Here is a 143,490-nt window from a genome sequence, read left to right as displayed (position 1 = left end):
TCTCTCTCCCACCCTCCCCCCACCCCCATGCAGCGAGCTGGTTTCTGGATGTGTTGTCTCTTGCAGAGCGTGACCAGGGCGACAAGAAGGACGTTGATGCTAATGCCGGGCGGTTCGTGCGTTACCAGTTTACGCCCGCCTTCCTCCGCCTGCGGCAAGTGGGAGCCACGTGAGTCGGGGGAGAGCGGGGGGGTCGGGGGGCGCACTGACCCCGGGGGGAGGGGGTGTCCCACGCAGACCCCGGGGTGGGGGGGAAAGGGGGTGTCTCTGAGCCGGGTCACTGTGTCCCTTCAGTCCCCAGTCTGTGGCCCGGGGGGGGGGTTCGGTTTTACGGTCGGTCTGTTCTCTCCGTGCCTCTCGCTGGGTCCCGGAGCCGGAGTCGTGACCCTGGATCTCCCCGGGGGACGGGGGACACGCGCTTATCCCGAACCCGGGATCCTTGGAACCCGGTCCCTGTGTCTTGGGCCCCGAGGACCCAGTGCTTTATTGTTCCAGAGAGAAGAGAGACTTGCATTTATATAGCACCTTTCCCAATCTCAGGATGTCTCAAAACGCTTTACAGACAATGAAGTAGTTTTGGAGTGTAGTCACTGTTGTAATGTGGGAAACATGGCAGCCAATTTGTGCACAGCAAGCTCCCACAAATAGCAATGTGACAGTCATGTTGGTTGAGGAATAAATATTGACCCCAGGACACTGGGGAGAACTCCCCTGCTCTTCTTTGGCAGCGCTCCCTCAGTACTGCCCCTGCGACAGTGCAGCACTCCCTCAGTACTGCCCCTCCGACAGTGCAGCGCTCCCTCGGTACTGCCCCTCCGACAGTGCAGCACTCCCTCAGTACTGCCCCTCCGACAGTGCGGCGCTCCCTCAGTACTGCCCCTCCGACAGTGCGGCACTCCCTCAGTACTGCCCCTCCGACAGTGCGGCACTCCCTCAGTACTGCCCCTCCGACAGTGCGGCGCTCCCTCTGTACTGCCCCTCCGACAGTGCAGCGCTCCCTCGGTACTGCCCCTCCGACAGTGCGGCGCTCCCTCAGTACTGCCCCTCCGACAGTGCAGCGCTCCCTCGGTGCTGCCCCTCCGACAGTGCGGCGCTCCCTCAGTACTGCCCCTCCGACAGTGCAGCGCTCTCTCAGTACTGCCCCTCCGACAGTGCGGCGCTCCCTCAGTACTGCCCCTCCGACAGTGCGGCGCTCCCTCAGTACTGCCCCTCCGACAGTGCAGCACTCCCTCAGTACTGCCCCTCCGACAGTGCAGCGCTCCCTCGGTAATGCACTGTGCGTGCCAGCCTGGATTGTGGGCTCGAGTCTCTGGAGTGGGACTTGAACCCATGACCCTGTGACTCGGAGGCGAGAGAGGGTGTGGCCCACTGATCCCCGGCCGAGACTGCGCGGACATTGGCCGATTTCTTGGCTTGGGGTTTCAATCACGCCTTCCTTCTGTCTGCAGGGTGGAGTTTACGGTGGGTGACAAACCCATCAACAACTTCAGAATGATCGAAAGGCACTACTTCCAGGACCAGCTGCTGAAGAGCTTTGACTTTGAGTTTGGTTTCTGTATTCCTAGCAGCAAGAACACGTGTGAACACATCTACGAGTTCCCGCAGCTCTCCGAGGATCTCAGTGAGTATCGCTGCCTGTCTCCTCCTCCTGGGATAGTGGGGGTGGATTCCGCGGCTGGGCCGATCAATAAACAACACCGGACAGATTCTGGGTCGCCCCAGGCAACTGGCACGTTTTTTGACCCATTTTTAAAATCTCGGTCAAATCTGTTCACAGAACTTGAGACATAGGAACAGTCATGTTTGACAAATTTGCTGGAATTCTTTGAGGATGTAACGAGCAGGGTGGATAAGGGGGAACCAGTGGATGTGGTGTATTTGGATTTCCAAAAGGCATTTGACAGGTTGCTACATAAAAGGTTACTGCACAAGATTACAGTTCACGGGGTTGGGGGTAATATATTAGCATGGATAGAGGATTGGCTAAGTAACAGAAAACGGAGAGTCGGGATAAATGGGTCATTCTCGGGTTGGCAATCAGTAACTAGTGGGGTGCCGCAGGGATCAGTGCTGGGACCCCAACTATTTACAATCTATATTAACAACTTGGAAGAAGGGACTGAGTGTAACGTAGCCAAGTTTGCTGACGATACAAAGCTGGGAGGAAAAGCAATGTGTGAGGAGGCCACAAAAAATCTTCAAAAAGACATAGACAGGCTAAGTGAGTGAGCAAAAATTTGGTAGATGGAGTATAATGTTGGAAAGTGTGAGGTTATGCATTTTAGCAGAAAAAAATCAAAGAGCAAGTTATTATTTAAATAGAGAAAAATTGCAAAGTGCCGCAGTACAGCGGGATCTGGGGGTACTTGTGCATGGAACACAAAAGGATAGTATGCAGGTACAGCAAGTGATCAGGCCAATGGAATTTTGGCCTTTATTGCAAAGGGGGATAGAGTATAAAAGCAGAGAAGTCTTGCTACAACTGTACAGGGTATTGGTGAGGCTACACCTGGAGTACTGCGTGCAGTTTTGGTTTCCATATTTAAGAAAGGATATACTTGCTTTGGAGGCAGTTCAGAGAAGGTTCACTCAGTTGATTCTGGAGATGAGGGGTTTGACTTATGAGGAAAGGTTGAGTAGGTTGGGCCTCTACTCATTGGAGTTCAGAAGAATGAGAGGTGATCAGAAACGTATCAGATTATGAGGGGGCTTGACAAGGTGGATGCAGAGAGGATGTTTCCACTGATGGGGGAGACTAGAACTAGAGAGCATGATCTTAGAATAAGGTGCCGCCCATTTAAAACAGAGATGAGGAGAAATTTCTTCTCTGAGGGTTGTAAATCTGTGGCATTCGCTGCCTCAGAGAGCTGTGGAAGCTGGGACATTGAATATATTTAAGTCAGAGATAGACAGTTTCTTAACCGATGGGGGAATGTGGGGTTATGGAGAGGGGGCAGAGAAGTAGATGAGTCCATGATCGGATCAGCCATGATCGTATTAAATGCCAGAGCAGGCTCGAGGGGCCGTTTGGCCCACTCCTGCTATTTCTTAGGCCTCCTCCTGTTACATAAGAACATTTCAGTCCCTCGAGCCTGTTACACAGGAACAGGAGGAGGCCATTCAGCCCCTTGAGTCTGTTACACAGGAAGAGGAGGAGGCCATTCAGCCCCTCGAGCCTGTTACACAGGAACAGGAGGAGGCCATTCGGCCCCTCGAGCCCGTTACACAGGAAGAGGAGGAGGCCATTCAGCCCCTCGAGCCTGTTACACAGGAACAGGGGGAGGCCATTCAGCCCCTCAAGCCTGTTACACAGGAACAGGAGGAGGCCATTCAGCCCCTCGAGCCTGTTACACAGGAACAGGAGGAGGCCATTCAGCCCCTCGAGCCTGTTACACAGGAACAGGAGGAGGCCATTCAGCCCCTCGAGCCTGTTACACAGAGACAGAGGAGGGCTGGTAAAGTGAGACTAGTCCCTGGTGATGGGACAGAGGGGAGCCAGGATTGTCCCTTTAACGCAACCCCTTGACTCTCCTGAAACAGCCAATGAAGTGCTTTTTGAAGTTGTAATATAGGAAGCGAGGCAGCCTGATTGGTTGAAGCCTTATTTTCATTCCTCCCAGCCTTCCTTTCAGCCAGTTCTTCAAGTGTTGCTGTTATTTGTCAAGGGGCCCAGCTATTGCCCTGAGGCAGTTCGGACAGCCCACCCCCACAGTGCGCCGAGAGGGTGGAGAACTTTGAAACCTTTCCATCGCTTAATCCCACTGAAACTGCTCATGCTCTTCCTCCTCCAGCCCTGGCTCAGAAGGTTGTGGATTCGAATCCCACTCCAGAGACCTGAGCACACAAATGTAGGCCGACTTTCCCAGTGCAGTACTGAGGGAGCACTGTAGGAGGGGCAGCACTGAGGGAGCGCCGCACTGTCGGAGGGGCAGTACTGAGGGAGTGCCGCACTGTCGGAGGGGCAGTACTGAGGGAGTGCCGCACTGTCGGAGGGGCAGTACTAAGGGAGTGCCGCACTGTCGGAGGGGCAGTACTAAGGGAGTGCCGCACTGTCGGAGGGGCAGTACTAAGGGAGTGCCGCACTGTCGGAGGGGCAGTACTGAGGGAGCCCCACACTGTCGGAGGGGCAGTACTGGGGGAGCGGCGCACTGTCGGAGGGGCAGTACTGAGGGAGCGCTGCACTGTTGGAGGCGCAGTACTGAGGGAGTGCCGCACTGTCGGAGGGGCAGTACTGAGGGAGCGCTGCACTGTCGGAGGGGCAGTACTGAGGGAACGCCGCACTGTCGGAGGGGCAGTACTGAGGGAGCACCGCACTGTCGGAGGGGCAGTACTGAGGGAGCGCCGCACTGTCGGAGGGGCAGTACTGAGGGAACGCCGCACTGTCGGAGGTGCCGTCTTTCTGATGAGACGTTAAACCGAGGTCCTGTCTGCCCCCTCAGATGAACGTAAAAGATCCCATGGCACAATTTCAATGTGAAATATGGGAGTTCTCCCCGGTGTCCAAGGGCCAATATTTATCCTTCATCCAGCATCACTAAAACAGATTATCTGGTCATTTTCACATGGCTGTTTGTGGGAGCTTGCTGTGCACAAATTGGCTGCTGCATTTCCCACATTACAACAGTGACTACACTTCAAATGTACTTCATTGACTGTAAAATGCTTTGGGACAAAATCATGAAAGGTTTTGTTCGAGTAAATCAGGAGACACTGTCCCCAGGGGCAGGAATGTCGGTAACCAGAGGGACACAGATTGAAGGCAATTGACAAAAGAACCAGAGGGGGAGATGGTGAGAATGTGTTTACGCAGCGAGTTGTTGTGATCGGGAACACGCTGCCTGAACCAATAAGGGAATTAAGGGTTATGGGGAGCGGGCGGGTAAGTGGAGCTGAGTCCACGGCCAGATCAGCCATGATCTTGTTGAGTGGTGGAGCAGGCTCGAGGGGCTAGATGGTCTACTACTGTTCCTAATTCTTCTGTTCTTGTGAAAGGGCGGTGGGAGCAGATTCGATAGTAACTTTCAAACTGGAATTGGATAAATACTTGAAAGGCGGGAAAGAGCGGGGGGAGTGGGACTGATTGGATCGCTCTGTCACAGAGCCGGCACAGGCTCGATGGGCCGAATGACCTCCTGTGCTGTGTGATTCTATGAGGATGTCCTGTGGTGGTGAAGGGCGCTATATAAATGCATGTTGTTGTTCCCCTCCCCCCACCCCCCAGTTCGGGAGATGGCCACTCGCCCGTACCAGACCCAGTCCGACAGCTTTTACTTCGTAGACAACAAGCTGGTGATGCACAACAAGGCTGACTACGCCTACGGGAACGGCCCCTGAGAGTGGCCAGGACTCGGCCGCTCTGACTGCACAGCATCCACCTCGGGGACCGCAGCTCTGGGCACGGCGGGAGATCGACGGGAAACGCCAATCCCCGCACTCTCTGGTTAACCAAATCTCACTCCACAACTCGAACAATCGCAATAACCCTCCAACATCACCATTCACTCCCATTTCATTCAGTATTTGTTTAAATTCACCGAGCTCGTGTTACAAGATCGCGGGACTGAGTTCCCGTTCCAGCATTGCCCCGCCCCCGGGGCAGGGGCAGGGGGAGGGGTCCCTGGGGGAGAGGACCAGGTCCGAGGGGGCTGGGTCCCTGGGGAAGGGGGCTGGGTCCTTGGGGAGGGGGCTGGGTCCTTGGGGAAGGGTATGGGGTCCCTGGGGGAGGGATCCCTGGGGAGGGGGCTGGGTCCTTGGGGAAGGGGGTCCGAGGGGGAGGGGGCTGGGTCCCTGGTGGAGGGGTCTGGGTCCTTGGGGAAGAGTATGGGGTCCGAGGGGGAGGGGGCTGGGTCTCTGGGGGAGGGGGTCCGAGGGGGAGGGGGCTGGGTCTCTGGGGGAGGGGGTCCGAGGGGGAGGGGGCTGGGTCTCTGGGGGAGGGGGTTCGAGGGGGAGGGGGCTGGGTCCCTGGTGGAGGGGTCTGGGTCCTTGGGGAAGAGTATGGGGTCCGAGGGGGAGGGGGCTGGGTCTCTGGGGGAGGGGGTCCGAGGGGGAGGGGGCTGGGTCTCTGGGGGAGGGGGCTGGGTCTCTGGGGGAGGGGGCTGGGTACCTGGGGGAGGGGGCCAGGTCGGTTCATAGTTGTGGGTGTGATCATCAGTCTCCCCCCCCGCCCCCTGGGAGAGGGGGAAATGGTGGACGAGAGTCGGGTTCCTGCACCAAGTAAATCTGAGCCCAGCGCCGTGCCTGCTTCCATTCCCCCCCTCCGCCTGTCCCAGGCCCCAGGGCGGATTCACATTCTGGGGCTGGGTTGTGGCTGGAGGCGCCGGGGGTGAGCCGGGGATTGTTGGAGTTTGGTTGTCCAGCGAGCTGCAGGGAATGAGCCCACCGTAACCCCGCTCGCAGTCCCCCCCCCCCCCCCTCCTCTCTCTCTCTCTGTTTCTGGTTTAATTTATGATTGACTCGAGCTGCCTGCACAGCAGTCAGAGGTCGAGCGTTTCGTGTGTCCTGTGCTCCGTCGTGACCCCTGTTTCTAGTGCTTGACATTTGACACTTGAAGTAAATATTTATTTTTTAACTAGAACTGGAAGAGAATAAAAGAAGTCGAACTGTGTTCATTTCCACTTGTGTGTGCTGATTGTGTATTTTTTGTCGGCCTGTGAGGATCTGTTGAGATCTGTAAAATTATATCGAGTTTCTTGCCCTCTATATTGAGGTGCTGAACGCAGTGTCATCTGAAAGATTTCTCAACATATATATATATATATATAAATAAATAAAAGACACTCTGAAACAGGTGCTTAGTGTGGTATTTGTGTAAACATAGAAACATTGAAAATAGGTGCAGGAGTAGGCCATTCGGCCCTTCGAGCCTGCACCGCCATTCAATAAGATCATGGCTGATCATTCCCTCAGTACCCCGTTCCTGCTTTCTCTCCATACCCCTTGATCCCTTTAGTCGTAAGGGCCACATCTAACTCCCTCTTGAATATATCCAACAAACTGGCCCTCAATAACTTTCTGTGGTAGGTATTGTATCGTCAGATCCTGTCCCCCCAGGTCTGCACCTCACTGAAGGGAGAGGGTGGGGAGGGTCCCAATAATACAGCAGGAGATGACCCACCCACCTGTCTGTGCTGGGGGGTCACACACTGTCTGATGTGGTGCCAAGACACAAACCCGGGAGCTCACCGAGGGTCAACGCTGAGTTTGCTGATCTTGGGTACAATGGCAGTGAGGGTCCGACAATTCACCCAAGTGCCCCCCTGACCTGCCAAGGTGGTCTGCTGAACCCTGCCGGGAGACACATGTGGCAGTGACCTCTTTCCCCCCTCTCTTTCCCCCCCCCCCCCCCACCAGGTGAAGGCTGGGGGTGGCCAGGGCCATGGGAGCAAGAAAGAGACTGGAGCGGAGACCAGGCCCCTCCACACTGTCCAGGGACAGACTGGGCACGCCTGCTCGGACCCTCTCGGCCTTTGGGAGGGTCACTGTAGAAGAAGCTTAAATCAGCCCAATCGACCTTCCAATAGGACGGCAAGGTTACGACCAGTCTGGTTGAGCCTGAGAATGGAAGGGGAAGGTGTATGGAATGAGTGAGCGAGAGGAGTCTGGACAATGGCTTCTGTCTTCCCAATGTTTAGATAAAGTCGAGTATTAGCCTGACTTGATTATTTCAGATATGTTCAGCAAAATCCATTGTACGATCATTTCTGCTCTTGGCCTTTCAATTATCTTCTGAGCCTAGTTTGAGATTACTTTGCTCCGAATGTCGTTCCCTGTGGGGCTGTGGAGGGAGACTGGCTGCCCCTGGACAGTTGGCAAATGTGAGAGAGACTTGACCCATGCTAATCTCCTCCCTCACCCACCAATCGTACCCCTCCTCTGCATTCTGCCACTGAGATCCAGTTGGTAATTCTCTATGGCAGTAAGGCCGAGATAGGGAACTCTGCAAAGCGTGCAGTTTGTCTTTGTGAATGACTATTGTATGTGAGCTGATGTTTCTGAGACACGGTAAAGCACTGGAATATATTTCTGTTTGCAGTGGTAAGGAGTGAATCTGGGACATACATTAGTAATCCACTGTGCTTCACCCTACCCTCATCACCCCCATTCCCCCACCCTATCTTCAAAGTTAATTTATGTGGATTTGACTGCAATTGAGGTGTTTGTTCCAACTCTACTGTTCTAAGGGATTAAAAGTTCATCTAACGTCTTGTGAACGACACTGGGCCACTTTGTCATGGGCTTCTACAATCACTAACAGCTTTGTTTGTCTAACGCCCACTGTCCCATCAGCTCGACCCTTCTGATAGTCAACATGTCACTTTGAGTCAGCTGCAGAGTTCAATGTTCAGACTGACTTTAACAGACAGTGCCGTATGGAGCGCAGACAGTGTTGTTGTGACTGGTGGAAAGCAGTGATTGGGCAACATGAGCATCCAATACAATCAGGAAACAAATGGTTGCAAATATAAACCTTGTATTTATTCAGTTTAAGCGTGAGATTACAGAGGTATTGATTGTCTGGTGCTAAAAGCCGGGCGATACAAGATCCAGAAACCTGGTTCTCAGCACTGCTGCTGGGTTAACGGATAATATCCCGGGGCTAGTGCCAAATTAATTCAAACCTTATTTACTCCCCACCTTTCCATCTCAATCTTTGGTCCCTTCCCACTTCCTGCTCTGGGTTCTGATAAAATGTGTATGTCTCGAATAAAGCAATGTGACTGAGTGTGACCTTAGTCTCTTTATTCTGATTCCAGAGTGCCGGCACAGCATGGGAGGCCTGCTTATATACAGTGCTCCCAAGGGATGTTGGGATCCCTTAGGACTCCAACAGATGTGCCCTCTAGTGGCGGTAGAATGCTGATTACAAGGTGTTGCATACATAACATCACTCCCCTCACCCCCCCCCCAAAAGTCAATAGTACACTTATTTACAGGGTGAGACGATCTGGGGCTTTCCGCTCTCTAGTTGAACATCTCGGTACAAACACAGGTGAGTTGGTTGGGCCTTCGCTGGGCTGCTGCGCAGCTGGCCTTGCTGGGCTGCTGGGGATGATGAATTCAGCTTTGTGGTCAACCGTGATGTCAGTTGCCACTTATGTGTGTATCGGAGGGTCGAAGTTGGTGGTGTCCTCTTCAGGTTGCTCGTGGCTCTCTGTGAAGCGCAGTTTGGTTTGGCCCAAATGCTTTCTGCAAGTTAGTCCATTTGCGAGTTTGACCTCAAACACCGTACTCCCTTCTTTGGCTATGACAGTGCCAGCAAGCCATTTGGGACCATGTCCATAGTTGAGTACATAGACAGGGTCATTGACTTCAATATCGCGTGACAAACTTGTGCGATCGTGGTACGTGCTCTGTTGATGCTGCCTGCCCTCGACATGGAGATTAGGGTGGACTAGCGAGAGTCTTGTTTTGAGCACCCTTTTCATGAGCAGTTCGGCAGGGGGAATCCCGGTGAGCCAGTGGGGTCTTGTGCGGTAGCTGAGCAGGACTCAGGACAGGCGGGTCTGCAGGGAGCCTTCTGACATGTCAAGCTTTGCTTGATGGTTTGGACTGCCCGTTCTGCCTGGCTGTTGGATGCGGGCTTGAACAGGGCAGATGTGACTTGCTTGATTCCATTGCGGGTCATGAACTCCTTGAATTCAGCCGGTGAAGCACGGCCCATTGTCGCTGACAAGGACATCAGGCAGGTCGTGCGTGGCAAACAAGGCTCGTAGGTTTTCGATGTTGGCACTGGACGTGCTTACAGACATTATTACACACTCAATCCATTTTGAATAAGCATCCACAACAACCAAGAAACGAACCAGCGAAGTCAACGTGGATCCTAGACCACGGTTTGGAGGGCCATGACCACAAACTTAGCGCTGCCTCCCTGGGTGCATTGCTCAGTTGAGATGTCGCATTGGCGCACGCAAGATTCCAAATCTGAGTCAATGCCAAGCCACAACACGTGGGATCTGGCTATAGCTTTCATCATTACAATGCCTGGGTGGGTACTGTGTAGGTCGCATATAAACATTTCTCTGCCTTTCTTAGGCAAAACCACGCGATTACCCCACAAAAGACAGTCCGCCTGTATGGACATTTTGTCTTTGCGCCGCTGGAACGACGTGATCGCTTCCTGCATCTCCCATGGGACGCTGGACCAGCTCCCATGGAGGACACAGTTTTTTTACCAGGGACAGTAAAGGATCCTGGCTGGTCCAGGTCCTGATCTGGCGGGTCTTAACAGGTGACTTTTCATTTTCAAATACATGCATCACCAAGAGCAAGTCTGCAGGCTGTGCCATTTCCACCCCGGTGGTGGGCAATGGTAGCCGACTGAGAGCATCAGAGCAGTTCTCTGTGACTGACCTGTGGTGAATTACATAGTTATATGCAGACAGCATCAGTGCCCATCTTTGGATGCGAGCAGAGGCATTGGTATTGATACCTTTGCTCTCTGAGAATAGCAATATGAGCGGCTTATGGTCAGTTTCTAACTCGAACTCAAGCCCAAATAGATACTGGTGCATTTTTTTCACCCTGTTAGCGCATGACAGAGCTTCTTTTTCAATCATGCTGTAGGCCCTTTCGGCCTTGGACAAACTCCTGGATGCATAAGTGACCGGTTGCAATGTTCCCGATTCATTTGGCATGTTGTAACACACACGCGACCCCGTACGAAGATGCATCGCAAGCTAGCACTAAACGTTTACATAGGTCATACAGAACAAGCAGTTTGTTGGAACATAACAGATTTCTGGCTTTCTCAAAAGCAGCCTCTTGTGATTGCCCCCATACCCAGTCATCTCCCTTGTGTAGCAACACATGTAGAGGTTCTAGCAAGGTGCTTAATCCGGATAGGAAGTTACCAAAATAATTGAGGAGTCCCAGGAATGACTGTAGCTCCGTCACATTCTGTGGTCTCGGCGCGTTCTTTATTGCCTCCATCTTGGCGTCGGTGGGTCTGATGCCGTCTGCCGCGATTCTTCTCTCTAAGAACTCGACCTCTGGTGCCAGGAAAACACACTTCGAGCGTTTCAACCTGAGTCCCACACGATCTAGCCGACTTAGAACCTCTTCCAAGTTCTGCAAGTGTTCGATGGTGTCCCGACCTGTGATCAATATGTCGTCCTGGAAAACCACGGTGCACAGAATTAACTTTAACAGGCTCTCCATGTTCCTTTGAACAATAGCCGCGGCCGATCGAATCCCAAACGGGCGTCTATTGTAGATGAACAGACCTTTGTGCGTGTTGCTGCAGGTGAGGCCTTTCGAAGATTCCTCCAGCTCCTGCGTCATGTAGGCTGAGGTCAGGTCCAACTTGGTGAACATCTTCCCTCCTTCCCTCCTCGCAAATAGACGTCTGCCTTGGGTAGCAGGTACTGGTCCTGCAGCGAAAAATGGTTAATTGTTACTTTATAGTCCCCGCTAATTCTGACCGTGCCATCGCCCTTGAGAACTGGAACAATCGGACTGGCCCACTCATTAAACTCAACCGGCTCAATGATGCTCTCTCGTTGCAGCCTGTCCAGCTCGATCTCCACTTTCTCTCACATCATGTATGGCACCGCACGTGCCTTGTGGTGGATGGGTCGTGTGCCGGGAATCAAGTGGATCTGCACTTTCGCCCCAGAGAAATTACCGATGCCTGGCTCAAACAACGACGGGAACTTGCTCAGAACCTGGGCATGAGGTGTCGTCGATGGACGAGAGCGCTCGGATGTTGTCCCAGTTCCAGCGGATCTTTCCTAGCCAGCTTCTGTCAAACAGTGTGGGGCCATCTCCTGGTACAATCCATAGTGGGAGTTCGTGCTCCGCTCCATCGTAGGAGACTTTTACTGCTGCACTGCCAATTACAGGGGTCAGCTCTTTAGTGTAAGTTCTCAGCTTGGTATGAATAGGGCTCAGCTTGGGCCTGTGTGCCTTTTTGCACCACAGCCTCTCGAAGGCATTTTTGCTCTTGATAGACTGACTCGCACCCGTGTCCAATTCCATGGATACTGGAATTCCGTTCAGCTCAACTTTTACCATGATCGGTGGACATTTTGTGGTGAAGGTGTGTACCCCGTACACTTCTGCCTCCTCAGTTTGAGTCTCTAGTCCCGTTTGATCCACCATGGATCGGTCTTCCTCTGCAACATAGTGGTTTGCAGTTCATCTGTACATACGCTGGAGGTGTCCCATTGTTCCACAGCCTTTGCACATATAGTGTTTGAAGCGGCATTGATGGACTCGATGATCATCTTCGCAGCTCCAACAAGGTGTTAATTGTCTTGCATTCACACTTGATGGCAGACTCTGGGTCATCTGAGGTCATGCAGCTGCAGGCGTGTACGTTCTGCCATATACATTCCTGCCTGAAAACGATGTTACTTTGTGTACACTACTTGCCGAAACCTCTTTATGCTGCAAAATTTGTTTGGTGTTATCGCTGGTGGACATAAATGCCTGGGTATCGTTATGGCTTTGCTCAGGTTCGGTGTTTCAACAGTCAATAGTTTGCGAAGGATAACCTTGTGGCCAATGCCAAGCACAAAAATGTCTCTTAGCATTTGCTCCAGGAATCCATCGAATTCGCAATGTCCTGCAGGGCGCCTTAGTTCGGCGACGTAGCTCGCCACTTCCTGGCCTTCAGACCGTTGACATGTGTAAAATCGATACCTTGCCATCAGAACACTCTCCGTTGGATTTAGGTGCTCCCGGACCAGCGTACACAGTTCTTCATACGATTTGGTTGTTGGTTTCACCGGAGCGAGAAGATTCTTTATGAGGCCATAGGCTGTTGCCCCACAGACGGTGAGGAGGATCGCCCTTCGTTTGGCAGCGTTCGCATTCCCTTCCAGCTGGTTGGCCATGAAGTATTGGTTGAGTCGCTCCACAAAGGCTTCCCAATCGTCACCTTCTGAGAATTTCGCCAGGATACCAACAGTTCTCTGCATTTTCGCGTGATGGTTCGTTATCTCGTCGCCAGTTGTTATGTCTCGAATAAAGCAATGTGACTGAGTACTGTAGACTTGAGTACGTGTGACCTTAGTCTCTTTATTCTGACTCCAGAGTATTGGTACAGCATGGGAGGCCTGCTTATATAGTGCTCCCAAGGGATACTGGGATCCCTTGGGACTCCAACAGATGCGCCCTCTGGTGGCAGCAGAATGCTGGCTACAAGGTGTTTCATACATAACAAAATGTACGTACCCAAAATATTATGGGCTACATGTTCTATTCACAGTGTTTACTGACCTGCTGAATATTTCTTTTGGATGAGACGTTAAACCGAGAGCCTGTTTGTCCTCTCAGGTGGACGTAAAAGATCCCATTACACTATTGTAAAGAAGAGCAGGGGAGTTATCCCCGGTGTCCTGGGGTCAATATTTATCCCTCAACCAACATCACTAAAAATCAGATTATCTGGTCATTATCACATTGCTGTTTGTGGGAGCTTGCTGTGCGCAAATTGGCTGCCACATTTCCCACATTACAACAGTGACTACACTTCAAAAAGTACTTCATTGGCTGTAAAGCGCTTTGGGATGTCCTGAGGTCGTGAAAGGCGCTACAGAAATGCAAGTCTTTCTGGCAGGTTCTGCTTTTATTCTTGAATTGTGTCCTCTGATTGCCCAGGTAAAGCACCCATTATACCCAACACGTTCTCTAAACATTAAGTGTCTGCACTAAATTGCTCACTGGACTTTTCGTTCAATGTCAGGCTGGGCTGAGGCAGGGAGTTGGATCTTTGAACAGTGGCGATAGGGAACTTAGGCAGGTAAATGGAGTTGTGGTACAGATCAGCCAGGATCTGACTGACTGGCATGAGGGGCTGAATGGTCTCCTTTATAGAATTAGAATCTTACAGCACAGGGGACCATTTGGCCCACCTTGCCCATACTTGCTCTTTGAAAGAACTATTCACTTTAGTCCCACAGCCCAGCTTGTTCCCCATAACTTGTAAATGAGTCCTCTTCAACAACATGTCCAATTGACCAATGTTTCCCCTTCAAATATTATCCCTTTTGAAAGTTCCCTTGGAATCTGATTCCATCACCCTTTCAGGCAGTGCCTTCCTAATCATCATCACCCTCTGTGTGAAAAACATTTCTCCTTGTTTCCTCTCTAACTTTTTTGCTAATGATTCGGAATCTATGCCAGAGGGAAGTGTCTCCTTATTTCCTCTGTCAAAACCCCTCATCATTGTGAACACCTCTATTAAATCTCCCCTTGACCTTCTCTGCTCTAAGGAGAACAACCCCAGCTTCTCCAACCTCTCCGCATAACTGAATTCCCTCATGTCTGATTCGTCCTGCTAAACCTCCTCCGCCCCTCTCTAAGGGCTTGACATTCCCCTAAAGTCGCTGCCCAGAATTGGACACAATCCTCCATAACCAGTGATTTGTGAAGGTTTAACATGACTTCCTTGCTTGTCCCTATTTACAAAACCAAGAATCTCATACACTTTCTTAACCGACTTATCCATTTGCCCTGCCACCTTCAAGGATTTGTGAATGTGGATGTAAATGTTTCTAATGTTCCTAACTCAGTGTGAGCCAGTGTCCTGCCCTCTCTACCTGCAGCATTTGGAGTCTCAATATACTACAATATACCAAAGGCAGCGTTCTGACCATGGCTAATGCTGAGGGGACTTGTTACCAGAGCACAGTCGCAACGACAGAAAGAAAAACTGGTAAATGCTAGAAATCTAAAATAAAAAATATTGGAAATATACATCAGGTCAGAAAGAGAGGAACGGTTAACGGACTGGAATCAGAACTCAAACTCTGCTGAAAGGTCCTGGCCACAGTGTTCGCTGCATTGCCAGACTCTCACTAACCTGCTGACCATATCTGGCATCCACTGCTTTATCCCAAAGCCCAGCTGGGCAGCAAAGTCATCAAACAAATTACTGCGGTGACAAAATTAACGTAACCAGTAAATCTTCCTGAATTCTCAACATCCTCTTCGGGATTACCGAGTTAAGAGGGAGCTGAAATTATACCGTGGGAGAGCAGCTTAGCCACATCTGTCCGAGACCAGAGACTTTAACCACCAGATCAGCACCAAGAGAAGCTGCAGGCAGCACATTCTCATCCATGGCCAAGTGCCTGGACTTCCTGGGTGAATCCTGGAACGTGTTGCACACAGGAGTGTGTGTGTATGTGGGGGGGGGCGGGGGGTGTGTATGTGGGGGGGGGGTGTATGTAGGGTGTGTGTGTGGGGGTTTGGAGTGTATGTGTGGGGGGGTTGAGTCTGTGTGTGTGTCTGTGGGGGGGGGGGTGAATGTGTGTGTGGGAGGGGTGTGGTGTGTGTGGGGGGGGGTTGTGTTATGTGGGAGGGGTGTGTGCGTGTGGGGAGGGGTGTGGGAGGGGTGTGTTGTGTGTGGGAGGGACGTGTGTGTGGGGGGGGGGGTTGTGTTATGTGGGAGGGGTGTGTGCGTGTGGGAGGGGTGTATGTGTGTGTGGAGGGGTGTGGGAGGGGTGTGTGTGTGTGTGGGGGTGGGGTGTGTATGGGGGGGGGATGTGTGAGAGGGGTGTGTGTGTGTGGGGAGGGGTGTGTGTATGGGGGAGGACGTGTAGGAGGGGTGTGTGTGGGGGAGGAATGTGTGGGAGGGTTGTGTGTGTGTGGGGGAGGGATGTGTGGGAGGGGTGTGTGTGTGTGTGGGGGGATGTGTGGGAGGGGTGTGCATGGGGGGGGATGTGTGTGTGTGGGGGGTGTGTGTGTGTGGGAGGGGTGTGTGTGTGTGGGGGGGGATGTGTGGGAGGGGTGTGCATGGGGGGGGATGTGTGTGTGTGGGGGGTGTGTGTGTGTGGGAGGGGTGTGTGTGTGTGGGGAGGGGTGTGTGTATGGGGGAGGACGTGTAGGAGGGGTGTGTGTGGGGGGGAATGTGTGGGAGTTTTGTGTGTGTGTGGGAGGGGTGTGTGTGTGGGGGGGTGTGTGTATGGGGGGGTGTTGTGTGGGAGGAGGTGGGGGGTGGAGATGCTGCATCCCTACACACACCCCTCCCACACACACACCCCTCCCACATAACACAACCCCCCCCCCCCCACCCCCAACACACACACGTAGTTAGGGGAGCAGATAGGCGCTTCTGCGGCAGCAAACGTGACATCAGGATGGTGTGTTGCCTCCCTGGTGCAAGGGTCAATGATGTCACTGAGCGACTGCAGGGCAGTCTGGGGAGGGAAGGGGAACAGCCAGTGGTTGTGGTCCACATTGGTAGCTGAGTTTAGGGAGCTAGGAGTAAGATTGAAAGCCAGGACCTCAAAGTTGGTAATCTCGGGATTACTGCCAGTGCCACGTACTAGTGAGGATAGAAATAGGAAGGCTAGTCAGATAAATACGTGGCTGGGGCATTGGTGTAGGAGGAAGGGCTTTAGTTTCCTGAACAATTGGGACCGCTTCTGGGGTAGGTGGGACCTGTACAAGTCGGACAGGTTACACCTCAACAGAGACGAGACCAATGTTCTCGCGGGTGGTTTTGATAGTACGGTTGGGAGGGCTTTAAACTAGCTTGGCAGGGGGATGGGAACCCAGGAGAGGGCTCTGAGCTAGTTAGAGTGGGTGAGAGCTCAGATGAACAGAACCCCAAGAAAGAATGCAAAAGGCAGGAGGCAACAGAGCAGAGTAGCACTGGGGTAAGTGTAAACCACAAGGTGATAGGAAGGGACAATATGTATGTATATAAAGGGGCCTGCAGGAGAGGTCAAAACTAAAAATCATGGTTTAAAAACTAGTATTAAAACACTTTACCTAAACGCACGCAGCATTCGAAACAAAGTAAATGAGTTGACGGCACAAATCATTACAAATGGGTATGATTTGGTGGCCATTACAGAAACATGGTTGCAGGGTGGCCAAGACTGGGAATTAAACATACAGGGGTATCTGACAATTCGGAAAGATAGACAAGAAGGGAAAGGAGGTGGGGTAGCTCTGTTAATAAAAGATGATATCAGGGCAGTTGTGAGAGACGATATTGGCTCTAATGAACAAAATGTTGAATCATTGTGGGTGGAGATTAGAGATAGTAAGGGGAAAAAGTCACTGGTGGGCGTAGTTTATAGGCCCCCAAATAATAACTTCACGGTGGGGTGGACAATAATCAAGGGAATAATGGAGGCATGTGAAAAAGGAACGGCAGTAATCATGGGGGATTTTAACCTACATATCGATTGGTCAAATCAAATCGCACGGGGTAGCCTTGAGGAGGAATTCATAGAATGCATACGGGATTGTTTCTTAGAACAGTATGTTACAGAACCTACAAGGGAGCAAGCTATCTTAGATCTGGTCCTGTGTAATGAGACAGGAATAATAAACGATCTCCTCGTAAAAGATCCTCTCGGAATAAGTGATCACAATATGGTTGAATTTGTAATACAGATTGAGGGTGAGGAAGTAGTGTCTCAAACGAGCGTACTATGCTTAAACAAAGGGGACTACAGTGGGATGAGGGCAGAGTTGGCTAAAGTAGACTGGAAACACAGACTAAACGGTGGCACAATTGAGGAACAGTGGAGGACTTTTAAGGAGCTCTTTCATAGTGCTCAACAAAAATATATTCCAGTGAAAAAGAAGGGCGGTAAGAGAAGGGATAACCAGCCGTGGATAACCAAGGAAATAAAGGAGAGTATCAAATTAAAAACCAATGCGTATAAGGTGGCCAAGGTTAGTGGGAAACTAGAAGATTGGGAAAATTTTAAACGATAGCAAAGAATGACAAAGAAAGCAATAAAGAAAGGAAAGATAGATTACGAAAGTAAACTTGCGCAAAACATAAAAACAGAGAGTAAAAGCTTTTACCGATATATAAAACGGAAAAGAGTGACTAAAGTAAATGTTGGTCCCTTGGAAGATGAGAAGGGGGATTTAATAATGGGAAATGTGGAAATGGCTGAGACCTTAAACAATTATTTTGCTTCGGTCTTCACAGTGGAAGACACAAAAACCATGCCAGAAATTGCTGGTAACAGTAATGTGGGAAGGGAGGACCTTGAGACAATCACTATCACTAGGGGGGTAGTGCTGGACAGGCTAATGGATCTCAAGGTAGACAAGTCCCCTGGTCCTGATGAAATGCATCCCAGGGTATTAAAAGAGATGGCGGAAGTTATAGCAGATGCATTCGTTATAATCTACCAAAATACTCTGGACTCTGGGGAGGTACCAGCGGATTGGAGAGCAGCTAATGTAACGCCTCTGTTTAAAAAAGGGGGCAGACAAAAGGCAGGTAACTATAGGCCGGTTAGTTTAACATCTGTAGTGGGGAAAATGCTTGAAGCTATCATTAAGGAAGAAATAGCGGGACATCTAGATAGGAATAGTGCAATCAAGCAGACGCAACATGGATTCATGAAGGGGAAATCATGTTTAACTAATTTACTGGAATTCTTTGAGGATATAACGAGCATGGTGGATAGAGGTGTACCGATGGATGTGGTATATTTAGATTTCCAAAAGGCATTTGATAAGGTGCCAAACAAAAGGTTACTGCAGAAGATAAAGGTACGCGGAGTCAGAGGAAATGTATTAGCATGGATAGAGAATTGGCTGGCTAACAGAAAGCAGAGAGTCGGGATAAATGGGTCCTTTTCGGGTTGGAAATCGGTAGTTAGTGGTGTGCCACAGGGATCGGTGCTGGGACCACAACTGTTTACACTATACATAGATGACCTGGAGGAGGGGACAGAGTGTAGTGTAACAAAATTTGCAGATGACACAAAGATTAATGGGAAAGCTGCGAAGAGATTTAGATTGGTTAAGCGAATGGGCTAAGGTTTGGCAGATGGAATACAATGTCGGAAAATGTGAGGTCATCCACCTTGGAAAAAAACACAGTAAAAGGGAATATTATTTGAATGGGGAGAAATTACATCATGCTGCAGTGCAGAGGGACCTGGGGGTCCTTGTGCATGAATCCCAAAAAGTTAGTTTGTAGGTGCAGCAGGTAATCAGGAAGGCGAATGGAATGTTGGCCTTCATTGCGAGAGGGATGGAGTACAAAAGCAGGGAGGTCCTGCTGCAACTGTACAGGGTATTGGTGAGGCCGCACCTGGAGTACTGCATGCAGTTTTGGTCACCTTACTTAAGGAAGGATATACTAGCTTTGGAGGGGGTACAGAGACGATTCACTAGGCTGATTCCGGAGATGAGGGGGTTACCTTATGATGATAGATTGAGTAGACTGGTTTTTTACTCGTTGGAGTTCAGAAGGATGAGGGGTGATCTTATAGAAACATTTAAAATAATGAAAGGGATAGACAAGATAGAGGCAGAGAGGTTGTTTCCACTGGTCGGGGAGACTAGAACTAGGGGGCACAGCCTCAAAATACGGAGGAGCCAATTTAAAGCCGAGTTGAGAAGGAATTTCTTCTCCCAGAGGGTTGTGAATCTGTGGAATTCTCTGCCCAAGGAAGCAGTTGAGGCTAGCTCATTGAATGTTTTCAAGTCACAGATAGATAGATTTTTAACCACTAAGGGAATTAAGGGTTACGGGGAGCGGGCGGGTAAGTGGAGCTGAGTCCACGGCCAGATCAGCCATGATCTTGTTGAATGGTGGAGCAGGCTCGAGGGGCTAGATGGCCTACTCCTGTTCCTAATTCTTGTTACATCGTGACATGTTTACATGGCAGTCCACATTGTGGAAATATAAAAACAAAGACAGAACTTGGTGACTTTAAACTGGGGCCTGACTTGTCGTGGTCCAGTTATTCTCCGCTTCACCTCAACACCGCACTTGTTCTTGATTCCCATGTGGAAGTAGATCGAATAATATACCTCACTTTAATTAATAGAAAATACATAATACAGGTTTCTGACGGTGAAAGGCTCTTTGTTCTAAATAACTGCACCATAATGCAGATTATCACAGATTAGTTTTCCATTAAGCAGAAGAGCCTTTGAAGGGTTTGAGAATAAAGGGCCTCTTTCCCTCTACAGGTATCTGTGATGGTTCCAATATATCACAAGCAGTCCTGTTCAATTGTGCCGAAGTGATCGCCCCTCACCCACCCTCCCCTCTCCCTCACCCACCTCTCCCTCACCCACCCTCCCCTCTCCCTCATCCACCTCTCCCTCCCCCTCCCTCACCCACCTCTCCCTCACCCACCCTCCCCTCTCCCTCACCCACCCTCCCCTCTCCCTCACCCACCTCTCCCTCACCCACCCTCCCCTCTCCTTCACCCACCTCTCCCTCACCCACCCTCCCCTCTCCCTCACCCACCCTCCCCTCTCCCTCACCCACCTCTCCCTCACCCACCCTCCCCTCTCCCTCACCCACCTCTCCCTCACCCACCCTCCCCTCTCCCTCCTCTCCCCAGCGCCCCCTCTCCCACCACTCCCTCCCCCACCAATCCCCCTCACCCACCTCGCCTCATCTCCCCCCTGCTCCCACCCCTCTCCCCCTGCCCTCTCCCTCCTCACCCCTTCCACTTTTACAAAGTAGATTGCAGTGTGAGGTGGTATGAGAGTTTCAATAATCGGATTAGATATGATACAAGTGCAAGGACTGATTCCCCGTCTGTAACACGGCCTTTTTTAAGTGTTGTACACGAGCAGAGTAAATGTTGGAGCTGACGGATGGAGGGTGAGCCGGATACAGCTTCCACTCAATGCTCGGTGCCAGGAACATCACATCAATATAAAGGTAACCGAGGTAAGTAGAGAGAGTTGTGATTTATACAAGTTAGCCCCCAGGGAAACATCTCAAAACGCTTCAGGTACATTGAATGCAGTGACTGTTGGTATATAGACAAACACAGCAGGCTCTTCACACACAGCGATCCCACTCACTGCACAGCAAGATCCTAGCCCCTGCAATGAGAGGAATGGCAGGTGAATTTGTTGTTGGTGTTGGGTGAGGAAGGACTGGTGGGTGAACTCCCGCTCCGTGAATACCGCCCTGAGATCGTTACCATCCATCATCATCATAGGTCCCTCGAAATCGAGGAAAACTTGCTTCCACTCTAAAAGTGAGTTCTCAGGTACTCCAATACGGGAATTACAGTCTCTGTCACAGGTGGGACAAACAGTGGTTGGAGGAAAGGGTGGGTGGGGGAGTCTGGTTTGCCGCACGCTCCTTCCGCTGCCTGCGCTTGCTTTCTGCATGCTCTCGGCGACGAGACTCGAGGTGCTCAGCGCCCTCCCGGATGCTCTTCCTCCACTTAGGGCGGTCTTTGGCCAGGGACTCCCAGGTGTTGTTGGGGATATTAGATTTTATCAGGGAGGCTTCGAGGGTGGCCTTGAAGCATTTCCTCTGCCCACTAGGGGATCACTTGCCATGTAGGAGTTCCGAGTAGAGCGCTTGCTTTGGGAGTCTTGTGTTGGGCATGCGGGCGATGTGGTCCACCCAACAGAGCTGGTGGAGTGTGGTCAGTGCTTCGATGCTGGGGATGTTGGCCTGGTCGAGGACACTAACGTTGGTGCGTCTGTCCTCCCGGGGGATTTACATGATCTTGCGAAGGCAGCGCTGGTGGTACTTCTCCAACACTTTGAGGTGTCTGCTGTATATGGTCCACGTCTCTGAGCCATACAGGAGGGCAGGTATCACTACTGCCCTGTAGACCATAAGCTTGGTGCCAGATTTAAGGTCCTGGTCTTCAAACACTCTCTTCCTCAGGCGGCCGAAGGCTGCACTGGCGCACTGGAGATGATGTTGAATCTCGGTGTCGATGCCTGCCCAAGCTGACAGTAGGCTCCCCAGATATGGAAAGTGATCCATATTGTCCAGGGCCGAGCCATGGATGTTGATGACCGGGGGGGCAGTGCTGTGTGGCGGGGTCAGGTTAGTGGAGGTCCTTTGTCTTACGGATGTTTAGCGTAAGGCCCATGCTTTCGTACACCTCGGTGAAGGTTTGATGATGGCTTGGCGTTCAGCCTCTGAATGTGCGCAGACGCAATGCCGTCCGCGTACTGTCGTTCGATGACAGAGGATGGGACGACCTTGGATCTGGCCTGGAGGCGATGAAGGTTAACAGATTCCCATTGGTTCTGTATTTTGGTTCCACTCCAGCGGGGAACTTGTTGAGTGTGAGATGGAGCATTGCAGCGAGGAAGATCGAGACGAGTGTTGGTGTGCCTACCCTGGTCCGGACGTGGATTGGGTCTGTGGTGGGTCCTTTGGACAGGATCACGGCCTGCATGTCGTCAAGTAGGCAGAGGATGGGGACAAAATGTTGGGGTTCACCCAACAGATGGTCACGGCCCCAGTTTCTCATCCCAGGGATGGAACCTGGGACTTCCTGAGTCAGACAGGCGTTTTCCTGAGCTGGGTGTATGGAGCAGGATTGTAACCATGCAGCACTCAGTGAGTGGGACTTTCTTCCCCACAAGTTGTGAGAGGGATGAGGAAATATTTCACTCTAAAATATTTGAAATAAAACTTTCCTCACAACACATGGATTGAGAGATCCAGTCAGATCCCATGATTGGTTGTAAAGTGTTCAATGCTGCTCCTTGATTGGTTTAAACTCCTGCACCATGATTGGCTGTATATAATGCCCAGTGCCGGCTGTGGTTGGTGTGCAATTTCAGGGGGGTCTTTGCATAACTACTTCTCAAAGTGTGGGATCACTTTATGGAGGATTGCTTCAAGCGCCCTGCAGTTTATTAATGCCGGGATGCTCGTTGCTGCAGTCTGTGTGCTCACAGTCGGGCGGTTCTCGGTCATATCAGTGGTATTGGGGTGCGGCTGGTGTAGATGCCGGGCAGTGGTCGGTCGGCCGGCTCAGTGCTGCTCACAGGGCGGCTGACTCCAGCACTGTCGGTCGGGAAGGTGCCCCAATACAGCGGGAACAGTGACGGGCAGTGTGGAGATGCTGCCAACGAGACCAGGGGATCCGGGGTCAAACTGTCATCCTTCAGAACCTCCCACAGATTACCTGCAAATTCAACAAGAGATTAATGCAGCAAAGCAGCTCACGCCATGGGCAGTAATTCCATTCAGGCAGTCTCTATTTCAGACTTTCGGTCACATCCAATGTTGCAAAGTGTTTCAGTCAATGTTAGTAAAATTTTAAAGACGAGTTGAAGCAAAGAACGACTAAAAAAATAATAAAGAGGGAAGATAGATTATGAAAGTAAACTAGCATGAAATATAAAAACAGATAGTAAGAGTTTCTACAGGTATATAAAAAGGAAAAGAGTGGCTAAAGTAAATGTTGGTCCCCTGGAGGATGAGACTGGGGAATTAATAATGGGGAACAGGGAAATGGCAGAGACATTGAACAGATATTGTGTGTCGGTCTTCACGGTAGAAGACACTAAAAACATCCCAATAGTGGATAATCAAGGGGCTATAGGGAGGGAGGAACAATACAATCACTATCACTAATGAAGTAGTACTTGGTAAATCATCATCATCATCATAGGCAGTCCCTCGGAATCGAGGAAGACTTGTTTCCACTCCTGAAGTGAGTTCTTTGGTGGCTGAACAGTCCGATACGAGAGCTATAGACTCTGTCACAGGTGGGACATAGTGGTTGAGGGAAGGGGTGGGTGGGACTGATTTGCCGCACGCTCCTTCTGCTGCCTGCGCTTAATTTCTGCATGCTCTCGGCGTTGGGACTTGAAATGCTCAACGCCCTCCCGGATGCACTTTCTCCACTTAAGGCGGTCTTTGGCCAGGGACTCCCAGGTGTCAATGGGGATGTCGCACTTTGTCAGGGAGGCTTTGAGGGTGTCCTTGTAGCGTTTCCGAGAGAGTCGGGATAAATGGGTCATTTCCGGTAACTAGTGGGGTGCTACAGGGATCGGTGCTGGGTCCTCAACTATTTACAATCTATATTAATGACTTGGATGAAGGGACCGAGTGTAATGTAGCCAAGTTTTCTGATAATACAACATAGAAACATAGAAATTTACAGCGCAGAAGGAGGCCATTCTGGCCCATCATGTCCACGCTGGCCGTCAAAGAGCCACACGGCCCTCGGTCAGCAGCCCTGAAGGTTACACATAAACCTATGAATAATGACGGAAAGGCAAAGAGCACCCAGCCCAACCAGTCCGCCTCACCAGAACTGCGACACCCCTTACACTGAAACCTTCTACACTCCACCCCAACCGGAGCCATGGGATCTCCTGAGAGAGGCAAAAACCAGATTAAAAACCCAGGCCAATTTAGGGAGAAAAAATCTGGGAAAATTCCTCTCCGACCTATCCAGGCGATCGAAACTAGTCCAGGAGATCACCCTGGCCATATTCTATTCCCTGCAGTAGTTACCATTATATCTGCTCCGTCCAATAAAAGGTCATCCAGTCTAATCCCAATTACCAGCTCTAGGTCCGTAACCCTGCAGGTTACTGCACTTTAAATGCAGTACAAAGATGGGTGGGAAAGCAATTTGTGAAGAGGACACAAAAAATGTGCAAAGGGATATAGACAGGCTAAGTGAGTGGGCAAAAATTTGGCAGATGGAATATAATGTGGGAAAATGTGAGGTTATCCACTTTGGGAGAAAAAATAGAAAAGCAAATTATAATTTAAATGGAGAAAAATTGCAAATTGTTGCAGTAGAGGGACCTGGGGGTACTTGTGCATGAAACACAAAAAGTTAGTATGCAGGTACAGCAAGTGATCAGGAAGGCAAATGGAATGTTGGCCTTTATTGCAAGAGGGATAGAGTATAAAAGCAGAGAAGTCCTGCTACAACTGTACAGGGTGTTGGTGAGGCCACACCTGGAGTACTGCGTACAGTTTTGGTCTCTGTATTTAAGGAAGGGTATACTTGCATTGGAGGCTGTTCAGAGAAGGTTCACTAGGATGATTCTGGAGATGAGGGGGTTGACTTATGAGGATAGGTTGAGTAGGTTGGGCCTATACTCATTGGAGTTCAGAAAAATGAGAGGTGATCTTATCGAAACATATAAGATAATGAGGGGGCTCGACAAGGTGGATACAGAGAGGGTATTTCCACTCATAGAGGAAACTAAAACTAGGGGACATAGTCTCAGAATAAGGGGCCGCCAATTTAAAACCGAGATGAAGAGAAATTTATTTTCTCTGAGGGTTGTAAAATTGTGGAATTCTCTGCCCCAGAGAGCTGTGGAAGCTGGGACATTGGGCAAAGAGAGACAGATTTTTGAGCGATAAGGCAGTAAAGGGTTATGGGGAGCGGGCAGGGAAGTGGAGCTGCGTCCATGATCAGATCAGCCATGATCGTACTGAATGGCAGAGCAGGCTCGAGGGACCAAATGGGCTCCTATTTCTTATGTTCTTCTGTTCTTAAGGCAGTGAAGGGTTATGGGCAGTGGGCAGGGAATTGGAGCTGAGTCCATGATCAGATCAGCCACGATCGTATTAAATGGCGGAGCCAGGAGGCCGACTCCTGCTCCTATTTCTTATGTTCTTTTGAGTTACACAGAGAGTGACCCCCGGTCCCAGTCTGTGGGGAGGAGTGGCCCCTGGCCCCAGTCTGTGGGGAATGAGCTGCTCACAGCCTGATTCTACCTCTCTCAGTGACTCTCTCCGTGTCAGCTGTGGCTCAGTTGATAGCACCTCACCTGTACTCTGAGTCAGGAAATTTAGTCGTTCAAGTCCTATTCCAGAGACTTGAGCACAAAAATCTAGGCTGACACTCCAGTGCAGTGTTGAAGGAGCGCCGCACTGTCGGAGGGGCAGTACTGAGGGAGCGCCGCACTAACGGAGGGGCAGTACTGAGGGAGTGCCGTACTGTCGGAGTGGCAGTACTGAGGGAGTGCCGCACTGTCGGAGGGGCAGTACTGATGGAATGCCACACTGTCGGAGGGGCAGTACTGAGGGAGTGCCGCACTGTCGGAGGGGCAGTACTGAGGGAGCGCCGCACTGTCGGAGGGGCAGTACTGATGAAATGCCACACTGTCGGAGGGGCAGTACTGAGGGAGTGCCGTACTGTTGGAGGGGCAGTACTGAGGGAGCCCCGCACTGTTGGAGGGGCAGTACTGAGGGAATGCCACACTGTCGGAGGGGCAGTACTGAGGGAGTGCCGTACTGTTGGAGGGTCAGTACTGGCATGGACCACTTGGGCTGAATGGCCTGTTTCTGTGCTGGACAAGTGATGTAATTCTCTCTAAATACCAAATAAATGGAGCTGCCCCTATTAAGATCAAACTGTTCTGGTTGCTATGCTAAGTATGGAGCAGAGATAGGAATCCAAACATTATGTAACACTTCCAACTCAATCTTCATTGCGTAGATTTAATGTTTGAACACTATATTTATAATCGAGTCCTGAGAATGTAACTGTTAGTGTGTCCAACTTGAATAATTAATCAGTATCCTCAAAGTGATTGTGGTATTTTATCGGCTGTCCGATTCTCGGATTCAGTAACCACAGCATGGCAACTTTCATCAGTCAGTTCCCTAATGCAACTGGAATGAGTGCTCCCTGCACAATTTAACCAGGTTAACACTGTGTGAGGGGATAAAGTGGGATTTTGGCAAGAAAATGTTTAAAACTTGCACAAAGAGTCAGTGATGATCTTTCTCCCTTTGGTGAAGTTCTAACTCTGTAATAATGGAAGTTATAACGACAACTACCCAGATATGCCGAAGTGCAACCTGTAACCACATCCTCCTTCAAGTGGTGCTGCCGTATTACAACAACAACGTGCACTTCTATAGCACCTTTAATGTACTAAAACATCTCAAGGCATTTCACAGGAGCGTTATCAGACAAAATTTGTCACAGTCACATAAGGAGTTATTGAATCATAGAACGGTTACAGCACAGGAGGCCATTCGGCCCGTCGAACCCATGTCTGCTCTCTGCAAGAGCACCTCAACCAGTCCCACCCCCCCACCCTTTCCCTGTCGCCCTGCTAATTTTTTTCCCTTCAGCTACTTATCCAATTCCCCTTTGAAAGCCATGATTGAGTCTGCCTCCATCACCCTCTGAGGCCGTGCATTCCAGATCCTAACCACTCGCTGCGAAAAAACTTTTTCCCTCGAGTCGCCTTTGGTTCTTCTGCCAATCACCTTAAATCTGTGTCCTCTGGTTCCCGACCCTTCCACCAATGGGAACAGTTTCTCTCGATCTACTCTGACCAGACCCCTCATGATTTTGAACACCCCGATCAAATCTCCCCTCAACCTTCTCTGCTCCAAGGAGAACAACCCCAGCTTCTCCAGTCTATCCACGTCACTGAAGTCCCTCATCCCTGGAACCATTCTCATCAATCTTTTCTGCACCCTCTCTAAGGCCTTCACATCCTTCCTAAAGGGCGGTGCCCAGAATTGGGCACAATACTCCAGTTGAGGCCTAAACAGTGTTTTATCATAACTTCCTTCCTTTTGTACTCAATGCCTCTATTTATGAAGCCCAGGATCCTGTATGTTTTTTTAACCACTTTCTCAACCTGCCCTGCCACCATCCAACGATTTGTGCACATATACCCCCCAGGTCTCTCTGTTCATGCATCCCCTTTAGGATTGTACCTTTAGTTTATATTGCCACTCCTCATTCTTCCTACCAAAATGTATCACTTTGCACTTTTCTGAGTCAAATTTCATCTGCCCCGTGTCTGCCCATTCCACCAGCCCGTCTATGTCCTCTTGATTAGAGTAGATGACCAAAAGCTAGGTCAAAGAGGTAGGTTTTAATGAGGGTCTTAAAGGAGAAGAGGCGGAGAGGTTTAGGGAGGGAAACAAAGAGGGGAACGGTTATGATCCTTTAAGCAGAAAGTGTAATTGAGCATAGTGCCAAAACGCAACTCTTGTTGAATCGGCTGAAGTGTGAAACAGGAGGTGGAGCTGAGAATAACACTTTATTCAGAACTCTGCCAACAACTAAAGTTTCTTTGAGATATTAGTTATGGAGGGCACACAACCTCCTTGTCACCAATTTACATACAAGTCTTGTCACTAATTAGTAATGCCGCGCACCTACTCGAAACTGATTGGTTTCCGGGAGGTTTGGTTGGAAATGCAATTGTAATCCGTATGTTCAAACCGGGGAGCTTTCCAAAGTGCAACTTCTACACGTGGTCTCAAACTTTTACCAAATATTTGTTCCCTTGGAATTTCCTCTCTTCCTCTCCTGACCCGACAGTCCCAATTCTCGCCGGGGTGCAGATCCAGAGATACCGACTGCCAGAACCTCACCCAAAGGGACCTTTTTTCATGGGTGAGCATAGACACTGGGTGCTGGAAGCATATCTGACCCTGGATCCCAATGGCCATTCACTGGACAGCGGTCTGGAGCAGTAACTCTGGTCCCAGCCCAGGGCCATTGAGGGCACCAGACCTCCCTCATCAACGGATTCATTGGGGGAGGGTGGCCCTTAACTTCGAAACACCCAACCTCTCGATGACCACATGCAATAAAACTACTCCTGATGTGGAGCCTCTTTTAATATCCAGAGGGCTAATCACCGTGAGACTGAGAGGTTTACCTTGAAGTTCAAAGTCTACAAGACTAGGATTGAGTGCATCGATATCTGTGCTGTTATCTCCTTCTACAACAATGTCGTGGATGTTCTTGGCGATGGACTGCTCCATTAGCAGCTGGCTGCTGATATCAGGGATGCCGTGAATTGTGGGTGTCTGGCCTGGAATGGGGGATTCTTGAGTAGTGTTGGCCTGTGCTCGGGTCTGGCTGTAGAGATGAGGTTGACCAAATTGAGGCTGCGTTGTTGCGTGATCTGAGCAATCCTGGTTAGTGCTCGCCTGCACTCTGCCCTCACTGAACAGGTGAAGCCGAGGGTGGGGAATTACACATGGAGGTTGGAGATGTCCCGGTCGGTGGGACTGGGGCGGGTCCCGAACATGCAGCGGAGACAATGAGGTTTGAGGACGGAGAGGAGGCGATGCCATCATTGAGGACTTTGTTTTATCAGCTTTTTCCCCAATCAATCTGTCCAGTTCATCTGTTCAAAAAAATAATTTTCAATTTAATTGAATTATTACACACAGTACAATTATTACCCACTGGTCACTCTGTATTACTCTCACAGTGCAGTTACCCACTGGTCACTCTGTACACAGTGCACGGTTACCTACTGGTCATTGTTTATTACTCTCACAGTACAATTATTACCCACTAGTAAGTCTGTATCACTCTCACAGTGCAGTTTCCCATTGGTCACTCTGTACACAGTGCACAGTTACTCACTGGTCACTCTGTATTACTCTCACAGTGCACAGTTACTCACTGGTCACTCTGTATTACTCTCACAGTGCACAGTTACTCACTGGTCACTCTGTATTATTCTCACCGTGCACAGTTACTCACTGGTCACTCTGTATTACTCTCACAGTGCACAGTTACTCACTGGTCACTCTGTATTACTCTCACAGTGCACAGTTACTCACTGGTCACTCTGTATTACTCTCACAGTGCACAGTTACTCACTGGTCACTCTGTATTACTCTCACAGTACACAGTTACTCACTGGTCACTCTGTATTACTCTCACAGTGCAGTTACCCACTGGTCAATCTGTATCACTCTCGGTGCACAGTTACCCACTGGTTACTCTGTACACAGTGCGCAGGTACCCACTGGTCATTGTTTATCACTCTCACAGTACAATTATTACCCACTGGTCACTCTGTATCACTCTCGGTGCGCAGGTACCCACTGGTCACTGTTTATCACTCTCACAGTAGAATTATTACCCACTGGTCACTCTGTATCACTCTCACAGTGCACAGTTACCCACTGGTCACTCTGAACCACTATCAGCCCCCAAATTGCCTGCTGCGTTTCCTACATTTCAACAGTGACTGCACTTCAAAAAGTACCTCATTGGCTGTAAAGCACTTTGGGACGTCCTGAGGTTGTGAAAGGCGCTATATAAATGCAAGATCTTTCCTCAACTAAAGCCAAGTACTGCGGATGCTGGAAATGTGAACTAACAACAGGAAATGCTGGAACCAGCCCACAGGTCAGTCAGGGACCTGCTGATTTGCCCCAGTGTAATTACAACAGGCAGGCAGCGAGCCTTGGGGTTTATGACAAAGGCCGTGCAGATGGCCACCCCACTCGCCTGGCTTGGCCATGCTCTTCCTCACTGCCGCGGGGTCCTTCCGTCGCCACTTCTGCAGCTCCTCCTGCATCTTCTGGATCTTGCCAGGGTTCAGGGCCCACAAACAGCCCTTTCTGGAGGTCCCACCACACTTGTTCTCCACCTTCTCAAAGCACTTATTCAGAGACAGGTTGTGTCGCACTGAGTTCTTCCAGCCGTCTGGCGCTGTCTGCAACAAGAATTGGACACAATCTTTATTTCTTCACTTTCCACCTCCCCTCTTCTGAAGGCGCTGACTGTTGGCGGAATCCAGTTCAACAGGAGAGGCTCACACTTTACTACCTTTGCTAAATGCCTATTGGTTACGTACAAGCCCAGACAGAGAGTATCAGCAGCTATTCAACAACACAGGACATCACAGTTGAGCCCAATCTTGTCCTCAGTCAACATCCCCCCACACACGCCTTTCCCGCCTGTGCTGGGGGTGGGTTGGGATTGGTGCTTGGGGTGGGGGGTTTAACAATGTGTAAACAATGCAGAATATTGAAGATGAACTTTCAATTTGTGATCAACAATGCTGCTGTGTAACACCCTGGTGTTTTGCTACATTAATGTAATGTAGTGATGTGTACATATAATAACTGAAGTTCTGAGAGCTACATTAAGCATATTAAAACTCCCTCAGTACAAATAGAGAATTCTTTACGTTTATGTGGACAATGTGTTCTGCCCGGGCCCTTTACATATACTGTGGGATCCCTTCTAGTGACAGCTGGTGAGCATCCTGTGTGTGACCCCCGATCGCAGTGTGACCCCCGATCGCTGTGTGTGACCCCCGATCGCAGTGTGACCCCCGATCGCAGTGTGACCCCCGATCGCTGTGTGTGACCCCCGATCGCTGTGTGTGACCCCCGATCGCTGTGTGTGACCCCCGATCGCTGTGTGTGACCCCCGATCGCAGTGTGACCCCCGATCGCTGTGTGTGACCCTTGATCGCTGTGTGTGACCCCCGATCACTGTGTGTGACCCCCGATCGCTGTGTGTGACCCCCGATCGCTGTGTGTGACCCCCGATCACTGTGTGTGACCCCCGATCGCTGTGTGTGACCCCCGATCGCTGTGTGTGACCCCCGATCGCTGTGTGTGACCCCCGGTGTGTGACCCCCGATCGCTGTGTGTGACCCCCGATCGCTGTGTGTGACCCCCGATCACTGTGTGTGACCCCCGATCGCTGTGTGTGACCCCCGATCGCTGTGTGTGATCCTCGATCACTGTGTGTGACCCCCGATCACTGTGTGTGACCCCCGATCGCAGTGTGACCCCCGATCGCTGTGTGTGACCCCCGATCGCTGTGTGACCCCCGATCACTGTGTGTGACCCCCGATCACTGTGTGTGACCCCCGATCGCTGTGTGACCCCCGATCACTGTGTGTGACCCCCGATCACTGTGTGTGACCCCCGATCGCAGTGTGACCCCCGATCGCTGTGTGTGACCCCCGATTGCTGTGTGACCCCCGATCACTGTGTGTGACCCCCGATCACTGTGTGTGACCCCCGATCGCTGTGTGTGACCCCCGATCGCTGTGTGACCCCCGATCACTGTGTGTGACCCCCGATCACTGTGTGTGACCCCCGATCGCTGTGTGTGACCCCCGATCGCTGTGTGACCCCCGATCACTGTGTGTGACCCCCGATCACTGTGTGTGACCCCCGATCACTGTGTGTGACCCTCGATCGCTGTGTGTGACCCCCGATCGCTGTGTGTGACCCCCGATCACTGTGTGTGACCCCCGATCGCTGTGTGTGACCCCCGATCGCTGTGTGTGACCCCCGATCGCTGTGTGTGACCCCCGATCGCTGTGTGTGACCCCTGATCGCTGTGTGTGACCCCCGATCGCTGTGTGTGACCCCCGATCACTGTGTGTGACCCCCGATCACTGTGTGTGACCCCCGATCACTGTGTGTGACCCCCGATCGCTGTGTGTGACCCCCGATCACTGTGTGTGACCCCCGATCGCTGTGTGACCCCCGATCGCTGTGTGTGACCCCCGATCGCTGTGTGTGACCCCCGATCACTGTGTGTGACCCCCGATCGCTGTGTGACCCCCGATCGCTGTGTGTGACCCCCGATCACTGTGTGTGACCCCCGATCGCTGTGTGTGACCCCCGATCACTGTGTGTGACCCCCGATCGCTGTGTGACCCCCGATCGCTGTGTGTGACCCCCGATCGCTGTGTGTGACCCCCGATCGCTGTGTGTGACCCCCGATCGCTGTGTGTGACCCCCGATCGCAGTGTGTGACCCCCGATCGCTGTGTGTGACCCCCGATCGCTGTGTGTGACCCCCGATCGCTGTGTGTGACCCCCGATCGCTGTGTGTGACCCCCGATCGCTGTGTGTGACCCCCGATCACTGTGTGTGACCCCCGATCGCTGTGTGTGACCCCCGATCGCTGTGTGACCCCCGATCGCTGTGTGTGACCCCCGATCGCTGTGTGTGACCCCCGATCGCTGTGTGTGACCCCCGATCGCTGTGTGACCCCCGATCGCTGTGTGTGACCCCCGATCGCTGTGTGTGACCCCCGATCACTGTGTGTGACCCCCGATCGCTGTGTGTGACCCCCGATCGCTGTGTGTGACCCCCGATCGCTGTGTGACCCCCGATCGCTGTGTGTGACCCCCGATCGCTGTGTGTGACCCCCGATCGCTGTGTGTGACCCCCGATCGCTGTGTGTGACCCCCGATCGCAGTGTGACCCCCGATCGCTGTGTGTGACCCTCGATCGCTGTGTGTGACCCCCGATCGCTGTGTGTGACCCCCGATCACTGTGTGTGACCCCCGATCACTGTGTGTGACCCCCGATCGCTGTGTGACCCCCGATCGCTGTGTGTGACCCCCGATCGCTGTGTGTGACCCTCGATCACTGTGTGTGACCCTCGATCGCTGTGCGACCCCCGATCACTGTGTGTGACCCCCGATCACTGTGTGTGACCCCCGATCACTGTGTGTGACCCCCGATCGCTGTGTGTGACCCCCGATCGCAGTGTGACCCCCGATCGCTGTGTGTGACCCCCGATCGCTGTGTGTGACCCCCGATCGCTGTGTGTGACCCCCGATCACTGTGTGTGACCCCCGATCGCTGTGTGTGACCCCCGATCGCTGTGTGTGACCCCCGATCGCTGTGTGTGACCCCCGATCGCAGTGTGTGACCCCCGATCGCTGTGTGACCCTCGATCACTGTGTGTGACCCCCGATCACTGTGTGTGACCCCCGATCGCTGTGTGTGACCCCCGATCGCTGTGTGACCCTCGATCACTGTGTGTGACCCCCGATCACTGTGTGTGACCCCCGATCGCTGTGTGTGACCCCCGATCACTGTGTGTGACCCCCGATCGCTGTGTGACCCTCGATCACTGTGTGTGACCCCCGATCACTGTGTGTGACCCCCGATCGCTGTGTGTGACCCCCGATCGCTGTGTGTGACCCCCGATCGCTGTGTGACCCTCGATCACTGTGTGTGACCCCCGATCACTGTGTGTGACCCCCGATCGCTGTGTGTGACCCCCGATCACTGTGTGTGACCCCCGATCGCTGTGTGTGACCCCCGATCGCTGTGCGACCCCCGATCGCTGTGTGTGACCCCCGATCGCTGTGTGACCCCCGATCGCTGTGTGTGACCCTCGATCGCTGTGTGTGACCCCCGATCACTGTGTGTGACCCCCGATCGCTGTGTGACCCTCGATCACTGTGTGTGACCCCCGATCACTGTGTGTGACCCCCGATCGCTGTGTGTGACCCCCGATCGCTGTGTGTGACCCCCGATCGCTGTGTGACCCTCGATCGCTGTGTGACCCCCGATCACTGTGTGTGACCCCCGATCACTGTGTGTGACCCCCGATCGCTGTGTGTGACCCCCGATCGCTGTGCGACCCCCGATCGCTGTGTGTGACCCCCGATCACTGTGTGTGACCCCCGATCGCTGTGTGTGACCCCCGATCGCTGTGCGACCCCCGATCGCTGTGTGTGACCCCCGATCGCTGTGTGTGACCCCCGATCGCTGTGTGTGACCCCCGATCGCTGTGTGACCCCCGATCGCTGTGTGTGACCCCCGATCACTGTGTGTGACCCCCGATCGCTGTGCGACCCCCGATCGCTGTGTGTGACCCCCGATCGCTGTGTGTGACCCCCGATCACTGTGTGTGACCCCCGATCGCTGTGTGTCACCCCCGATCGCTGTGTGTGACCCCCGATCACTGTGTGTGACCCCCGATCACTGTGTGTGACCCCCGATCGCTGTGTGTGACCCCCGATCGCTGTGTGACCCCCGATCGCTGTGTGTGACCCCCGATCGCTGTGTGTGACCACCGATCACTGTGTGACCCTTGATCACTGTGTGTGACCCCCGATCACTGTGTGACCCCTGATCACTGTGTGCGACCCCCGATCGCTGTGTGACCGCCGAACACTGTGTGACCCCCGTTCCCTCGTGTACATGCACCTTAGGGGAACGCTGTATGTGGGTGTTTATTTATTAAAACTGCAGTCGGAGGGCTTGGTGCAGTTTCCGGCTCCACACTATGGGAAGGATGTTAAGGCAACACAGCGGGTAAAGAAGGTACAGAGGGTATAGAGGGTACAGAAGGGGCAGAGGGTGAAGATAGTACAGAAGGTACAGAGCGTATAGAGGGTACAGAAGGGGCAGAGGGTACAGAGGGTACAGTGGGTACAGAGGGTACAGAAGGTAGAGCGGGTATAGAGGTTACAGTGGGTACAGAGGGGACAGTGGGTACAGAGGGGACAGTGGATACAGAGGGTACAGAGGGAACAGTGGGTACAGTGGGTACAGAAGGTAGAGCGGGTACAGATGGTACAGCGAGTACAGTGGGTACAGAGGGAACAGTGGGTACAGAGGGGACAGTGGATACAGTGGGTACAGTGGGTACAGAGGGAACAGAGAGTACAGAGGGCACAGATGGTACAGAGGGTACAGTGGGTACAGTGGGTACAGAGGGTATAGTGGGTACAGAAGGTAGAGCGGGTACATAGGGTACAGCGGGTACAGAGAGAACAGTGGGTACAGAGGGGACAGTGGATACAGCGGGTACAGAGGGAACAGAGAGTACAGAGGGTACAGATGATACAGAGGGTACAGAGGGGGCAGTGGGTACAGCGGGTACAGAAGGTACAGAAGGTAGAGCGGGTACAGAGGGTACAGCAAGTACAGTGGGTACAGAGGATACAGAGGGAACAGTGGATACAGTGGGTACAGAGGATACAGAGAGTACAGTGGGTACAGTGGGTACAGAGGGTACAGTGGGTACAGAAGGTAGAGCGGGTACAGAGGGTACAGAGGGTACAATAGATACAGTGGGTACAGTGGGTACAGAGGGTACAGTGGGTACAGAGGGTACAGTGGTTACAGTGGGTACAGTGGGTACAGCGGGGACAGAGAGTACAGAGCGTACAGTGGGTACAGAGGGGACAATAGATACAGTGGGTATAGTGGGTACAGAGGGAACAGAGGGTACAGAGGGGACAATAGATACAGTGGGTATAGTGGGTACAGAGGGAACAGAGTGTACAGAGGGTACAGAGGGGACAGAGGGGACAATAGATACAGTGGATACAGCGGGTACAGAGGGGACAGTGGGTACAGAGGGAACAGAGGGTACAGAAGGTAGCGCGGGTACAGAGGGTACAGAGGGAACAGAGGGGACAATAGATACAGTGGGTACAGAGGGAACAGAGGGTACAGAAGGTAGAGCGGGTACAGAGGGTACAGAGGGGACAGTGGGTACAGAGGGAACAGTGGGTACAGAGGGAACAGTGGGTACAGAGGGGACAGTGGATACAGTGGGTACAGTGGGTACAGAGGGAACAGAGAGTACAGAGGGCACAGATGGTACAGCGGGTACAGTGGGTACAGTGGGTACAGAGGGTACAGTGGGTACAGAAGGTAGAGCGGATACAGAGGGTACAGCGGGTACAGAGAGAACAGTGGGTACAGAGGGTACAGTGGTTACAGCGGGGACAGAGAGTACAGAGCGTACAGTGGGTACAGAGGGGACAATAGATACAGTGGGTATAGTGGGTACAGAGGGAAAAGAGGGTACAGAGGGGACAATAGATACAGTGGGTATAGTGGGTACAGAGGGAACAGAGTGTACAGAGGGTACAGAGGGGACAGAGGGGACAATAGATACAGTGGATACAGCGGGTACAGAGGGGACAGTGGGTACAGAGGGAACAGAGGGTACAGAAGGTAGCGCGGGTACAGAGGGTACAGAGGGAACAGAGGGGACAATAGATACAGTGGGTACAGAGGGAACAGAGGGTACAGAAGGTAGAGCGGGTACAGAGGGTACAGAGGGGACAGTGGGTACAGAGGGAACAGTGGGTACAGAGGGAACAGTGGGTACAGAGGGGACAGTGGATACAGTGGGTACAGAGGGAACAGAGAGTACAGAGGGCACAGATGGTACAGCGGGTACAGTGGGTACAGAGGGAACAGAGAGTACAGAGGGTACAGATGATACAGAGGGTACAGAGGGGGCATTGGGTACAGCGGGTACAGAAGGTACAGAAGGTAGAGCGGGTACAGAGGATACAGCAAGTACAGTGGGTACAGAGGATACAGAGGGAACAGTGGGTACAGTGGGTACAGAGGGTACAATAGATACAGTGGGTACAGTGGGTACAGCGGGTACAGAGGGTACAGAAGGTAGAGCGGGTACAGAGGGTACAGCAAGTACAGTGGGTACAGAGGGTACAGTGGGTACATTAGGTACAGAGGGACAATAGATACAGTGGGTACAGTGGGGACAGAGAGTACAGAGCGTACAGTGGGTACAGAGGGGACAATAGATACAGTGGGTACAGAGGGAACAGAGGGTACAGAGGGGACAATAGATATAGTGGGTACAGAGGGAACAGAGTGTACAGAGGGTACAGAGGAGACAGAGGGGACAATAGATACAGTGGATACAGTGGGTACAGAGGGGACAGTGGGTACAGAGGGAACAGAGGGTACAGAAGGTAGAGCGGGTACAGAGGGTACAGAGGGAACAGAGGGGACAATAGATACAGTGGGTACAGAGGGAACAGAGGGTACAGAGGGGACAATAGATACAGTGGGTACAGTGGGTACAGAGGGAACAGTGGGTACAGTGGGTACAGAGGGTACAGTGGGTACAGATGGTAGAGCGGGTACAGAGGATACAGAGGGTACAATAGATACAGTGGGTACAGTGGGCACAGAGGGGACAATAGATACAGTGGGTACAGTGGGTACAGAGTGTACAGTGGGGACAGTGGGTACAGAGGGAACAGAGGTTACAGTGGGTACAGTGGGTACAGTGGGGACAATAGATACAGTGGGTACAGTGGGTACAGAGCGTACAGTGGGTACAGAGGGGACAATAGATACAGTGGGTATAGTGGGTACAGAGAGAACAGAGTGTACAGAGGGTACAGAGAGGACAGAGGGGACAATAGATACAGTGGATACAGCGGGTACAGAGGGGACAGTGGGTACAGAGGGAACAGAGGGTACAGAAGATAGAGCGGGTACAGAGGGTACAGAGGGAAAAGAGGGGACAATAGATACAGTGGGTACAGAGGGAACAGAGGGTACAGAAGGTAGAGCGGGTACAGAGGGTACAGAGGGGACAGTGGGTACAGAGGGAACAGTGGGTACAGAGGGGACAGTGGATACAGCGGGTACAGTGGGTACAGTGGGTACAGTGGGCACAGAAGGTAGAGCGGATACAGAGGGTACAGCGGGTACAGAGAGAACAGTGGGTACAGTGGGTACAGAGGGTACAGAGGGTACAATAGATACAGTGGGTACAGTGGGTACAGAGGGAACAGTGGGTACAGTGGGTACAGAGGGTACAGAAGGTAGAGCGGGTACAGAGGGTACAGCAAGTACAGTGGGTACAGAGAGTACAGAGCGTACAGTGGGTACAGAGGGGACAATAGATACAGTGGGTACAGAGGGAACAGAGGGTACAGAGGGGACAATAGATATAGTGGGTACAGAGGGAACAGAGTGTACAGAGGGTACAGAGGAGACAGAGGGGACAATAGATACAGTGGATACAGCGGGTACAGAGGGGACAGTGGGTACAAAGGGTACAGAAGGTAGAGCGGGTACAGATGGTACAGTGGGTACAGAGGGTACAGAAGGTAGAGCGGGTACAGAGGGTACAGCAAGTACAGTGGGTACAGTGGGTACAGCGGGGACAGAGAGTACAGAGCGTACAGTGGGTACAGAGGGTACAGTGGGTACAGAGGGGACAATAGATACAGTGGGTACAGAGGGAACAGAGGGTACAGAGGGGACAATAGATATAGCGGGTACAGAGGGAACAGAGTGTACAGAGGTACAGAGGAGACAGAGGGGACAATAGATACAGTGGATACAGCGGGTACAGAGGGGACAGTGGGTACAGAGGGAACAGAGGGTACAGAAGGTAGAGCGGGTACAGAGGGTACAGAAGGTAGAGCGGATACAGATGGTACAGAGGGGACAGTGGGTGCAGAGGGTACAGTGGGTACAGTGGGTACAGAGGGAACAGAGGGGACAATAGATACAGTGGGTACAGAGGGTACAGTGGGTACAGAGGGGACAGAGGGGACAGAGGGTACAGAGGGTACAGTGAGTACAGAGGGTACAGAGGGTACAGAGGGAACAGTGGGTACAGAGGGGCCAGTGGATACAGTGGGTACAGAGGGTACAGAAGGTAGAGCGGGTACAGAGGGTACAACAAGTACAGTGGGTACAGAGGGTACAGAGGGTACAGTGGATACAGAGGGTACAGAGGGTACAGAGGGGACAGAGAGTACAGTGGGTACAGGGGGAACAGTGGGTACAGAGGGTACAGCGGGTACAGAGGGTACAGAAGGTAGAGCGGGTAAAAGGGTACAGTGGGTACAGAGGATACAGAGGGAACAGTGGGTACAGAGGGAACAGTGGGTACAGAGGGGACAGTGGATACAGTGGGTACAGTGGGTACAGAGGGAACAGAGGGCACAGATGGTACAGAGGGGGCAGTGGGTACAGCGGGTACAGAGGGGACAATAGATACAGTGGGTACAGAGGGGACAGAGAGTACAGAGGGTACAGAGGGTACAGAGGGTACAGTGGGTACAGAGGGGACAATAGATACAGTGGATACAGCAGGTACAGAGGGGACAGTGGGTACAGAGGGTACAGCGGGTACAGAGCGGGCAATAGATACAGTGGGTACAGAGGGGACAGTGGGTACAGAGGGTACAGAGGGGACATTGGGTACAGAGGGTACAGTGGGTACAGTGAGTACAGAGGGAACAGAGGGGACAATAGATACAGTGGGTACAGTGGGTACAGTGGGTACAGAGGGTACAGAGGGTACAGAGGGGACAGTGGGTACAGTGAGTACAGAGGGTACAGAGGGTACAGAGGGGAAAGTGGGTACAGTGAGTACAGAGGGTACAGAGGGTACAGAGGGTACAGTGAGTATAGTGGGTACAGAGGGTACAGAGGGTACAGAGGGTACAGTGGGTACAGAGGGGACAGAGGGGACAGTGGGTACAGTGCAGTGCAGGTGGGAGGAAATACAAATGCAAAGGCTTGAAAAGTTGGGGCAGTTTCCATTAGAACAGAGGCGATTCTCATTCGCCGACTGAGTGGCGATGTGGTTGTCCTGATGACAGACAGTGTCAAAGAAAATTAGATTTTTTTTCCCTCATCCAAGCAATCAATAAATATTAATTTTCATGTTGTCAACATGGTACAAATCTCAGCAAAATCTGCATGATTTTTTGGTGCTAAAAGCAAATTTGGGGGCAGGAGTTAAAAAACCGTTCACTATATCTTCAGCAGCACCTCCACGTTCCCGTCCCAGTCACACACCATCCCGACTGGGAAATATATCGGCCGTTCCTTCATCGTCGCTGGGTCACAATCCTGGAACTCCCTCCCTAACAGCACTGTGGGAGCACCTTCACCACACGGACTGCAGCGGTTCAAGAAGGCGGCTCACCACCACCTCCTCACGGGGCAATTAGGGATGGGCAATAAATGCCAGCCTTGCCAGCGATGCCCACATCCCAAGAATGAATTAAAAAATATATTGTCAGCTTTCCCGGGGAGCCCCCAGACCTGGAGTTACAGGCCCCAGCTCTGACCGCCCGACTAGGGGCACGGATTCAGCTAATGAACAACTAAGAGAGTAGAGACAAGATGGAAGTTCACTCGCCCATGGAGCATTTTTAAAATTGGAAGGAAAGGAATAGCTGAGAGTTTGTTCCTTTCCCAGGGAAGGCAAGCCGTGTTGTAGTGTCACAGAAGTAACGTCTGGGTGTGTAGGCCTTTTTTGGAGTTGAGTTTATTTGGTTACTGAGAATGGTCTGAATGGCCCTCAGGTTCGGTCAGTGTGGTAACAGCACTACCCGCTGGACACACGGAGTATTGCGGCCCGCTCGCTCAAACATCATCCGTGGCCGACTTGTTCAATCTAATGTACTGCAGCACTAATTGTGACCTGTTGTATTGATCGGAGACCTGTCACAGGGGCTACGTGTGTCTGTGTTGTTAAATGTAGCAGTATTCTGATTCTGGCAGATAATTGCACCTGAGGAATGGGCAGGGAGCGGTGATTAATTCCCCACACAGCAGACACGGACAATAATATTATCCGATATACTTAGAACTACAATCCTCGGGACTTCCAGGTGACAAATACCTGAAGTGACACGTGTTACAGGATGAGAATAAATGTCGACGTGGTCACAGTGATGGTCAGGTGTTTAAATGGGCCACAGTAGCCACAGATTAACGTTCTGGCCCCTGGTATCTCAGCAAAGTAATGGGGTTTCTGCCCTTCGAGTCTCGCTGGCTCTGGATGTACAAAGCTCCAGGCAGCTTAGCTGGGTTGGAAACAGCCTTACTCGTGGAACATTGCTCGTAGATTGAGTGTCACGTAACTCAGTGAGGGGGAGGGGCTCGGACCGAGCAGGGCTGCTGGTTGTTTGAATAATGCTGGGAGTTGGAGTGAGTTTGTAAAAAGTTGTTGGGGGGGGGGGGTGTTTTTGGGTTGTTTTTTCATGGTTTAGGGTCTCTTTGGCCCATAATCTGCAGCCAGATGGCTGCTGAGGGCCCCTCAGAGGACAATGCTCCCGGGATGAATTTAGTCAGGGGAGAAAATGTTGGGGGAGGAGAGAATAAAAGGCCCAAAGATTTGGGCCGGGATCCCAGGAGGTTTGGAAAAGAAAACATGGTGGTGGTTCACTGCCAGGATAAGAAGATGTGAGCTTGGGATATTATCCGGACGGTACACGAGGACTGAGGTGAGGGAAACTGCTTTTCCTGACGAACAAAGCTGAATGTTGGGTTCGAGGTGACTGTCAATGGCCGAGGGAAGGTGTAAAGACTTTTACTGAGTTAGAAGGTTGACGATAAACTCTTGGATATATCTCTGCTGTATTCTGAAGACATGGTGGTCTCACTCTTAAACCTGCCCGTTTATATTGAGGACGATGTGCTAATAAAAAAGTTGGAGTTGTGGGACATGAAGTTGTGGAGTTGAGGCCAAGATCAGATCAGCCATGATCTTATTGAATGGTGGAGCAGACTCAAGGGGCCAAATGGCCTACTCCTGCTCCTATTTCTTATGTTCTTATGACGTTAAAATTTGCTCGTTAATAAAGAAGAGATGCTACCCAGGAATGCGGGCAGCCGGTGGAACCTGTTATGTAGAGGTGCGGTTCCCAGAGGGAGTGAAGTCATTACCCTCCAGCATGAAATTCGAGACAATGGAAGGAGTGCAGTACTTCTGGGTACTGCATGGTAACCAGGTGAAGGTTTGCTATTATTGTCTTGGACACGACCACCTTGTAAGAAGCTGTCCAGACCTGTACTGTTATAACTTCAGGTTTTGGTGTTAATAGCTGTGCAGAGGGGCGGAAAGGATTTGTATGATACAATAGAACGATCACAATGTTGTAAATGCTTTTAATCTTGAATAAATTATATATATTTTTTAAAAGCAGGTAGCACTCTCTCTCCCCACTGAGCCAGAAGGTCGTGGGTTCAAATCCCACTCCAGGGACCTGAGCACAAGAATCCGGGCCCACACTCCAGGTCATTACTGAGGGAGTGCTGAAGTGACCAGCAACTCCACAACTTGCATTTATATAGCGCCTTTAATGTAGTAAAACGGCCCAAGGTGCTTCACAGGAGCGGTTATCAAACAAAATTTGACACCGAGCCACACAAGATATTAGGACAGGCGACCAAAACCTTGTAGGTCTTAAGGAGCGTCTGTAAAGGAGGAGAGAGAGGTGGAGAGGTTTAGAGAGGGAATTCCGGAGCTGAGGGCCCAGGCAGCTGAATGGTGGAGCGATAGAAATCGGGGATGTGCAGAGTTGGAGGAGTGCAGAAATCTCAGAGGATTCTGACGAAAGGTCATCGACCTGAAACATTAACTCTGTTTCTCTCTCCACAGAAGCTGCCTGACCCGCTGAGTATTTCCAGCATTTTCTGTTTTTATCTCAGAGGGTTGTGGGGCTGGAGGAGATTACAGAGATAGGGAGGGGCGAGGGCCATGGAGTGATTTGAAAACAAGGATGAGAATTTTAAAATCGAGGCGTTGCTTAATTGGGAGCCAATGTCGGTCAGCGAGCACAGGGGGTGATGGGTGAGCGGGGTTAGGGTATGGGACACAGAATTTTGGATGAGCTTAAGTTTGTGGAGGGTGAAAGATGGGAGTCGGACCAGGAGAGCACATGCGACTTTGAGTGAGTGGGGAGGGCATGTGACCTGCTTGTAGCACACACAATGCTGCATTTGAATTGGTCAGCCTGTGTAGGAGGCACCAGCAGGATAAGAGAAAGGGATGGGGTGGGAGGCGTAGGCCTTGGCCTGCACCCTCACCATTGTTTGGTCCAGAGAGTCAGAGCAGGAACATCAGAGAGGCTTGGTGTAGAAGGAAAGTGATGAGGTCGCCTGCAGAGATTCAGGGAACTTGGAATGACTGGAATGAAACGTATATCTGTGGACTGAAAGTCTCTTTTGTGTAAAAGATTCCCAATATAAAGTGCAGGAATCTCGCTCGTTTTCTCTTATCTCCCCATCTGAAACGGAGATATTACATAATGATTTATCAGATTATTATATGCTGCAGCAGCTGCACTGGATCAGATTTCTTAATTCCTCATAAATTATCATCACTGATTTCTTTTTGTCTGATCTGAATTTTTGGATGCACATGAAGACTTGTGAAAAACCCAAACAAGAATGTTACTTTGAGACGCAACTCTCACTCCTGCTCCTTCAGCCTTTGTACAGGAAACTCCTTTTGACGTCTTTATCGAGCTTTGACTGGTAGTTGTCACTAATGGACATGTCTGTGGTTTCTCAACAACCTCTTGCAAACAGATAAACCGCCGTGACAAATCAACTTATTGTGTTGAAATGTTTCCGGAAACAAGTGGTTTGGATTTCACTCATTTGTGAGTGGAGGAGGTGTGAGGCAGCGCACCACAGAGCTCCCTACCACTGCTCATTGAAAGGACAAAGCCAGCGGGAAATAGCCATCCAGGACCAACAATAGGGGCGAGGCTCCAGGAGGAGTGCTTTGTGTACATGGTGATTATTTATTTTAGAGACGTAAAGCGGCTTCATCAGATCACAAGATAATGGGTGGTATCTAGTCCTTCGATCTGAGGGAAACATTTCAGGGAGCTCACTGTTCATGTACTTATAGATTAAGAACATAAGAAATAGGAGCAGGAATTGGCCAAAAGGCCCCTTGAGCCTGTTCCGCCATTTACTAAGATCATGGCTGATCTTCGACCTCAACTCCACTTTCCCGCCCAATCCCCATATCTCTTGATTCCCCATAGACCTCATCCTTGATTATACTCAACAACTGAGCATTTACAGCCATTTGGGGTAGACAATTCCAAAGATTCACAAAAACTGTGCATCGTACTCCAAGTGTGGTCTCACCAGAGCCCTGTACAAAACTTCCATACTCTTGTACTCCAACCCTTGAGCAATAAAGGCCAAGGTTCACCTGTGGACATGTGAGCATGGCATTTCTCTTTTCCAATCTTCTCTCCTCTCCTGAAGGTATCTCACTCCAGGGGACCCTCTTCATGTTTGAGCCGAGATAGCGTGTAGCTGCACAGTGCTCAACAACCAAGCTCATTATCCCTCTCTAGGTCAAGTGTACTGAGACCAATTCTAGTCTCGAACCATCGCCCTGGCTGCGTTCAGTTACTTGTCACCGATTGGGGTTTGTACCTGGCGCTCGCTTGATTGCTAAGGTGATGCAACAAAGTTTCATTAGATTCATCTCTGGGATGAGAGGGTTGTCCTGAGAGATTGAGCAGATAGGCCTATATTCTCTGCAATTTAGAAGAATGAGAGATGAAAAATATAAGATTCTGAGGGGGATTGACAGGGTAGATGCTCAGAGGCTGTTTCCGCCGGCTGGAAAGACTGGAATTAGGGGGCATAGTTTCAACATTAAGGGCCATTTAAGACTGAGATGAGGAAAATTTCTTCACTCAGGGTGGTGAATCTTTGGAATTCTCTGTCCCAGAGGGCTGTGGAGGCTCAGTCTTTGAGTATATTCAAGGCTGAGATCGATAGAATTTTGGACTCTAGGTGGAGAGATTTGCTAGCTTAGCCCCTCCTGTTAGCGCTGGGGGGGGGTGAGGGGACAGCGAACTTCAGTGCTGGTGTAGCGTTTAGCCTGGGCCTCTAGCGTCTCACAGGTCATGCATGACGTGATAAAGTGCACAGCGCCCCGTTACTGCCCCGCTGTACGATTGGGTCTCACCCCCTGCTGTATCACCTCGCGCCCACAACACCAGCAAGAGGAGGCGTTGTAAACTCGACTGGCCGCTTGGGGAGCGGTAATAAGGGAAATGGTTATCAGCCAGTGCTACCTGTTTCTTTGGTGCGTGATATCCAAGCCCTGCACTTTGTGAGAGTGTTTGGGACGTAATGGCGGTTGTGTGGGGCGCCTTGCAAAACAGAACTGTTGACAACGAGCGTGTGCAGCATCATTGGCCCTACCCTTTAGGCGAGGGAACCAGCCTCTGATGCCGTGCGCAATGCGCCCGAAATTGTTCCGCGCTCCCGCCCTGCTCCCGGAGTTTAGCACCCTATGAGAAGTGGTTTGTGCTTGATTAGCTGTCCACTTCCCTCTTGGAGCGCAAAAGCTGAATATTGCTGGAGGAGAGAATGATTAGCAGCTGGCAGTAATTTTTCAACTTTTTAAAATTTAGTGCCCAACTGGGGTGCTACCAAATTTCTAGTCCTAGCGGAATCACGGGATATGGGGATCGGGCGGGAAAGTGGAGTTGAGGTCAAAGATCAGCCGTGAACATTGAATGGCGGAGCAGGCTCGAGGGGCCAAATCGCCCACTCTTGCTCCTAATTCTTATGTTGAGAAAGTGGGAATTCTTATGATAGGAATTAATAGTTAAATGGTTAACGTACCTTAAAATAAGGGAAATGTTCCGTCATGAAGTTGTAGATCTCGCTGACCGGCAGACTCCCAGTTTTACTGTTCTTCAGAGCCATGAAGATTAGAATGCTGAGAGAAAACAAAGGGAAACAGAGAATGTGTTTGTTATTTATCACAGAGCAAACCCGTAACTCCACCCGTTCACTTCCCCTCAGTCTTCTTCGGTTTTGACCTGTAGAGTAATTGAAGTTGTGTTACCAGTCTATTAATGGGACTAGTAATATAGATTAATCTGGAGATTTATCTGTCGTGTGCGACAAAGCCCTCACATTGGGAACGCTCGAGACTTATTTTGCTGAATTGCCCCTTTCCTGAGTCAAGGGTCCCAGGAAACAGACACCTCAAATGGCCTTTCATTCTTCAACTGTGTACCCGGATAGTGAGTGTCAACAGGATTGTTAGACCTCCTATTCCCACCTCCGTAACATCGCCCGACTCCACCCTGCCTCAGCCCATCCGCTGCTGAAACCCTCATCCGTGCCTTTGTTATCTCCAGACTCGACTATTCCAACGCTCTCCTGGCCGGCCTCCCATCACCCATCACCCCTGTGCTCGCTGACCAACATGGGCTCCCAGTCCGGCAACTCTGGTACACTCATAATAAGGGACGAAACTGAGTACTGTGTACAATGAGCAAGTGTGACCTTAGCTCCTTTAATAAGACTCCAGAGTGCAGGTACCTCGTGGGTGGCCTGCTTATATACTGTGCTCCCAAGGGATGTTGGGATCCCTTGGGACTCCAACAGGTGGGCCCTCTGGTGGTCAGGTGTTATACAGGTTACAAGGGGTTAAATACATAACAAACTCCATTCCAGTTCATTTCTCCATGGCCTCGCCCATCCCTATCTCTATAACCCCCTCCAACCTTACAATCTCCCTGAGATCTCTGTGCTCCTCCAATTCTGGCCTCTTGACCATTCCTGTTCTAATAGCTCCTTATGTGACTTGATGTGAAACTTTGTTTGATTGTTTAATGCACTGTATAAATTCTTGTTGTTGATGGTTCTGTTGATTAAGACAGTGAGCAACACAGCCCAGGAAATTCTGATCTCTGCTGGAGTAAGGAAGTGAAATGAGCCTCCGATTCTGGGATAGGGAGGGGAAACAATCAGTCAGGGCTCCTGTTCCCAGTTATAATCCAAACACCCCCTCGTTGGGTAATGTGTGACCATCAGATGAGGACAGGATTGGACTTGACAGTGAAGGTCCCCATACTCAAAGAGCCTGCCCCCTCTTCCTGGCTAGGTTTACAAGAATGGCCCCAAGCCTGATCTGGCCCATGGAACCGTACAGCAGTGAGAGGTTAGAGGTTCCAGGAGAGGAGGGTCCAACACAAAGTGTTGAAACGCCTTTGCAAACAGCACTAGTGTTCTTCTGAGGGTTGCATTCTTGTATTTTTTAGTCCTTTGTACTCGAGGTGATTGGCAAAAGAACCAGAGGCAACATGAGGAAAAAAGATTTAAGCAATGAGTGGTTAGGATCTGGAACCCACTGCCTGATAGGGCGGTCGAAACAGATTCAATAGTAGCCTTCAAAAGGGAACTGGATCAATACTTGATGCAGAAAAACTTGCAGGGCTTTGGGGAACGAGCGGGAGGAGTGGGACTAACAAGATTGTTCTTCAATACAAGCCTGCGCAGACTCGACGGGCCGAATGGCTTCCTCCTGTGCTGCACTATTCTATGATTCTGTTGTTTCAATGTTGGTTTCTATTCAGTTCTTACATAGAATGTACTGCACAAAAACAGGCCAGGATGGTAGCCTAGGCACAATCACAGACTCGCTCACTAGCGCTGACTTTACCTGTACGAGTAAATGGGTTTAGGGTAGAGCAGATGGTGTGAATCCTGGGTAATGTGAGGTGCAATCCTCTGATAGGGGTACTGGGCAGTAGGTGGGCAGTCCCCGGGGTAACTGGTAATGCCAGAAAACTGCAAAACAAATACAACATGGTCAACAATTAGACTCTGGACTCTGATGAAAAACTGACTATGATCTATGTGTAACATCTCTCTCAAACAAAAATCTCAAAGTGCTTCACATACATTGAAAACCAACCCTCATCCGTGCCTTTGTCACCTCCACACTCAACGATTCCAACGCTCTCCTGGCTGGCTTCCCATCTTCCACCCTCCGTAAACTTCAGCTCATCCAAAACCCTGCTGCCCCGTGTCCTAACCCGCACCGAGTCCCGCTCACCCACCACCCCCTGTGCTCACTGTCCCGTGTCCTAACTCGCACTCAGTCCCACTCACCCATCACCCCCTGTGCTCACTGCCCCGTGTCCTAACTCACACCCAGTCCCACTCACCCATCACCCCCTGTGCTCACTATCCTGTGTCCTAACCCGCACCAAGTCCCGCTCACCCATCACCCCCTGTGCTCGCTGACCCCGTGTCCTAACTCACACCCAGTCCCACTCACCCATCACCCCCTGTGCTCACTGACCCGTGTCCTAACTCACACCAAGTCCCGCTCACCCACCACCCCCTGTGCTCACTGCCCCGTGTCCTAACTCGCACTCAGTCCCACTCACCCATCACCCCCTGTGCTCACTGTCCCGTGTCCTAACTCGCACTCAGTCCCACTCACCCATCACCCCCTGTGCTCACTGCCCCGTGTCCTAACTCACACCCAGTCCCACTCACCCATCACCCCCTGTGCTCACTATCCTGTGTCCTAACCCGCACCAAGTCCCGCTCACCCATCACCCCCTGTGCTCGCTGACCCCGTGTCCTAACTCACACCCAGTCCCACTCACCCATCACCCCCTGTGCTCACTGACCCGTGCCCTAACTCACACCGAGTCCCACTCACCCATCACCCCCTGTGCTCACTGTCCTGTGTCCTAACTCGCACCGAGTCCCGCTCACCCATCACCCCCTGTGCTCACTGCCCCGTGTCCTAACTCACACCCAGTCCCACTCACCCATCACCCACTGTGCTCACTATCCTGTGTCCTAACTCGCACCGAGTCTCACTCACCCATCACCCCCTGTGCTCACTGCCCCGTGTCCTAACTCACACCCAGTCCCACTCACCCATCACCCCCTGTGCTCACTGTCCTACATTGGCTACCGGTCCAGCAACACCTCAATTTTAAAATTCTCATCCTTGTTTTCAAATCCCTCCATAACCTCGCCCCTCCCTATCTCTGTAATCTCCTCCAGCCCTACAACCCTCCGCGATTAAAAACAGAAAATGCTGGAAATACTCAGCAGGTCAGGCAGCATCTGTGGAGCGAGAAACAGAGTTAATGTTTCAGGTCGATGACCTTTCGTAAGAATCCTCTGAGATCTCTGTGCTCCTCCAATTCTGGCCTCTTGCGCATCCCCATATTTTAATCTCTCCACCATCGGTGGCCGTGCCTTCAGCTGCCTTGGCCCCAAGCTCTGGAACTCCCTCCCTAAACCTCTCTGCCTCTCTCTCCTCCTTTAAAACGCTCCTTAAAACCTACCGCTTTGGTCACTTGTCCTAATATCTCATGTGGCTTGGTGACAAATGTTATTTTGATAATGCTCCTGTGAAGCACCTTGGGACATTTTACTATGTTAAAGGCCATGTGGAAATTCAAGTTGTTGTTGCTATTGACAGTTCTGTAAAACCCAGATTCCAGCCACAGGTCTGAGAGTAGTTAGCAACAATTGCAATTTTGAATCCCGGGTGCGGCATTAATGCCCCTCCAGCCTGAGTGGGTTGTTCCATTGTGTTGTATTATGGAGTGGCCGGAAGCAATTCACACCAAACCCAAGGTGCACTCCTGGCTTCAGGGGGAGATTGACCAATGGCGGAGTGGAGGTCAAGCAGGCCCTCATTGGGGAGCAGTGGAAATCTGAGAGTCGCCCAGTGCTGTCCAGTCAATACAAGCAAAACCGGGCGAGTATGGGCAGCAAATTGGCAGCGCCCTTCACTCTCCGCCAGCAGGTGATGCAAGGATGCGGAGAAAATAAGATATAAAATAACTCCAACTTATTACATTTAGTCACTTGCAGTAAAAGGTTAGAAGTAATGGGGGGAGGGGGAAATGTTGGTTAGCACCTGAATAAGGGAGTGAATTGGGCAACGCAAGTCCTGGATCATCCAGAATTGTTCTGTGGGTCTCATTATCTTGAATCTGATGAGCTGTGGGTATGATTCAGGCATGGTGATCCAGCCCAGAACCAGATGGGCGACTCGGACACTGACAGTGGCTCCCAGCTAGGGTCAGGCGGTGCGAATGGGAAACATTAAGGCAAGTGACAAAGTTTACTTACACCGTCCCTCAACAGGTCCTGTAAGGATTGCTGGTTAGTTCGTTGTAGAGCCGAGACAACTAGCGGGGCACAAGCGTTGCCTCGTCCTTGATCAATCTCGGAGCAGGGTCCTTAGACTCAATGACATATCCAAGGGACTTACCGTCACCAGGGACGCTTGAATATCACCTGAGTCACTTTGGCGTTGGACGTATTTCAGGCGCCCTTGAGCGTGGGTCATAACCCCAAGAAATTGGATGTTTCTGATCCTGATTTGCACAGGAGAAACTTTGCCCCTAATGTTCTTCCAAATTTCAGTGAAATTTTCAAAAATGGGCATGGCCATTTTCATGATCCAAGTCATTGGGAAAATCCCAGCTTCTATCTGAGTATTTTCCAACAATATGAAGTGGCCAGAGATGGCTACGTTGGTGCTGGTGTCCCCTGGATGAGCCTACCTGCTGCTGAGCGGGTGGAACGGGACAGTAGATGTGTTGTGCCTGCGACTGATAGCACAGCAGTTCATGTTGCTCAAGCCCACGCCCAGGCACGGTGTTGGTCTCGTACTTGGGGTTCTGGATCTGTAAAAGAACAAAGACCAATGGATGCGAGAGATGGCTGTTAGCCGCCTGGTTAACGGGAGAGCCTGTCCCCTGAAGGACACACTCGGGAGGAAGTGTATTCACTGATGATTCTATACCAGCATTCCGTGTATTTTGACTCGAGGTTGTAATAAAATAGGGAGACTTCTGTACTTTATCTCACATTGCTCTGAAATAGCTAGAATTAGAACTGGAAGCTGTCTTTTCTTATCTAGTTTCAAAATGGATTGCCAGGAAGTGAAGGATTTATAATGCTGAGGTTAAAATCGGGTCCTGCAGAGAGAGAGAGATATGAAGGAGAGCCTTACCTTGGTAGTGCTGGTCAGATCATTCATTTTTTTCCTGCACTGCAGCCAGAGTCTGAAGCTAATGCTGATGGCAGTGACATTCTCTGCCAACTCTTCCTCTGCCTGTTGACTGATTTGTCTTGTTACCTGTGCCCATAGGAGGGAGATAACCTCCTTCCAGCTACTCACTTGGTCAATCAGCACCTCCAGAGCTGCATTGCATCGCAGAAACTGGGGGCCCCATTATTTCGTCTGCCTCGGTTCAATCTCGCTAGTTACAGCCTACCACCAGAAAAAGCACCTTCCCTTTAAGGTGGGCTGGATGCCCTACATAAGATTACATAGCATATACAGCACAGAAACTGAACATTCGGCCCAATCAGTTCATAGCGACGTTTATGCTCCACTCGAGCCTCCTCCCATCTTTCTCATCCACCTCGATCAGCATAACCTTCTATTCCTTTCTCCCTCATATGCACGTCTAGCCTCTCCTTAAATGCATCAATACTATTCGTCTCAACCACTCCCTGTGGTAGCGAGTTCCACCTTCTCACCATGTCTCTATGTAGCAGCCTCTCCACTGGTTCTCCTGTGCTCCCAATCAATGGGCTGCCTATAGTGGGTTTCATGCAGGCAGCTCAGCAAATTAAGTGTGGCCATGAGACGGGCACTAGGGTCATGCCAACCTCTTTGAGCTCCACGCGAGAATCGTCCCCCTTGTCTATGTCCGCAATCACCACACAAGGAGAAGTCGTGTACTGTACAACCTCTCTCTGTCCTCCCAGCCACAAGACCTCCGGGAGACCAGCGATTTTGTTACGTCTAAAGGACCCAGGCCCTGAAATTCTGTGGGAGTTCTCCAGAGAAGCTACAGCAGCAGAATGGGACAACCCCCTCCCCCTCCCGCTGCCCCAGCCCAAATCTGAATGGTCAAGGCTGTGATCTCTCCATCCTCACCCTGTTCCCTGTGTTCACACGGAGTCACAGTTCATGGGCTGGATAGGTGGTTCGAGGGAGAGACAGAATGCCAGGGTGGCCCTCCTAACCATGTGCCGGTTTACCAGGGCTTGTAAGGCCATAGATGATTGGCACATTCACCCTCCTCGAGAATATTGCATTCCTAGTCAAACAACCATATCCTTACATTGCCTGGAACCACTTGCAGAAACCTATCCCTCGAGATTCGGTGACAGATCATTGTAACCTTTTACTTTTTCACTTTCTCGCCAGTTTCCAAATGTCCTCTGTTTCTGTGTCTATACTAAATGGATCTTTCCTTAAATTCTTATCGTTTTGCCAATACACTTCAGGCATTAAACACAAGCATTGTGAATGACATGATTTACAACTTTGTAGCTCATACTGTGTACCAGATCGGCATGAGGTGAAGCTGAGTGATTCACCGCACTATCCAACCCTGAACTAATGGTATCAAACCAACTCATTCCTTCTGGGGATGATGCGACTATCGCCCTGACGGCTCTGTATTTGCATCTCTTTCTATGTCAGTGGAGGTATGGAAAGTGGTTCACGTTGTCCAGGGCCGCGCCGTGGATTTTGATGACTGGGGGGGGCAGTGCTGTGTGGCAGGGTCAGGTTGGTGGAGGACCTTTGTCTCACGGATGTTTAGTGTAAGGCCCATGCTTTCAGACGCCTCACTGAAGATGTTGACGATGGCTTGGAGTTCAGCCTCTGTGTGTGCGCAGACACAAGCATCGTCCGTGTACTGTAGCTCGACGACAGAGGTTGGGACGGTCTTGGACCTGGCCTGGAGTGGCGTAGGTTGAACAGGTTCCCACTGGTTCTGTAGTTTAGTTCCACTCCAGCGGGGAGTTTGTTGACTGTGAGGTGGAGCATTGCAGCGAGGAAGATTGAGAAGAGGGTTGGTGCGATGATGCAGCCCTGCTTGACCCTGGTCTGGACATGGATTGGGTCAGTGGTGGATCCGTTGGTCAGGATCACGGCCTGCATGTCATCATGGAGCAGGCGGAGGATGGCGACAAACTTTTGGGGGCAGCTGAAACGGAGGAGGACGTTCCATAGTCCCTCGCGGGTAACAGTGTCAAAGGCCTTTGTGAGGTCAAAGGCCATGTACAAGGGTTGGTGCTGTTCCCTGCATTTCTCTTGCAGTTGCCGTGCCATGAAGATCATGTCCGTTGGACCCTGTAGTGGAGAGAATCCGCACTGTGACTCCGGGAGGAGCTCCTCAGCCACAGGGAGAAAACAGTTGAGGAGAATGCTAGCGATGACTTTCTCAGTGGCCGACAACAGGGAGATTGCTCTGTAGTTGCCGCATACCTCGGGAGCCTACTATCAACAAGGCCAGTGCAGTCTTCAGCCGCCTGAGGAAGAGTGTGTTCGAAGACCAGGACCTAAATCTGCAACAAGCTCATGGTCTACAGGGCAGTAGTGATACCTGCTCTCCTGTATGGCTCAGAGACATGGACCATGTACAGCAGACACCTTAAATCGCTGGAGAAATACCACCAACGCTGTCTCCGCAAGATCCTGCAAATCCCCTGGGAGGATAGACGCACCAACGTCTGTGTTCTCACTCAGGCCAACATCCCCAGTATTGAAGCACTGATCACAGTCTATCAGCTCCGCTGGGCGAGCCACACTGTCCGCATGCTTGGCACAAGACTCCCGAAGCAGGCGCTTTACTTGGAACTCCTACACGGCAAGCGATCCCCAGGTGGGCAGAGGAAACGTTTCAAGGACACCCTCAAAGCCGCCCTGATAAAGTGCAATATCCCCACTGACACCTGGGAGTCCCTGGCCAAAGACCGCCCTAAGTGGAGGAAGTGCATCCGGGAGGGCGCTGAGCACCTCGAGTCTCGTCGCCGAGAGCATGCAGAAACCAAGCGCAGGCAGCGGAAGGAGCGTGCGGCAAACCAGACTCCCCACCCAGCCTTTCCTCAACCACTGTCTGTCCCACCTGTGACAGAGACTGTAATTCCTGTATTGGATGGTAGCCATCCATCACAGGCTGTCCCTCAGAATCAAGGAAGACTTGCTTCCACTCCTGAAGTGAGTTCTTAGGTGGCTGAACAGTCCAATACGGGAACCACAGTCCCTGTCACAGGTGGGACAGATAGATGTTGAGGAAAGGGTGGGTGGGACTGGTTTGCCGCACGCTCCTTCCGCTGCCTGCGCTTGGTTTCTGCATGCTCTCGGCGATGAGACTCGAGGTGCTCAGCGTCCTCCCGGATGCACTTCCTCCACTTAGGGCGGTCTTTGGCCAGGGACTCTCAGGTGTCGGTGGGGATGTTGCACTTTATCAGGGAGGCTTTGAGGGTGTCCTTGTAGCGTTTCCTCTGCCCACCTTTGGCTCGTTTGCCGTGAGGGAGCTCCGAGTAGAGCACTTGCTTTGGGAGTCTCGTGTCTGGCATGTGGACTATGTGGCCTGCCCAGCGGAGCTGATCGAGTGTGGTCAGTGCTTCAAAGCTGGGGATGTTGGCCTGGTCGAGGACACTAACGTTGGTGCGTCTGTCCTCCCAGGGGATTTGTAGGATCTTGCGGAGACATCGTTGGTGATATTTCTCCAGCAACTTGAGGTGTCTACTGTACATGGTCCATGTCTCTGAGCCATACAGGAGGGCGGGTATCACTACAGCCCTGTAGACCATGAGCTTGGTGGCAGTTTTGAGGGCCTGGGGTCTTCAAACACTCTTTTCCTCAGGCGGCCGAAGGCTGCACTGGCGCACTGGAGGCGGTGTTGGATCTCGTCGTCGACGCCTGCTCTTGTTGATAGGAGGCTCCCGAGATATGGGAAGTGGTCCACATTGTCCAGGGCCGCACCATGGATCTTGATGACTGGGGGGCAGTGCTGTGCGGCGAGGACAGGCTGGTGGAGGACCTTTGTCTTACGGATAGTTAAGGCCCATGCTTTCGTACACCTCAGTAAATACGTCGATGATGTCCTGGAGTGCAACCTCTGTATGTACGCAGACGCAGGCGTCGTCTGCGTACTGTAGCTTGATGACTGAGGTTGGTACTTCACAGTCAACAAGCTACCCGCTGGAGTGGAACTAAACTACAGAACCAGTGGGAATCTATTCAACCTTCGCCACCTCCAGGTCAGATCCAAGACTACCCCAACCTCTGGACTGTACAGTCACCTGAAAACTCACTTATAGAGTGGAAACGAGTCTTCCTCGATTTCGAGGGACTGCCAATGATGATGATGATGATTTCAGTGAATTATCTTTGACTACGTTCCCTAAATATTGGGACTTACTGGACCTGTAAACCACGCAAGCCTGCGATGGCCGAGTTGCGATTGGTTATATGTATTCTGCTTTTACAATGGACAGGTTGGGTTCTGTGATTTGTCCGTTCACTGCTCCTGTTTTCCAGTGAGAGGTTGTTTACAGAAGAGCCTGCAGTTATTACATTGTCAATGCATTGCCCTGCACAGATATATTGATGGTCTGTGGTCAAATCTGTCACTCTGAAAAGGTTCTGTGGCTCCTGACATTATGTTGCAAAGTAAAGGCTGAATGGCGATGAGTTAGAGACAAAGAGAAGATGCTTTAGTTGCAAATTTTAATGTTGTAAAATAAAGAATGTATTTTTCTAAGATTCAATCACCATCATTTATTGAGCAGAGTGTGCCATTATCGATTATTGTTTAAACAGTCGCCGTGTGTCTCCCAACTTTTAAATGGCAAATGTGATCAAATCTTAAAAAGAGACTGGGGTCGTAAACTGTGCTCAGGATGTGACTCTGCAATTATGCTCTTGCTGACCTCCAGCCAGACATTTTGAGCTCTGGCTTTAACAGGAGCAGGACCAACGAGGCATTCTCTTCCAAAGAGGGATTTTCCCCACATTTCCTCTTGCTTCAATTCCTTTTGTCGGTACAAGAGTTTTTTTTATTGTGCATACGAAACAAACTGACCTCCCATTTAATGGCAAGCAGCAGCCCTTTATTATCTCGTAGGGCTTCCCCGCCCTCAGCCAAGAAAAAGCATTCTGCACTTGAGTGTGACTCGGTGGGTTCGCACTCACACCTCTGAATCAGAAGTTGTGGGTTCAAGTCCCACTCCAGAGGCTTGAGAACAAAATCTCGGCTGACACTCCCATGCAGTGCTGAGGAAGCGCTGCACTGTCGGAGGGGCAGTACTGAGGGAGTGCCGCACTGTTGGAGGGGCAGTACTGAGGGAGTGCCGCACTGTTGGAGGGGCAGTACTGAGGAAGCGCCGCACTGTTGGAGGGGCAGTACTGAGGAAGCGCCGCACTGTTGGAGGGGCAGTACTGAGGAAGCGCCGCACTGTTGGAGGGGCAGTACTGAGGAAGCGCCGCACTGTCGGAGGGGCAGTACTGAGGAAGCGCCGCACTGTTGGAGGGGCAGTACTGAGGGAGTGCCGCACTGTTGGAGGGGCAGTACTGAGGAAGCGCTGCACTGTTGGAGGGGCAGTACTGAGGGAGTGCCGCACTGTTGGAGGGGCAGTACTGAGGGAGTGCCGCACTGTTGGAGGGGCAGTACTGAGGAAGCGCTGCACTGTTGGAGGGGCAGTACTGAGGGAGTGCCACACTGTTGGAGGGGCAGTACTGAGGGAGTGCCGCACTGTTGGAGGGGCAGTACTGAGGAAGCGCTGCACTGTTGGAGGGGCAGTACTGAGGGAGTGCCGCACTGTTGGAGGGGCAGTACTGAGGGAGTGCCGCACTGTTGGAGGGGCAGTACTGAGGAAGCGCTGCACTGTTGGAGGGGCAGTACTGAGGGAGCGCCGCACTGTTGGAGGGGCAGTACTGAGGAAGCGCTGCACTGTTGGAGGGGCAGTACTGAGGGAGTGCCGCACTGTTGGAGGGGCAGTACTGAGGGAGTGCCACACTGTTGGAGGGGCAGTACTGAGGAAGCGCTGCACTGTTGGAGGGGCAGTACTGAGGGAGCGCTGCACTGTCAGAGGGGCAGTATTGAGGGAGCACTGCACTGTCGAAGGGGCAGTGCTGAGGGTGTGCTGCAACGTCGGTGGGGCAGTACTGAGGGAGTGCCGCACTGTCGGAGGGGCAGTACTGAGGGAGCGCCGCACTGTCGGAGGGGCAGTGTTGAGGGAGCATCGCACTGTCGGAGGGGCAGTACTGAGGGAGCATCGCACTGTCGGAGGCGCAGTACTGAGGGAGCGCCGCAGTGTCGGAGGGGCAGTACTGAGGGAGCGTTGCAGTACTGAGGGAACGCTGCACAGTTGGAGGGGCAGTACTGAGGGAGCGCGCAGTGTCAGAGATACCGTCTTTCAGATGAGACGTTAAAGCAAGGCCCCACCAGTTTTCTCAGGTGGACGTAAAAGATCCCAAGGTACTCTTTCGAAGAACATAAGGGCAGAGAAACCCAAGGCAAAAAACAAAAAGGGCCACTGAATATAAAGGGGCTGCAGGAGGGGTCAAAACTAAAAATCATGGATTAAAAACTAGTATTAAAACACTCTACCTAAATGCACGCAGCATTCAAAATAAAGTAAATGAGTTGACGGCACAAATCATTACAAATGGGTATGATTTGGTGGCCATTACAGAAACATGGTTTCAGGGTGGCCAAGACTGGGAATTAAACATACAGGGGAATCTGACGATTCGGAAAGATAGACAAGAAGGGAAAGGAGGTGGGGTAGCTCTGTTAATAAAGGATGATATCAGGGCAGTTGTGAGAGACGACATTGGTACTAATGAACAAAATGTTGAATCATTGTGGGTGGAGATTAGAGATAGTAAGGGGAAAAAGTCACTGGTGGGCGTAGTTTATAGGCCCCCAAATAATAACTTCACGGTGGGGCGGACAATAATCAAGGGAATAATGGAGGCATGTGAAAAAGGAACGGCAGTAATCATGGGGGATTTTAACCTACATATCGATTGGTCAAATCAAATCACACGGGGTAGCCTGGAGAAGGAATTCATAGAATGCATACGGGATTGTTTTATAGACCAGTATGTTACAGAACCTACAAGGGAGCAAGCTATCTTAGATCTGGTCCTGTGCAATGAGACAGGAATAATAAACAATCTCCTAGTAAAAGATCCTCTCGGAATGAGTGATCACAGTATGGTTCAATTTCTAATACAGATTGAGGGTGAGGAAGTAGTGTCTCAAATGAGCATACTATGCTTAAACAAAGGGGACTACAGTGGGATGAGGGCAGAGTTGGCTAAAGTAGACTGGAAACACAGACTAAATGGTGGCACAATTGAGGAACAGTGGAGGACTTTTAAGGAGCTCTTTCATAGTGCTCAACAAAAATATATTCCAGTGAAAAAGAAGGGCGGTAAGAGAAGGAATAACCAGCCATGGATAACTAAGGAAATAAAGGAGAGTATCAAATTAAAAACCAATGCGTATAAGGTGGCCAAGGTTAGTGGGAAAATAGAAGATTGGGAACATTTTAAACGACAGCAAAGAATGACTAAGAAAGCAATAAAGAAAGGAAAGATAGATTACGAAAGTAAACTTGCGCAAAACATAAAAACAGATAGTAAAAGCTTTTACAGATATATAAAACAGAAAAGAGTGACTAAAGTAAATGTTGGTCCCTTAGAAGATGAGAAAGGGGATTTAATAATGGGAATGTGGAAATGGCTGAGACCTTAAACAATTATTTTGCTTCGGTCTTCACAGTGGAAGACACAAAAACCATGCCAAAAAATTGCTGCTCACAGGAATGTGGGAAGGGAGGACCTTGAGACAATCACTATCACTAGGCGGGTAGTGCTGGACAGACTAATGGGACTCAAGGTAGACAAGTCCCCTGGTCCTGATGAAATGCATCCCAGGGTATTAAAAGAGATGACAGAAGTTATAGCAGATGCATTCGTTATAATCTACCAAAATTCTCTGGAATCTGGGGAGGTACCAGCGGATTGGAAAGCAGCTAATGTAACGCCTCTGTTTAAAAAAGGGGGCAGACAAAAGGCAGGTAACTATAGGCCGGTTAGTTTAACATCTGTAGTGGGGAAAATGCTTGAAACTATCATTAAGGAAGAAATAGCGGGACATCTAGATAGGAATACTGCAATCAAGCAGACGCAATATGGATTCATGAAGGGGAAATCATGTTAAACTAATTTACTGGAATTCTTTGAGGATATAATGAGCATGGTGGATAGAGGTGTACCGATGGATGTGGTGTATTTAGATGTCCAAAAGGCATTCGATAAGGTGCCACACAAAAGGTTACTGCAGAAGATAAAGGTACGCGGAGTCAGAGGAAATGTATTAGCATGGATAGAGAATTGGCTGGCTAACAGAAAGCAGAGAGTCGGGATAAATGGGTCCTTTTCGGGTTGGAAATCGGTGGTTAGTGGTGTGCCACAGGGATCGGTGCTGGGACCACTGTTTACAATATACATAGATGACCTGGAAGAGGGGACAGAGTGTAGTGTAACAAAATTTGCAGATGACACAAAGATTAGTGGGAAAGCGGGTTGTGTAGAGGACACAGAGAGGCTGCAAAGAGATTTAGATAGGTTAAGCAAATGGGCTAAGGTTTGGCAGATGGAATACAATGTCGGAAAGTGTGAGGTCATCCACCTTGGGAAAAAAAACAGTAAAAGGGAATATTATTTGAATGGGGAGAAATTACAACATGCTGCGGTGCAGAGGGACCTGGGGGTCCTTGTGCATGAGTCCCAAAAAGTTAGTTTGCAGGTGCAGCAGGTAATCAGGAAGGCGAATGGAATGTTGGCCTTCATTGCGAGAGGGATGGAGTACAAAAGCAGGGAGGTCCTGCTGCAACTGTATAGGGTATTGGTGAGGCCGCACCTGGAGTACTGCGTGCAGTTTTGGTCACCTTACTTAAGGAAGGATATACTAACTTTGGAGGGGGTACAGAGACGATTCACTAGGCTGATTCCGGAGATGAGGGGGTTAGAAACATAGAAACATAGAAAATAGGTGCAGGAGTAGGCCATTCGGCCCTTCTAGCCTGCACCGCCATTCAATGAGTTCATGGCTGAACATGCAACTTCAGTACCCCATTCCTGCTTTCTCGCCATAGCCCTTGATCCCCCTAGTAGTAAGGACTTCATCTAACTCCTTTTTGAATATATTTAGTGAATTGGCCTCAACAACTTTCTGTGGTAGAGAATTCCACAGGTTCACCACTCTCTGGGTGAAGAAGTTTCTCCTCATCTCGGTCCTAAATGGCTTACCACTCTCTTATCCTTAGTCTGTGACCCCTGGTTCTGGACTTCCCCAACATTGGGAACATTCTTCCTGCATCTAACCTGTCTAAACCCGTCAGAATTTTAAACGTTTCTATGAGGTCCCCTCTCATTCTTCTGAACTCCAGTGAATACAAGCCCAGTTGATCCAGTCTTTCTTGATAGGTCAGTCCCGCTATCCCAGGAATCAGTCTGGTGAACCTTCGCTGCACTCCCTCAATAGCAAGAATGTCCTTCCTCAGGTTAGGAGACCAAAACTGTACACAATACTCCAGGTGTGGCCTAATCAAGGCCCTGTACAACTGTAGCAACACTTCCCTGCCCCTGTACTCAAATCCCCTCGCTATGAAGGCCAACATGCCATTTGCTTTCTTAACTGCCTGCTGGACCTGCATGCCAACCTTCAATGACTGATGTACCATGACACCCAGGTCTCGTTGTACCTCCCCTTTTCCTAATCTGTCACCATTCAGATAATAGTCTGTCTCTCTGTTTTTACCACCAAAGTGGATAACCTCACATTTATCCACATTATACTTCATCTGCCATGCATTTGCCCACTCACCTAACCTATCCAAGTCGCTCTGCAGCCTCATAGCATCCTCCTCGCAGCTCACACTGCCACCCAACTTAGTGTCATCCGCAAATTTGGAGATACTACATTTAATCCCCTCGTCTAAATCATTAATGTACAGTGTAAACAGCTGGGGCCCCAGCACAGAACCTTGCGGTACCCCACTAGTCACTGCCTGCCATTCTGAAAAGTACCCATTTACTCCTACTCTTTGCTTCCTGTCTGACAACCAGTTCTCAATCCATGTCAGCACACTGCCCCCAATCCCATGTGCTTTAACATTGCACGTTAATCTCTTGTGTGGGACCTTGTCGAAAGCCTTCTGAAAGTCCAAATATACCACATCAACTGGTTCTCCCTTGTCCACTCTACTGGAAACATCCTCAAAAAATTCCAGAAGATTTGTCAAGTATGATTTCCCTTTCACAAATCCATGCTGACTTGGACCTTATGAGGATAGATTGAGTAGACTGGGTCTTTACTCGTTGGAGTTCAGAAGGATGAGGGGTGATTTTATAGAAACATTTAAAATAATGAAAGGGATAGATAAGATAGAGGCAGAGAGGTTGTTTCCACTGATTGGGGAGACTAGAACTAGGGGGCACAGCCTCAAAATACGGGGGAGCCAATTTAAAACCGAGTTGAGAAGGAATTTCTTCTCCCAGAGGGTTGTGAATCTGTGGAATTCTCTGCCCAAGGAAGCAGTTGAGACTAGCTCATTGAATGTATTCAAGTCACAGATAGATAGATTTTTAACCAATAAGGGAATTAAGGGTTACGGGGAGCGGGCGGGTAAGTGGAGCTGAGTCCACGGCCAGATCAGCCATGATCTTGTTGAGTGACGGAGCAGGCTCGAGGGGCTAGATGGCCTACTCCTGTTCCTAATTCTTATGTTCTTATGTCTTATATTATCAGAAATAGCAACAGAAGGCCCCTCGAGCCTGCTCCGCCATTCAATAAGATCATGGCTGATCCGATCATGGACTCAGCTCCACTTCCCCGCCCACTCCCCATAACCCCTTATCGTTTAAGAAACTGTCTATTTCTGTCTTAAACTTATATAATGACCCAGCTTCCACAGCTCTCTGAGGCAGCGAATTACACAGAATTACAACCCTCTGAGAGAAGAAATTTCTCCTCATCTCTGTTTTAAATGGGTGGCCCCTTAATTCTAAGATTATGCCCTCTAGTTCTAGTATCCCCCATTAATGGAAACATCCTCTCTGCATCCACCTTGTCAAGCCCCCTCATAATCCTACATGTTTCGATAAGATCACTTTCATTCTTCTGAATTCCAATGAGTAGAGGCCCAACCTACTCAGCCTTTCCTCATAAATCAACCCCCTCATGCCTGGAATCAACCTAGTGAACCTTCTCTGAACTGCCTCCAAAGCAAGTATATCCTTTCGTAAATATGGAAACCAAAACTGCACGCAGTACTCCAGGTGTAGCCTCACCAATACCCTGTATAACTGTAGCAAGACATCCCTGTTTTTATACTCCATCCCCTTTGCAATAAAGGCCAAGATACCATTGGCCGTCCTGATCACTTGCTGTTCCTGCATACTATCCTTTTGTGTTTCATGCACAAGTACCCCCAGGTGCCGCTGTACTGCAGCACTTTGCAATCTTTCTCCATTTAAATAATAACTTGCTCTTTGATTTTTTTCTGCCAAAGTGCATGACCTCACACTTTCCAACATTATACTCCATCTGCCAAATTTTTGCCCACTCACTTAGCCTGTCTATGTCCTTTTGCAGATTTTTTGTGTCCTCCTCACACATTGCTTTTCCTCCCATCTTTGTATCGTCAGCAAACTTGGCTACGTTACACTCAGTCCCTTCTTCCAAGTCGTTAATATATATTGTAAATAGTTGGGGTCCCAGCACTGAACCCTGCGGCACTCCACTAGTTACTCTTGCCAACCAGGGAATGAACCATTTATCCCAACTCTCTGTATTCTGTTAGTTAGCCAATCCTCTATTCATGCTAATATATTACCCCCAATCCCGTGAACTTTTATCTTGTGCAGTAAACTTTTATGTGGCACCTTGACAAGTGCCTTCTGGAAATCCAAATACACCACATCCACTGGTTCCCCTTTATCCACCCTGTTCGTTACATCCTCAAAGAACTCCAGCAAATTTATCAAACATGACTTCCCCTTCATAAATCCATGCTGACTCTGCCTGACCGAATTTTGTTTTTCCAAATGTCCTGCTACTGCTTCTTTAATAATTAATTCCAACATCTTCCCAACCACAGATGTTGGGCTAACTGGTCTATAGTTTCCTGCTTTTTGTCTGCCTCGTTTTTTAAATAGGGGCGTTACATTTGCAGTTTTCCAATCCGCTAGGACTGCCCCAGAATCCAGGGAATTTTGGTAAATTACATCCATGTCTAGAGCAGGGGAGTTCTCCCCGGTGTCCTGACCAATATTTATCCCTCAACCAGCATCACCAAACAGATTATCTGGTCATTATCACATTGCTGTTTGTTGGAGCTTGCTGTGCGCAAATTGGCTGCCACGTTTCCCACATTACAACAGTGACTACACTCCAAAAGTACTTCATTGGCTGTAAAGTGCTTTGAGACGTCCGGTGGACGTCAAAGGCGTTGCAGAAATGCAAGTCTTTCTCTCTTTCTTTTCACTTATTCTGCACGTGCAGGGAGCCTGTTGAGGTTACTAGGAGAGAATGGCCTCAGTCCTGGCCCAATGCCTACAGAGCTGACACTGTCACAGCAGTGACTCTGTGCAGCCCATGCTGAAGTCTCTGGATCGGACTTCACTGAGCAGGGAAAGGGATGCAGTCACCTCCACACGGTCAGCTCCCTGTATGAGTACAATATTCACTTTCTTCAGAAGAAATAGTTTTAGCTGTGTGTTTACAGCACAGTGGGTGTTTCCTCTGAGCAGATTAAAGGACTCCTCGAGTGTCGATTCAGGTCACGGGAAGGTGTTTGAAACCAATGCAGAGATTTTTTGGAAGCCGTTGGTGTCTGTGACTGGACGGCGCTTGGAGATTGCTAGAAGACTAAATAAAACATTAAGCGGTGAATGACTTCCTGTAGGGTGGTAGTGATCTTTCTCCATAAAACCTCTGGCAGTTGATGAACTGAATCCATTAGAATGTCATCCATGAGCCCAAGGTCCAGTGGGATGGGCTGGAGGCAAAGAGCCCAGATAGCAACAGGATATGAATAAAGTGGTCCTGAGTCAAGAGGCAGATTTTTTAAAAGCAGTAGTAAGGCTGAATATTGATAGCCTGGGGTACCCAATCCCAGGGACAGCCATGTCGAGACTCCAGAGTATACTCCAGCATGTCAGCTGTGGCTCAGTGGGCAGCACCCTCGCCTCTGAGTCAGAAGGTCGTGGGTTTAAGTCCCACTCCAGGGACTTGAGCACAAAAAACCTAGGCTGACACTCCAGTGCAATGCTGAGGGAACGCTGCATTGTTGGAGGTGCCGTCTTTCAGATGAGACATTAAACTGAGGCCCCGTCTGCTCTCTCAAGTGGACGTAAAAAAAATCCCATGGCACTATTTCGAAAAAGAGCAGGGGAGTATTCCCTGGTTCCTGGCCAATATTTATCCCTCAATCAACATAACAAAAACAGATTATCGGGTCATTACCACATTGCTGTGTGTGGGAGCTTGCTGTGCGCAAATTGGCTGCCATGTTTCCTACATTACAACAGTGACTACACTCCAAAAGCACTTCATTGGCTGTAAAGTGCTTTGGGATATCCGGTAGTCATGAAAGGCGCTATATAAATGCAAATCTTTCTTTAGCCAGCCCACCGTATAGTTCTGGTATACAGTGTAATGTATAGTATCTGTTGAACATTAATAAAGAAATGGGACATTTATCAGTTTCAATCTGGTCTTCCTGTCCTGGAGTAACTCATTTCTGGGCCTAGAAAATCCGTCTGGCTGCATTTAATGTGAGAAATGGACGCAGGGAACATGGTCAAGATGGAGAGCCAAGGAACGCAAAAAATTGGATCTCGGGTCTCAGCTAAACATTCAGGGCATGTCGCCAGCCCTGGTCAGGCCTCCACAGGCAGCTCGCCCGACAGAACCAATCTAATTCAGGCCATCTTCCTCACTGGTCGAGGCCCTTGGGTCAGTCCTGGGGGAGAGGGGTACAACAGCTCGCGGAATCGTAGAAAAGTTCCCGTACCTTTCCAGTGGTGGCCGCTGGCTATATTCCGAAAGCTTGAGTGGAGCAGGCCCGGAATTTCAGTCAGAGATAAAGTGTCTCAGACTACAATGAGTCGCTTTTGGCAGAAAACTTCCAGTTAGAGTTAGCGCAAGCCCAGCATAGAAACAGCACACTGAAAAATCTAAAGTAGGTTAACTGCAATGGTTCAGTATTTTCCCTCAGCCTTTTCCCCGCCTCGGCTGAGGTAGTTTCACTGATGCCAGCTGCATTTTGGTATCTCATCCAAGTGTCTTTTTTCATGTGTATGTATCCGTAACATTGCCCGTCTCTGTCCTTCTCTCAGTTCATCTGCTGCTGAAATCCTCATCCAAAGCATTGTTACCGCTAGACTCGACTATTCCAACACTCTCCTGGCCGGCCTCCCATCTTCCACGTTCCATAAACCTGAACGCGTCCAAAACTCTTCAGCCTGTATCTTAATTCGCACCAAGTCCCGTTCACCCACCCTGTGTTCGCTGACCCACATTGGCTCCCGGTCCGGCAACAATTCAAATTTAAAATTTTCATCCTTGTTTTCAAACCCCTCCGTGGCCTCACCGTTCCCTATCTCTGTAACCTCCTCCAGCCCCACAATCCCCCGCGATCTCTGCGCTCCTCCAATTCTGGCCTCGACCATCCCTGATTGTAATCGCTCCACCATCGGTGGCCGTACCTTCAGCTGCCTGGGCCCCAAGCTCTGGAACTCCCTCCCTAAACCTCTCCGCCTCTCTCTCCTCCTTTAAGACGCTCCTTAAAACCTCTTTCCTGTTCTAATGTCTCGATATGTGGCTCAGTGTCAAATTTTGTTTTGGCTGGGGTTTGTTTTCTTTGGAACAGAGGAGGCTGAGGGGAGACCTTATTGAGGTGTATAAAATTATGAGGGGCCTGAATAGAGTGCATGGGAAGATCCTATTTCCCTTAGCAAAGGGGTCAACAACCAAGGGGCATAGACATAGATTTAAAGTAATTGGTAGGAGGTTTAAAGGGGATTTGAGGGGACATTATTTTCACCCAGAGGGTGGTGGGGGTCTGGAACTCACTGCCTGAAAGGGTGGTAGAGGCAGAAACCCTCACCACTTTAAAAAGTACCTGGATGTGCACCTGAAGTGCCGTAACCCACAGGGCTATGGACCCAGAGCTGGGAAATGGGATGAGGCTGGGTAGCTCTTGGTCGGCCGGCGCGGACACGATGGGCCGAATGGCCTCCTTCTGTGCTGTAAGTTTCTATGATTCTGTGATGTACCAGTTGGGCGATGGCCTCCTTCTGTGCTGTACAATCACATTCTATGTAATGTAACTATGACATACAGCGTTACATATAATAGATATCGGGGAGAATGCAGAAACCTGGGCATTACAAGATTACAAAACAGGTAGAGATAAGGAAGAGCATGCTACTTAGCTGAGGTTCTCTATCTCACACTGCCAGCCACAATTGTGTTTTTGCACCGTCAGAATCCGGAGTTTGTGGCTGAGCCGTGCAAACACCCACAGCTCGCAGTAATTGTGGCCGTGATGGAGAAGGAGGCAGTGCCGATGAAAGGTGAAGCAGAGTACGGTGGCAGTGCCCCTGAGCTGCACGCTGCCCCCTGGCGGTGGTCTGCGGCAGGACACGGCAAGTCACTGCTCGCTCTCACTGTGCCAACTTCCAAGTGATGTCATTCTTCTTTTTGTCAAGCGAACTCTCTGTTGTAAAAGCCCCCGTTCCACGGTTTCTCCGAATATGTCGAGGTAACTGGAACTTGTGCAAACACAACAAATTCTGTTGTTTGAGCCAAAACAACGTTTGAAAGTTTGGACAGAATAGCGCTGCTTTTATGAAGAACTCAGGGTGACAGGGTTGAAGGCATTTTTTTGGCCTTAATGGGAATGAGACAAGTGCTGAGCTCCTGTCAGTGAGTTTTCCTGGTGTCAGTGAGTTTTTTTCCAGGTTCTGAAAGCTTATTTCAGATTACTCATTGTCTGCTGATGCCACCCTTGATGTTTATTCAGAAAGTCAATCACTGCAAGTGGACTTCACGTTACAGATACTTTGAAGGCAAGGGATAAATCTCGCTATTAATCATGATTTGCTCAGTTCCCACAGCAGCGTCTAACGCTTCAGCTACATTGCCGCACCACCGCGGAGTGTCACAGTCAGGCTGAGTCTTGCCTTCATTTCTGTGACCAGGACCACTGAGGTTACACCTGTGGCAGATCTCTGGCTTCAATCTCCCGCTCGGCTCATGGTCAACTCTAATCCGCAGCCGCACAAACCCGTGGCGGGGCCGGTACTCGCTGCTCAGACGGAGAATGAAAAACTCTCCAGCGTGCGCCTGTGGTCACCCGGGACAGGCCATGGAACACAGAACGACCCAATGCCCCATTCACAAATACTGCAAATCACTGCTACTCCTCACCCCATTATCTGGCTTCACCACCTGAATGTACAATGATAGTTGTTATTCTAGTCAGCCATACAGCCCTCAAAGCCTCCCTGATAAAGTGCAACATCCCCACCGACACCTGGGAGTCCCTGGCCAAAGACCGCCCTAAGCCGAGGAAGTGCATCCGGGAGGGCGCTGAGCACCTCGAGTCTCGTCACCGAGAGCATGCAGAAAGCAAGCGCAGGCAGCGGAAGGAGCGTGCGGCAAACCAGACTCCCCACCCACCCTTTCCCTCAACCACTGTCTGTCCCACCTGTGACAGAGACTGTGGCTCCCATATTGGACTGTTAAGTCACCTAAGGACTCATTTTAAGAGTGGAAACAATTCTTCCTCGATTCCAAGGGACTGCCTATGATGATGATACTGAGGTTTGTAGTATTACAGTATGCAGACAACGCTTGCATTTGCGCACACTCGGAGATCAAACTCCAAACCATCGTTGACACTTTCACCGAAGCGTACAAGAGTATAGGCCTTACACTAAACATCCATAAGACCAAGGTTCTCGACCAACTTGCACAGCACTGCATCCTGATTATCAAGATCCACGACAACGCCTTGGACAACGTGGACCATTTTCCATACCTCGGGAGCCTACTGTCAACAAGGGCAGATGCAGATGATGAAGTCCAACACCGCCCTCAGTGCGCCAGTGCAGCCTTCGGTCGCCTGACGAAGAGAGTGTTTGAAGACCAGGACCTCAAACCTGGCACCAAGCTCATGGTCTACATGGCAGTGGTGATACCCGCCCTCCTATATGGCTCAGAGACATGGACCATGTACAGTAGACACCTCAAAGCACTGGAGAAATACCACCAACGCTGCCTCCGCAAAATCCTGCAGATCCATTGACAGGATAGATGCACCAATGTTAGTGTTCTCGTTCAGGCCAACATCCCCAGCATCGAAGCACTGAGCACACTCAATCAGCTCCGATGGACGGGCCACATCGTCTGCATGCCCGATACTAGAAACAAGCGCTCTACTCAGAGCTCCGACACGGCAAGCGAGCCCCAGGTGGGCAGAGGAAATGCCTCAAGGACACCCTCAAAGCCTCCTTGAAAAAGTGCTACAGCCCCACTGATACCTGGGAATCCCTGGCCTGAGACTGCTCAAAGTGGATGAGAAGCATCCGGGGAGGCACCGAGCACCTCGAGTCTCTTTGCCGGGAGCACATGGAAGCCAAGCGCAGACAGCGGAAGGAGCGCACGGCAACCCAAGCCCCCCACCTACCCGTCCCTCCAACCACCGTCTACCCCATCTGTGACAGAGACTGTGGGTCCCGCATTGGGGTCATCAGTCACCTGAGAACTGGTGTTAGTGTGGAAACAAGTCACCCTCGACCCCGAGGGACTGTCTAAGAAGATACTGAGGTTATATACTGCGTCACTTGTAAATGGGAATATCTCCCCCCTCCTGTAAGTCGAGGAAAGCTTAGCGAACAATAGTTGTTGATACTGTAGCATAGTTTAACACATCCCAATGCAAAGTTAAAGCACATGGGATTGGGGGTAGTGTGCTGATGTGGATTGAGAACTGGTTGTCAGACAGGAAGCAAAGAGTAGGAGTAAACGGGTACTTTTCAGAATGGCAGGCAGTGACTAGTGGAGTGCCGCAAGGTTCTGTGCTGGGGCCCCAGCTGTTTACATTGTACATTAATGATTTAGACGAGGGGATTAAATGCAGTATCTCCAAATTTGCAGATGATACTAAGTTGGGTGGCAGTGTGAGCTGCGAGGAGGATGCTATTAGGCTGCAGAGTGACTTGGATAGGTTAGGTGAGTGGGCAAATGCATGGCAGATGAAGTATAATGTGGATAAATGTGAGGTTATCCACTTTGGTGGTAAAAACAGAGAGACAGACTATTATCTGAATGGTGACAGATTAGGAAAAGGGAAGGTGCAACGAGACCTGGGTGTCATGGTACATCAGTCATTGAAGGTTGGCATGCAGGTACAGCAGGCGGTTAAGAAAGCAAATGGCATGTTGGCCTTCATAGCGAGGGGATTTGAATACAGGGGCAGGGAGGTGTTGCTACAGTTGTACAGGGCCTTGGTGAGGCCACACCTGGAGTATTGTGTACAGTTTTGGTCTCCTAACTTGAGGAAGGACATTCTTGCTATTGAGGGAGTGCAGCGAAGGTTCACCAGACTGATTCCCGGGATGGCGGGACTGACCTATCAAGAAAGATTGGATCAACTGGGCTTGTATTCACTGGAGTTCAGAAGAATGAGAGGGGATCTCATAGAAACGTTTAAAATTCTGACGGGTTTAGACAGGTTAGATGCAGAAAGAATGTTCCCAATGTTGGGGAAGTCCAGAACCAGGGGTCACAGTCTGAGGATAAGGGGTAAGCCATTTAGGACCGAGATGAGGAGAAACTTCTTCACCCAGAGAGTGGTGAACCTGTGGAATTCTCTACCACAGAAAGTAGTTGAGGCCAATTCACTAAATATATTCAAAAGGGAGTTAGATGAAGTCCTTACTACTCGGGGGATCAAGGGTTATGGCGAGAAAGCAGGAAGGGGGTACTGAAGTTTCATGTTCAGCCATGAACTCATTGAATGGCGGTGCAGGCTAGAAGGGCTGAATGGCCTACTCCTGCACCTATTTTCTATGTTTCTATGTTTCTATGTTTCCTTTATCCAGTATTTTGATGTTAACGCCGCTGTTAAAACAGATGATGAATCTCACACAGCCGTGTTAACCAAACTCAATGCGTAGCCTCAATTTCTGAAGTTCACTTTCTTCACACTGCCGTGAGCCCTCCAGTGACTGGGGCTTAAACCCCGTTACAAGTAATGAGAGAATGTCTACTTTCCCCGTCACTAACAACTCACTCATTAAATTGCATTCTCTGTTTCAAACCCACATACTCCTGCAATTTTATGTATGGAGAAAAACAGATATTGTCATGTTTCCTGCTCTTTAAATAGTGGCCATGGGATCTTTTACATCCAATCTAAGAGGGCAGACGGGGCCTCGGTTTAACGTCTCGCCCGATAGGCAGCACCTCCAACAGTGCAGCACTTCCTTGGTCCGGCACCAGGAGTGTCAGCGCGGATCTTGTGCTTGAGTCTCCTGGGCCACGATTTTGCCGACCAAGTGCAGCCGGGGTTGGTGGCGGGTTGCGACCCCGCTCTGTGAAAATAACACGTCATCAGCCAGATTCCTTAAAGGGACCATGTCCACGCTGATTTTGACAGTTGTGCTGTCCGTGTTCTGCAGCATTGAGGTGCTGCAAACACTGGCAATCTGCACAGAGGGACACAGCTGCACCCAGGCTCTTCCATGACTCCCTCCAGATGCTTATAGAGGAAGTCACAGCACACAGAGAGGTTCTCTTCCCTTCCAGTGGGTAGAGAGACCTCCCAAGGAGACCAACGCAGCCTGGTTGCACATTGCACAGGAGAGCACAAGCAGGGATGTGGGCAGGAGGACCAGGCTACAGTGCGGCAAACCTTTCAATGATCTCAGTGGATCAGAAACGTTACTGCAAACCACACTCACCTCATCCTGCTGTGTCACTCATCACATCCCCTTCCCTACCCTACTCCTGCACATCCTTACTCACACCAACTTACCTTGCACCTCCATCCATCCCTCTCTCTCTCTCTACATCATCACATTCCCATCTCACTAGCCACCCCTCACACTCACCCTCATCCTTGTCCAATCATACCAATTAACAACATACAAGGGTAGGGACTTGGGTCTTTTAGCCAATGTTCATATAAAGTTTCTGGTAATGTGTTGTCAAACATTGAAATCTTTATTTTCAAAACTTTGCCTTCTTGGATAGATTTGTGTGCACCTTTGGAAATAGCTCAGTGAGTTATAGTGAATGGTGAGACATAATGACACCTCCCGCAATGGCGATGAGTGTGAAAGGAATGACTTGGGCATTCTAGGGATGCTTTATGGTGTTGGTATGCCGTGGTGCCAACTTTGCACATCATGTGGCAGCCAGGGTGTCCAGCATCAAGTGAAGTCAATCTGGCCATGGTAAGGCCATCCCTGGCCTCCTGGGCAGCAATGTGGTTAGGTGCTGATGCTCTGTGTCTTGTGTAGCATCAGGTGATTGCGGAGAAGGTTGGTGTTGTTGTTGGTGCTGCTGATCTGCCTGGTGATGCTGGTGTTGGGGCTGATCGTGGTGGAATTCTGAGGACCAAAGTGAGATTTTTTTCAAGGGCACCGATGCTGATGGAATAGATGGCAGCTGAAATTGAGATGATAGAAGCGATCTGTCAATGGTGAGAGAGGTTGCTCGAAGGAGGTGACAGTGGATAGAGTTTACTCCAAACACTTCCAAAAACTGCATAGAAGTCCTGAAGGCTCCAGCTTCTAAGATTGGAACGTTAACAGCTGCAAAATGGTAGCTTTTATACCACATTTGCAGCTGTCAATTATTCAGAGGGATGGAGAGTCATTGAAAACCCAATCTACTTACCTGACGTGATCCCTGAGCGCCGTGAACCTCGTCAAAATGCTGGAAAAATGGTAAGTACATGGTAAAATGCTGTTTAAGTACGTTTTAACAAGCTGTTAATGATGTTAATTGCCTCCCCCGCCGCTTGATGTCGGGGCTGCAGACCAGCTTCTGATCCCACCCTCTCACTGCCGGCAAAATTCCAGCCCTGGAGTGGGACTTGCACCCACAACCTTCCAACTCATAGGTGAGAGTGCTACCCACTGAGCTACGGCTGACACAGTGAATTCATGCACTAGTTAAGATACTCACTGTGAACTGCAGGTTTTACAGAATCCTAACAATGCTCACCCCTGTGCCAGCACTAGATCTTGAGTCCAACACTGGTTACATTTCCTGTTCGAATCATGTGAGCTGCTGTGAACAGTGCCGCACAGGAATTGAATGCCTGACTTCCCGAGTCCAGGAGATGGGGATGAGCAATTGATTGGGGACATCTCAGCCTGCAGAGCCCCTGCTGAGCGAGCCGACAGGGACGTCCACGTGAACAACCCAGGCAGACGAGGGATTGGAAAAGCTGGTGTGCCAGAATAGAAATGTAAAGTGAAGAACTCACGGTGTGTAGAAGTTGTAATTCCTGCTGGATGTCGCCCTGTGGCTGGTTAAGGAGAGAGTCGCTATCCAATAATCCTGGCATGTAGTTCATGTCTGTTTGACCATGGGGTGCAGCACACAGTACTGGCAGCTGTTCAATTTGCAGAGTCTGATTCGCCAGAAAACCTGTTGTTAAATAAGGAAGGAGGTCACTTTTATTTATCATACAAAACATTTTTTTGTCAGATTTTTTTCCCCTTCTGTTCCTTTTTCAGATGTATTGATATCTTGCTGGAGTACACTTCCACAGGGACCAGAACTCTGCCACTTTTTAAAATTCATTCCTGGGATGTGGGCATGGCTGGCAAGGCTGGCATTTATTGCCCATCCCTAATTGCCCCTTGAGAAGGTGGTGGTGAGCCCCCTTCTTGAACCGCTGCAGTCCGTGTGGTGAAGGTGCTCCCACAGTGCTGTTAGGGAGGGAGTTCCAGGATTGTGACCCAGCGACAATGCAGGAACGGCCGATATATTTCCCAGTCAGGATGATGTGTGACTGGGAGGGGAACGTGGAGGAGGTGGTGTTCCCGTGTCCAAATGGCCACTATTCAAGTGTGAACTATTTGATTACAATGGGCAACACAGTGGAACGAGATTCTGTCCTCACCCAACATCCACCATGCGTTTCTAACCAGGCTCACTGGATAGTGATCAGGAATGGGCACCTTGGCTAATTGTTCAAAACTCAGCACCTTCAATATAAGATAGACACTAATAAATCCAATAGGGAATTCAGAAGAAATTTCTTTACCCAGAGAGGGGTGAGAATGTGGAACTCGCTGCCACAGGGAGGGGTTGAGGTGAATAGTATCGATATATTTAAGGGGAGGCTGGATAAACACATGGGGGAGAAAGGAATAGAAGGATATGGTGATGGGGGGAGATAGAGAGGATGGGAGGGGGCTGGTGTGGAGCATAAACCCCGGCACGGAGCGGGGGGGCCGGACACTCGGCACGGAGCGGGGGGGCCGGACACTCGGCACGGAGCGGGGGGGGCCGGACACTCGGCACGGAGCGGGGGGGCCGGACACTCGGCACGGAGCGGGGGGGCCGGACACTCGGCACGGAGCGGGGGGGGCCGGACACTCGGCACGGAGCGGGGGGGGGGGGCCGGACACTCGGCACGGAGCAGGGGGGGGCGAATGGCCTGTTTCTGTGCTGGATACTCGGTGTAAGTTCCCTTCGCTGTGCTGATATCAGCTAACTGAGCAGACTGGGTATTGAGCAGAGGACATTTCTGGCTCAGCCATTCACTGAACGACCAGGACAGCCTTGTGTGTGAGTGCTGATTGAGGACAGAGTCAGAGTTAGATTATGTGCTACCCTCAAACAGCCTGCCACCACTAGGCTTACACAAAGATTAGCCATTTGGGTGAGCCACTGGAGAACTTCTATCACCTGTAGAACTTGCGGAGAGGAGGGGTGGGTGGGGGGAAGGACATGCTGTAGAAAGTATTAGCCAGATGACAGTAATATCTGTTCCATCGTTACTGCATGACTTGCAATGCCTAATAGCCATTTGGTGATTTGCCAAGTGAGGACAATGCTGTGGTTTATGCACTCCTGTCCGCCGATATTCGATATTGTGCAAACTGACAAATGCTTCATAAAACGTTTACAGCCGGTCTAACCAAACACCAAGTTCAATCTAGGCTCCCTGTGATGGAGCTCCTTGTCAGCTGCAAGGTATTGCGTTTCGGAGCTTTTGACTGGAGACCAACTTGTAATTCAAGCCCTAGGCCTTAATTAATTTTACTAGGATGTGCAATTTGCTGTCAGTTACTTTGACACTCCATCGAAAGGATGAACACAGTAGCGGCAACTTCTCAACCATTTCCACAATCACACATAGAAGAATGGAAGCCAGACACAGTGTAGTCTCTCCAATGGAATTATACAACATCATCAGTTGCAAGATCCAAACAGTTAAACAGTTGAACCCCAGATTAGATGATTGCCTCCAAATCACTGGATCATAGAATTGTACAGCACAGGAGGCCATTCAGCCCATTGAGTCGGCGTCAGCTCTTTCGCAAAGCAATCCAGTTAGTCCCACTCCCCTGCTCTTTTCCCGTGTCCCTACAATTTGCTCCCTCAAGTATTTTTTTTGATTGAGAGGTGATTTGATCGAGGTGTTCAAAATCATGAGGGGTCCGGACAGATAGAGAGAGAGAAACTGTTCTCATTGGTGGAAGGGTCGGGAACCAGAGGACACAGATTTAAGGCGATTGGCAAAAGAACCAAAGGTGACACGAGGGAAAACGTTTTTACGCAGCGAGTGGTTAGGATCTGGAATGCGCGGCCTGAGAGGGTGGTGGAGGCAGACTCAATCGCGGCTTTCAAAAGGAAATTGGATAAGTGCCTGAAGGAAAACATTTGCAGGGATCTGGGGAAAGGGCGGGGGAGTGGGGCTGGCTGAGGTGCTCTTGCAGAGAGCCGGCACAGGCTCGACGGGTCGAATGGCCTCCCTCTGTGCTGTAACCGTTCTATGATTATATTTATCCAATTCCCTTTTGAAGGCTACTAACAAATCTGTATCCACTACCTTGTACCCACATAACTGTAATCCCTCCTTCCTTGAACCGTTCTAGTAAATTTCTTCTGCACCCTCTCCAAGGCCTTCACACCCTTTCTAAAGTGTGGTGCCCAGAATTGGACACAATACTGCAGCTGGGGCCCAACCCGTGTTTTATATCGGTTTAGCATAACTTATGGCTTTTGTACTCTATTTACAAAGCACAGGATCAACGTATCAATTTTGTTTGACAATATAGACACGGGCTCAATTTTAATCTGTTTTGGCTGTTTGTTTAGGTGAACAGCAAGTACTGCAGGGGCAGTGATGGCCTGTGCACTGTAGGTCGTAGTGCTAGAACCTCCACTTTTGTGGTTATCGCCCAAAAATGGGCGTTGTTCCAGGCGTGGGCGGTAAAAAGGGGTCTTCAGATCGCCGGCTTCTCACCCATTCTCAAAGCACCTAGTCTCCATTTTTGAAAATGGGTGTTACCGCGAGCGATATGAAATGGGCAGTAGTATTAAATTTTTTTGACCTTCTGTCATAAAGTGTGGCCGTCCTTAGCAACGGCATGGCAACGCTCGATTCCCGCGATTCAGGAGGTCAAGGGTCATCATGACGTGCGCAGAAGAGGAGACAGAGAGAGGGGGAGCTCAGAGGCACTGAAAGCGTGTGTGGCTGTGGTGTGTGCTTGTGTGGCTGTGGTGGGAGGCACGCGGGAGATTCACCAGCAGCAAAAAGCCCACTAAGCACCAAGAACATCGTTGGCACTGAGTTTTAGTCCAACAAATAATACATGACATGGAAGGGGTGGAGGAGGCCCTGGAGCTGGTAGCCAGGAACACTGGTGACAGAGGGCTCCCAGTGGTCCCGGAGCACGGCACTGCACCCCAAGGTGCTGCACCCCCATTGCCAACCACACACGAGAGCCAGCAGCAACATTTTGCTTCTGGCTCGGAGCACGTTCCCACCTCGGGACCGTCCTCTCCTGTATCCGTCCAAGCAGCGTTTCAGCCGTCCCACCCCCCACCCCCTCGCCCCCCCCCAATGAAGGAACTCCTCGGCCAGGCGGCTTGGAGTCAGGAGGGGAAGGGGAAGGGGTAGAGGTGGGAGGAGAAGCGGGGGTTGGGGTGGGGGGGGGGAAGGGTTTGTTTGTACAAAAATACTGATGACTTCAGACTAATGTTCAGTTTAAATGTTTTTTATTTAACAAAACCTTGTAGCGCATTGCGCAGATAGCTGCACCGTCACACGCTGGTGATTCCTTAACATCAAAGGGTATAATTACACTTAACTTCAATCAACTTAAACTTTAACTGTCACCAAGGTGATGCCCACCATTGATGTATGACCTGCACACCCAGCAGTGTGTCAGCCTTGTAAATACCACCAACGTTCATTCAGACAAAGCGCTCATTGATGAGCTCCTGACGTAAGGCTCTTGCAACTACCATGCCACCATGGGCCCTTTCATGCGGTCTACAGGGGGGCGGGGGCATGGCTTCAGCATCAGCCTGATTGTCTGGGCCGATGTCAGCGTCCACTTCCTCGTCCTTCTCTTCCTCTCTCTGGTGAGGTGGACTGTCAGACTCATCAGGCAATTCTTGTCCCCTCCTGATAGCCAAATTGTGCAGCATGGTGCACACCACCATGAATTGAGCTCCTTGCTCAGGGTGGTATTGGAGCTCGCCTCCTGAGTGGTCCAGGCATCTAAAGTGCTGCTTCAGCACTCTAATGGTTTTCTCCACGATATTGCAAGTTGCTCTGTGGCTCTCGTTGTATCACCTCTCGGCTTCGGTGTGGGTGTCACGCAGGGGGGTCATCAGCCAGGTGGCGAGGCCATATTCTTTGTCACCAAGCATCCAGCATTGACCTTGTGGCTGATTGTTAAACAAGTCAGATACAGTGCTCTCACGCAGGATGTGAGTATCATGGATGCTGCCCGGAAATTGAGAATTCACTGCCAGTATAATTTGCTGGTGGTCGATAACCAGGTGGACATTCAGGGAGTGGAATCCCTTGTGGTTCCTGAAAACTCTGCATCCTGAAAAGGTGCCCACATTGCGCTGTGCGTACAGTCCATTGCTCCCTGCACCTTGGGGATGTTTGCAATTCTGGAGAATCCTAGAGCCCTCTCACTCTGTGCCTCCCTGGTCATAGGGAAGCTAATCAAGTCCTCCTGCTTGCGTGACCTGTCTAATGTAGCGATGTGTGGCATGCTGAGAAAGTCCGCAAATGTCTCCAGCTGTGGCCTGAAAAGAACTCGAGGCATAGAACGACAGTGCCGTGGTGACTTTGACCTCGATGGACAGTGCAGTACTGATGGTGCTGGCAGGCTGCAGATCTGCCCTTATCAGCTGGCATACCTCGGTGATAACCTCTTTGTGGAAGCGCAGTCTCCGAAGGCAGATGGTGTCGGACAAGTCAAGGTAAGAATGCTTCTCCTTGTACTTGCGGGGGGTGTAATGTCTGGTCCTCCTCATCAGTCTGTCATGTCTTACATTGGGCACATAATGCAGTGGAGCATTCCTTCAGTGATGTCGAGTCCCTAACGCTGTGATTAGTTCCAGTTAGTTCCACTTTTTGTGGGCAGTTTTTTGGGCGAGCGATATTGTGGGCGATATGTGAGCGAGGTGGTGAAAGTGACGCTGGGCGATCTCATGGCCACTAGTTTCAGTAAATATGCTCTTTACGACAAAAAAAAGTGGACGGGCGATAATATTGAATCTCGGCGTTAAATCATTGCAGAAAGTAACGCTGGGCGATATAATGGCCGTTGATTTTGCCCATTCTGATGATTCCGCCCAAAACAAGGGGCGGGCGGTAATATTTTTTTCCGGCGTTAAGCACATGGGGAAAATAACGCTCAGCGATAGGTTTCCTAAAAATGCCCGTCAGTTTCCATTTTGTGTCAAAATGGTCACTATATGGGCGTTCGACCTCGCTTCAGCGGTAAAATGGGTGTTAAGTGGGTGTTAAGCAGGCAAAAAAAGTGGAGGTTCTAGCCCATAGTGTTCACAGCAAGCTATAACAATGCAGTTACTGCCGGTATATCCGGTGAGAATACACAGCGGTTTACTGGGAATGCCTGATAGGGAAAAAATTCCCTACCAGCCCACTGAAGCTCACTCCTCTGGTGCATTAATTCTCTGGTGCATTTAATTGCAGCCGGCTAAAAAAGAAAGCTACAATTTAATGCCATCAGCCGCCTCAACAGAAACACAAAATCACATCCATATAAATTCGAAAGGAGCAGAGAGACTGCTGCATCACTTGATCCTGGGACAGATTCAACTGGCAGTAAATGACCAGTTTTATTTCCTATTATATAACCGACATGTGTCAGATCAGTAGCTGAGGGCCATAATCTGGCACTGTGGGCGAAAGGGTTCTGTGCAGATAAAATGACAGTACTGTCAGATTAACCTTTCCTGCAGTGGTACATTACTCTACCCCAAAACTTTTATTTGTTTAAATTCATCGACAGTAAAATGATTTTGTGTAAGATGAATGTGTATGAATGCTTAATGAATTTGTGTGAAATCCACTTGCTATTTTAACACAGAAATTACCTAACTATTTTCAAATAACATAAAATAGCAAAAAAAGATGTCAGGTATTCACATGCTAAGTTTTACACAGTGTAATTTCAATTATAATTAATTGGAAACTATGACTATAACAGACAGTTTGTGTGCTGCACATTCTATGCAACGTTATGCCAGACTAATATAGTATATTGCTGGCTCACCCATGTGACATTATCCACATGACAAATGTCAATCTTGCAATGCATGGCTTTCATGAGTATTGGTATTGTGTGATGAGAAGGAGTGGAGAGAAAGCTTATCGAAGGGCAGAGCAGGAGCACAACCCCATCTTTAGGAAAGTCATTCTCCACTCAAGTGGACAGCGAACCTAGCAGTGTTGACAGAAGTCTGCGAGCAGGGTGGCCAATCCAGTGTGTGCTGCGTAAGGGGCTTGAAGAGTATAGGGCATAATGAGGACAAGGAGGAACTAAAGAAATCTACCAGGTCAGATAGAATCATGGAGCACAGGAGGTCTTTGCCGGTTCTACGAAAGCTCACTTAGCCCCATTTCTCTGCTCTTTCCCCGTAGCCCTGCAATAGTCTGTCCAAATAACTAAAGTCCCTCATCCCTGGTGCCATTCTAGTACACTCCTCTGCACCCTCTCCAAGTCATTGTCATCCCTCCTGGTGTGGTGCCCAGAACTGAAGAGTGTTTTCTTCACAGCAATACTGGAAAACCTAATATGGTGAAACTGATGGTGATCTCCAACCCCTCTTAGTAAGCAAGCAGAGTTTGCAGAATGGGGAGCTCAGAATTATTTTTTTTTACAGTATCTCTTTATAGTTCTCTCTCTTCTTCAAAAGTATCTTCAGAACCTCTCCTCAACTCAGTCTTTGGACTGCCCTGAACCTTTTGCTTGGCATCTTCTCCCTGCTCTAAAGCATTCCAATTCTCCCACTTGAGTGGCACTGTATTAATGATAAGCTGTTGTTGTGGAAACATCAAACAATGTTCATTAGCTCAGTAAAACACGCTAATGGAAACCTGTACAAGTCCCACCAAGCAGGCCCAATTGAAGTGTGGAGCAAAGCTTAGTCTGCACTGCCTTATTAACGTGCCTCACTGCAGATGTATACTCCTAATCCCACAGGTATTTGGTATTTGATTGGGCTCCGAGTGTCGGTCCAAGTTTTGCAGCACTTCTGTGCCAATGGGCTCATGCCCGTCAGAACCTGGACTGAGACTGCTTCAACCCATCTCACACAGGACCCTGACCCCTCGCAGACCAGAGATTGGATCCCATCAGTCAGATTGGGTTCAAGGCTCACTACAAGAGATGAAAGGGTAATGTGCTGACCCACTCAGGCAAGGAGACCATGTACCATGTTTCATTTAGAATCACAGAAACTTGCAGCACAGCAGGAGGCCATTCGGCCCATCGTGCCTGTGCCAGCTCTCTGAAAGAGCTGTTGTGCTCAGTCCCATATCCCGCTTTTTGTCTGTGACCCTGTCAGTTCCTCATCCTCCAGTATCTGCCCAACTCCCTTTAAATTATCGATGGAATCAGCTCCACCGCCTTTCCAGGTCGAGCGTTCCAGATCCTGACAACTGTCTGAGTGAATTTTCTTTTTCCTCATCGCCTTCTAGATCTTTTGCCAATGATTTGAAATCTATGGCCTCTGGTTATTGGTCCACTCACCCGAGGGAATCGTTTTTCTCTCTCTACTCCATAAAAACCTCTCATCATCTAATAGGTCAGCTCTTAACTACCTTTGTTCCAAGGAGAACAGTCCTACCTTTTCCAACCTCACCTCATAACTGAAGTTTGTATTGCTTAAAATGTTGCAGAAGACGACAAACCGAGTGGTGGGGTCAAGTTATCATTTATACTGATGCAACATTGCTCAAATTCTTTCAGCAGCCAGGTATAACACCTGGGGAACAGCAACAACACCACGGGCTGTGTGACAGTTCCCATCTTGGTTACAGTTGGTGTCCTCACAGTTCCGAACCTTTTAAGCTGCAGAGATGTGAAACCAAGTTGATGATGACTGCAACTTATGGACGAGAGCTACTCTTAGTGTAAATCGCAGATCTTTAGTATTGATTGTGAGCTGTCCAGTTATTTTTGAATGAGTGTGAAGAAAATGTGGAATGTATAGTCAACAGTGAGACGTTCCGATTAATCGTCTTTCTAGTTTCCAGAGATGTTTAAGTTCATTCAAGGCGATGACATTTGCTGTTGGTAACAACTGTCTCTACAAAGCTAGATAGACACAGATACAATGGGGGGAATTTTTGGGGGGGTCAGTGGGTGCTATTGGTGGTGGGTCGGGTGGGGAAAAAAATGTTTTTGACAGTGGGTCAGGACCCTACAGTCAAACCACCGCCACGCACCTTTCCCAAATATCGAATCTGTCAGCACTGAGCAACAGGGGGGGCAATTCAGCTCATTATGACCTTGCTAACAGCCATTTAAAAATATTTTGAGCTCACTGTTCGATTTTATAAGGTCAGCCACAGGGTCCACGCAGCTCATGGATTACATCAGGTAAGGAGGTCGGGGGTTGTGTTACCATGAAATCATTTCTTTACTTGACAGCTCCAAATGTGCTATAAAAGCTCCCATTGCACAGATGTTCACTTTCCAAGCTCAGAAGCTGCTGCTTACTGTATTTGAAGACAGAGTGAGCTTTATGCAGGTTGCAAGTGTTTGGAGAATAGTCTCTATCCAATGCACCTCATTGGAACAACCGCTCTCACCATTGACAGATCACTTCTATAATCTTAAGTTCACCTGCCATCTATTATATCAGCATAGGTGCCCTTGAAACTATCTCACCTTGGTCCTCAGAATCCCACCATGATCAGCCCCAACACCAGCATCACCAGGCAGATCAGCAGCACCAACAACAACACCAACCTTCTCCGCAATCACCTAATGCTGCACAGGACACAGAGCATCAGCACCTAACCACATTGCTGCCCAGGAGGCCAGATTGACTTCACTTGACGCTGTACAACTGGCTGCCAAATGATGTGCCAGGTTGGCATCACGGCACACCAACACCATAAAGCATCCTTAGAATGCCCAAGCCATTCTTTTCACACTCATCGCCATTGCGGGGGGGTACCGTTGAATCTCACCATTCACTGCAACTCACTAAGCTACTTCCAAAGGTGCACACAGATCTGCCCAAGAACACAAAAGTGTTGAAAATAAAGATTTTGATGTTTGACAGCACATTAACAGAAACTTCACCTGAACTACCCGTGTGTTGTTAGTTGGTATGATTGGACTCGGGAGGGTGAGTGTGAGGTGTGGCTAATGAGATGGGGATGTGATAATGTAGAGAAAGAGAGAGAGAGGGATGGGTGGAGGTGCAAGGTATGTTGGTGTGAGTAAGGATGTGCAGGAGTAGGGTAGGGAAGGGGATGTGATGAGTGACACAGCAGGATAAGGTTGAGTGGTTTGCAGTAACGTTTCATTATCTACTGGGATCATTGAAAGGTTTGCACCATTGCAGCCTGGTCCTCCTGACCACATCCCTGTTTGTGCCCTCCTGTGCAATGTGCAACCAGGCTGCGTTGGTCTCTTGGGGATGTGTCTTCCGTCCATTGGAAGGGAAGAGAACCTCCCTGCATGCTGTGACTCCCTCCAGAAGCATCTGGAGGGAGTGATGGGAGAGCTGCGTGCAGCCGTGTGTCTCTGTGCAGACTGCCAGTGTTTGCAGCACCTCAATGCTGCAGAACACGGACAGCACAACTAAAATTAATTTGCACATGGTCCTTTAAGGAAACCGGCTGATGACGTGTCATCAAGTGACATCACCAGACTTGCTTCCTTCAATTGGCTGGGAAATGTGCTGAGCGGGCTTAACAAGTCCAATCAACGTAAAATCCTTCTAGACAGCGGGCTGGAGCCAGCAGTGAGGTCGGGACCCATCACTGACCCCAGGCTCACTGGACCCGCTGAGGTCAGTGAAATCGCAGCTGAAGGGCTGAATGGCCTCCTTCTGTCCCATACATTTCTATGATTCTTTGAAACAACAATTTGTGTACCAATATGTACAGACATCTTTGTAGGTACCAGGACAAGGTGAGAAGGTTATCAAAAAAGCATATGGGATACTTGGTTTTATAAACAAAGGCATAGAATGCAAAAGCAAGGAAGTTATGCTGAACCTTTATGAAACACGGGTTCGGCCCCAGCTGGAGTATTGTGGCCAATTCTGGGCACCACACTTTAGGAAGTGGCCTTAGAGGGTACAGAGGAGATTGACCAGAATGGTACTGGGGATGTGGAGAGACTGGAGACATTGGGTTTGTTCCCCTTAGAGCAGAGAAGGTTAAGGGGAGATTTGGTAGAGGTGTTCAAAATTATGAGGGGTTTTGATGGAGTAAGTAAGGAGAGACTGTTCCCAGTAGCAAAGGGTCGGTAACCAGAGGACACAGATTTAAGAATCAGTAGTGACATGAGGAAAAAAAATTGCACAGCGAGTGGTTGTGATCGGGAACGCGGTGCCTGAAATGGCGGTGGGAGCAGATTCAATCGCAACTTTCAAGGGGGAATCGAATAAACACTGGAAGGGAAAAGATTTGCAGGGCAGTGGGGAAAGAGCAGGTGAGTGGGATTGATTCGACAGCTCTTTCAAAAAGCCGGCACAGGCACGTATGGCCTACAACCGTGCTGTATCATTCTATGATTCTACTTCCAAACTAACAACTAATGTCCTATTTAGGCCAGAATAATCAAACTGTAACTTTCAGTAGAAAATAACCTAAAATTTCAGACTTTCCATACCACAGAGTTAATAAATAAATACCTACATTCACTTGTGAAGGTGTCACTGCTCAATCAAACACACTGACTTGACACCAGGCAACAGGGATGTCCACGGGAGCTATGGCTGTGTGTTCACCACTGAAAATCAATTACTTGCCTTGCTGCAGTCCGCCCCAATCAAGATTAAAATGTGGTTAAGGTTCAATAATGTAGATGTAACTAACTTGTTAAACTGGCAGGCAGTGACTAGTGGGGTACCGCAAGGTTCTGTGCTGGGGCCCCAGCTGTTTACATTGTACATTAATGATTTAGACGAGGGGATTAAATGTAGTATCTCCAAATTTACGGATGACACTAAGTTGGGTGGCAGTGTGAGCTGCGAGGAGGATGCTATGAGGCTGCAGAGTGACTTGGATAGGTTAGGTGAGTGGGCAAATGCATGGCAGATGAAGTATAATGTGGATAAATGTGAGGTTATCCACTTTGGTGATAAAAACAGAGAGACAGACTATTATCTGAATGGTGACAGATTAGGAAAAGGGAAGGTGCAACGAGACCTGGGTGTCATGGTACATCAGTCATTGAAGGTTGGCATGCAGGTACAGCAGGCGGTTAAGAAAGCAAATGGCATGTTGGCCTTCATAGCGAGGGGATTTGAGTACAGGGGCAGGGAGGTGTTGCTACAGTTGTACAGGGCCTTGGTGAGGCCACACCTGAGTATTGTGTACAGTTTTGGTCTCCTAACTTGAGGAAGGACATTCTTGCTATTGAGGGAGTGCAGCGAAGATTCACCAGACTGATTCCCGGGATGGTGGGACTGACCTATCAAGAAAGACTGGATCAACTGGGCTTGTATTCACTGGAGTTCAGAAGAATGAGAGGGGACCTCATAGAAACGTTTAAAATTCTGACGGGTTTAGACAGGTTAGATGCAGGAAGAATGTTCCCAATGTTGGGGAGGTCCAGAACCAGGGGTCACAGTCTAAAGATAAGAGGTAAGCCATTTAGGACCGAGATGAGGAGAGACTTCTTCACCCAGAGAGTGGTGAACCTGTGGAATTCTCTACCACAGAAAGTGGTCGGGGCCAATTCACTAAATATATTCAAAAGGGAGTTAGATGAAGTCCTTACTACTAGGGGGATCAAAGGGTATGGCGAGAAAGCAGGAAGGGGGTACTGAAGTTTCCTGTTCAGCCATGAACTCATTGAATGGCGGTGCAGGCTAGAAGGGCTGAATGGCCTACTCCTGCACCTATTTTTCTATGTTTCTATGTTTCTATGTAATCACAGAACTAGGAGACAGAATACAAAACTAAAAGCCATGCGTAAGACCAGAGATTTGAAGAAACCTTTTTTCTAATGTCACTGGTGCTACTGTTAATGGAATGCCCGTTTGTTTTAGCAGGTATCTCTCTCGCCTCTGGGTCAGAAGATTGTGGGTTTGAGTCCCACTCCAGAGACTAGGTTGACACTCCCTAGTACTGAGGAAGCACCACACTATCGGAGGGGCAGTACTGAGGGAGAGTCACACTGTCGGAGGGGCAGTACTGAGGGAGCACCGCACTATCGGGGGGCAGTACTGAGGGAGTGCCACACTGTCGGAGGGACAGTACTGAGGGAGTGTCACACTGTCGGAGGGGCAGTACTGAGGGAGCGCCGCACTGTCGGAGGGGCGGTACTGAGGGAGCGCCGCACTGTCGGAGGGGTGGTACTGAGGGAGCGCCACACTGTCGGAGGGGTGGTACTGAGGGAGCGCCGCACCATCGGAGAGGCAGTACTGAGGGAGCACCGCACTGTCGCAGGGGCAGTACTGAGTGAGCGCCGCACTGTCGGAGGGGCAGTACTGAGTGAGCGCCGCACTGTCGGAGGGGCAGTACTGAGGGAGCGCTGCACCATCGGAGAGGCAGTACTGAGGGAGCACCGCACTGTCGGAGGGGCAGTACTGAGGGAGCGCTGCACTATCGGAGAGGCAGTACTGAGGGAGTGTCACACTGTCGGAGGGGCAGTACTGAGGGAGCGCCGCACTGTCGGAGGGGCAGTACTGAGGGAGCGCTGCACTATCGGAGGGGCAGTACTGAGGGATCGCTGCATTGTGAGAGGGGCATTTCTTAACGAGACGTTAATCTGAGGCCCTATCTCCTGTTCAAGTGGACAGGGAAAAAAAATCCCATGGCTGCCATTCAAAGCAGAGCAGGTAGTTCTCCTGCTGTACTGGCCAACATTCACCCCTCCACCAAACCAAAACAACTGGACATTCATCTAATTTGCTGTTTGTGAGTTCTTGCTGTGCATAAATAAGCTGCCATGATTTCCAACAAAACAATAGTGGATGCAATTCCAGCAATAATTTTCTGGCTGTGAAGAGCTGCTGAATCTGGGAACATTGATATGCAATTATAAATATAAGCTTTGTCTTTCTTCCCGAGATTATTTAACATATTAGTCTCAATATCCTACTAGGTGATGTACCTCTTGTGCAATACTCAATACACCTCAAATAGCTCACGGCACTGCTAATGCTGTAATTACTAGTACTTCACTCCATAGTTAGCTCAAAATGTTCTTTCCTATGTAGCTGCTAGGCATTTGTCAATGTCAAATAAGCACAATATGCAAATTTCACACACCCTGAAATCTGTGCCAGCCGGGGCTCAGTGAGCAGCCCTCTCTCTCAGTACTGTCCCTCTGACAGTGGAGTCAGTAGGTCATGGATTCAAGCCTCACTCCAGAGACCTGAGCACAAACATCCAGGCTGACACTCCAGTGCAGTACCGAGGGAGTGCTGCACTGTCGAAGGGGCAGTACTAAGGAAGAGCTGCACTGTCGGAGGGGCAGTACTGAGGGAGCGCTGCACTGTCAGAGGGGCAGTACTGAGAGAGTGCTGCACTGTCGGAGGGGCAGTACTGAGAGAGTGCCGCACTGACGGAGGGGCAGTAACTGAGAGAGTGCTGCACTGTCTGAGGGGCAGTACTAAGGGACACTGCACTGTCGGAGAGGCAGTACTAAGGGAGTGCTGCACTGTCTGAGGGACAGTACTGAAGGAGCACCGCACTGTCGAAGGGGCAGTACTGAGGGAGTGCTGCACTGTCAGAGGGGCAGTACTGAGGGAGTGCCGCACTGACGGAGGGGCAGTGCTGAGGGAGTGCTGCAGTCTGAAAGGCAGTACTGAGAGCGCTGCACTGTCAGAGGGGCAGTACTGAGGGAGTGCTGCACTGTCAGAGGGGCAGTACTGAGGGAGTGCCGCACTGACGGAGGGGCAGTGCTGAGGGAGTGCTGCACTGTCTGAGGGGCAGTACTGAGGGACACTGCACTGTCAGAGGGGCAGTACTGAGGGAGTGCTGCACTGTCTGAGGGGCAGTACTGAGGGACACTGCACTGTCAGAGAGGCAGTACTGAGGGAGTGCTGCACTGTCTGAGGGACAGTACTGAAGGAGCACTGCACTGTCGAAGGGCAGTACTGAGGGAGCGCTGCACTGTTGGAGGGGCAGTACTGAGGGAGCATGGCACTGTCAGAGGGGCAGTACTGAGGGAGCGCTGCACTGTTGGAGGGGCAGTACTGAGGGAGCATGGCACTGTCAGAGGGGCAGTACTGAGGGAGCGCTGCACTGTTGGAGGGGCAGTACTGAGGGAGTGCTGCACAGTCGGAGGGGCAGTACTGAGGGAGCGCTACATTGTTGGAGGGGCGGTACTGAGGGAGTGCTACACGGTCGGAGGGGCAGTACTGAGGGAGTGCTGCACTGTCGTAGGTGACATCTTTCAGATGAGACAGTAAGCTGAGGTCCCATCTGCCCTCTCTGTTGGACGTAAAAAATCCCATGGCCACTATTTCGAAGAGCAGGGGAGTTCTCCCCAGTGTCCTGGGGCCAATATTTATCCATCAACCAACATCACTAAAACAGATTATCTGGTCATTATCACATTGCTGTTTGTGGGAGCTTGCTGTGCGCAAATTGGCTGCTGCGCTTCCTACATTACAACAGTGACTATACTCCAAAAGTACTTCATTGGCTGTAAAGCGCTTTGGGACGTCCTAAGGTCATGACAGGCGCTGTAGAAATGCTAGACTTTCTTTTTAGTGACATTTAGTGACTGCCAGACATGCAGAAGAGAGTCAGATAAACTGTAGATAACACCAATAGTTAATTAAAAAACAGCACGACAGATATCTGGTTTAATGTAGAAATGGCTGTTGTTGTGTGCTGGAAGATTGCGTGGGACGGTACCATGGGGACTGTGACGTGTGCCGTGCAGCTGGCCCGCACCGATCCATGCCCTTTGCAATGTTTGATTGATAGAGCGCAGTTTCTGTTCGATTCCCTTCAGGGACCAGAGAAAGTGACCGAGCTCCACCTCAGGGGATTTACATAAGTCAGGACACACTGCAAACTGGACAGTCTTTTGGAAGGAAGAGAGTGAACTGACCGCTTTCTGTCTCCATGCAAGTTTTGCTTATTATGTTAGTATGTTAATCAATATACAGTACACCGGTACGGAGTGTTATGCATCATCTATATTATCCATGTTACCCCCAGACATGGATGTGTCGTTGGAGGAAGACTCGCTGACGCACAGTGCTATTCTCTATGATCTGCCCGGGTGAATTTAATGGAGGGGGCGGGTCGTTTTATTCGTTTTTTTCATGTGGTGCTACTAAGGACGAGGGAGCTTCCAAAATCAAATCACATGATTTGATGTGAAATAGATTCTATCCCATGGTTCGAACCAAAGTGATGGTGTGTTATTTGATTGCTAACGAGGGACATCATTTTTAGCCAATATATAGCAAGCCCAACAAGAGAGGGGGGCGGTTCTGGATTTAGTGTTAGAGAATGAAGCTGGGCAGGTGGAAGGAGTAGTAGTGATCATAACTCAGTTAGCTTTAGCAGAATTATGGATAAGGACAAAGAAGAAATAGGAGTAAGGGTTGTAAATTGGGGGAAGGCCAATTTTACTAGGCTGAGAAGTGATTTGGCAAAAGTGGACTGGAAACAGTTAGTTGATGGTAAATCAGTGCCAGAGCAGTGGGGGGCATTCAAGAGGGAGGTACATGGAGTTCAGGGTAAACATGTTCCCACAAAGAAAAAGGGTAGAACTACCAAATTTAGAGTCCACTGGATGACATACAGGGTAAGATAAGGCAAAAAAGGGAAGCCTGTATCGAATATCGTGAGCTCAATACTGCAGAAAGTCTAGAAGAGTTATAGAAAGTGCGGGGAGGAATTTAGGAAAGCAAAAAGAGGGCGTGAAAAAATACTGGCAAGTAGACTCAAAGAAAACCCAAAGCTGTTTTACAATTACATAAAGAGCAAGTGGATAACTAAGGAAGAGTAGGGACTATTAGGGACCAACATGGTGATCTGTGTGTGCAGGCGGAGGATGTGGGTAAGGTACTAAATGAATACTTTGCGGCTGTTTTCACCAAACAGGGGACGATGCTGATGTTGAAGTTCAGGAGGAAGATAGTGAAATATTGGACGGGGTAAATATAATGAGAGGAAGTATTAAGGGATTCAGCATCCTTGAAAGTAGATAAATCACCAGGATTGGATGAAATATATCCAAGGCTACTAAAAGAAGCAAGGGTGGAAATTGCGGAGGCTCTGACCACCATTTTTCAACCCTCCCTGACTACAGGACTGGTGCCAGAGGATTGGGGAACTGTTAACGATGTACCATTGGTTAAAAAGGGAGGAAGGGATAACCCGAGCAATTACAGGCCGGTTAGTTTAACCTCGGTGGTGGGAAATTACTGGAATCAATTCTGAGGGACAGTATAAACCTTCATTTAGACAGATTAATCAAGGACAGTCAGCACGGATTTGATGAGGGAAGGTCATGTCTGACTAACTTGATTGAATTCTTTGAGGAGGTAACAAGGAGGGTCGATGAGGGCAGTGCCTTGGATATAGTTTACATGGATTTTAGCAAGGCTATTGACAAGGTCCCACATGGAAGGTTGATCAAAAAAGTAAAAGCCCATGGGATCCAAGGGAGAGTGGCAAATTGGATCCAAAATTGGCTCAGTGGGAGGAAGCTGAGAGGAGTTTTTGTGACTGGAAGATTGTTTCCAGTGGGGTTCCACAGGGCTCAGTACTCAGTCCCTTACTTTTTGTAGTATATATCAGTGATTTAGACTTAAATGTAGAGGGCATGATAAAGAAATTTGCAGATGATACAAAAATTGGCCGTGTGGTTGACAATGAGGAGGAAAGCTTTAGGCTGCAGGAAGATATCGATGGACTGCTCAGTTGGGCAAAAAAGTGGAAAATGGAATTCAATCCGGAAAAGTGTGAGGTAATGTATTTGGGGAGGTGCAACAAGGCAAGGGAATACACAATAATTGGGAGGGTACTGAGAGGTGTGGAGGAACAGAGGGACCTTGGAGTGTACACAGATCTTTTAAAGGTAGCAGGACAGATCGATAAAGTAGTAAAAAAGCCATATGGAATGCTTTCCTTCATAAGCCGAGGCATAGAATATAAGAGCAGGGAGGTTATGCTTGAACTGTATAAAACACTAGTTAGGCCACAGCTAGAGTACTGTGTGCAGTTCTGGTCACCACATTACAGGAAAGATGTGTTTGCACGAGAACAGGTGCAGAAGAGATTTATGAGGATGTTGCCAGGACTGGAAAACTTGAGCTATGAGGAAAGATTGGATAGGCTGGGGTTGGTTTCCTTGGAACAGAGGAGGCTGAGGGGAGATTTAATTGAGGTGTATAAAATTATGAGGGGCCTAGATAGAGTGGATAGGAAGGACCTATTTCCCTTAGCAGAGGGTCAATAATCAGGGGGCATAGATTTAAAGTAGTTGGTAGAAGGTTTAGAGGGGATTTGAGGGGAAATGTTTTCACCCAGAGGGTGGTGGGGGTCTGGAACTCACTGCCTGAAAGGGCAGTAGAGGCAGAAACCCTCACCACATTTAAAAGATACTTGGATGTGCACCTGAAGTGCTGTAACCTACAGGGCTACGGACCTAGTGCTGGAAAGTGGGATTAGGCTGGGTAGCTCTTTTTCAACCGGCATCGACACAATGGGCTGAATGGCCTCCTTCTGTGTCATAATTTTTCTATGATCATGTTCTGTCTATCAACGCGAATGCAGAATAACCACATCGCACATGACAGCCGAACACATCCACTCGTGCCCTGATTCTGGCTCCCACCACTACATTGCTATAAGCAGCTTAAAACACATTGCAAGTGATACTTCCAGTAAGGTGCTGATATTAGTGTTGTTTCTTTTCGATGGGTTAGGTATGTGACTTTTATTGTGCACCCTCTATTGAACAGGCAACCAGTTGTCACACTGCTTCCCCTCCCCTTTACCACTCTGTGGGGTAGAAATGACCATTCTGATATTATACAAGTGCTTGTACTAAAATGTGTCTCTCTGCTATTCTAATGGAAGTATTAGCCTATATGATAATGTTGCTGTCATTAACTTCTACTCTGCGATGATATTGAAGAATGGCAGTATCTCCGTATAAAGTCATTGGACTCTGCACTTCAATATGATAACATTTGTCATATGTCAATGAGAAGATTATACAAATAGGGTGAGTGCTCAGTGGAAAAACTAGACTCTTGGATTTGTGTCAGGTGATTCTTGTAACCATATTGATTAAAATATTTATGAGTCCCATTGAGGTGAGGCAGGTTTCGCTGTGAATCCTGGCTTCCCTGGAGCATGCACAAGCCTCGACACAGCCTGTATTTGCATATCAATCCCTGGAAGCAACATTGGCCACTTTCCTTTCTAACTAATAGCGAGAAATCTGAATTGGGGCCATCAACATGCCAGATAACTGAGCTACTAGTGTGTCATCCTGAGAAACGACATTTTAACAGCAGATAAATCATAGTGATTAATCTCTTTTATATTTTCAAAGGATTACATTTTGCAGGTGTTTCCCCGCCCAGGAGTTGTTGGAAAGACAGAAGCCTTTTCCTTTTAAAGAAACTTAAGAAAACATTTTTATCTGCTAATCATCGAATCACACTTCAATTACTGAAAATCAACCTTCTCAGAATGATTGTTGTGAACACAATATTGCCCATCCTGCCCTAGCTCTCCAACAGAGGGCTTTACACACTCTTGCTACAGGTTTCAACATCTAAATTTGACTCATTACCCAGCTCCTCAACCATTGGTGCCAAGCGACCTACATGATCTATATCCTATCACTTCGCATACAAGGAATCGCTTTGAAAGTGCAGTGACTCAATATGTAGGTAAATGAAGCAGCCTTTAAAACACAGCCGAATCCCACAAACCGCCGTTAATTCCTTGACCGGTTAATCTGTTTCTGCTGGTGTTGCCCGAGGGGAGAATGTTGGTCAAAACACTTCCTGCTTTTTCAAATTGCACCACTGATGTTTTAACGAGGAGCCAATGAGTGCGTGATCTCAAACTGGCTCCGGGTGAGCCAACCCACATTTGGCAAAAAAGTACTGGAAATATAACCAGCTGGACAGCAAACCTTGCAACCTCACTTCCAATAATATTAATGGCCTCAAACACAATAACGGAGAGGGTTGATGAGGGCAGTGCGCTTGATGATGTGTATATGGACTTTTGAAAGGTGTTTGACAAAGTACCACATAATAGATTTGATAGCAAAATTAAAGCCCATGGGATTAAAGGGACAGTGGCAGCATGGATATACTATTGGCTAAGGGACAGAAAGCAGAGAGTACTGGTGAAGATTTGGATTCCAGACTGGATGGAGGTATATAGTGATGTTCCCCAGCAGTCGATCAGGACCACTGCTCTGTTTGATATATATTAAAGTGTCTAGACTCGGGTATACAGGGCATCATTTCAAAGTTTCAAAATGATACGAAACTTGGAAATGTAGTAAACGGTGAGGAGGATAGTCACAGACTTCAGGAGGACAGAGACAGGCAGGTAAAACAGGCAGGCACATGGCAGGTGAAATTTAACGCAGAGAAGTGATGCATTTTGGTAGAAAGAATGAGGAGAGGCAATATAAACTAAATGGTGCAATTTTAAATGGGGTGTGGGAACAGAGCGACCTGAGTGTGTATGTACACAAATTTTTGAAGGTGGTTGGACAAGTTGAGAAGGCTGTTAAAAAAGCATCCTGGGCTTTATTAATAAAGGAATAGAGTACAAAGGCAAGGAGGTTATGCTGAACCTGTATAAAACACTGGTTAGTGGAGTATTGTGTTCAATCAGGGCACCACACTTTAGGAAGGATGTGAAGGCCTTAGAGAGGGTGCAGAGGAGTTTTATTGGAATGTTTCCGCAGATGAGGAGAATCATAGAATCATAAAAATTTATAGCACAGAAGGAAGCCATTCGGCCCATTGTGTCCGTGCCGGCCGACAAAGAGCTACCCAACCTAATCCCACTTTCCAACTCTCGGTCCGTAGCCCTGTAGGTTACGGCACTTCAAGTGCACATCCAAATACTTCAGTGATGTGGAGAGACTGGAGAAGCTGGGATTGTTCTCCTTAAAGCAGAGAAGGTTAAGAGGAGCTTTGATAGAGGTGTTCAAAATCATAAACAGTTTTGATAGAATAAATCAGGGAGAAACAGTTTCCAGTGGCAGAAGGGTCAGTAACCAGAGGACAGAGATTTAAGGCAAGGAGGCACCAGGAAAGATTTGTTTTTTATGCAGCGAGCTGTTGTGATCTGGAACACATTGCCAGAAAGGGTGATGGAAGGGGATTCAATAGTAACTTTCCAAAGAGAATTGGATAAATGCCTGAAGGGAAATAATGTAGAGGTTTGTGGGAAAAGAGCTAGCACAGGCATGATGCACCGAATGGCCTCCTCTTGCGCTGTGAGATTCTGAGATTCTGTACAAGAACATATGGAATGATAAAACTCAATATGTCGCCAAATAATAGACAGAAAAAAGAGTTAATGTAACTTTAGACAACTGGGAGTAAGTAGCTGGCTCCAGCTTTATGATAAACACAAGGAAGCCCCAGTAAAACTAGGTGACGAGCCAAGCCTCTTTGTGCAGGACACGATCACGGCCGAGGAATAGAGAAGACATGGTAAAGAGCAAGTAGCACTGAGCTCGGTTTGTAAAAACGTGTGGGTTGTAGGAAGAAGGAAGTCCAAAGGAGCTGAGGAGTTTCACATTACAGAGATCCTGGGAAAGAATCCAATGGAGCAGGTCATTGATTCTAACAGCGTGAGGATGCATGAAGGGAGGAAGAGAATGTGGCATGGTGAGGAACACGGAAGACAGTTCAGAGGAGCAGAGTAGCAATGATGAAATTGAGTAGGACCAGAAACATCAAACACAATGCAGAGTCAGAGGAATCATTGACAGGAGCCACAGTGAAAGCGCTGGGCACAGCCATGTTCAGGTGATTACCACACCGAGCTGAAATCACCTGTCTGGGGGTTGACCATGATGTGTTCCTGTTGCAGGTTGTATTTGCAGTTGGTGAATGCCATCTGCCTCGGCACTAGACCATTGACCCTGGCCCGAGAGCTTAGTGACGCTGGGCTGTGGTGCATTCCATGCCTGTCCGCTGCTCGAGGAATGCTTGTACTCTTTCTGAGTCTTACTCAATGCTGCAATACAAATATAACCACATCTCAGAAAAATTCACAGAACAAAACCAACCAGTTATCATATACAAAGAAAGATCTTGTATTTCTGCAGCACTTTCACCACCGCGGGACGTCTCAAAGCTTCACAGCTCATGAAGTGCTTTTGGAGTGTAGTCACTGTTGTAATGTGGGAAACGCAGCAGCCAATTGCACACAGCAAGCTCCCACAAACAACACTGTGATAATGACCAGATCATTTGTTTTCGGGATGTTTTAGTGAACTCCCCTGCTCTTTTTTGAAATAATGGCTGTGGGATCTTTTACATCTACCTGAGACGGCAGCCGGTGCCCTGGTTTAACGGTTCATCTGAAAGTTCATCGGCAACTTTAAACATGACAAACACTGTGCTACAGTTCCGAACTCTGATTGGACATATTCCTGGCGGTGTCATCACATCTAGCTCCAACGGCCCCGCCCCCACACTTGGTCAACTTTTGTCACCTGACACATCCATTCTCATGGTACCTCGCCCCCACATTTCTGCCATTGGCCGCCTGACACACCCATCCTCACAGTGCCTCGCCCCCACACTCCTATTGGTCACCTGGCCCACCCATCCTCAGTGCCCCGCCCCCACACTCCTATTGGTCGCCTGACACACCCATCCTCACAGTGCCTCGCCCCCACACTCCTATTGGTCGCCTGGCGCACCCATCCTCAGTGCCCCGCCCCCACACTTCTATTGGTCGTCTGACACACCCATCCTCACAGTGCCCCACCCCCACACTCCCACTATTGGTCACCTGACACCCATCCTCATGGTGCCCCGCCCCCACACTCCCGCCATTGGCTGCCCGACACTCCCATCTTCGCGACACAGCGTCTTCCCACACCAATCGGAGAGCAAATAGACTCTTCGTCACCCGATTGGATGATGCTTGACGGTCAATCAAACTGCCTTGTTCTCCTGATCTCCGATATTTTTATAGCTAATAAACAAAAGCGTTGAATGAAAAATAAAAAATAAAAACTTTTTTGAACGTTCCCTCTGATTTTTCTCCCAGGTTTTTGCTCGAGGTAGTGTCCTGGAGAATAATCTTTAATTTCTGGCGACAATCCTAGCGGGTTGGCAACCAATGTTTCCCCTTAATTTTAGGGGGGTGTGCAGCCCATTCTTAACATTGGAAGAACCGATCCCAGGCTGCACGGCACTGGCAGGGAGCTGAGTGGCCACTCAGCTTAGCGGGAACATTGTTTGCAACCCTGCACTGTGCCCACTCTTACACACAAGGGCAAAATGACCCACTTTGTACAGACAGAGTCAGACTGCATGAAATGTAAGCTAGCAGCACAGCCCACAGCTCATGTTCCATTAAACAATGCTAGGTGCAAAATTAGCAATGTGATTTCGATATGCTCCTGCAGGGCACCACAATGTGTCTTTGATTCTTCATTAAACATATTTTTGGTTTGTTTCTAACTGTGAACAATTTTGGTCTCCGTATTAGAAAAAGGATAGAGAGGCACTGGAGAAGGTGCAAAAAAGATTTACAAGGATGATACCAGAACTGAGAGGGTTATACCCATCAGGAAAGATGGAACCGGTGGGAGCTCTTTACTCTGGAAAAGAGACGGATGAGGGGTGACCCGATAGAGGTCTTTAAGATTATGAAAGGCTTCGATAGGGTAGACATAGAGATGTTTTCACTTGCAGGCTAGACCAGAACTAGGGGCCATCAATATCAGACAGTCACTAATAAACCCAATGGGGAATTCAGGAGAAACTTCTTTACCCAGAGAGGGGTGAGAATGTGGAACTCGCTGCCACAGGGAGGGGTTGAGGTGAATAGTATCGATGTATTTAAGGGGAGGCTGGATAAACACATGGGGGAGAAGGGAATAGAAGGATATGGTGATGGGGGGAGATGGAGAGGGTGGGAGGGGGCTGGTGTGGAGCAGCAGCCCGTTGGCTGAATGGCCTGTTTCTCTGTTCTAAATACTTTGTAAATGCATGTTATCCCAGCTATATTCTATTGTCCATTCCATATCCCGGAATGTTGGTAAAAATTGAATTCCGGATCTGCTTTAAACTAAATGGATTGTTTGCAATGACTTGTGTAGGGGGAGCTGGGTATGTCTGGCAGAGTGAGTGGGTGAACATCAGTGCATGCTCCTTTACTCAGGCCCGCGCACTACAATACTCGCCTTTTATTCATCAAAGCAATTCCTTTTATGCCCATTTTATTTCTTGCTTACTTATCTCGGTTTATCCATATCTCGATTTCCGTAAGTTTGTTACCTGGTCTTGCCTTGTAGATTGCGGGGGGGAGAGATCTTAATGATGCAGAAATAAGCATAGCATATAATTTCAGTCACCAAAATGGTATCAACTCTGCTTTTGCCTATTCCCTCCTCATTAAGAACTTTTAATCTTTGAGCTCCTGTAACTAATAAAACATTGTATGGTCTCAAGTGGTTTTGCAACTTGCTGGCAGGTTAGTGTAGTATCTGTTCAGAATGAATGCGGCTCTGGAAACTGAGACAATGGCAGTCACAGCTCCTCAATATACAGATCTTGAAGATTCAACGCTCTTCTACAGAAAGAGGATCTATTACCTTCCTCTTTGTTCTTTGGATTCATTACCGGAATGCTTTAATATTCAGACAAGAAGGCAGAACCAGGTGGAATGCGGCCAAGAATTTGAGGAAATGTGGGCAGAAGGAGGCAGGGCAATGCCTAACTATTTCTCAAACTTCAGTAAATGCAGGGGTTGAAAGAGATATTTGGAAAATAAGTAATGTTACTCCAATTTAATTTCTTTAACCAAAGAGAAGATGAGAAACATGATATTGGGAATTACAGACCTGCTATCGGGACATCTGCAGAGTAAAAGAACAGTGGCGTGTGTAATAAAGTAATTCAGGAGATTTTAAATCAGAATCAAGGCAATAACGTCAAGTCAATGCAGGTTTATGGACGGAAGAACATGCCCAATTATTTGAGGAAGGAACAGAATCCTGTGATGACTGGGGATATTTTCACATTCAGAAAGCTTTTGATCAGGTTCTTCAAAGAAATGGCAGACCAATTGAACAAATACTTTGGTTCTGTTTTCACTAAGGAAGACACGAATAACCTCCCGAAATTACTAGGGCCTAGCGAAAAGGGGGAACTGAGCGAAATCCTTATTAGTCAGGAAATGATGTTAGGGAAACTGAAGGAACTGAAGGCCGATAAATCCCTGGGGCCTGATAGTCTGCATCCCAGAGTACTTATGGAAGTGACCATAGAAATAGTGGATGCATTGGTGATCATTTCCCAAAGTTCCATGGACTCTGGTTCAGTTCCTATGGATTGGAGGGTAGCTAATGTAACACCACTTTTTAAAAAAGGAGGGAGAGAGAAAACAGGTAATTATAGACCGGTTAGCCTGACATCAGTAGTGGGGAAAATGTTGGAATCAATTATTAAGGATGAAATAGCAGCGCATTTGGAAAGCAGTGACAGGATCGGTCCAAGTCAGCATGGATTTATGAAAGGGAAATCATGCTTGACAAATCTTCCAGAGTTTTTTGCGGATGTAACGAATGGAGTGGACAAGGGGGAGCCAGTGGATGTGGTGTATTTAAACTTTCAAAAGGCTTTTGACAAGGTCCCACACAAGAGATTAGTGTGAAAAATTAAGGCACATGATATTGGGGGTAATGTATTGACGTGGATAGAGAACTGGTTACCAGACAGGAAGCAAAGAGTGGGAATAAACGGGTTTTTCAGAATGGCAGGCAGTGACTAGTGGGGTGCCGCAAGGTTCAGTGCTGGGACCCCAGCTATTTACAATATACATTAATGATTTAGACGAAGGAATCAAAGGTAATATCTCCAAGTTTGCAGATGACACTAAGCTGGGTGGCAGTGCGAGCTGCGAGGAGGATGCTAGGAGGCTGCAGGGTGACTTGGACAGGTTAGGTGTGTGGGCAAAGGCATGGCAGATGCTGTATAATGTGGATAAATGTGAGGTTATCCATTTTGGTGGCAAAAACAGGAAAACAGAATATTATCTGAATGGTGACAGATTAGGAAAAGGGGAGATGCAACAAGACCTGAGTGTCATGGTACATCAGTCATTGAAGGTAGGCATGCAGATACAGCAGGCAGTAAAGAAAGCAAATGGCATGTTGGCCTTCATAGCGAAGTGATTTGAGTATAGGAGCAGGGAGGTCTTACTGCAGTTGTACAGGGCCTTGGTGAGATAACATCTTGAGTACTGTTTGCAGTTTTGGTCTCCTAATCTAAGGAAGGGCGTTCTTGCTATTGAGGGAGTGCAGCGAAGGTTCACCAGACTGATTCCCGGGATGGCAGGACTGACATATGAAGAAAGACTGGATCGACTAGGCTTATATTCACTGGAATTTAGAAGAATGAGAGGGGATCTCATAGAAACATATAAAATTCTGGCGGGATTGGACAGGTTAGAGGCAGGAAGAATGTTCCCGATGTTGGGGAAGTCCAGAATCAGGGGTCAAAGTCTAAGGATAAGGGGTAAGCCATTTAGGACCGAGATGAGGAGAAACTTCTTCACTCAGAGAATTGTGAACCTGTGGAATTCTCTACCACAGAAAGTTGTTGAGGCAAGTTTGTTAGATATATTCAAAAGAGAGTTAGATGTGACCCTTACGGCTAAAGGGATCAAGGGGTATGGAGAGAAAGCAGGAATGGGGTACTGAAGTTGCATGATCAGCCATGATTCTATTGAATGGTGGTGCAGGCTCGAAGGGCCGAATGGCCTACTCCTGCACCTATTTTCTATGTTTCTATGTTTCACAAGAAACTTGTGCAGTAACTAAAAGCTGTAAGGATAAAGAAGATGCTGTATATTGGCTAAATAATAGGAAAGGAAGGGCAGTGACCAACAGCAGCAATTGTAATTGGACATCTGAGCATCCCAGGAATCAAGCCCTTGATTTATTTCTATTCTGATCTTAATCACTGCTGCAGCTGCCAGTTTGCACCGGTGGCTCAACTGAAAGTAGAGCTATACGGCTGAGTGCGTGAGAGGGAGTGCGTGAGAGGGAGTGCGTGAGAGGGAGTGCGTGAGAGGCAGTGCGTGAGAGGGAGTGCGTGAGAGGGAGTGCGTGAGAGGCAGTGCGTGAGAGGGAGTGCGTGAGAGGCAGTGCGTGAGAGGCAGTGCGTGAGAGGGAGTGCGTGAGAGGGAGTGTGTATGTGATTGATTGTGTGTATGTGAATGTGTGTATGTGAATGTGTGCGTGAGTGTGTGTGTGCGTCTGTTTGGGAATGCCTATGTTTGAGAGTGTGTGAATGTGTGTGTTTGAGTGTGTGTGAGTGTGTATGATAAGTGTGTGTGAGAAGTGTGTTTGAGTGTGTGTCTGTTTGTGCCTGATTGAACTTTTTGATTTAAAATCTTGTTGAATTTACTCAACTCATTCTTCTACTGCGAACGATTGTGTTAACCTGTTCAGTCATCGTTTCTCAGCACAGATCCAGTTGTCGTGGTCCACGTGGGTACCAACAACATAGATAGGACAAACAAAGAGGTTCTGCAAAGGGATTATGAGCAGCTAGGGGCCAAATTAAAAAGCAGAACCACAAAGGTAATAATCTTTGGATTACTACCTGCGCCAGGAGCAAATTTGCATAGGGTAAATAAGATGAGTGTTAAACACGGGGCTCAAAGACTGGTGTGGGAGAAATGGGTTTTGGTTCGTGGGACACTGGCACCAGTGCTGGGGTAAGAGGGAGCTGTTCCATCGGGACGGACTCCACTTACACCGTGCTGGGACTAGGTTCCTGGCGAATCAAATAACGAGGGCTGTAGAGAGGGCTTTAAACTAATTAGTGAGGGGGAGGATTCAGGCGACCGAAAATGTAAAAAGTCAAAGAATAAGGAGAAGGCAATAGAGCCGGGTAGCACTGGGGGAAATGAAAACCAGAGCGTGCCAGGAAGGGACAGAATGTATAAACATAACGGTGAATCAGAAAGTGGGGTCAAAGCAGAAAAAATGGTACAAAAACAAATTTAAAAGCTCTTTATCTGAATACACACAGCATTCGTAACAAATTAGATGAGTTGATGGCACAAATAGATACAAATGGTTATGATCTGATAGCCATTACAGAGTCTGGTTGCAAGGTGATCAGGACTGGGAACTAAATATTTAGCGTGTTTGACAATTCGGAAGGACAGACAGAAAGGAAAAGGAGGTGGGGTAGCTCTGTTAATAAAGGATGAGATCAGTGCGTTAATGAGAAACGATATTGGCTCAGAAGATCAAGATGCTGAATCAGTTTGGGTGGAGATAGGGAATAATAAGGGAAAAAGTCACTGGTGGGCATAGTCTATAGGCCCCCTAACAGTAGCTACACTGTTGGACGGAGTATAAATCAAAAAATAATGGAGGCTTGTAATAAAGGAACGGCAATAATCATGGGCGATTCTAACCTTCATATTGATTGGACAGAGCAAATTGGCCAGGGGAGCCTTGAGGAAGAGTTCATAGAGTGTATCCGAGATAGTTTCCTTGAACAGTACGTTGCGGAACCAACCAGGGAGCAGGCTATCTTAGATCTGGTACTGTGTAATGAGACAGGATCAATAAATAATCTCCTAGTAAAGGATCCTCCAGGATTTAATTTCCATAACATGGTTCAATTTCAAATTCAGTTAGAGAGTGAGAAAGTTGGATCCCAAACCAGAGTACTAAGCTTAAATAAAGGAGACTACAAAGGTATGGGGGCAGAGTTGATTAAAGTGGACTGGGAAAATAGACTAAAGTATGGGACGGTTGATGAGCAGTGACAGACATTTAAGGAGATATTTCATAACTCGCAACAAAAATATATCCCAATGAGAAGGAAAGACTGTAAGAGAAGGGATAACCATCCGTGGCTAACTAAGAAAATAAGGGATGGTATCAAATTGAAAACAAAGGCATGCAATGTTGCCAAGACCAATGGGAGGCCAGAGGATTGGGAAACTTTTAAAAGCCAGCAAAGAACGACTAAAAAAATGATAAAGAGAGGGAAGATAGATTATGAAAGTAAACTAGCACGAAATATAAAAACAGATAGTAAGAGTTTCTACAGGTACATAAAAAGGAAAAGAGTGGCTAAAGTAAATGTTGGTCCCCTGGAGGATGAGACTGGGGAATTAATAATGGAGAACAGGGAAATGGCACAGACGTTGAACAAATATTTTGTATCGGTCTTCACGATAGAAGACACTAAAAACATCCCAATAGTGGATAATCAAGGAGCTATAGGGAGGGAGGAACTTAATACAATCACTAGAGAAGTAGTATTTGGTAAAATAATGGGACTAAAGGCGGACAAGTTCCCTGGACCTGATGGCTTACATCCTAGGGTCTTAAAAGAAGTGGCTGTAGAGATAGTGGATGCATTGGTTGTAATCTACCAAAATTCCCTGGATTCTGGGGAGGTCCCAGTGGATTGGAAAACCGCAAATGTAACGCCCCTATTTAAAAAAGGAGGCAGACAGAAAGCAGGAAACTATAGACCAGTTAGCCTAACATCTGTGGTTGGGAAAATGTTGGAGTCCATTATTAAGGAAGCAGTAGCAGGACATTTGGAAAAGCATAATTCAATCAAGCAGAGTCAGCATGGTTTTGTGAAAGGGAAATCATGTTTGACAAATTTGTTGGAGTTCTTTGAGGATGTAACGAGTAGGGTGGATAAGGGGGAACCAGTGGATGTGGTGTATCTGGATTTCCAGAAAGCATTCGATAAGGTGCCACATAAAAGGTTGCTGCACAAGATAAAAGTTCATGGGGTAATATATTAGCATGGATAGAGAACTGGCTAACTATCAGAAAACAGAGAGGTGGGATAAATGGGTCATTTTCCGGTAGGTAAACAGTAACTAGTGGGGTGCTGCAGGGATCGGTGCTGGGGCCTCAACTATTTACAATCTATATTAATGATTCGGATGAAGGGACTGAGTGTAGCCAAGTTTGCTGATGATACCCAAAGATGGGTGGGAAAGCAAATTGTGAGGAGGACACAAAAAAATCTGCAAAGGAAAATAGACAGGCTAAGTGAGTGGGCAACATTTTGGCAAATGGAGTATAATGTGGGAAAATGTGAGGTTATCCACTTTGGGAGAAAAAATAGCAAAGCAAATTATAATTTAAATGGAGAAAAATTGCAAAGTGCTGCAGTACAGAGGGGCCTGGGTGTCCTTCTGCATGAAACACAAAAAGTTAGTATGCAGGTACAGCAAGTAACCAGGAAGCCAATGGAATGTTGGCCTTTATTGCAAGCGGCATGGAGTATAAATGCAGAGATGTCCTGCTACAACTGTACAGGGTATTGGTGAGGCTACACCTGGAGTACTGCATACAGTTTTGGTCTCCATATTTAAGGAAGGATATACTTGCCTTGGAGGCTGTTCAGAGAAGGTTCACTAGGTTGATTCCGGAGATGAAGGGTTTAATTATGAAGATAGGTTGAGTAGTTTGGGCCTCTATTCATTGGAGTTCAGAGGAATGAGAGGTGATCTTATTGAAACATATAAGATAATGAGGGGACTCATCAAGGTGGATGCAGAGAGGATATTTCCACTCATAGGGGAAACTAAAACTAGGGGACATAGTCTCAGAATAAGGGGTCGCCCATTTAAAACTGAGATGAGGAGGAATTTCTTCTCTGAGGGTTGTAAATCTATGGAATTCTCTGCCCCAGAGAGTTGTGGAGGCTGGGTCATTGAATATAGTTAAGGCGGAGATACACAGATTTTTGAGCGATAAGGAAATAAAGGGTTATGGGGAGCGGGCAGGGAAGTGGAGCTGAGTCCATGATCAGATCAGCCATGATCTTATTAAATGGCGGAGCAGATAGAGGAGCCAAATGGTCGACTCCTGCTCCTATTTCTTATGTTCTTACAGGCCAGTCACAGGTAGTGCAGAAACGATAATCAGGGACAAAATTAACAGTTACTTGGATTAATTAAGGAAAACCAGCACAGATTTATTGAAGGTAAATTATGTTTAACCAACTTGATTGAGTTTTTTGATGAGGTAACGAAAGGGTTGATGAGGACAATGCGGTTGATGTGGTGTACATGGATTTCCAAAAGGCGTTTGATAAAGTGCCACATAACAGGCTTGCAGCAAAGTTGAAGCCCGTGGAATACAAGGGACAGTGGCAGCATGGATACGGAACTGGCTCAGTGACAGGGAACAGAGAGTAGAGGTGAACGGTTGTTTCTCGGACTGGAGGAAGGTATACAGTGGTGTTCCCCAGGGGTCGGTACTGGGACCACTGCTTTTCCTGATATATATTAATGACCTGGATGTGGGTGTACAGGACACTATTTCAAAATCTGCAGCTGACACAAAACTTGGAAGTATAGTGAACAGTGAGGTGGGGAGTGATAGATTTCAGGAAGACACAGACAGGCTGGTGGAATGGCCGGACATGGGGCAGATGAAGTTTAACGCAGAAACATGTGAAATGATACATTTTGGTTGGAAAGAGAGGCAATATAAACTAAAGGGTGCAATCCTAAAGAGGGTGCAGGAACAGAGAGACCTGGGGGAATATGAAGGTGGGAGGGCAGGTTGAGAACGTGGTTAAAAAGTTTACGGGATCGTAGAAACATAAAAAATAGGTGCAGGAGTAGGCCATTCGGCCCTTCGAACCTGCACCGCCATTCAATAGGATCATGGCTGATCATTCACCTCAGTATCCCTTTCCTGCTTTCTCACCATACCCCTTGATCCCTTTAGCCGTAAGGGTCATATCTAACTCCTCCTTGAATATATCCAATGAATTGATATCAACAACTCTCTGCAGTAGGGAATTCCACAGGTTAACAACTCTCTGAGTGAAGAAGTTTCTCCTCATCTCAGTCCTAAATGGCCTACCCCTTATCCTAAGACTGTGTCCCCTGGTTCTGGACTTCCCCATCATCGGGAACATTCTTCCCACATTTAACCTGTCCAGTCCCGTCAGAATCTTGTAAGTTTCTATGAGATCCCCTCTCATCCTTCTAAACTCCAGTGAACAAAGGCCCAGTTGATCCAGTCTCTCCTCATATGTCAGTCCCACCATTTGCCCACTCACCTAACCTGTCTAAGTCATCCTGCAGCCTCTTAGTGTCCTCCTCACAGCTCACACCGCCACCCAGCTTAGTGTCATCTGCAAACTTGGAGATATTACACTCAATTCCTTCATCTAAATCATTAATGTATATTGTAAATAGCTGGGGTCCCAGCACTGAGCCCTGCGGCACCCCACTAGTCACTACCTGCCATTCTGAAAAGGACCCATTTATCCCGACTCTCTGCTTCCTGTCTGCCAACCAGTTCTCTATCCACGTCAGTACATTACCCCCAATACCATGTGCTTTAATTTTGCACACCAATATCTTGTGTGGGACCTTGTCAAAAGCCTTTTTAAAGTCCAAATACACCACATCCACTGGTTCTCCCTTGTCCACTCTACCAGTTACATCCTCAAAAAATTCCAGAAAATTTGTCAAGCATGATTTCCCTTTCATAAATCCATGCTGACTTGGACCGATCCTGTCACTGCTTTCCAAATGTGCTGCTATTTCATTTTAATAATTGATTCCAACATTTTCCCCACTACTGATGTCAGGCTAACTGGTCTATAATTACCCATTTTCCCTCCTTTTTTTAAAAAGTGATGTTACATTAGCTACTGCTCCAGTCCATAGGAACTGATCCAGAGTTGATAGACTGTTGGAAAATGATCACCAATGCATCCACTATTTCTATGGCCACTTCCTTCAGTACTCTGGGATGCAGACTATCAGGTCCCGGGGATTTATCGGCCTTCAATCCCATCAATTTCCCTAACACAATTTCCCACTTTATAAGGATATCCTTCAGTTCCTCCTTCTCACTAGACCCTCGGTCCCCTAGTACTTCTGGAAGGTTATTTGTGTCTTTTTTCGTGAAAACAGAACCAAAGTATTGTTTAACTGGTCCGCCATTTCTTTGTTCCCCATTATAAAGTCACCTGAATCTGACTGCAAGGGATCTACGTTTGTTTTCACTAATCTTTTTCTCTTCACATATCTATAGAAGCTTTTGCAGTCAGTTTTTATGTTCCCAGCAAGCTTCCTCTCATACTCTATTTTCCCCCTCCTAATTAAACCCTTTGTCCTCTTCTGCTGTATTACAAAATTCTCCCAGTCCTCTGGTTTGCTGCTTTTTCTGGCCGATTTATATGCCTCTTCCTTGGGCTTCATAAATGGAGGCATAGAGTACAAAAGCAAGGAAGTTGTGATGAACCTGTATAAAACACTGGTTCGCCCTCAACTGGAGTATTGTGTCCAATTCTGGGCACCACACTGTAGGAAGGCTTTAGAGAGGGTGCAGAGGGGATTTACGAGAATGGTTCCAGGGACGAGGGACTTCAGTTATGTGGATAGACTGGAGAAGCTGGGGTTGTTCTCCTTAGAGCAGAGAAGGTTTGATAGAGATGTTCAAAATCATGAGGGATCTACACAGAGCAGATAGAGAGAAACTGTTTTGGCAGAAGGGTTGAGAACCAGAGGACACAGATTCAAGGTGATTGGTAACTTGAGGAAAAACCTGTTTAACCAGCGAGTGGTTAGGATCTGGAATGCGCTGCCTGGTAGGTTGGTGAAGACACACTCAATTGTAGCTTTCAAAAGGGAGTTGGGTAAGTACCGGAAGGAAAAAAAATTGCAAGGCTATGGGGAAAGGGCGGGGGAGTGGGACTGGCTGAAGTGTTCTTGCAGAGAGCCGGCACGGGCTCGACGGGTTGAATGGTCTCCTTCTATGCTGTAACCATTCCATGATTCTATCATTTGTGGGATTAAATCAGCAACAGCAAATTGCTTTCAATGGTGAATTACCGAATGTCAAAAAAAAACACATCTAAATAGAACGATCACACAGTTGTTGCCAAATATCTTAATGCCCACAGCGCTTCAGACTGGCAGTGTAGGATTGATATCAGCAAGTTCTACACCATCAAGTGTGAATGATGCTTTTCAGAAACAATGAGTTACCGCAGTGAGGGCTGGGAGACAGTCTGGTGCCTCTGGATCGGTGAACTAATGTGGGCCGAATGGTCTTCCTTGTCATATATGGATACTCTGTGTATATACTATGCTGGTACCACTAGAGGGTGCAACTGTGGGAGGCCCAGGCAGGAGCTGTATAAAAGGCTGGTCACTATGCTGTGGAGTGCCACAGGGCTCAGTGCTGGGACCCCAGCTCTTTACAATATACATCAATGATTTGGATGAAGGAATTGAGTGTAATATCTCCAAGTTTGCAGATGACACTAAACTGGGTGGTGGTGTGAGCTGTGAGGGAGACGCTAAGAGGCTGCAGGGTGACTTAGACAGGCTAGGTGAGTGAGCAAATGCATGGCAGATGCAGTATAATGTGGATAAATGTGAGGTTATCCACTTTGGGGGCAAAAAATCGAAGGCAGAATATTATCTGAATGGTGGCAGATTAGGAAAAGGGGAGGTGCAACGAGACCTGGGTGTCATGGTTCATCAGTCATTGAAGGTTGGTATACAGGTACAGCAGGCGGTAAAGAAGGCAAATGGTATGTTGGCCTTCATAGCTAGGGGATTTGAGTACAGGAGCAGGGAGGTCTTACTGCAGTTGTACAGGGCCTTGGTGAGGCCTCACCTGGAATATTGTGTTAGTTTTGGTCTCCTAATCTGAGGAAGGACGTTCTTGCTATTGAGGGAGTGCAGCGAAGGTTCACCAGACCCATTCCCAGGATGGTGGGACTGACATATGAGGAGAGACTGGATCAACTGGGCCTTTATACACTGGAGTTTAGAAGGATGAGAGGGGATCTCATAGAAACATAAAATTCTGACGGGACGGGACAGGTTCGATGCGGGTAGATTGTTCCCGATGTTGGGGAAGTCCAGAACCAGGGGACATAGTCTTAGGATAAGGGGTAAGCCATTTAGGACTGAGATGAGGAGAAACTTCTTCACTCAGAGAGTTGTTAACCTGTAGAATTCCCTGCCGCAGAGAGTTGTTGATGCCAGTTCATTGGATATATTCAAGAGGGAGTTAGATATGGCCCTTATGGCTAAAGGGATCAGGGGGTATGGAGAGAAAGCAGGAAAGGGGTACTGAGGTAAACGATCAGCCATGATCTTATTGAATGGTGGTGCAGGCTCGAAGGGCCAAATGGCCTACTCCTGCACCTATTTTCTATGTTTCTATGAGCACTCTGCAGTCACAATAAAGAGACTAAGGTCACAGCAGTTCAGGCACAGCACTAGGCCTTGTGGAGTTATTCTACAGATAAGTAGAGACATATTAATTGGCGACGAGTACAGATCACAGACTTGCATGCAGAGATGGCTGCTGTTGATAGTTTAGAAAAGTTTTCAGAGGGTGAAGCCTTTACTCGGGTTTCGCTGGCCAGGTATCGCTTCTACCGCCGCACCGAGGGCCAGGATTTAGCGGGATATGCTGCAGACCTACGAAGGCTCGCGGAACCGTGCAAATTTGGCGAACTCCTCAACAATGTGTTGCGGGATGTTTTCGCGATGGGACGGAATGTGAAGCGGACCATCACCTTAAGCCAGGCGTTCACGACCTCAACGTTGAGATCGTCCCAGAATCAAAACTCACTGGCAAGTACCGTGCAGAAAATAACCGTTGATCAAAGAATTAGTCCGACTCAGAGTCCGCCAAGGGGTGTAAATGTGAATCGTTTAACATGTTGGCATTGCGGGGGTAACCATCGGGCCTGTCTGTGTTGATTCAGACACCGTGTGTGCAAAGGCTGCGGCCAAAAGGACCACCTACAGCGAATGTGCAGAAGAACTGCGACTCAAAACGTGGCAGAGGAGTTGGCAGGAGGTTTCCGAACCAGCAAGGATCATACAGTACAAGCTAGAGAGGCGACTCAGCCCGAGGGGTGCACACCTTCACTACCAAAAGTCCCTCCATGATGATGAAAGTCAAGATAAATGGCATTCCTGTTTCCATGGAGTTGGACACGGGGGCGAGTCAGTCACTTATGAGCCAGAAGGCATTTGAGAAACTGTGGGGCAACAAAGAACAAAGACCCAAGCTGAGCCCGATTCAGACAAAGCTGCGCACTTACACCAAGGAACTGATCCCAGTTATCGGCAGTGCGAACGTAAAGGTATCCTATGACGAATTGCCACTGTGGGTTGTACCAGGCGATGGACCAACACTGCTTGGCAGAAGCTGGATGGGGAAGATTCGGTGGAACTGGGAAGACGTCAAAGCACTATCTTCAGTGGACAATGCTTCCTGTGCTCAAGTGCTGAGAAAGTTCCCATCCTTATTTGAACCAGGCATCGGCAACTTCACAGACACCAAAGTGCAGATCCACTTGGTCCCCGAGGCACAGCCCGTTCATCACAAGGCTCAGCGGTCCCTTACACGATGAGGGAGAAAGTGGAGATCGAATTGGACAGACTTCAATGCGAGGGAATCATATCACCAGTCAAATTCAACGAGTGGCCAGCCCGATTGTTCCGGTACTAAAGAGCGATGGCACGGTCAGAATCTGCGGCGACTACAAGGTAATGATCAACCGAGTTTCATTACAGGACCAGTACCCGCTACCCAAAGCCGATGATCTCTTTGCGACATTAGCAGGGGGAAAGGCGTTCACCAAGCTGGATCTAACCTCCGCTTACATGATCCAGGAGCTGGCTAAGTCGTCGAAAAAATGAACATGCATTAACACACACAAGGGACTGTTTTGTATCACAGGTGCCCGTTCGGGGTCCGCTCAGCTGCAACCATCTTCCAAAGGAACATGGAGAGTCTGTTGAGATCGGTTCCACGCACCGTTATATTTCAGGATGACATCCTAATCACTGGTCGTGACACCACCTGCACAACCTGCAAGAGGTTTTAAGTCGACTAAACAGAGTAGGACTCCGGCTGAAACGATCCAAGTGTGTCTTCCTGGCGCCAGAGGTAGAATTCCTGGGGAGGAAGATTGTGGCAAACGGCATCATGCCCACGGACTCGAAGACAGAGGCCATCAAGAATGCACTCAGACCACGAAATGTAATGGAGCTGCGCTCGTTCCTGGGACTCCTCAACTATTTCGGTAACTTTCTTCCAGGGTTGAGTACCTTGTTCGAACCGTTGCACAGGTTGCCTCGCAAGGGAGACGACTGGGTTTGGAGTCAAAATCAAGAGGCTGCCTTCAAAAAGGCCAGAAACTTGCTGTGTTCGAACAAGTTGCTTGTATTGTATGACCCAGGTAAACGTCTAGTTTTAGCATGTGACGCGTCATCATACGGTGTCGGGTGTGTTTTACAGCAAGCAAATGTAGCGGGAAAACTCTAACCGGTTGCATATGCATCCAGAAGTCTATCCAAGGCCGAATGAGCCTACAGTATGGTCGAGAAGAAGGCTTTGACCTGTGTCTATGGGGTTAAAAAAAATGCACCAGTATTTGTTCGGACTCAGGTTCGAGTTAGAAACCGACCACAAGCCCCTAATCTCACTGTTTTCGGAAAGTAAAGGCATAAACACCAATGCTTCATCGCGAATCCAAAGATGGGCACTAACACTGTCGGCCTACGATTATACGATCCGCCACAGGCCAGGCACTGTGAACTGCACCGATGCCCTCAGTCGGCTACCGTTGCCCACCACCGGGGTGGAAATGGCGCAGCCCGCAGACCTGTGCCTGGTCATGGACGCCTTCGAAAGCGAAGGGTCACCCATAACGACCCGCCAGATCAGGAGCTGGACCAACCAGGACCCTGTGTTATCTCTTGTAAAAAGTTGTATCCTCAATAGTCCCAATGGTCAGTGGTCCCAAGAGAAATGCAAGACGAGATAAGGCCGTTTCACCGTCATAAAGACGAAATGTCCATCCAATCGGATTGCCTCTTATGGGGCAACCGCATCGTCCTGCCAAAAAAAGGCAAGGCAACCTTCACACGCGACCTACACAGTGCCCACCCAAGCATAGTCATGATGCAGGCTATCGCCAGATCCCACGTCTGGTGGCCCGGCATTGACTCAGACTTGGAGTCATGCGTGCACCAGTGTAACACTTGCTCACAATTGAGCAATGCTCCCAGGGAGGCTCCACTTAGTCTGTAGTCCTGGTCCTCAAAACCATGGTCCAGGATCCACGTAGATTTTGCGGGCCCCTTTCTGGGAAAAATGTTCTTCGTTGTAGTGAATGCCTACTCTAAATGGATTGAATGTGTAATAATGGCATCCAGCATGTACACTGCCACCATTGAAAGCCTCAGGGCCATGTTCGCCACCCATGGCCTGCCCGACATTCTGGTCAGCGACAATGGGTCCGTGTTTCACCAGCTCGTAATTCAATGAATTCATGACCTGCAATGGCATCAAGCATGTCAGGTCTGCCCCGTTCAAGCCCGCATCCAACGGCCAAGCGGAGTGGGCAGTCCAAACCATAAAGCAGAGCTCGAAACGTCACGGAAGGCTCCTCACAAACCCGCCTATCCCGGGTGCTGATCAATTACAGGACACGACCCCACTCCCTTATCAGGGGCCGCCCTGCAGAGTTACTAATGAAATATGCACTCAAAACCAAGCTATCCTTAGTCCATCCTGACCTCAACAATCAGGTGGAAACCAGGCGTTATCGGCAAAACATGTACCATGATCTCACGGCTGTATCAGGCGACATCACTGTAAACGACCCGATGTTTGTGCTGCCCCTCCGACAGTGCGGCGCTCCCTCAGTACTGCCCCTCCGACAGTGCGGCGCTCCCTCAGTACTGCCCCTCCGACAGCGCGGCGCTCCCTCAGTACTGCCCCTCCGACAGTGCAGCGCTCCCTCAGTACTGCCCCTCCGACAGTGCAGCGCTCCCTCAGTACTGCCCCTCCGACAGTGCAGCGCTCCCTCAGTACTGCCCCTCCGACAGCGCGGCGCTCCCTCAGTACTGCCCCTCCGACAGTGCGGCGCTCCCTCAGTACTGCCCCTCTGACAGTGCGGCACTCTCTCAGTACTGCCCCTCCGACGGCGCGGCGCTCCCTCAGTACTGCCCCTCCGACAGTGCGGCACTCCCTCAGCACTGCACTGGAGTGTCAGCCTAAATTTTTGTGCTCAAGTCTCTAGAGTGGGGTTTGAACCCACAACCTTCTGACTCAGAGGCTGAATAATAATCGTCCAGGTTTAGGTTCTGTTGCACTAACTGATCCCACAAAAACTATCACCGAAGACCTTCCCAATTCTAACAACGAGCACTCATTGTCCAAATTACTTGCTGCTCAATTCCATGATACAGGATTCTTGAATCGGGCTCAGTTCTTCAAATCATGATTCTAAATGTCATTGGGCAGTGGCAGGCTGGTGAAAGAATACGATTTATACTGTACGAACACACAAGTAGAAAGACTGTCAGACCCTGTAGCTATTTGAGAGTGTAACCCCATCCTCCCTAATCACTGGAATGATCATTCCTGGGAAGACACACATACACACAATTCCAGACAAAGTAACTCTGGGAAACTCTTCCCCCAGTCCCTAGGCAAAGCTCAGGAGACCAGGGTTCCCCCAGGACACATCACTAGATGTACTTAACTAACCGACCTGCCTCACTCCCCAACAAGACCCAGTGACCTCAGGAACACAGAACTGGGAAAAAGCATTGCTGTCCATCAAGCCGTGCCCAAGATCACAGATTTCCCACTGCTCTAGTAACTCCGCCAGAAATTAGTCCATCACCTTCCTGCAAGTGAATACATCATCCACTTGTACTGTCTCCCTGGGTAGATCGTTCCATATATCCACCACCCTATGTTGGGTGGAAAATGGGTGGTTGCAGATTGCATGCCTGATATACATTCAGCCTCAGGGTATACCATGTATCACCGGCAGCTGATCCACCACTGCCATTATACACCTTGGGGCTGTGCGTATATCAGACAGCCAGTCCATGCACACCCAGTGATGGATCATGGGGTGACCTGCTCTCCTCAATTGCGCCCCCACTGAAGTTGAATTTCACACAACTCCGCCCCCCCCCCCCACCCCCACACCATGCATTTTATTAATTTTTCTTCTTCAAGTTTGAATTCTTATCCTTTTGAAAGAACAGAAGAATTAAGAGCAGGAGTCGGCCATACGGCCCCTTAGCCTACTCTTCCATTCAATAAGATCATGGCTGATTTTCAACCTCAACTCCATTTTCCCGTCCAATCCCCATATCCCTTGAGTTCCCCTCGAGTCCGAAAATCTATCGATCTCAGCCTTGAACATACGCAACAACTCAGTATCCACAGCCCTCTGGGGTAGAGAATTCCAAAGATTCACCACCCTCTGAGTGAAGAAATTCCTCCTCATCTCAGTCGAGTGTACACCGAGTGTAATGTAGCCAAATTTGCTGATGGTACTGTTGTGTATCTGTAAAGCATGCACTCCCATGTTCTGCCACCAGGGAGTGCATCCCCTGATGTCCCAAGGGATCCCAGCATCCCTTGGGAGCACTGTATATAAGCCGGCCCCTAAGGCCTGTTCCTCACTCTGGAGTGTCTTATTAAAGACTGAGGTCACTGTTACTTTAACCTCCCTGTGTGCAGCCTCATCTGTGTCAGGAACACAATAGATACAAGGACAGGTGGGAAAGCAAGTTGTGAGGAGGACGCAAAGAATCTACAAAGGGATATAGACAGGTTAAGTGAGTGGGCAAAAATTTGGCAGATGGACTATAATGTGGGAAAATGTGAGGTTATCCAATTTGGTCGGAAAAATAAAAAAGCTAATTATTACTTAAATGGAGAGAATTACAAAATGCGGTGGTACAGAGGGATCTGCGGGTCCTTGTACATAGAAACATAGAAAATAGGTGCAGGAGCAGGCCAATCAGCCCTTCGAGCCTGCACCACCATTCAATATGATCATGGCTGATCATGCAACTTCAGTACCCCATTCCTGCTTTCTCTCCATACCCCCTGATCCCTTTAGCCGTAAGGGCCACATCTAACTCCCTTTTGAATATATCTATCGAACTGGCCTCAACAACTTTCTGTGGTATAGAATTCCACATGCTCACAAACTCTCTAAGTGAAGAAGTTTCTCATCTCGGTCCTAAATGGCTTATCCCTTATCCTTAGACTGTGACCCCTGGTTCTGGACTTCCCCAAATCGGGAACATTCTTCCTGCATCTAACCTGTCCAGTCCCATCAGAATTTTATATGTTTCTATGAGATCCCCGCTCATTCTTCTAAACTCCAGTGGATACAAGCCTAGTCGATCCAGTCTTTCTTCATTTGTCAGTCCTGCCATCCCGGGAATCAGTCTGATGAACCTTCGCTGAACTAGGATGGCCAGCTCTCCAGTTGGTTCCTCGACATACTGGTCTAGAAAACCATCTGTTATACACTCCAGGAAATCCTCCTCCACCGTATTGCATGAAACACAAAAAGTTAGCATGCAGGTACAGCAAACAATTAGGAAGGCAAATGGAATGTTGGCCTTTATTGCAAGGAGTATAAAAGTAGGGAAGTCCTGCTACAACTGTACAGGGCATTGCTAAGACCACACCTGGAGTATTGCGTACGGTTTTGGTCTCCTTATTTAAGGAAGGATATACTTGCACTGGAGGCTGTTCAAAGAAGGTTCACGAGGTTGACTTCTGAGATGGAGGGGTTGTAATATAAAGAAATGTTGAGCAGGTTGGGCCTATACTCACTGGAGTTTAAAAGACTTAGAGTGATCTTATTGAAACATATAAGATTCTGAGGGGGCTTACAGGGTAGATGCAGAGAGAATGTTTCCTCTCGTGGGGGAAGCTAGAATAGGGGGCATAGTTTCAGAATAAGTGGTCGCCCATTAAAGATGGAGATGAGGAGGAATTTCTTCTCGCAGAGGATCCTGAATCATTGGAATTCACTGCCAGAGAGCTGTGGAGGCTGAGTCATTGAATGTTTTTAAGGCGGAGATAGACAGATTTTTGAAAGATAAGGGAGTCAAGGGTTATGGGGAGCGGGCAGGGAAATGGAGTTGAGGCCAGGATCAGATCAGCCATGGTCTAATTGAATGGTGGCACAGGCTCGAGTGGCCGAATGGCCTACTCGTGCTCCTATTTCTTATGTTCTAAATGGCCAACCCCTTATCCTGAGACTATGCTCCCTAGTTCTAGATTCTCCAGCCAGGGGAAACAACCTCTCAGCATCTACCCTGTCAATCCCCCTCAGAATCTTATATGTTTCTGTCATGTATCTCACATTACTGTATATAACTGTATCTTACCACGCTATACATGACTGTAACTGGACATGACCTGTAACAATAAGCATACCTTACCACCAGGGGTGCACTTGCAGGAGACACTCCATACCTGTCCCACTGTGGTATATAAAGAGAGGCCTCAGGCAAGTGCAGCACTGGAGAGCTGGAATTAAAGGTGCAGGTCCTGAGTGACCCTGACTTCAGCCTGTGTCTCGTGTAAGTCAGTACATTAGAGTCAGGACTTAACAGTTTCAATGAGATCTCCTCTCAGTTTTCTAAACTCCAGAGAGTATAGGCCCATTCTACTCAATCTCTCCTCCTAGGTCAATCCTCTGATCCCAGGGATCAACCAGGAAAACCACTGGGTATGTTTAGCTTTAGCTCGATTCACTTGCACATGCTTTGAATGCTCCTCCAATCCTCTCGTACCAAAGCAAAAGGGACTCCTGTGAATTGTGTGTAATTAATGTCTAGTTGTCCCATTTTAAGTTGCAGGTTTTTAATATCTTCTTGTACTATTCATCTCTGTACTAGTCAATCCTTTTGTATGATTGGGAATGTCTAGACAGTGCAGCAGAGAGGCTGCCCTGAGCTGAGCTGGATATGGTACAGGAAGACACGACACAGTAGTCTGAGGATGAGGTGGATGTAGTCAGTCAGTAACACGACCTGGGAAAGTGGTGGATAATTGCACAGGGCAATTTAGTCTTGCAGCAGTAATAGTCTCGTGCACAAAGCCTTCCTAAGGACATGTCCAACAGTGATTTTGAGTGATGTGTAATTAGGCAGTAAAGTAGTTGTAATGGAGCAGTGCAGTGGAGCATCAGCACACAGTCTGCATGGAGAGTTAGAGCACAGAGCATAGTGCCCCACATGGTGTCTTTCTAATCTGAGCCATGTCATTGAGGAGGAGTGCATCCCCACTGGGACTGCAAGGGCAACACTGGCCCATCATCACTCAAACACTATGTGTAATATTGGAAGAGCACAGCAGGGAAAAGGAAGAATATTCTGCAGCATGATTTTTTGTTAAATGCATGGGCATGTGTGAGGTCAAAGGGAAATGAGTTTTAGGTACACTAATTACATCGGATATACAGCACAGAAACAGGCCATTTGGCAGAACCAGTCCATGCCGGCGTTTCTGCTCCACTCGAGCCTTCTCCTGTCTTTCCTTATCTAACTCTATCAGCATAACCCTCTCTTCCCTTCTGCCTCATATGCTTTCTTGTCTAGCCTCCCATTAAATACATCGATATTATTCACATCAACCCCTCCCTGTGGCAGCGAGTTCCACATTCTCACCATTTTCTGGGTAAAGAAGTTTTTCCTGAATTCCCGATTGGATTTCTTGGTGACTATCCTGTATTGCTGGCCCCTAGTTTTGCTCTTCTCCACAAGTGGAAACACTCTCTCTGTGTTTACTCTATCTGTTATACATGCAGACTATAGATATACTCTCAGTGTAGTCACTGTATAGTTGCATAAGATGGAGACTTGTTCACCTGATGTACTATCAATAAAGTTTACACTGTGTATATACATGCTGGCACCACTAGAGGGTGCAACTGGTGGAGACCAGGGTTTCCTGCCCCGGTGGCAGGGGCTGTATAAAAGGGGAGCCACCATGCGCTGCCTCACTCTGGAGTTACGAATAAAGGACCAATGTCACTACAGTTTGAGTACAACACATTGCCTCGTGGAGTCATTCAGAAGTGCATTACAGACATAATAACTGCCGACGAGAATAAGGACTTTCACGCGATTATGGCTACCTTTGGCACACTAAAAGACTTCACAAAGGGTGATGATTGGGATGCCTTCACGGAAAGGCTCGAGCAATATTTCATGGCAAACGACCTGGCAGGGGAGATGGACACATTGGCGGAGAAGTGCAAGGCTACACTGCTGACCAGTTGTGGGCCCGAGGTCTACCGCCTCGTCGGGGACTTGCTGGCACCCACGAAGGCCAAGGATAAGACATTCGATGAGCTGACTGATCTAATTCGCGACCAACTAAAACCAAAAGAGAGCATCCTTACGGCTAGGCACAGATTCTACAATCACCGTAGACCTGAGGGCCAGGAGATTGCAAAATATGCTACCGACCTCAGGAGACTTGCGGCACCGTGTGATTTTGGCATGCACCTCAACGATGCATTGCGAGACATCTTCGTTATCGGAATTGGTCACGAGGGCCTCCTTCACAAGCTATTATCTGTCGACACCACAGTCAACCTGCAGAAGGCCATCAGCATCAGTCAAGCATTCATGATCTCGACTTGCAGCACCAAGTAAATTATTTATCCTGTGGACTCAAACCCGGCAAGTACTGTACACAGAATGGTGCCTTTCACAGGCAAGACTGTAGAACGTGGCTCTGCCCAGGGCAGAGAGCACAGACCTCAGGTAATTCCAGAACTCAGAGTCTGCCGAGGGGTGCTAATCGAGTAGCACCATGCTGGTGTTGCGGAGGAAACCATAGGGCTCACCAGTGTCGGTTTGCTGAGTACATATGCAAACATGAAGGACTACCTTCAGTGTATGTGTAAAAGAAATACGGCTCACTGTCTAGCAGAGGAGTCGATAGATGACTGAATCCAGCGGGGAGTATGATGATTTGGCCAGAGAGGCAGCTCAGCCCCAAGAAGTGTATGGAGTGTATACCTGCACCACCGATTGTCCTCCAGTGAAGATGGAAGTTGAGATAAACGGCGTTCCAGTCTTCATGGAAGTGGACATGGGAGCGAGCCAGTCAGTGATGAGCCAGGATGCCTTTGGGAGGCTATGGAACGAAAAACGACCTGAGCTGGTTCCAGTACAGGAAAAGTTGCTCACCTACACCAAGTAACTGATCCCAGTCCTCGGTAGTGCGGATGTAAGTGTAATCCATAATGGCGTGGTGCACAAGTTACCTCTGTGGATTGTTGCAGGTGATGGTCCAACGCTACTCGGAAGAAGGTGGATGGGGAAGATCCAGTGGAAATGGGAAGACCTCTTCACTCCAGCAATCGATGTCCCCCGTGCTCAGAGGCAGAGCAAAACCTCACCTTCGCTTGGGCCAGGCACCAGAGAACAGACCAACACAGCACCTGAGGCACAGACTGTCCATCACGACTGCGTGGCAATGATCCGACCGGAACGACCTAAAAGTACCTTCCCAAGCTTCAGTGGCAGGACTCCTGGGGAGGACAATCGAATTCACAGGCACTCTTCCAGCTTTTGTGGCAGAATCGCAGGAGAGAAGGATCAAGGCAGTCGACCTCGAGGACAGAGGCAAGATGGCGTCCCTGCTGCAGCGAGGTGCAGCGTGGCGGAAAAAAAAGATGGCCGCGGCCAGACCACGAGGTGCAACGCTGAGGGACCAACAAAGGATTTGATTGGGGTAAAGCCAGCAGGTTCTCTTAAAGGAGACCTGCAACCAGCTGAACTTAAAGAGACATTGTATGCATGGCAATCAATGTAATGAACCGATTAAGATTGTGAACAAAATGTTGTTGCGAGATGTCAGGAATAGATGTCAGGAAAGTGTCCCCAAAAGTAGCAAGCCAATGACCTCAGAAGGGTGAAGGCATTGATCCCCTGCCCCAGGTCTATCCCACACTGCAGGCACCCGATGGCACTATTCGCCACGGACCGAGAAATGAAAACAGCGCCAATACGCGCAGTCGGCCGCCGTTGCCCAACACCCGGGTGGAGATGGCGCAGCCCCCAGACCCAATCGCTAGCTTGGCCATGTCCAGGAGCGAAAGGTCAGAACCACTGAGTTCTCCAAACGGGACCTGGAACAGCCAGGTTCCCAACATCGTGAGAGAGCAGGCAGAAGATTCCTCAAAGGGGAACAGGGAGGCCACACACATCTGTGGCTCTGCCCACCACTAGACAACGACAAAGGCCCTGAGTCCTGGCTCAGTGAGCGAACCAAGCTCCCCCCGCTAGCAGGGGCACAGCGCCACTATCAGACAACTAGAACCCCGTCCGGTTGCTCTGGAACCTGCGTCTTTGCATATCTGTACTGCTACCTCAGTACTTACCATGACTGAACCATGAATGCAATCCACCCAATCCTGGCACACAACCGTAAAACGTAACAAATGTATGTCACTGAATCAAGGTGTCACGATACAAACGGTAACTTCCTTTCTTTGTACTTGCACCGTGTCTGATCCTGTATGTTAATGTAACGGGCCTGCTGCATGATCTCACTGGGGGGCGGGGGGAAATGGGTGTATGTAGCCATGGACACACACATGGATCACACCCAGAACCCACTGGGACCTCCACTGCATCATCGAACCATCCGAACTGGTAACCACTACCCAACGTTGTGGCAAAAGGACTTGGGGGTTAACAGGGAGAGAGCCAAGCCAAAGCACAGCCAAGGTGCAAGGGCTATTGGCGCTTAAGTCTGGGGAGAACTAAGCAAGAGCACATAGTGCAAAGGTAATCGGCACAAAAGACTTGGGGGAGAGTGATGTTATATATGCAGACTATAGATATACTCTCTGTGTAGTCACTGTACAGTTGCATAAGATGGAGACTTGTTCACCTGATGTATTATCAATAAGGTTTACACTGTGTATATACTATGCTGGCACCACTAGAGGGTACAACTGGTGGAGACAGGGGTTTCCTGCCCCTGTGGCAGGGGCTCTATAAAAGGGGAGCCACCATGCGGCTGCCTCACTCTGGAACTATGAATAAAGGACCAAGGTCACTACAGTTTGAGTACAACACATTGCCTCATGGAGTCATTCATAAGTGCATTACAGACATAATAACTGGCGACGAGAATGCGGACTTTCACGCGATTATGGCTACCTTTGGCACACTAGAAGACTTTGCAGAGGGTGATGATTGGGACAGTGTGCAAAGGAAACCTGCAGAGTTTCAGCTTCTGAACAAACATTCTTTTACCTCTACATTAAGTGACACCTCGGCAGAATTGCATTTTTAAAAATATTCATCTACAACAGTCTCCTGCTCAGTCAGTGCCTGTAACATTGGCCCAGAATTCAAACACATGGAGCCCGTTTATTGGGCACGAATCGACCACCTAAGCTCCAATATGGCAGGCAGGAAACGCTCGCTCATTACAAGCTGGAAGTTTGCCACTTGACATATTGGCAAAAGCTAAAAGATCAGCGTGCACTGCCCACCAAGAATGGGGCCCGCCCGAATTTCTAACAATGAGAAAGCCTGTGCTATTGTCATGGGTGAAAATAACATTGTTACTTTAGTATAAAAGTATAAAATGTTGGAAATACTCAGCAGGTCAGGCAGCATTTGATTGGGGATTTTCAGCATCCGTAGTAATTGGCTTTTAGTGTTATTCCTACTTTGCTACTGGATTTAATCAGGCTTGATGAGCAATCCTAACCTGACAGGAAAAGGTTCTCAGAAAGCAGGATTGCACTGGTAGGTTTGCAGTTATTCTTCATTCTAAACATGCCAGAATGAACAGCACCATAATGCAGGTCAGTGCTCTGTGTCTATCACAGCTTGCATTTATAGGGTATCTTTAATGGGGGAAAGCAGCCCTAAGGCACTCAGAGGTGGAAGGGACAAGGAAAGCTGACCCAAAGATAGTGAAATTAGCGCAGGTGACCAAAAGCTTGGTCAAAGAGGTAGGTTTTAAGGAGCAGCTTATAAAGGAGGAGTGAGAGATTTAGGGAAGGAATTCCAGAACTTAGGGCCTTGGCAGCGGAGGGCATGGCCGCCAATGGTGAAGAGATTAAAATCGTGGATGTGCAGGAGGCCACATCTCCCCGTGTGAAGCCCTCCAACATTACCATTCCATACACATTTTCTGCCTGAAGATGAATGTGCTGTCAATAGCGGGAAGGGATAATATATCTTCCATGGGAATCCTCCATGGAGTTAGAAAGTCACTGAATACAGAACACAGTGGTGAATTCTGCAATCCCTTTACTCTGGTGCTTTTATGGTTTTCACAGAATCATAGAATGATACAACACAGAAGGAGGCCATTCAGCCCTTTGTGTCTGTGCCGGCTTTTTGGAGAGCTCTTTCCCCATAGCCCTGTTTCCCTTACTTCCCATTGTGTGAGAAACACGAGTAAATTAGTGTCACTGGGCAGCCACTGCACATCTATAAGTTGCTGTTCAAACCTATAACATCAATATTCCAGGTGCAGCAAGTGTTCTTAGTACAGTAACATCTGGTTATATTAACCAGCTCCTGGTTACATATGTAAGACTTGTCAATCGTACTTTAAAGTCAGAATATAAACGCAGTCCATTGAAACCGTTTATAGCGATTCTGAGTCATCGATACACGAGAACAGCTACTGCCAAATAAAGGTGTTAGGTACAGAAGTCAGCCATTCAGCCCATCGAGCATGCATCACCATTTTGTCAACATTTTATCTTTCGATGCATTTAAGGGGAAGCTGGATAAACACATGGGGGAGAAAGGAATAGAAGGATATGGTGATGGGGTGAGATGGAGAGGGTGGGAGGGGGCTGGTGTGGAGGATAAACCCCGGCACGGAGCGGTGGGACATAAACCCCGGCACGGAGCGGTGGGACATAAACCCCGGCACGGAGCGGTGGGACATAAACCCCGGCACGGAGCGGTGGGACATAAACCCCGGCACGGAGCATGGGACATAAACCCCGGCACGGAGCGGTGGGACATAAACCCCGGCACGGAGCGGTGGGACATAAACCCCGGCACGGAGCGTGGGACATAAACCCCGGCACGGAGCGGTGGGACATAAACCCCGGCACGGAGCGTGGGACATAAACCCCGGCACGGAGCGGTGGGACATAAACCCCGGCACGGAGCGGTGGGGCATAAACCCCGGCACGGAGCGGTGGGACATAAACCCCGGCACGGAGCGGTGGGGCATAAACCCCGGCACGGAGCGGTGGGACATAAACCCCGGCACGGAGCGGTGGGGCATAAACCCCGGCACGGAGCGGTGGGGCATAAACCCCGGCACGGAGCGGTGGGACATAAACCCCGGCACGGAGCGGTGGGGCATAAACCCCGGCACGGAGCGGGGGGGCCGAATGTCCTGTTTCTGTGCTGCACATTTATGTAATTCTGTTTAAATTCTCATTTCTTGCTTTTTCTCCAAATCCTTTAATACCCTTACTTCCCACATATTCATTTCTCTCTTAAACAGCATGAATGTGCATCTAATACCTTCTGGGGCAATGCATGGCACATTGTCACAACTCTTTGTATCGTTTTTCCTGGATTTCCTTTTAACTAGTTTACTTTAAACTCTCTCTCCTTATTCTGGATTCCACAACTAGAGGAAGGGCCAATTCCCATTGAATCCACCAATTCCCTTCTTTATCTCAAACCCCTCGGTCAGATCACCCCTAATCTCCTCATCTGCAGCGACTATAACCCAGTCTCTCACCACAGCTCATTCACTCCGACCCTGGCAAATGGTCACAAAACTTCCTCCCAGGCCAGTATATCCTTGCTCAGGTGGGCACCTACAACCAAACAAAATGTTCCAAAAGAGACCAACCAGTGCTCTGTGTAATTGCTGCAGATCAGCCATGAACTTATTGAATGGCGGAGCAGGCTCGAGGGGCCGAATGGCCGACTCCTGCTCCTATTTCTTATGTGCTTAGAGCCTCTTTGCTTTTATATCCTAAACCTTTTGAGATGAAGCCCATCATCCCAGTTGCTGTTTTGATCACTTTTTGTACCTGGGAGTTAGCTTTTAATGACTTGTGTACCTGGACCCCAAAAATCCTTTTGTTCATCTATTCCACCCAAGACATCGACTGTGTCAGGTTCTCGCCTCCCCTCACTCACTCTAATCTATCTCCCTCTGAACTTGCAGCTTTCCGTTCTCTCAGGTCCAACCCTGACATCGTCAGCAAACCTGCTGACGGAGGAGACGCTGTTGCTGCTTGGCGAAAGTACCTCCACCTTGCGGAGGCTGAACACAAACTCTCTGACACCTCCTACCGACCCCTGGTAACCATGACCCCAGTACTGAACACCAAGCCGTCATCTCCCAGACCATCACTGATCTCATCTCCACTGGAGGTCGCCTACTCACGACCTCTAACCTCACAGTCCCCCAGCCTTGCACAGCCCACTTCTACCTCCTTCCTACGATACAGTACCAGGACTGTCCCAGGAGACCAAACGTTTCATCCTGCTCCCGCCCCATGGAACTAATTTCTTCTCATCTCGACTCAGCTTTTTCTCCCCTTGTCCACTCCCTGCATCCGCAAATCTCCCGACGCCCTCTGCCACTTTAATCAATTCCAGTTTCCTGACCCTAACCATCTCCTTTTCACCATGGACGTACAATCGTAAGGTCCCTCTATACCTTCATGCCCCACCAGGACAGCCTGTGCACCATTCACTTCTTCCCCAAACACTGGCCCACCCAGTCGCCATACATCACCACCCTTCTCCACCTGGCTAAACTCTCACATTGAAAAACTTTTCATTTAACTCCACTCACTTTCTCCAAATAAAAGGTGTCGCTATGGGAACCCGCATGGGCCCTAGGTATGCTGGTCTTTTTGTAGGATATGTGGAACAATCTTTGCTCTGGTCCTTGGTGCTTGGTCTAGATACTCCTGGTCTAAGCTCAGACATGAAGAATAGCCACTTCAATTTGGAGTTGACTCGCATCCCACCGGGCCGTCAAATCTTCAGGCAAGGAGGAGAGAGGGAAGTGCCTGAGGCAGATTTTGTTTTTAAGCAAGTCTTGCTATCGAATTGCTGTCATTAACTGTTGTAACCCAGGGCTCTCCCTGGGCAACTGGGGCTAATGTAGGTTGCCAGCATGTTTGGTTTTAATTTTGCCTGGAAATGACTGTCGGTCGATACTTCCCTTTATCTGTATTCCTGGAAATTAAACTAAATTGTGAGCACTGCAATCAAGGCAGTGCAAGTGTCTGGCACTGCCTTCCCTCGGGAAAGGTAGTAAATTCATATTCCTAATCATTTCGACATTTGTTTTTAAATATAAATATAATTATAAGCACAAAGCAATATCTAACTCAGCGTGTTCACCCATAAGCAGAAACGGTCTTGTGAATATTTAATATTTAAAATACCCAAGAAGCAGGAAGCCTGACAGTCTCTCCAACCCTCTACTACCCTTTTTAGTCTTTTTTTGTTCATTACACTTTCTATTTTCACAAGAAACATCACTTTGCGTTTTCTGCACCATGCAAGAGTTCATGTATTATGGAATGTGTTTTTATTCTGTTGCTCTGCATCTTTCTCCTTGAAGCACTCAAGCCTGCTTTGCCGAGGTGATCTTACAAAAGCTGAAGGGTCGTAAAATATTAACTACCAGGATTTTCCTCTGGCTCTGCAAAGTTCACTGATTTTTATTACTCCCAGTGACACACCTGATTAATTGGAACAAGCTGCAATGTCGTTGCGACAGGTAGCTTACTTGCCTGTGGATTAAAACAGTTTATAAACTTGCAGAAATGAAAATCAGAATGAGATATAACATACTGTGCAATCTTGGTCCCGGCCTTTTATTTCCTGAATATTAGTCCAGTGCTACTTCTGACATCAGTGCGTCCAGAGGGAACTCTGCAAGCTGACTCCTCAGTAATTCTCTCCTCTCCTGCTACCTGGCCGCTTTTATATTTAATACCATCGGTGCACTGAACAGCAGCCTTGGCCAAGTTTACATTGGCTTGCATTTCAACAACTTCAGTGCAAACAAGATGTCAAAGTGTCCTCTTACCTTTTCCTACTGACCCCAGACAGCAATGCAGCTCCTTCAGCCCGTGTGAGCAAATGACATTGAGCAGCAATGGGAGGGGAAAAAAAATTAAATGGTTACATCAGATGCATCAGAATGGCAGCTGGGAGCGGTAAACATGAGCTTTTATGTGCCCGAGGCACTGCTACATGAGAAAAGGTGAATATATTGTCATATTTGGATTGTTTTCCATGGTATCCGAGACAGCAGGGTACAACACATTTAACTCCAATAATTCCTCAGGTAGGTGAACCACTGATTGCTCACTCAACAAAACTTCACCCCCAGCCTCTTTCAGGTGTGCTGCTCACCATGTGTTGGGGTCTGAGAGGCCGTGTGACACTCTGTGGGTGAAGCAGCTTTAGGAGGTTGCCGTCCATTGGGTACTTGGCTCTGTTCCTTTCCCAAGTGCAGGAAAGTTGTGCAATCAGCAGCGGTAATGAGAGCAGTATTACTCGGTGAAGTTTACACCTCGCCTTTCCACTTTGGTTCGGTTAGTAATGTGCTCACCGTGGTTGTGGGTTCAAACCCTACACCACGATCTGAGTGCAGAACCTCAGCTGTCACAACAGTCACTACCAAGGGACTGCTAACTTATCACAGGTCTGGTTCTACACATTACATCAAAATGAGGCCCTGTCTGCCAGTTCAGGTGAGTGCTTGAATAACAAATAATGGAAAGACAGCAAGACTTGCATTTCTATAGCACCTTTCATGACCTCAGGACATTCCAAAGCGCTTTACAGCCAATGAGATACTTTTTGAAGTGTAGTCACTGTTGTAATGTAGGAAATACGGCAGCCAATTTGCACACAGCAAGCTCCCACAAACAGCAATGTGATAATGACCAGATAATCTGTTTTTTTGTGATGTTGATTGAGGGATAAATATTGGCCATAACACTGGGGATAACTCTCCCGCTCTTCTTCAAAATAGTGCCATGGGATCTTTTAGGTCCACCTGAGAGAGCAGATTGACAGTTGGTTTAATGTCTCATCCGAAAGGCAGGACAGTGCAGCACTCGCTCAGAACTACACTGGGAATGTCAGCCTAGATTTTGTGCTCAAGTCTCTGGAGTGGGACTTGAACCCACAACCTTCTGACTCAGAAGGCAAGAGTGCTACCCACTGAGCCACAGCTGACACAACTAGAACAGGCGTCTCTCTTGCAGTCTCTCTGTGTATGACATCTCAATTATTGACAAAGCTATGTTTGACCACTTCCTTGACTCTTGCACCCACATCACTCTCTCCTTCTTCAGTGCCATTATCCTGTCCATCCACCCCTGGAACAACTCTTGCTTAGCTCCCATAGGCCAACATCACCATTGGTTCCCTTTCAGGTATTATCCCTCTCCCCTGTAAAACTGCAGTCACAAGCTGAGCCACATCATTCACAACCTTGGCGTTGTGTTTGACACCAAGATGAGCTTCCAACCAAATATCCGCTCCATCATTAAGACCGCCTATTTCCAGCTCCACAACATCGCCCGTCTCCGCCCCTGCCTCAGCTCATCTGCTGCTGAAGCCCTCATCCATGCCTTTGTTACCTCTAGACTTGACTATTCCAGTGCTCTCCTGACTGTCCCCCAACTTATATAAGAACATAATAAATAGGAGCAGGAGTTGGCCATTTGGCCCCTCGAGCCTGCTCCGCCATTCAATAGGATCATGGCTGATCTGATCCTGGCCTCAGCTCCATTTCCCCGCCTGCTCCCCATAACCTTCGACTCCCTTATCTTTTAAAAATCTGTCTATCTCCACCTTCAATACATTCAATGACTCAGCCTCCACAGCTCTCTGGGGCACAGAATTCCAAAGATTCATGACCCTCAGAGAACAAAATTCCTCCTCATTTCCATTTTAAATGGGTGACCCCTTATTCTGAAACTATGCCCCCTAGTTCTAGATTCCCCCACGAAGGAAAACATCCTCTCCGCATCTACCCTGTCAAACCCCCTCAGAATCTTATACGTTTCAATAAGATCACCTCTAAGACTTCTAAATTCCAATAAGTATAGGCCCAACTTTTCTTCATACGACAACCCCTTCATCTCAGGAATCAACCGAGTGAACCTTCTCTGAACAGCGTCCAGTGCAAGTATATCCTTCCTTAAATAAGGAGACCAAAACTGTACGCGGTACTCCAGGTGTGGTCTTACCAATACCCTGTACAGTTGTAGCAGGACTTCCCTACTTTTATACTCCATCCCCTTTACAATAAAGGCCAACATTCCATGTTGTCTTCCTAATTACTTGCTGTACCTGCATACTAACTTTTTGTGTTTCATGCACAAGAACCCCCAGATCCCTCTGCACCAACTCATTTTGTAATCTCTCCTCATTTAAATAATAATTTGCTTTTTTATTTTTCCTACTAAAGTGGATAACCTCACATTTTCCCACATTATACTCTATCTGCCAAATGTTTGCCCACTCACTTACCCTGTCTATATCCCTTTGTAGATTCTTTGTGTCCTCCTCACAATTTGCTTTCCCACCTATCTTTGTATCATCAGCAAACTTGGCTACATTACACTCGGCCCCTTCATCCAAGTCATTAATATAGATTGTAAATAGTTGAGGCCCCAGGATTGATCCCTGTGGCAACCCACTAGTTACTGTTTACCAACCGGAAAATGACCCATTTATCCCACCCGATATGAATGTGTGCTCATCCAAACTCTGCTGCTCATATCTTAACTCGCACCAAGTCCCATTCCCTTTAAGCTGCACGAGTGCTCAGCGTTCTAGGCAGCCCGCACAGCCGGCTTGCCAGCTTTTCAATGTAAAAACCGCGCATGCGCTATACGTTGAATGGCCCGCGCAGCCCCATAAAGGGGCCATACGGCGCCAACAAAAATTAGAGGGAACATTACCCATCACCCTCGCTGACCTACATTTGCTCTTGGTTTTGACAATGCCTTGATTTTAAAATCCTCATTCTTGTTTTCGCTTGTATTAGAGTGTCAGCTGTGGCTCAGTGGGCAGCACACTCGCCTGAGTCAGGAGGTTGTGGGTTCAAATCCCATTCCAGGGACTTGAGCACAAAAAATCTGGGCCGACACTCCAGTGCAGTGCTGAGGGAGCGCTGCACTGTCGGAGGTGCCGTCTTTTAGATGAGATGTTAAACCGAGATCCCGTCTGCTCTCTCAAGTGGACGTAAAAGATCCCATGGCACTATTTCGAAGAAGAGCAGGGGAGTTATCCCCGGTGTCGTAGCCAATATATGTCCCTCAATCAATATAGCAAAAAAAAAACAGATTATCTGGTCATTATCACATTGCTGTTTGTGGGAGCTTGCTGTGCACAAATTGGCTGCTGCGTTTCCCACATTACAACAGTGACTATACTTCAAAAGTACTTCATTGGCTGTAAAGTGCTTTGAGACATCTGGTGGTCATGAAAGGTGCTATATAAATCCAAGTCTTTCTTTTTTTAAATTCCCTCCATGACCCTCCCTATCTCTGTAATCCCCTCCAGCCCTACAACTCCCTGAGATCTCTGCACTCCTCCAATTCTGGCCTCCTGCACATCCCTGATTATAATCGCTCCACCATTGGCGGCCGTACCTTCAGCTGCCTGGACCCTAAGCTTTGGAATTCTCTCCCTAAACCTCTCCACCTCTCTTCATTTACGATGCTCCTTAAAACCTACCTTTTTGACCAAGCTTTTGGTCATCTGTCCTGATATCTCCTTCTGTGGCTCAGTGTCAAATTTTGATTGACAACGCTCCTGTGAAGTGCCTTGGGATGTTTTACGATGTTAAAGGTGCTATATAAATGCAAGTTGTAGTTGTTGTCATCACCTGATCTTTAAAAAAACACTCTTGACCCATGTGTTCGCTCTGATCATTGTCCCAACTCCAACCTCCATGAATGTGTTGCTTTGTTAAAATCACACGTTCTAATTCATTCTTTCCCAGGGCTCCAAAACTATGGAACTCCTTCCCTCCCTCAGTCTTTCTTCCTCCTACACTCGATAAATGTTAAAAGCCCATCAAACAATGACATCCAGATTGACCTGATCTCCTCTCCTGTCCTTTGGTGCCCTGCACGATGGGGCATGAGCCTCTGCTCACCTTTCTCAATTTGGAAAAGTGAAAGATGTTAAAGAACAACCCCTGAATGTAGTACTTGTGGTGGAGAGAAACTGGGCATTAGGATCAAAGAGTTAGGAGATGTGATTAAAACATTAGTTCTATAGGTTGGGTTTGAGAAGGCATTTGAAGTGGAGAGAGAAAACCAGGCAGAGGGCTTCAGTGAGGGAGTGCCCGACAGTAGTGATGAGACAAATGACAGGGCGGAGGGGAGATGCACAAGAGAAAAGTGTTGGGAGGAACAAAGGCCTCGGGCAGGTAGGAGTGCAGAAGTCACAGAGGAAGGGAAGAGAAAGGCCAGGAGGATTTGCAAATTAGGGACATGGATTTCTGAATTCAATGCATTGAAGGATAGAGAGCCAGTGTAGAATGGTGAGCCCTGGGGTATGGGAGGTGGCAGAATTTGGGATAAAGTAGAGTTTGCGGAGTTTGGGAGATCAGGAAAAAGGACATTGGAGATGACCAAAGGGCGGATTCGGGTTTCAGTGGAACCAAACAGCTAAACGACTGCAAAGCAGCATTGTAAATACTGTAAGATCTAGCCAGCAGAAACTAAATACAAGATCCAGTTGACATCAGATACAGATATAGCATCAGACAGTGAGATATGCAATAAAGACAAATGATCTGTGGCATGTCGAGAATGGAGTAGAGTACAGACATGTAGGTGTATCCTGAGGTGCTCTGGCAGGTACAGAAAGTGGCACAGTTTTGATCCCAATAGCTGCATCAGTTAATTTCAACATTGTATACTTTACTGCACCTGGCATTACAAGGGTCTCAAGGCTTACTTTTCCACAGCTGTGTGAGTGCAGGATAGAATATACCAAGGCTTGTCCCATTGACAAATATTACATCAGAACTCAAATGATTTTAATGTACATCAGGCTCTTAATCCCCTCATCATCCACTGGGGATGAAGTTCAATTACAGCACAGACTGATAGATGAAAATCTCAGCTCTCTGCAATCTGTAAGGGTCTTTTCTGAAATGATTTGGGCAGTCCTACTCCAGTTCTTAGTGTACATGGGTCCACAATACAAATTAGCTACAATTTGGCACAGCACTGGTAACCTCACGCAATGGTAACAAAACAGAGTGTTTTTAAGGCATGTGGTTGGGACAGTGTAGAGGGAGCTGTACTCTGTATCTAACCCCGTGCTGTACCTGCACTGGGAGTGTTTGATGGGACAGTATAGAGGGAACTTTGCTCTGTACCTAACCCCGTCCTATACCTGCGCTGGGAGTGTTTGATGGGACAGTGTAGAGGGAGCTTTACTCTGTATCTAACCCATGCTGTACCTGCCCTGGGAGTGTTTGATGGGACAGTGTAGAGGGAGCTTTACTCTGTATCTAACCCTGTGCTGTACCTGCCCTGGGAGTGTTTGATGGGACAGTGTAGAGGGAGCTTTACTCTGTATCTAACCCATGCTGTACCTGCCCTGGGAGTGTTTGATGGGACAGTGTAGAGGGAGCTTTACTCTGTATCTAACCCTGTGCTGTACCTGCCCTGGGAGTGTTTGATGGGACAGTGTAGAGGGAGCTTTACTCTGTACCTAACCCCATGCTGTACCTGCACTGGGAGTGTTTGATGGGACAGTGTAGAGGGAGCTTTACTCTGTATCTAACCCCGTGCTATACCTGCGCTGGGAGTGTTTGATGGGACAGTGTAGAGGGAGCTTTGCTCTGTATCGAAGCCCGTGCTATACCTGCGCTGGGAGTGTTTGATGGGACAGTGTAGAGGGAGCTTTACTCTGTATCTAACCCCGTGTGGTACCTGCGCTGGGAGTGTTTGATGGGACAGTATAGAGGGAACTTTGCTCTGTACCTAACCCTGTCCTATACCTGCGCTGGGAGTGTTTGATGGGACAGTGTAGAGGGAGCTTTACTCTGTATCTAACCCCGTGCTGTACCTGCCCTGGGAGTGTTTGATGGGACAGTGTAGAAGGAGCTTTGCTCTGTATCTAACCCCATCCTATACCTGCGCTGGGAGTGTTTGATGGGACAATGTAGAGGGAGCTTTACTCTGTATCTAACCTGTACTGTACCTGCCCTGGGAGTGTTTGATGGGACAGTGTAGAGGGAGCTTTACTCTGTATCTAACCCATTGTAGTGTTTGATGGGACAGTGTAGAGGGAGCTTTACTCTGTATCTAACCCTGTGCTGTACCTGCCCTGGGAGTGTTTGATGGGACAGTATAGAGGGAACTTTGCTCTGTACCTAACCCCGTCCTATACCTGCGCTGGGAGTGTTTGATGGGACAGTGTAGAGGGAGCTTTACTCTGTATCTAACCCCGTGCTATACCTGCGCTGGGAGTGTTTGATGGGACAGTGTAGAGGGAGCTTTACTCTGTATCTAACCCCGTGCTATACCTGCGCTGGGAGTGTTTGATGGGACAGTGTAGAGGGAGCTTTACTCTGTATCTAACCCTGTGCTGTACCTGCCCTGGGAGTGTTTGATGGGACAGTGTAGAGGGAGCTTTACTCTGTACCTAACCCCATGCTGTACCTGCACTGGGAGTGTTTGATGGGACAGTGTAGAGGGAGCTTTACTCTGTATCTAACCCCGTGCTATACCTGCGCTGGGAGTGTTTGATGGGACAGTGTAGAGGGAGCTTTGCTCTGTATCGAAGCCCGTGCTATACCTGCGCTGGGAGTGTTTGATGGGACAGTGTAGAGGGAGCTTTACTCTGTATCTAACCCCGTGTGGTACCTGCGCTGGGAGTGTTTGATGGGACAGTATAGAGGGAACTTTGCTCTGTACCTAACCCTGTCCTATACCTGCGCTGGGAGTGTTTGATGGGACAGTGTAGAGGGAGCTTTACTCTGTATCTAACCCCGTGCTGTACCTGCCCTGGGAGTGTTTGATGGGACAGTGTAGAAGGAGCTTTGCTCTGTATCTAACCCCATCCTATACCTGCGCTGGGAGTGTTTGATGGGACAATGTAGAGGGAGCTTTACTCTGTATCTAACCTGTACTGTACCTGCCCTGGGAGTGTTTGATGGGACAGTGTAGAGGGAGCTTTACTCTGTATCTAACCCATTGTAGTGTTTGATGGGACAGTGTAGAGGGAGCTTTACTCTGTATCTAACCCTGTGCTGTACCTGCCCTGGGAGTGTTTGATGGGACAGTATAGAGGGAACTTTGCTCTGTACCTAACCCCGTCCTATACCTGCGCTGGGAGTGTTTGATGGGACAGTGTAGAGGGAGCTTTACTCTGTATCTAACCCCGTGCTATACCTGCGCTGGGAGTGTTTGATGGGACAGTGTAGAGGGAGCTTTACTCTGTATCTAATCCTGTGCTGTACCTGCCCTGGGAGTGTTTGATGGGACAGTGTAGAGGGAGCTTTACTCTGTATCTAACCCCGTGCTGTACCTGCCCTGTGAGTGTTTGATGGGACAGTGTAGAGGGAGCTTTACTCTGTATCTAACCCTGTACTGTACCTGCCCTGGGAGTGTTTGATGGGACAATGTAGAGGGAGCTTTACTCTGTATCTAACCCATTGTAGTGTTTGATGGGACAGTGTAGAGGGAGCTTTACTCTGTATCTAACCCGTGCTGTACCTGCCCTGGGAGTGTTTGATGGGAGAGTGTAGAGGGAGCTTTACTCTGTATCTAACCCATGTTGTACCTGCCCTGGGAGTGTTTGATGGGACAGTGTAGAGGGAGCTTTACTCTGTATCTAACCCTGTGCTGTACCTGCCCTGGGAGTGTTTGATGGGACAGTGTAGAGGGAGCTTTACTCTGTATCTAACCCCGTGCTGAACCGACGCTGGATGTGTTTGATGGGACAGTATAGAGGGAGCTTTGCTCTGTATCGAAGCCCGTGCTATACCTGCTCTGGGAGTGTTTGATGGGACAGTGTAGAGGGAGCTTTACTCTGTATCTAACCCCGTGCTATACCTGCGCTGGGAGTGTTTGATGGGACAGTGTAGAGGGAGCTTTACTCTGTATCTAATCCTGTGCTGTACCTGCCCTGGGAGTGTTTGATGGGACAGTATAGAGGGAGCTTTACTCTGTATCTAACCCCATGCTGTACCTGCACTGGGAGTGTTTGATGGGACAGTGTAGAGGGAGCTTTGCTCTGGATCTAAGCCTGTGCTGTACTTGTCCTGGGAGTGTTTGATGCGACAGTGTAGAGGGAGCTTTACTCTGTATCTAACCCCGTGTTGTACCTGCGCTGGGAGTGTTTGATGGGACAATATAGAGGGAACTTTGCTCTGTACCTAACCCTGTGCTGTACCTGCCCTGGGAGTGTTTGATGGGACAGTGTAGAGGGAGCTTTACTCTGTATCTAACCCCGTGCTGTACCTGCGCTGGGAGTGTTTGATGGGACAGTGTAGAGGGAGCTTTACTCTGTATCTAACCCGTGCTGTACCTGCCCTGGGAGTGTTTGATGGGACAGTGTAGAGGGAGCTTTACTCTGTATCTAACCCGTGCTGTACCTGCCCTGGGAGTGTTTGATGGGACAGTATAGAGGGAACTTTGCTCTGTACCTAACCCCGTCCTATACCTGCGCTGGGAGTGTTTGATGGGACAGTGTAGAGGGAGCTTTACTCTGTATCTAACCCGTGTTGTACCTGCCCTGGGAGTGTTTGATGGGACAGTGTAGAGGGAGCTTTACTCTGTATCTAACCCTCTGTACCTGCCCTGGGAGTGTTTGATGGGACAGGGTAGAGGGAGCTTTACTCTGTATCTAACCCCATGCTGTACCTGCACTGGGAGTGTTTGATGGGACAGTGTAGAGGGAGCTTTACTCTGTATCTAACCCCTTGCTGTACCTGCGCTGGGAGTGTTTGATGGGACAGTGTAGAGGGAGCTTTACTCTGTATCTAACCCCGTGCTGTACCTGCGCTGGGAATGTTTGATGGGACAGTATAGAGGGAACTTTGCTCTGTACCTAACCCCGTCCTATACTTGCGCTGGGAGTGTTTGATGGGACAGTGTAGAGGGAGCTTTACTCTGTATCTAATCCCGTGCTGTACCTGCCCTGGGAGTGTTTGATGGGACAGTGTAGAGGGAGCTTTACTCTCTATATAACCCTGTGCTGTACCTGCCCTGGGAGTGTTTGATGGGACAGTGTAGAAGGAGCTTTACTCTGTATCTAATCCTGTGCTGTACCTGCCCTGGGAGTGTTTGATGGGACAGTGTAGAGGGAGCTTTACTCTGTATCTAACCCGTGCTGTACCTGCCCTGGGAGTGTTTGATGGGACAGTGTAGAGGGAGCTTTACTCTGTATCTAACCCTCTGTACCTGCCCTGGGTGTATTTGATGGGACAGTGTAGAGGGAGCTTTACTCTGTATCTAACCCTGTGCTGTACCTGCCCTGGGAGTGTTTGATGGGACAGTGTAGAGGGAGCTTTACTCTGTATCTAACCCCATGCTGTACCTGCACTGGGAGTGTTTGATGGGACAGTGTAGAGGGAGCTTTGCTCTGTATCTAAGCCCGTGCTATACCTGCGCTGGGAGTGTTGATGGGACAGTGTAGAGGGAGCTTTACTCTGTATCTAATCCTGTGCTGTACCTGCCCTGGAAGTGTTTGATGGGACAGTGTAGAGGGAGCTTTACTCTGTATCTAACCCATGCTGTATCTGCCCTGGGAGTGTTTGATGGGACAGTGCAGAGGGAGCTTTACTCTGTATCTAACCCTGTGCTGTACCTGCCCTGGGAGTGTTTGATGGGAGAGTGTAGAGGGAGATTTACTCTGTATCTAACCCCATGCTGTACCTGCACTGGGAGTGTTTGATGGGATAGTGTAGAGGGAGCTTTGCTCTGTATCTAAGCCCGTGCTATACCTGCGCTGGGAGTGTTTGATGGGACAGTGTAGAGGGAGCTTTACTCTGTATCTAACCCTGTGCTGTACCTGCGCTGGGAGTGTTTGATGGGACAGTATAGAGGGAGCTTTGCTCTGTATCTAACCCCGTCCTATACCTGCGCTGGGAGTGTTTGATGGGACAGTATAGAGGGAGCTTTACTCTGTATCTAACCTGTGCTGTACCTGCCCTGGGAGTGTTTAATGGGACAATGTCGAGGGAGCTTTACTCTGTACCTAACCCGTGATGTACCTGCTCTGGGAGTGTTTGATGGGACCGTGTAGAGGGAGCTTTACTCTGTATCTAACTTGTGCTGTAGCTGCCCTGGGAGTGTTTGATGGGACAGTATAGAGGGAGCTTTACTCTACATCTAACCCCCTGTACCTGCCCTGGGAGTGTTTGATGGGACAGTGCAGAGGGAGATTTACTCTGTATCTAACCCTGTGCTGTACTTGCCTTGGGAGTGTTTGATGGGACAGTGTAGACGGAGCTTTACTCTGTATCTAACCCCGTGCTGTACCTGCCCTGGGAGTGTTTGATGGGACAGTGTAGAGGGAGCTTTACTCTGTATCTAACCCCGTGCTGTACCTGCCCTGGGAGTGTTTGATGGGACAGTGCAGAGGGAGCTTTACTCTGTATCTAACCCCCTGTACCTGCCCTGCGAGTGTTTGATGGGACAGTGCAGAGGGAGCTTTACTCTGTATCTCATCCCCTGTCTGGGCGGTCATGGGGAACTTTTATGTAGTCATTCCTCCGGGCATATAGTGCAGCAGTCACCTGCCAAATTCAGATATGTGTTGCATGTTGAAAAATGGCGCACACATCCCTAGTTGTGGCCTGGAATGATCCAGATGCATAAAAAGTGCAGTTGTAACCTTTACTTCAACTAACAAAGCAGTACGCCTGATGCTTCTAGGGTGCAGGTCTGCTTTTTATTAACTCACAGATCGCGTTACAACTTCTTTGCAGAAACGCAGCCATCTCACATAATCTGCATCACTCAGTTGCAGGTATGAACACCTGTCTTAATGTACCCGATGTGATTAAGGCCTCCTGCCCATCATCCTACGTGCTCTGAAGTTCCTCAGGCGTGCCGCAGGGATCAGTGCTGGAACCCCAACTATTTACAATCTATATAAACGATTTGGAAAAAGGGACTGAGTGTAATGTCGCCAAGTTTTCTGATGATGCAAAGATGGGAGGAAAAGCAATGTGTAAGGAGGACTCAAAACATCTGCAAAAGAACATAGACAGGCTAAGTGAGTGGGCAAACATTTGGCAGATGGAGTATAATGTTGGAAAGTGTGAGGTCATGCACTTTGGCAGAAAAAAAATCAAAGAGCAGGTTATTATTTAAATGGAGAGAGATTGCAAAGTGCTGCAGTACAGCGGGGCCTGGGGGTACTTACGCAAGAAACGCAAAAGGTTAGTATGCAGGTACAGCAAGTGGTCAGGAAGGCCAATGGAATCTTGGCCTTTATCGCAAAGGGGATGCAGTATAAAAGCAGGGAAGTCATGCTACAGTTATACAGGGTATTGGTGAGGCCACACCTGGAATACTGCGTGCAGTTTTGGTTTCCATATTTACGAAAGGATAGAAACATAGAAACATAGAAACATAGAAAATAGGTGCAGGAGTAGGCCATTCGGCCCTTCTAGCCTGCACCGCCATTCAATGAGTTCATGGCTGAACATTCAACTTCAGTACCCCATTCCTGCTTTCTCGCCATACCCCTTGATCCCCCTAGTAGTAAGGACCTCATCTAACTCCTTTTTGAATATATTTAGTGAATTGGCCTCAACAACTTTCTGTGGTAGAGAATTCCACAGGTTCACCACTCTCTGTGTGAAGAAGTTCCTCCGCATCTCGGTCCTAAATGGCTTACCCCTTATCCTTAGACTATGACCTCTGGTTCTGGACTTCCCCAACATTGGGAACATTCTTCCTGCATCTAACCTGTCTAACCCCGTCAGAATTTTATATGTTTCTATGAGGTCCCCTCTCATTCTTCTGAACTCCAGTGAATACAAGCCCAGTTGATCCAGTCTTTCTTGATAGGTCAGTCCCGCCATCCAGGGAATCAGTCTGGTGAACCTTCGCTGCACTCCCTCAATAGCAAGAATGTCCTTCCTCAGGTTAGGAGACCAAAACTGTACACAATACTCCAGATGTGGCCTCACCAATGCCCTGTACAACTGTAGCAACACCTCCCTGCCCCTGTACTCAAATCCCCTTGCTATGAAGGCCAACATGCCATTTGCTTTCTTAACCGCCTGCTGCACCTGCATGCCAACCTTCAATGACTGATGTACCATGACACCCAGGTCTCTTTGCACCTCCCCTTGCTTTAGAGGCAGTTCAGAGAAGGTTCACAAGGTTGATTCCGGAGATGAGGGGGATGTCTTAAAGGGAAAGGTTGAGTGGGTTTGGCCTCTACTCATTGGAATTCAGAAGAATGAGAGGTGATCTTATCGAAACATGTAAGATTATGAGGGGGCTTGACAAGGTGGATGCAGAGAGGATGTTTCCACTGATAGGGGAGACTAGAACTAGAGGGGCCACCCATTTAAAACTGAGATGAGGAGAAATTTCTTCTCTCAGAGGGTTGTGGATCTGTGGAACTCACTGCCTCAGAGAGCTGTGGAAGCTGGGACATTGAATACATTTAAGATAGAAATAGACAGTTTCTTAAACGATAAGGGAATAAGGGGTTATGGGGAGCGGGCAGGGAAGTGGACCTGAGTCCATGATTGGATCAGCCATGATCGTATTGAATGGCGGAGCAGACCCGAGGGGCCGAATGGCCTACTTCTGCTCCTATTTCTTATGTTCTTATGTTCTTATCTAACCCCCTGTACCTGCCCTGGGAGTGTTTGATGGGACCGTGTCGAGGGAGCTTTACTCTGTATCGAACCCGTGCTGTACCTGCCCTGGGAGTGGTTGATGGGTAAGTATGTAGAGAGCTGTACTCTGTATCTAACTCCGTGCAATACCTGCCCTGGGAGTGTTTGATGGGACAGTGTAGAGGGAGCTTTACTCAGTATCTAACCCCCTGTACCTGCCCTGGGAGTGTTTGATGGGACAGTGTAGAGGGAGCTTTACTCTGTATCTAACCCCGTGCTGTACCTGCCCTGGGAGTGTTTGATGGGACAGTGTAGAGGGAGCTTTACTTTGTATCTAACCTCATGCTGTACCTGCCCTGGGAGTGTTTGATGGGACAGTGTAGAGGGAGCTTTACTCTGTATCTAACCCCCTGTACCTGCCCTGGGAGTGTTTGATGGGTTACTGCTGGGGGTCCAAAATGGGAGAGTGTTCCATTGCCCAGCACTGGTGTTCCTCATCTGATAAACACAAAAATTCAGATAATTGTTAAGGAACTGTGAATTAACCCCGCCTGTGAACTGTGTGACACAACTCACCAGTGATCAGTCCCAAAGCCTTTCACCAGTCATCTGTCAACGTATTTTTGCAATTATCCTTCACCTGTCACAGTACCGTTTTCATTTTATTGAGACAAACGTAGATCTAGCGAGTAAGTAAAAGGTTGAAATTTAATCTCTAGCTTCCAAAAGTATCCATAAACAACTGAAGCATTAGAACTTTGCTGACTCTGTGTACAGTGCAATGAACACTCTGGGTGCAATACTGACTATTGGCGATAGATTAAAACGGGTGATATCGGCTTGGCCACTCGTGACCGGTGGGGACGGAAATCGTGAGACGTGGTGTTTAATGGGTGCAGGTTTTACAGTTGTGCTCCGACCCTGTCCTACACTGATGACTGTGTGGGTGCTGTGTTTTCCTCTCGCTCTGATCTTCCAAATTCTGCTGCCTGTGCTTCCAATATCTACCCATCTCTCCCCTTTCACAAGGCCCTTAACTGACTCCACCCTTCCCCTCTGGACTTCTTCCTATCTCTCACAATGAGCTTTCCAGCCTGTCGATCCCCAAGACTCAGAGTATACTTCTTCCCATTCCGTGTCCTGTAAAGACTCCATCTCCGTCACTGTCAAATCTGCTGCACTCTCTGAACCAGGACTTCGGAAATGCTTCTTCTATTGCCCCATCCGCGGATTCTCCTCTGCGACAGTCAGCAGGGTCATGGGTTCAAGCCCCGCACCAACGACGTGAGCACATGAGAGGGGCAGTACTGAGGGAGTGCCGCACTGTCGGAGGGGCAGTACTGAGGGAGTGCTGCACTGTCGGAGGGGCAGTACTGAGGGAGTGCTGCACTGTCGGAGGGGCAGTACTGAGGGAGTGCTGCACTGTCGGAGGGGCAGTACTGAGGGAGTGCTGCACTGTCGGAGGGGCAGTACTGAGGGAGCGCCGCACTGTCGGAGGGGCAGTACTGAGGGAGTGCTGCACTGTCGGAGGGGCAGTACTGAGGGAGCGCTGCACTGTCGGAGGGGCAGTACTGAGGGAGCGCCGCACTGTCGGAGGGGCAGTACTGAGGGAGTGCTGCACTGTCGGAGGGGCAGTACTGAGGGAGTGCTGCACTGTCGGAGGGGCAGTACTGAGGGAGTGCTGCACTGTCGGAGGGGCAGTACTGAGGGAGTGCTGCACTGTCGGAGGGGCAGTACTGAGGGAGTGCTGCACTGTCGGAGGGGCAGTACTGAGGGAGTGCCGCACTGTCGGAGGGGCAGTACTGAGGGAGCGCCGCACTGTCGGAGGGGCAGTACTGAGGGAGCGCCGCACTGTCGGAGGGGCAGTACTGAGGGAGTGCCGCACTGTCGGAGGGGCAGTACTGAGGGAGCGCCGCACTGTCGGAGGGGCAGTACTGAGGGAGCGCCGCACTGTCGGAGGGGCAGTACTGAGGGAGCGCCGCACTGTCGGAGGGGCAGTACTGAGGGAGCGCCGCACTGTCAGAGGGGCAGTACTGAGGGAGTGCTGCACTGTCGGAGGGGCAGTACTGAGGGAGTGCTGCACTGTCGGAGGGGCAGTACTGAGGGAGCGCCGCACTGTCAGAGGGGCAGTACTGAGGGAGCGCCGCACTGTCAGAGGGGCAGTACTGAGGGAGTGCTGCACTGTCGGAGGGGCAGTACTGAGGGAGTGCTGCACTGTCGGAGGGGCAGTACTGAGGGAGTGCTGCACTGTCGGAGGGGCAGTACTGAGGGAGCGCCGCACTGTCGGAGGGGCAGTACTGAGGGAGCGCCGCACTGTCGGAGGAGCGGTACTGAGGGAGCGCCGCACTGTCGGAGGGGCGGTACTGAGGGAGTGCTGCACTGTCGGAGGGGCAGTACTGAGGGAGTGCTGCACTGTCGGAGGGGCAGTACTGAGGGAGCGCCGCACTGTCGGAGGGGCAGTACTGAGGGAGCGCCGCACTGTCGGAGGGGCAGTACTGAGGGAGCGCCGCACTGTCGGAGGAGCGGTACTGAGGGAGCGCCGCACTGTCGGAGGAACGGTACTGAGGGAGCCCCGCACTGTCGGAGGGGCAGTACTGAGAGTGCTGCACTGTCGGAGGGGCAGTACTGAGGGAGTGCTGCACTGACAGAGGGGCGGTACTGAGGGAGCGCCGCACTGACGGAGGGGCAGTACTGAGGGAGCGCTGCACTGTCGGAGGGGCAGTACTGAGGGAGCACCGCACTGTCGGAGGGGCAGTACTGAGGGAGTGCTGCACTGTCGAAGGGGCAGTACTGAGGGAGCACTGCACTGATGGAGGGGCAGTACTGAGGGAGTGCTGCACTGTCGGAGGGGCAGTACTGAGGGAGTACCGCACTAACGGAGGGGCAGTACTGAGGGAGCACCGCACTGTCAGAGGGGCGTTACTGAGGGAGCACTGCACTGTCGGAGGGGCAGTACTGAGGGAGCGCCGCACTGTCGGAGGGGCAGTACTGAGGGAGTGCCGCACTGTCGGAGGGGCAGTACTGATGGAATGCTGCACTGTCGGAGGGGCAGTACTGAGGGAGTGGTGCAATGTCGGAGGGGCAGTACTGAGGGAGTGCTGCACTGTCGGAGGGGCAGTACTGAGGGAGCGCCGCACCATCAGAGGGGCAGTACTGAGGGAGTGCCGCACTGTCGGAGGGGCAGTACTGATGGAATGCTGCACTGTCGGAGGGGCAGTACTGAGGGAGTGGTGCAATGTCGGAGGGGGAGTACTGAGGGAGTGCTGCACCATCAGAGGGGCAGTACTGAGAGTGCTGCACTGTCGGAGGGGCAGTACTGAGGGAGTGCTGCACTGACAGAGGGGCAGTACTGAGGGAGCACCGCACTAACGGAGGGGCAGTACTGAGGGAGCACCGCACTGTCAGAGGGGTGGTACTGAAGGAGTGCCGCACTGTCGGAGGGGCAGTACTGATGGAATGCTGCACTGTCGGAGGGGCAGTACTGAGGGAGTGCCGCACTGTCGGAGGGGCAGTACTGATGGAATGCTGCACTGTCGGAGGGGCAGTACTGAGGGAGCGCCGCACTGACGGAAGGGCAGTACTGAGGGAGCGCTGCACTGTCGGTTGGGCAGTACTGATGGAATGCTGCACTGTCGGAGGGGCAGTACTGAGGGAGCGCCGCACTGTCGGAGGGGCAGTACTGAGGGAGTGCTGCACTGACGGAGGGGCAGTACTGAGGGAGCGCCGCACTGTTGGAGGGGCAGTACTGAGGGAGCGCTGCACTGACGGAGGGGCAGTACTGAGGGAGCATCGCACTGTCGGAGGGGCGGTACTGAGGGAGCACCGCACTGTCAGAGGGGCAGTACTGAGGGAGCACCGCACTATCGGAGGGGCGGTACTGAGGGAGCGCCGCACTGTCGGAGGGGCAGTACTGAGGGAGTGCCGCACTGTTGGAGGGGCTGTACTGAGGGAGTGCCGCACTGTTGGAGGGGCAGTACTGAGGGAGCACCACACTGTCAGAGGGGCAGTACTGAGGGAGCGCCGCACTGTCGGAGGGGCAGTACTGAGAGTGCTGCACTGTCAGAGGGGCAGTATTGAGGGAGTGCCGCACTGTCGGAGGGGCAGTACTGAGGGAGTGCCGCACTCTCGGAGGGGCAGTACTGAGGGAGTGCTGCACTGTCGGAGGGGCAGTACTGAGGGAGTGCCGCACTGTCAGAGGGGCAGTACTGAGGGAGTGCTGCACTGTCGGAGGGGCAGTACTTAGGGAGTGCTGCACTGTCGGAGGGGCAGTACTGAGGGAGCGCCGCACTGTCGGAGGGGCAGTACTGAGGGAGCGCCGCACTGTCGGAGGAGCGGTACTGAGGGAGCGCCGCACTGTCGGAGGGGCAGTACTGAGGGAGTGCTGCACTGTCGGAGGGGCAGTACTGAGGGAGTGCTGCACTGTCGGAGGGGCAGTACTGAGGGAGCGCCGCACTGTCGGAGGGGCAGTACTGAGGGAGCGCCGCACTGTCGGAGGGGCAGTACTGAGGGAGCGCCGCACTGTCGGAGGGGCAGTACTGAGGGAGCACCGCACTGTCGGAGGAGCGGTACTGAGGGAGCGCCGCACTGTCGGAGGAACGGTACTGAGGGAGCCCCGCACTGTCGGAGGGGCAGTACTGAGAGTGCTGCACTGTCGGAGGGGCAGTACTGAGGGAGTGCTGCACTGACAGAGGGGCGGTACTGAGGGAGCGCCGCACTGACGGAGGGGCAGTACTGAGGGAGCGCTGCACTGTCGGAGGGGCAGTACTGAGGGAGCACCGCACTGTCGGAGGGGCAGTACTGAGGGAGTGCTGCACTGTCGAAGGGGCAGTACTGAGGGAGCACTGCACTGATGGAGGGGCAGTACTGAGGGAGTGCTGCACTGTCGGAGGGGCAGTACTGAGGGAGTACCGCACTAACGGAGGGGCAGTACTGAGGGAGCACCGCACTGTCAGAGGGGCGTTACTGAGGGAGCACCGCACTGTCGGAGGGGCAGTACTGAGGGAGCGCCGCACTGTCGGAGGGGCAGTACTGAGGGAGTGCCGCACTGTCGGAGGGGCAGTACTGATGGAATGCTGCACTGTCGGAGGGGCAGTACTGAGGGAGTGGTGCAATGTCGGAGGGGCAGTACTGAGGGAGTGCTGCACTGTCGGAGGGGCAGTACTGAGGGAGCGCCGCACCATCAGAGGGGCAGTACTGAGGGAGTGCCGCACTGTCGGAGGGGCAGTACTGATGGAATGCTGCACTGTCGGAGGGGCAGTACTGAGGGAGTGGTGCAATGTCGGAGGGGGAGTACTGAGGGAGTGCTGCACTGTCGGAGGGGCAGTACTGAGGGAGCGCCGCACCATCAGAGGGGCAGTACTGAGAGTGCTGCACTGTCGGAGGGGCAGTACTGAGGGAGTGCTGCACTGACAGAGGGGCAGTACTGAGGGAGCGCCGCACTGACGGAGGGGCAGTACTGAGGGAGCGCTGCACTGTCGGAGGGGCAGTACTGAGGGAGTGCTGCACTGTCGAAGGGGCAGTACTGAGGGAGCACTGCACTGATGGAGAGGCAGTACTGAGGGAGTGCTACACTGTCGGAGGGGCAGTACTGAGGGAGCACCGCACTAACGGAGGGGCAGTACTGAGGGAGCACCGCACTGTCAGAGGGGTGGTACTGAAGGAGTGCCGCACTGTCGGAGGGGCAGTACTGATGGAATGCTGCACTGTCGGAGGGGCAGTACTGAGGGAGTGCCGCACTGTCGGAGGGGCAGTACTGATGGAATGCTGCACTGTCGGAGGGGCAGTACTGAGGGAGCGCCGCACTGTCGGAGGGGCAGTACTGAGGGAGCGCTGCACTGACGGAGGGGCAGTACTGAGGGAGCATCGCACTGTCGGAGGGGCGGTACTGAGGGAGCACCGCACTGTCAGAGGGGCAGTACTGAGGGAGCACCGCACTATCGGAGGGGCGGTACTGAGGGAGCGCCGCACTGTCGGAGGGGCAGTACTGAGGGAGTGCCGCACTGTTGGAGGGGCTGTACTGAGGGAGTGCCGCACTGTTGGAGGGGCAGTACTGAGGGAGCACCACACTGTCAGAGGGGCAGTACTGAGGGAGCGCCGCACTGTCGGAGGGGCAGTACTGAGAGTGCTGCACTGTCAGAGGGGCAGTATTGAGGGAGTGCCGCACTGTCGGAGGGGCAGTACTGAGGGAGTGCCGCACTCTCGGAGGGGCAGTACTGAGTGAGTGCCGCACTGTGGGATGGGCAGTAATGAGGGAGTGGTGCACTGACGGAGGGGCAGTACTGAGGGAGCGCCGCACTGTTGGAGGTGCAGTACTGAGGGAGTGCTGCACTGTTGGAGGGGCAGTACTGAGGGAGTGCTGCACTGTTGGAGGGGCAGTACTGAGGGAGTGCTGCACTGTTGGAGGGGCAGTACCGAGGGAGTGCTGCACTGTTGGAGGGGCAGTACTGAGGGAGTGCTGCACTGACGGAGGAGCAGTACTGAGGGAATGCTGCACTGACGGAGGAGCAGTACTGAGGGAGTGCTGCACTGTTGGAGGAGCAGTACTGAGGGAGTGCTGCACTGTTGGAGGAGCAGTACTGAGGGAGTGCTGCACTGTTGGAGGAGCAGTACTGAGGGAATGCTGCACTGTTGGAGGAGCAGTACTGAGGGAGTGCTGCACTGTTGGAGGAGCAGTACTGAGGGAGTGCTGCACTGTTGGAGGAGCAGTACTGAGGGAGTGCTGCACTGTTGGAGGAGCAGTACTGAGGGAGTGCTGCACTGACGGAGGAGCAGTACTGAGGGAGTGCTGCACTGTCGGAGGAGCAGTACTGAGGGAGTGCTGCACTGTTGGAGGTGCCGCGGTATACGCGGACTCACATGGAATGAAAAAGTACTGTGAAGCATTACTCCCCCTAAAGAGTGTTTATGTTTGAACCTTGTTGACTAAAGGACCCAAATCCTGGACAGGTGGGCGAACCATTTTACGAATCCACTGAACCAGAAGTTCAGCACAGAAAATGAGGCCTTGGATCAACTGCATCAAAGTCTGATATTGTTTCATGCTGAAGTACCTTCATTGCCTGAGACCATTAATGCTAGCCAGTCTCTCTTCAGTGCCAAGGCACCAGGCTCTGATGCTGTACTTGCTGGGAGATATCAAGCTGGGCGTCACTAAATAGCTCAGTTTCTGACTGAGCTTTTCCAGCTGATATGGCAAAAAGAAATTATCCTGCAAGAGTATAGAGATTGCATCCATTACCCAGCTAATCAAACACAAGAGCAGTCGATGTATGCGTGATAAGAGAGTTTTGGCCCAATCTACACAATGGCCCGGAAATCCCAGCCTCCCCGGGTCGGTACGGAGTGTGTACGAACCCGGGAAGTCATCGCAAAAGCCGGTTTTCAACGCACAATGCGCA

General features: G+C 49.6%; 2 protein-coding genes across 3 annotated transcripts in view; one reads left to right on the top strand and one right to left on the bottom strand.

Moving 5' to 3' along the window:
* The window catches only part of unc119a1 (unc-119 lipid binding chaperone a1), a 37,074-nt gene extending 31,451 nt beyond the window's left edge, over positions 1-5,623 (top strand). For both annotated transcript variants that reach the window (XM_070856893.1, XM_070856894.1), the window contains exons 3-5: positions 67-169; positions 1,449-1,621; positions 5,222-5,623. In XM_070856893.1, coding sequence (XP_070712994.1) covers positions 67-169; positions 1,449-1,621; positions 5,222-5,334 — 389 coding nt within the window. In that variant the 3' untranslated portion in view covers positions 5,335-5,623. The remainder of the gene's footprint in view (positions 1-66; positions 170-1,448; positions 1,622-5,221) is intronic.
* A 17,015-nt stretch (positions 5,624-22,638) lies between these two features.
* Positions 22,639-96,011, bottom strand: LOC139226900 (forkhead box protein N1-like). The gene is made up of 9 exons (XM_070857994.1): positions 95,987-96,011; positions 93,295-93,390; positions 71,965-72,128; positions 50,127-50,249; positions 47,240-47,367; positions 45,409-45,505; positions 29,937-30,144; positions 28,342-28,815; positions 22,639-22,853 (listed from the first exon to the last, which is right to left on the bottom strand). Exons 1-9 carry the CDS (start codon positions 96,009-96,011, stop codon positions 22,639-22,641), a joined length of 1,530 nt encoding a protein of 509 aa, XP_070714095.1.
* Between the last annotated feature and the right edge of the window lie 47,479 nt (positions 96,012-143,490).

This window comes from Pristiophorus japonicus, chromosome 16 (assembly GCF_044704955.1).
Source record: "Pristiophorus japonicus isolate sPriJap1 chromosome 16, sPriJap1.hap1, whole genome shotgun sequence".
NCBI classification, from domain to species: domain Eukaryota; kingdom Metazoa; phylum Chordata; class Chondrichthyes; family Pristiophoridae; genus Pristiophorus; species Pristiophorus japonicus.
This window is presented reverse-complemented; position numbering and strand designations above follow the sequence as displayed.

Coding starts and splice junctions, on each gene's coding strand:
- LOC139226900 (XM_070857994.1), bottom strand. CDS start 96,011: ATGAATCCAAAGAACAAAGAGGAAG. Junction 93,391..95,986: donor TCCAAAGAACAAAGAGGAAG/GTAATAGATCCT, acceptor TTTGTATTGCAG/CATTGAGTAAGACTCAGAAA. Junction 45,506..47,239: donor AAACCCATTTACTCGTACAG/GTAAAGTCAGCG, acceptor GTTTTCTCTCAG/CATTCTAATCTTCATGGCTC.